At 39.0% G+C, this 131,153-nt stretch overlaps 8 protein-coding genes and 1 long non-coding RNA gene across 10 annotated transcripts in view; 3 read left to right on the plus strand and 6 right to left on the minus strand.

Annotated features, from left to right (window-relative positions):
- Positions 1-27,381: 27,381 nt before the first annotated feature.
- Positions 27,382-29,154, minus strand: hmx2 (H6 family homeobox 2). Its single transcript, XM_058059018.2, has 2 exons — positions 28,696-29,154; positions 27,382-28,184 (listed from the first exon to the last, which is right to left on the minus strand). The coding sequence occupies exons 1-2, from the start codon at positions 28,964-28,966 to the stop codon at positions 27,652-27,654; spliced, it is 804 nt and encodes a 267-aa protein (XP_057915001.2). The 5' UTR covers positions 28,967-29,154; the 3' UTR covers positions 27,382-27,651.
- Positions 29,155-36,502: 7,348 nt separating this feature from the next.
- hmx3a (H6 family homeobox 3a) lies at positions 36,503-38,835 on the minus strand. The gene is made up of 2 exons (XM_058059017.2): positions 38,212-38,835; positions 36,503-38,070 (listed from the first exon to the last, which is right to left on the minus strand). The coding sequence occupies exons 1-2, from the start codon at positions 38,498-38,500 to the stop codon at positions 37,445-37,447; spliced, it is 915 nt and encodes a 304-aa protein (XP_057915000.1). The 5' UTR covers positions 38,501-38,835; the 3' UTR covers positions 36,503-37,444.
- Positions 38,836-66,721: 27,886 nt separating this feature from the next.
- Positions 66,722-79,917, plus strand: ikzf5 (IKAROS family zinc finger 5). 2 transcript variants are annotated; one of them, XR_009120411.2, is made up of 6 exons: positions 66,722-67,042; positions 67,184-67,342; positions 67,439-67,612; positions 67,718-70,824; positions 79,568-79,694; positions 79,794-79,917. XR_009120411.2 is itself a non-coding variant. In XM_058058947.2 (4 exons), exons 2-4 carry the CDS (start codon positions 67,210-67,212, stop codon positions 68,656-68,658), a joined length of 1,248 nt encoding a protein of 415 aa, XP_057914930.2. In that variant the 5' UTR covers positions 66,722-67,042; positions 67,184-67,209; the 3' UTR covers positions 68,659-71,282. The 2 variants fall into 2 exon arrangements, 1 of the variants encoding a protein (XP_057914930.2); XM_058058947.2 differs by lacking the exons at positions 79,568-79,694; positions 79,794-79,917 and having other exon boundaries at positions 67,718-71,282.
- On the minus strand, positions 70,560-78,116 carry cuzd1.1 (CUB and zona pellucida-like domains 1, tandem duplicate 1). The gene is made up of 11 exons (XM_078787418.1): positions 78,068-78,116; positions 77,933-77,974; positions 76,292-76,390; positions 76,153-76,191; positions 75,971-76,069; positions 75,640-75,784; positions 75,352-75,557; positions 72,305-72,480; positions 72,007-72,237; positions 71,762-71,922; positions 70,560-70,851 (listed from the first exon to the last, which is right to left on the minus strand). Exons 1-11 carry the CDS (start codon positions 78,114-78,116, stop codon positions 70,560-70,562), a joined length of 1,539 nt encoding a protein of 512 aa, XP_078643544.1.
- Positions 79,918-79,938: 21 nt separating the features above from the next.
- agt (angiotensinogen) lies at positions 79,939-87,032 on the plus strand. Its single transcript, XM_058058945.2, has 7 exons — positions 79,939-80,080; positions 81,755-82,177; positions 83,417-83,783; positions 83,868-83,992; positions 84,063-84,211; positions 86,348-86,504; positions 86,572-87,032. The coding sequence occupies exons 2-7, from the start codon at positions 81,758-81,760 to the stop codon at positions 86,764-86,766; spliced, it is 1,413 nt and encodes a 470-aa protein (XP_057914928.2). The 5' UTR covers positions 79,939-80,080; positions 81,755-81,757; the 3' UTR covers positions 86,767-87,032.
- Positions 87,033-88,182: 1,150 nt separating this feature from the next.
- On the minus strand, positions 88,183-96,028 carry cog2 (component of oligomeric golgi complex 2). The gene is made up of 18 exons (XM_058058941.2): positions 95,857-96,028; positions 95,580-95,741; positions 94,878-94,943; positions 94,726-94,806; positions 94,569-94,672; positions 94,395-94,503; positions 94,084-94,263; positions 93,872-93,996; positions 92,574-92,700; positions 92,339-92,478; positions 92,105-92,166; positions 91,881-92,032; positions 90,936-91,121; positions 90,748-90,820; positions 89,868-90,010; positions 89,651-89,790; positions 88,610-88,796; positions 88,183-88,515 (listed from the first exon to the last, which is right to left on the minus strand). The coding sequence occupies exons 1-18, from the start codon at positions 95,911-95,913 to the stop codon at positions 88,417-88,419; spliced, it is 2,193 nt and encodes a 730-aa protein (XP_057914924.2). The 5' UTR covers positions 95,914-96,028; the 3' UTR covers positions 88,183-88,416.
- A 633-nt stretch (positions 96,029-96,661) lies between these two features.
- On the plus strand, positions 96,662-111,944 carry pgbd5 (piggyBac transposable element derived 5). The gene is made up of 7 exons (XM_058059001.2): positions 96,662-97,202; positions 101,113-101,543; positions 105,372-105,506; positions 106,252-106,432; positions 106,892-107,089; positions 108,036-108,141; positions 108,223-111,944. Exons 1-7 carry the CDS (start codon positions 96,815-96,817, stop codon positions 108,416-108,418), a joined length of 1,635 nt encoding a protein of 544 aa, XP_057914984.2. The 5' UTR covers positions 96,662-96,814; the 3' UTR covers positions 108,419-111,944.
- Positions 111,945-112,402: 458 nt separating this feature from the next.
- On the minus strand, positions 112,403-121,636 carry LOC144894472 (uncharacterized). The gene is made up of 3 exons (XR_013625086.1): positions 121,363-121,636; positions 120,251-120,424; positions 112,403-112,435 (listed from the first exon to the last, which is right to left on the minus strand). It is a non-coding gene; the product is annotated as an uncharacterized LOC144894472 (long non-coding RNA).
- Positions 121,637-129,547: 7,911 nt separating this feature from the next.
- The window catches only part of klf5a (Kruppel like factor 5a), a 12,001-nt gene continuing 10,395 nt past the window's right edge, over positions 129,548-131,153 (minus strand). The window contains exon 4 of the mRNA XM_078787252.1: positions 129,548-130,272. Coding sequence (XP_078643378.1) covers positions 130,094-130,272 — 179 coding nt within the window. The 3' untranslated portion in view covers positions 129,548-130,093. The remainder of the gene's footprint in view (positions 130,273-131,153) is intronic.

The following is a 131,153-nucleotide window of genomic DNA, read 5'->3' on the forward strand; positions in this document are numbered from 1 at the left end:
TTTTTGTGTTTAAAAGAGCAAAAGGCTGTTAGCAATTCCAGATATTTTCATCCCGCTAAAGGCGGGAATATAAGAAGGAAATATTTCCGTGTTTATGCTAATAGCACAGACCTATTTTTGACTAATCTTAATCTATTTACACCTGACCCCAGATCTCATTCTCAGCACGCGTACTGTATATTAACTACTATTTATTTACCAAGACAACACTATAGGCGTCAGTCGAGGCTCTTCCGCTCTTCCATCACGCACACCGCGTTGACCTCGCCGACCATCAGGCCGGCTAAGAGGGGAAACGAGACCGAGAAACTGGGAGCGCCAAAATAAAGTGCTCGCCCCTGAGCCATTATGATTAACCATCAGCGCTTTTTTGTGTAATCATCAACGCGGACAGACAGCAGCGCAGAGAGAAATCAATCACATTATATTACCGTGGACGTGCTTTATTGACCTCTGTTGGTGTTCGCACATTTCATACTTGATTTGTATCTACCGCCGGCCGTTTAGAACAATGCGGGCAATTTGGCCAACGATGGGAAAAACAGGGCAGCATTTTTCAAGCCCGGAGCTCATGCTTATGGATTGAGTGCTGTTTAGGAAAAACAAAAGAGCAAACCTATCTAGACGCACTTCCTGCATATATTTTATGAAGTAGCCCCCGAGCGCTGCGCTACGCCGAGCGGTGTCCTCATTCAGGACCATCGCATCATATTTGAGATTGGGACTGATGGGGGCAGTCGGCACCCCCTAAAAAAAACCTCTGCAGTTAGTTATTTTTCACTTTATTGTGAATCTGTACTGCGGAAAGTCCAACACGCTTAAAGGTCTTTTCTCAAAAGGAAAAATAATAATAATAATTATCACTTCAATGTGTCAGAACCTTTATACATTGTACAGTGAAGGTATTTTTACACACAAGAGTACAAATAAGTTATTTGTGGTTTATTTAAATCAGAGGTGGGTAAACTACGGACCGAGGGCCACATCCGGCCCGCCAAGTGTTGAAATACGGCCCGCATGTTCTTTCCAAAGTATTTCGTCGAAATTTAACGTACAACCTGGCATCCATCATGGCTTGAGACAACTTTTTGATGGTTTAAGTAGCTTTTTTATTCATTCATTTTCTAATGCTTATGCTCACGAGGGTCGCGGCGGGTGCTGGAGCCTATCCCAGCTGAGTCGCCAATTAACCTAGCATGTTTTCGGAATGTGGGTTGGAGTACCCGGAGAAAACCCACGCATGCGCGGGAAGAACATGCAAACTCCACACGAGGGTGGGATTGAACTCGGGTCTCCTAGCTGTGAGGTCTGCGCGCTAACCACTCAACCATCGTGCAACTCGTACTTTTTGTTTTTATTAATTTGTTTATTTGATGTGGTCTGCTGTTTACAAAGCGAAAATATATAAATACATAATATATAATCTGCCCCCCCGTCAATTTTGTTAAATCAATGCGCCCCCCCCGAGTCAAAAAGTTTGCCCACCCCTGATTTAAATGCTTCAATTACGCCTCTAGTTAATCATCCCCCAAGTCTTCTGTAGTACCTCACGGTCGACAAAACCAAATATTATTTATTATTGTTAGACAGACCCTGCGCCCTTTTAGTTATGATTATTAATAATTGTTATTAGTAGTAATTATTATTATTATTTCATATTATTATTACTAATAATTATTAGCAGTAGTAATTATTATTAATATTTCCTATTATTAATTATTATTATTATTTCATATTATTAGTTATTATTATTTCATATTATTAGTTATTATTGTTATTTCCTGTTATTAATTATTATTATTGTTATTTCCTATTATTAATTATTGTTATTATTTTCGATTAGTAATTATTAATATTATTTCCTATTATTCGTTATTATTATTATTTCCTATTATTAATTATTATTATTATTATTATTATTATTATTTCCTATCACGGGAGCCTCTACCTCGGTCCATCCACTACAATTTTTGCTCCTTACCGCTACTACAGCATTGGTTCTATTGCGATTAAGTTGTCCAATACGCCTGTTCATAAGTCATCACGTGGTCAAAGAGAGCTACCGTTTCCTTTCCGCTTTCTCATGCACTCCAAATGATGATTAAAGGCCAGACAGATCACCCGTCAATCATAACTTCAAACCAAAAACTTTCTCCCGGATTCAATTATTAGCACAACACAATGCTCTTCAAGCATTATTGTGTATTTTTTTCCATCAAAGTGCACCTAATAAATCGACGTAAGGCTCGTGTCGCAAAGCGTGAAATGTCTTTTATGACGGGCAGGCAGCAGTAAATAAGACACGGCCGTCTCATTATGCGAGCACCGCGCGATGGTCGCTTCATTCATGCAGATGTATTGTACGCAAAGGTTAAGAGTAGTTATGACAAAAGTAATGCATTATTAAAATACCTTTTGGAGTGAAGCACCTTCTGATATATTTTTCTTGGTGATGAAAGCAGAATTGGGTGGAATCATTTCTCCCTTTTTTTTTCCCCCCCCTTCCACTCCCCTATCTTCTTCAAGCCTTTATTCGCCCTCTTCGCTCTTCAACTATTTATGCGGGGAGAGTGAAGAGCTCAGCGCTCGCGAGCAGGCGGTAAACATTTTGTTATAGTCAGAAGCATCTCTTATTACTGGTTTTTCATTAGAAAAAGAATCCTTTTGGAAGCATTCAAAGCATTTGGGGCGGCTGAAGACGCTTCACAATTTTCTCCCTCTCACCCTCTTTTCTGCGTCTCACTATACCTGAATCCTTTCTCTTTTTTGATGCTGTTAAGGGAGTAATTGAGTGCAGAAAATGGCTTGGCTTATTTAGACTGAGTCTGATCCTGAAATGATTAAAGCTAAAGGGCTTTGAGGTATTCAAGGAGAGAGAGAATGACAGAAGGGAACATGGTTAATGCTTCTTTTTTTTCGCCCCCCCCCTATTTTGTAAGGAGACGGGAGGGGTGGGTATAGCCAGACAGGTTGGTGTCGGCAGGGGCTGGCGAAGAATAGCCTTTTCCTCGCGGTCCTATTAAAAGCATCGGGATTGTCAGAGACGGTAAAAAGACAGGAAATCACTGCAAGAAATGAAGCTTCTTTTGCCAATTACCGAATGCCGAGTGCACACCTTGGAGACTCTTTGTCCTCTCGAGCACCAGTCCCTTTCTCTCGCTCTTCTTTTTCGCCTTTCCCGCCTTTCTCTCGACGCCCCGTCTGGCTTGGAGCTTTCCAGTCAGGTGCATTAGCGCAGAGGGCCCCGTAGAAGAGGCAGCGTTGTCCTTTTCTTTCTTTTTTTTTTTTTTTACTCCACTTCTTGGTCGTCTTTTCAGGCGAGCGGGGTTGGGAGGCAAGAGCCGACCTCTCAGCTTCTCCACTCAAACATTTATCTCTGCCTTTTGATTAGGATTAGCAAAGGGAGACTCAGCCGGACCGACAAAAGAAGACCTTGCGTCGGAAGTACCTGTACGCAGTAAAAGTGTAACGGTACGCCATAATCCCGGTTCGTACGGTACGTTTCGGTCGCTTAGATTTTGTCTAAACAGTAAAAAAAACAAATCAAAACCTTTGATTAATCACTGAATCGGATTTTTAAAAACATTTTTTTTATTAAAATTTTAATTTAAAGTACCCAAACACCAGTTTGCCGCTTCAATATTCAGGTAAAATAATGTTAAGTCTTCAAAAAATTGCTTCAGTAATACAATAAATATACACAAAAATACAATCATGATCCTTTTTGTCGATTAATCTGAAGTTCAATGAATGGAAAAATCGATTAATCTGTAAGATGGACCAAACGGATACTTTATGAAGTTAGTGGTTAGGGAAATATGTCAAGGAAAAGGCAAAAATTAAAAAATATTCACATTTGAGAGGCTGAAATTACAATATAATATATATTTACATTTTTTTTAAAAGTGATTAATCGATGACCAAATTAGTTGCCGATTAATTGGGTGATCAATTAACCATGGCATAGGCTCCAGTTTACTCCCGTGACCCTGTGAGGATGAATCCCGGTTCGTACGGTACGTTTCGGTCACTTGGATTTTGTCTAAACCGTAAAACCAAATCAAAACCTTTGATTAATCACTGAATCGGATTTTTAAAAACACATTTTTTATTTAAATTTTAATTCAAAGTGCCCAAACACCAGTTTGCCGCTTGAATATTCAGTTAAAATAATGTTAATAAGTACGATACGTGTCGGTCGCTTAGATTTTGTCTAAACCGTAAAATACCTAATCAAAAGCTTTGATTAATCACTGAATCGGATTTTTAAAAACACATTTTTTTATTTAAATTTTAATTTAAAGTGCCCAAACACCAGTTTGCCGCTTGAATATTCAGTTAAAATAATGTTAAGTCTTCAAAAAATTGCTTCAGTAATACAATAAATATACACAAAAATACAATCATGATCCTTTTTGTCGATTAATCTGAAGTTCAATGAATGGGACAATCGATTAATCTGTAAGATGGACCAAACGGATATTTTATGAGGTTAGTGGTTAGGGAAATATGTCAAGGAAAAGGCAAAAATTAAAAAATATTCACATTTGAGAGGCTGAAATTACAATATAATATATATTTACATTTTTTAAAAATTGATTAATCGATGACCAAATTAGTTGCCGATTAATTGGGTGATCAATTAACCATGGCATAGGCTCCAGTTTACTTCCGTGACCCTGTGAGGATGAACGGCATAGAAAATGGATGAATTAATAAAATTAGTATCGATTAATCGATTAATCATTCCACATTTCTGTGCATTTTAAATTGTTTTATGCATGTAAAACTATAAAAATGAGTTTTATGTTAACATTTTTGAGAGTCAACCTCGGGGCGATGTTGTCTAGCTAGCTAATCGGATGCTAACAAGTAACGATAAGAAGGATTCTAACCGTAGAATACCGCAATACGCAATCCCTCTTAACGCGGCCTGCATTGTTCTAGACAACATGACCTCTTTTGTATTATCAATAATGGAGTGCAGGGTCTGTCAGGTCATTGACTTTGGATGGATGGTCCCCATCACGCCCTCCCACCCAAAGCCCCGACTCCCGGGACCCGTAAACACCTCCCAAACGGGCTCTTTATCCCTGCTATTGACTCGAACCCTTAATTACTTCCCAGTTAAAACAAAGAGCTGATGTACTCGGCGTGCGTATGCATGCAGCAACACGCTCCGTTTAGCAAGGCATGATAGCCGCCGGTAAGGTTGCCGTTAAAGAAGATATAGCTGCCAAATTAGACTTTCAACCAGCATATTTTTTGGGGGGGGGGCTTCAATATCCATTCTAGCGTTGGCGACTGTCCATCAGCGCCGCCTGCTTGTTTCAGGTTTGCTCTTATCAAGACGCATGAGGATATTATTATGTAAGATTACTCATTTTGGAAGGGTTTAACCCCCTCGCATTACAACCTCCCCACCAATCCTTCATGCCCTCCCAGCCTCATCCGTCATCCCCACCAGCAGGCGGCTGCGGCGGACACTTTTTAAATGACCTCGTGTTTTTTGCCACAAGCGCTATTGTGACGCTAAGAAGATTTTCATCTATTTGCCTTTCACATTTCATATTCCAGTCTGAGTATTTTTAATGCTTTGGGATTTTTTTGGCTTAATGTCAAACATGTGTGTGTGTGTGTGTGGCCGCGGGCCATTTGCAAGGTTAATGTTGTAGAAAACAACATCCATCTCGTCTCCCGTAAAGCCCTTCATTAGTCCCGCGTAGCGCCTCCTCTTACGATGTTGTCAAGTGTACCGTGCATCATATTATCGGCGAGTGACGCAATCAATAAAATTTCAAAGTCTGCGTTGTTGTTTGGCACCGTGCATTTTTTTTTTAACGCACGCACTGAATGGCTGTGTCCCATTCATCTCTGCAGAATTGTGATAGTAATTACCACAGATGGAATTAATAAGGATAATACTGTATTAATATCCGACTGAGTTCAATGTGACTGCATATTTACTAATATTAACTCATTCAATCCATTTTCTTTCTTGGGACCGGATGTTTTTGAAGATTTTGACTGAATTTTTAAAGCACGCAGAATATTGTGTTCTTGGACTATATGGTTTAAACCAAAAGAATGATTAGATGCTCATTTTTCAAGGTTTTCCGTTCTTTAGTAATCAGCAGTAAAACATAAGGAAACCTCAGCAAAATATGAATTATTTTGCGAAAATGTTTTGCAAAATTGCAAATGTCTTTGTTTACCAAAGAAAAACACATTTTCATGCATTTCACAAACAATTTTTTTCATTTCAAAAACAATTAAAATGAATGAAATGATTTTCAAAGAAGGATGTACATTTTTACATAGAGGCCTACTATCAACAACTGTCAGTCCTCTGCATCAATCTCCTGGTATGGCTGCTAATCCATAGTTCATCATTTTATAAGGCTAATAGATTATTAGAAAAGCCATCTAAAAATCTAAAAACTAAAACTAAAATCTCTTACCATGCTGTTAACTACTCCCTTCAGAGAGCAGCACAAACTGGGTCTAACAAAGACACAAAAACGCCTCACAGGTTTGTCACCTGGCAGCTGCACTAAATAGTATCCGTCAAACACCAGTGTCAGTATCAACAGTAAAGCGGCGACTTCAGGATGCTGGACTTCATAGCAGGACTGCCAAGAAAAAGCCAGATCTCAGACTGGACCAAAAAAATTTTCAAGTGATCCCAAACTTTTGAGCGGTAGTGTAAATTTCAAGAAATTTCAAGAAAATTTTTGTATAGATTTTTTTTATATTTCAACTTTCTTTGTAAATAATAGTCATAAATGTTCTTTTCGGATATTATGACTTTATTCCTACAATATTATAACTTCCACAAATTGCAACTTTATCTTTTGTTTGTTTCTTAAAATATTATGATATTAATAAAAAACTTTAATATTTATATTTAAATATTTTTTATATATTTAATATTTAATATATCTTTAATATTTCAACACTATGTCACTAATTTATTCTCGTAAAATGAGAACTTTTTTGTGATATTTTGACTTTATGTTTTGAAATGTTTTAAAATTTTCCAACTAGTTCAACTTTCTTGTGGTACATTTTCTTCTCGGAAATATCAATTTATTCCCATAATAGTTTTACATTATTCTCCTAAAGTTATGACTTCATCCGGGGGGGTTGGTGACCCCTGCTGTAACTGAGGCTGTTTTACAAACTGTGGTTGAGAGTGAACAGCGCCTCTGCTGGTGACAGAGTGTTAGTGTAGTCCATTTTGCCTCAATAGCTATTAATCAACAGCAAGATTGCATCTTCTGTTTTGATGAACACATTATTATTATTATTATTATTATTATTATTATTATTATTATTATTATTATTATTATTATTATTATTATTATTATTATTATTTGGACAGAAATGAAAGCATATGCAGGGGCGTGGTTTTGAGCCAGGTGTATAATTTAGTGACGAAGATTGTTGAGCCTTGGCAGAGGTCTAGGCTGGACAGTTTCATGTATTTGGTGAAATTGGAATTGGCCTGTGACCGAGTCGATGCTAACATGCTGCAGCAAACATAAACAAACACTGCTAAATCCAAAAGCGTACTATCAATGCCACTCCCAATCACAGCTGCCACCCCCCCCCCATGCCCCCACCCCTTAGTGTAAATGGAATTGTGTGTGTTAAAGTCTATAACGTTTACGTTTTATTCCCCCCCGGCAGACGCGGTTCCATGTCGGTCGGTGAAAAGGCTATCTTTAGGACCTCTTGATCAGCCCGTGACCCGTAAGTACGCCGTCCATCTCGTAAAAAGGAGGGTGCGCTTACGCCGACTTCAAAAGCAAAGGGACCCGGTAATTTCCAAATGGAGTGGCACTGGTGGTGGGGGCGGGGGGGTCCATAAAAGCCTTCCTTGTTCTCAACACACCTCCCTCTTTTGCTCCACAACAGCCAGTTAGGCTAATAGCTGGTGGGAGAAAGGAAGAAGGGGAGGGGGGGGGTGCAAGGTGGTGCAAAGGGGTGAGGGAGAGGGAGGGAAAACAGGTAATTACTGGTAATCACTTGTCAGGGAAGAGCTGATGATCACGACAGTATAACAGCTTGTACTGTTCCCTGTTGGAAAACAGTGAGGGGGGGGGGGGGGCGGGAGTCGTACTCTCGACGGGTAACAAGCGCCAAATGAGTCGCTAACCTTATAACCTAACCTTCGCAATCACGCAGAAACTCTTGCTTCTGCTCGGCGCTCGTCTGCTCTCACTCGTATGAATGTCAACATGGCGTGCGGTAAGGACTACGGGAGCTTTATTAGACGCCAATCTTTTGGATTGGGATTGGACCGTGGAGTAGGTTCAACAGGGCGATGACATAACAAACTGGCTCGGAAGAGGGAGACGCGGTTTAGTGATTGTACGCTGCGTATTTCGAGAACAGAACTGCATCTTGCCGTTGTTATTCTATGCTATATAACTATGAAAATATTCCCGACTAGATTAGATTCACCTCTGTCACTTTCTCTCTTCAATTGCCGTTGTTCACTCGCGACAGAAGCTATGGTATTATTATGTCATTGTATGGTCATATCACCTCGTACGTCGGTATGTGATAAAAAATTAAATTTAGTTTAGTTTAGTTTAGTTTAGTTTAGTTTAGTTTAGTTTAGTTTAGTTTAGTTTAGTTTAGTTTAGTTTAGTTTAGTTTAGTTTAGTTTAGTTTAGTTTAACTAACTAACTAATTTAATTTATTTTTATCACGTTTATTAAATTAAATTAAGTTTAGTTTAACTAACTAACTAACTAACTAACTTTAATTTAATTTTGTTTAATTTTATTTGTTCACTTCCTGCTTTTCCTAATTTGTTCACTTCCTGCTTTTCTAATATAGTTAAAATAAAATTTACTTAGTTAGTTAGTTAGTTAGTTGGTTGGTTGGTTGGTTGGTTGGTTGGTTGGTTGGTTGGTTGGTTGGTTGGTTAGTTAGTTAGTTCAACTGAACTAAAGTAAATTTAATTTAATTTAATTTAATTAATTTGTTCACTTCCTGCTTTTCCTAATTTGTTCACTCCCTGCTTTCCTAATATAGTTTAAATTAAATTAAATTAAATTAAATTAAATTAAATTAAATTAAATTAAATTAAATTAAATTAAATTAAATTAAATTAAATTAAATTAAATTAAATTAAATTAAATTAAATTAAATTAAATTAAATTAAATTAAATTAAATTAAATTAAATAGTTGGTTGGTTGGTTGGTTAGTTAGTTAGTTAGTTTGTTCAACTAAACTAAATTTAATTTAATTTAATTTAATTTAATTTAATTTAATTTAATTTAATTTAATTTAATTTAATTTAATTTAATTTAATTTAATTTAATTTAATTTAATTGTGAAAGCAGGAAGTGAACAAATGTAACAGTTACTGATTGTAAAAGTACCAGATGGAGGGGTAGGATTTAATAAGCTTTGCTTCTTCCTACTCCTTTTGGACATGTGGATCTGTGAACTGATTATGTGATGCATTCAATTGCAATCTGATGCATGTTCAAATGAAATTAAACCATTACCATTGCCAAGCTAGCAAGCTAAACAGTCACATGTGGAATATCATCCACTGCATATAACAATAGCAACTGGACACCTGACATGGTGTACAATGCTTTGTCTCATAATCGAACTGTTACATTTTTTGTTTTGCTATCAGGCGTCAACATTATCAATGCATATTTTGGCTGTCAATTGGCTAACGCCACCGACTGCGAGAAGTGCCATCGTTTGCAGAAACTGCGTCGCTCAAGATAGGGCCTATTGATCGGGATCGGCGTCAGTTGGGTCACACGGGGACTCGACCGTCGTCCTGACTGCGCCGAGGGGGGCGGAGGGGGGGGGGGGGGGGGCGGTGACAGCAAGAAGCAGGGACGGTCTTTAGCGGATCAATTGGGAGCACTCGGGCCACTTGTACCTGTTTGTAACTGATAAGACAACACTTGAGAGAACTGCTAATGATTAGATGGGGATCAACACAGCCGAGGACAATATGGGGGGGGGGGGGGGTCACATACAGACGACAACGATACACCTTCATGAACCTGCAAAATCACTTCTAATGCTGTAGTGTGCAGGCCTGTAAATGCTTCCCAAAGAGGACTTGGTGTTCATTGGAGAGAAACTATTTATGAAAAACTTATTCCACATGTGGAACAACTTCATTAGTTCACTTTAATTATGATTCAGAGTGCATGAGAAAGTAGCTTTCTTTTATGGTCATTTATAAACAGTGGAAGCTCAGTTAGCGTCCACCTTGGTTAGCATGTTTTTTGGTTAAAGTCAAAAATTTATGCTGCAGTTTTGCTGAATAGCATAATTGCCATTTTAAAGTGCATGTAGAGGTAGATAAAGACACTGCATGCTGCCCACTCATGAGGTTGCCTACAGCCACAGCTGGTTACCACACGGAAATAAGACGAGTACCGTATTTTCTGGACTATAAGTCACACTTTTTTTCATAGGTTGGCTGTGCGACTTATGTATGTTTTTTTACTACCTAATTATGCATTTTTGGCCTTGTGCGACTTATACTCTGGAGCGACTTATAGTCCAGAAAATACGATAATTGGTAGAAGAAAACATACATAAGTCGCACTGGAGTATAAGTCTGAGTTTTTAGCGGGTAATTTATTTTACAAACAAAGTCCAATACATCCAAAAAAAATGCGACTTATACTCCAGTGCGACTTATGTATGTTTTTTTTTACCTAATTATGCATTTTTGGCCTTGTGCGACTTATACTCTGGAGCGACTTATAGTCCAGAAAATACAATAATTGGTAGAAGAAAACACACATAAGTCGCACTGGAGTATAAGTCGTATTTTTTAGCGGGTAATTTATTTTACAAACAAAGTCCAATACATCCAAAAAAAATGCGACTTATACTCCAGTGCGACTTATGTATGTTTTTTTTTTACCTAATTATGCATTTTTGGCCTTGTGCGACTTATACTCTGGAGCGACTTATAGTTAAAAAAATACGGTAATTGGTAGAAGAAAACATACATAAGTCGCACTGGAGTATAAGTCGTATTTTTTTGCGGGTAATTTATTTTACGAACAAAGTCCAATACATCCAAAAAAATGTGACTTATACTCCAGTGCGACTTATGTATGTTTTTATCTACCTAATTATGCATTTTTGGCCTTGTGCGACTTATACTCTGGAGCGACTTATAGTCCAAAAAATACGGTAGTTGGTAGAAGAAAACATACATAAGTCGCACTGGAGTATAAGTCGTATTTTTTTGCGGGTAATTTATTTTACGAACAAAGTCCAATACATCCAAAAAAAAATGTGACTTATACTCCAGTGCGACTTATGTATGTTTTTATCTACATAATTATGCATTTTTGGCCTTGTGCGACTTATACTCTGGAGCGACTTATAGTCCAAAAAATACGGTAATTGGTAGAAGAAAACATACATAAGTCGCACTGGAGTATAAGTCGTATTTTTTTGCGGGTAATTTATTTTACGAACAAAGTCCAATACATCAAAAAAAAAATGTGACTTATACTCCAGTGCGACTTATGTATGTTTTTTTTTACCCAATTATGCATTTTTGGCCTTGTGCGACTTATACTCTGGAGCGACTTATAGTTAAAAAAATACGGTAATTGGTAGAAGAAAACATACATAAGTCGCACTGGAGTATAAGTCGTATTTTTTTGCGGGTAATTTATTTTACGAACAAAGTCCAATACATCCAAAAAAATGTGACTTATACTCCAGTGCGACTTATGTATGTTTTTTTCTACCTAATTATGCATTTTTGGCCTTGTGCGACTTATACTCTGGAGCGACTTATAGTCCAGAAAATACGATAATTGGTAGAAGAAAACATACATAAGTCGCACTGGAGTATAAGTCGTATTTTTTAGCGGGTAATTTACTTTACAAACAAAGTCCAATACATCCAAAAAAATGTGACTTATACTCCAGTGCGACTTATGTATGTTTTTATCTACATAATTATGCATTTTTGGCCTTGTGCGACTTATACTCTGGAGCGACTTATAGTCCAAAAAATACGGTAGTTGGTAGAAGAAAACATACATAAGTCGCACTGGAGTATAAGTCGTATTTTTTTGCGGGTAATTTATTTTACGAACAAAGTCCAATACATCCAAAAAAATGTGACTTATACTCCAGTGCGACTTATGTATGTTTTTTTTCTACATAATTATGCATTTTTGGCCTTGTGCGACTTATACTCTGGAGCGACTTATAGTCCAGAAAATGAAGTAATTGGTAGAAGAAAACATACATAAGTCGCACTGGAGTATAAGTCGTATTTTTTTGCGGGTAATTTATTTTACGAACAAAGTCCAATACATCCAAAAAAAAATGTGACTTATACTCCAGTGTGACTTATGTATTTTTTTTCTACTTATGCATTTTTGGCCTTGTGCGACTTATACTCCGGAGCGACTTATAATCCAGAAAATACAGTATTTACATGGGTTTGCAATATTTGTACTCGAAACTTTTGTTGTTTTGCTCGACGCAAACACGGAAAAAAAAGCCAACAAAGCAAACCTGCAGGATTTGTCCTAATTAATAATGCAACCTTTGAGCAAACGACTTGCATTTCCTTTTCATTTGTGATGAAAGGCCATGTTGTTGTGTCACTTTAGACTCATGAGATCATCCGCATGCCATAATGGTGACACGGTGAGCCTGCTCCCGTTGAAAGGAAGTCATGAGATCATTCACTCTTGACCCAGATCCTAAAACGACCTTACGACGAAAACGAGCCTTCCACTTGAATGCCGACTACATCTCACTTTTTAAGAGCAGAACGAGGCCATAAAATATGCATGTGTTCCCGTGTTGACATGTGACAGGCGCTATTGTAACGTGAAGCCCATCACTTAAAATAAGTCGCTTCAAAATGCACCGCCGGGAGCTGCGCCGTAAAACGACGAGTCCTTCTATCTCTGGGTTTGTTTGCCAAATTACAGTATCGGTATAAGCCACGCCCCATCGTAACAGCACCGTGTTCTTTTTGAAGTTGTGGCGGCCATTGAAAAGGAATTACCAATAACTAGCTAATAATAAAAGGCCCGGTAATTGATACGCGAGAAGGAGGTGGGGGCGTCATCTTGCTACAGTTTAATCTGGCCTGCAGGTCCTCCGCCACTGAAGGACAAGTAACGCGACACTCAAAAGATTCGCTGCATTAGTTCTGCTTAGCTAACCGTGAATGCTAATTGCAGGAAGAACAAACTGCAGCCCTTCCCTCCTCCTCTTCCTCCTCTTCCTCCTCTTTTGGTCAATGGTAGAGCTGGCTGTCATGCACACACACACACACACATGCACAAACACACACACAGGTTTGCTATGAGCAGGAACAAAGAGGGTTGTTCTGCAGGTTGCAAGATGCAAACATGCTATGTTATTGTGGCATGCGTGTGGTAGGTTAGTGTAACTGATGCGGTGCACCCGGGGCGTCACTAGGTTCAGAGGACAAGGGGGGGCTTAGCCCCCCGGAGATGCACAGGATATGAATGATTGTTGTAGACATTCAAAAAAATCCTTATCATCATTATTCTTCTTCGGATTATTACTACTATTAGTAGGCTTGTATTAGCCTGCTTATTGGCTTGCTTATTAGCCTGCTTTTGCTCTATTATATGAAATTTGGCAGAGATTTTTTGTAAAAAAAAAAAAAATCAATAGAAAAAATCTATAAAAAATATATAATTATTTAGGGGCAGTTAAGAACATTTTTAAAATAACCTAAAAATAACCCTGCTTTTGCCCTATTTAGATTCACATTCTTTTCTATAGTAAAATCTGCTTTGGTTAAGAGTCTGTCTTGGTTTGAGTCGGCTTGCTTATTAGCCTGCTTTTGCCCTATTATATGAAATTTGTCAGAGATTTTTTTTGTAAAAAATAAAAAATCAATGGAAAAAAGAATCTATGAAAAATATCAAATTATTTAGGGGTGCTTAAGAACATTTTTAAAATAACCTAAAAATAACCCTGCTTTTATCCTATTATATGAAATTTGTCAGAGATTTTTTTGTAAAAAATAAAAAATCAATAGAAAAAAAAATCTATGAAAAATATCTAATTATTTAGGGGTGCTTAAGAACATTTTTCAAATAACCTAAAAATAACTCTGCTTTTCCCTATTATATTAAATTTGTCGGAGATTTTTTTGTAAAAAATAAAAAATCTATAGAATTTTTTTTAAATGAAAAATATCAAATTATTTAGGGGTGCTTAGGAACATTTTTAAAATAACCTAAAAATAACCCTGCTTTTGCCCTATTTAGATTCACATTCTTTTCTATAGTAAAATCTGCTTTGGTTAAGAGTCTGTCTTGGTTTGAGTCGGCTTGCTTATTAGCCTGCTTTTGCCCTATTATATGAAATTTGTCAGAGATTTTTTTGTAAAAAATAAAAAATCAATAGAAAAAAAAATCTATGAAAAATATCTAATTATTTAGGGGTGCTTAAGAACATTTTTCAAATAACCTAAAAATAACTCTGCTTTTCCCTATTATATTAAATTTGTCGGAGATTTTTTGTAAAAAATAAAAAATCTATAGAATTTTTTTTAAATGAAAAATATCAAATTATTTAGGGGTGCTTAGGAACATTTTTAAAATAACCTAAAAATAACCCTGCTTTTGCCCTATATGAAATTTGTCAGAGATTTTTTTGTTCAAAAAATCAATAGAAAAAAAATCAATAAAAAATATGAAATTATTTAGTGGCGCTTAAGAACTTTTTTAAAATAACCTAAAAATAACCCTGATTTTGCCCTATTCAGATTCACATTCTTTTCTATGATAAAATCTGCTTTGGTTAAGAGTCTGTCTTGGTTTTAGTCGGACCTTCTGGAGCGGATTGATGATGTTAACCAAGGGATTTGCAGATATTGTCCAACTCTCAATTTCCGATAACAATACGTGTGTACATTTTTTTTTATATCAGTTTTCAGGATCGGGATAAAATCTGATACCGATATGAACCGATTTCCCATTTGTTTGCTGATATTGTGCCGATAATTATCGGACATCCCTAATTCTTATATTTCAGAGTCATACAAAACCCTGAAGGGTCAATAGAAAGACGATTTAAAAAATGAGTTATTCATAACAAGTTTGTTAAAAAAGTTAAATTCAGTACTAACCCTGATAGTGATACTAATCTGGGAGGGGTGAGGAGGGGCAAGGTCAAAAACCCAGTTACACCCCAGAGGCTATACGGGCCCATGGGTGCTGGCCAGCCTCATTCAGCAGGCTCTGATCCTCCTGACCTGCCTGGCAAAGCACCGTGGCAGTTTAGCCACCAGCTCCTATCAGTCTTCCGTGGAAGACTTCTATAGGCTAGCTGCGGGGCCTTGGGCGAGGGCCCTATCATATGGCCACTGTATCACGCACTCCCGCCTTTAGCTCGCAGTGGAGATTTATTGTAATTAGAAGATTCCTTTACAAAAGCTAAGGGATCAGCGTTTCTTCAATGATCTCTGTGCGGTCCCGTGGGGGACACCCTTTGATGGAGACCTTCCAACCCTTAGGGTTAAGCCTTGCCTTTTGCAAATGAGTCTGACATGATGGGCCACTTCCTAATTGGCCAATTGCTCAGCTGCTCTCTTCTGGTTCCCGCTGCTTTAACAAGTGTGGGTTTTCTTTTGCTCTTGCGTCAACTTAGGACGTCTTATATTTGCGCTGACATACCAGGTACATGCTCAGTTCATATTGTATTGATATACTGTAGAGTGCAGTCAATATTTGTTCTGCTCCTAATCATAATTTTACATGTAAATTAATTATATTGTCAAATATTTACACCTATTTCTACAGTAATGTTAATTATGACAATGATTAGAAAATATTCATTCATTCATTTTCTACTGCTTATCCTCACGGGGGTTGCTGGAGCCTATCCCAGCTGTCTTTGGGCGGGGTACACCCTGGACTGGTGGCCAGCCAATCACAGGGCACATATAGACAAACAACCATTCACACTCACATTCATACCTATGGACAATTTGGAGTCGCCAATTAACCTAGCATGTAAACATGCAAACTCCACACAGAATTGAACTCGGGTCTCCTAGCTGTGGGTGCTTTGTGCAACCCACTCGTTCGCCGTGCAGCCTGATTATAAAATATGTAATACTATGGTAATGGTTTAATTTCATTTGAACATGCATCAGATTACAATTGAATGCATCACATAATCAGTTCCCAGTTCCACATGTCCAAAAGGAGTAGGAAGAAGCAAAGCTTATTAAATCCTAGCCCTCCATCTGGTACTTTTACAGTCAGTAACTGTTACATTTGTTCACTTCCTGCTTTCCTAATATAATTTTTTTTTATTTTATTTTTTGTCACGTACCGAAGTACGAGGTGATATGACCATACAATGACATAATGGGTACCATAGCTTCTGTCGCAAGTGAACAACGGCAATTGAAGAGAGAAGGTGGCAAGAGGTGAATGTAATCTAGTCGGGTTATTAGCTTATTAAATCCTACCCCTCCATCTGGTAGTTTAATAAGTAACTGTTACATTTGTTCACTTCCTGCTTTCCGAATATAATTTTTATTTTTATTTTTATTTTTATTTTTATTTTTATTTTTATTTTTATTTTTATTTTTATTTTTATTTTTATTTTTATTTTTATTTTTATTTTTATTTTTATTTTTATTTTATTTTTTTTTTTTTTTTTGTCACATACCGAAGAACAAAGTGATATGACCATACAATGACATAATGGGTACCATAGTAACTATAATAACAATAGCAATCTTTGCCAAAATAGATGAAAAATAAATTGTGAAAAAATATTTTTATTTCAGTCATGCTGAAATATTACAGTATAGAGTACAAATAAGTAATCAGATATTCTGTAAAAAGAGTAGGAATATAAATAATGATAATAGTAATGATTGATGATGTAATGTTTGTTACTATAACGTGTACATATTCATACTCGCAACATACGTAGTTAAAAAAAAAAAAATTAAAACATAAGCCTAAAATGTGTCGTCTGGTCTACGGGTTCCTCGGGGAACCTCCCAAGTTGTCTCTCCTTTGTCTTTGTGTGTCCTCCTCTTCATGCTGAAGGCTACTGCAGCTTTTAGACCATCAGAGGACCAGATCAGAACAGAGAGAGAGGCCTGGCGGTGTCGGGTCCCACCCTGCAGCATGCGGCTTGTAAGTCACCTCCCCCCCACCCCCCCAACCTTATCCAACCTCTCCCACCTCCATCTTCCTTGCAATCAGATTAGTTAGCCTAATAGTGAGAGGAAAGGTGATTGCCAGCAGGGGCCTGCAGGCTCGCGAGAACAGGTGGCCATGTGCAGAAATGGGTTTGAATCCCAATTTTCTATTTTAGTTTTTTCAATTCCCGATCATGGAAAGTCGGTCGTTATATGTGATTTTTTTTTTTTTAATTGCACATGTGATGTATGATTCTTTCACGAATTGTGAGTCATCTTTAATGCTGAAGACCGTTAGGATCAGATGGATTATCTCGTAACCTTTCTAGATGACCTCCTAAGGTTTGTTCACCTGCACCACCATGGGAATCTCCCATCTCCTCCCCTTCCCCACGCATGGAGAACGTGCCTAACCAGCCGCCTCGCACCAAGACGGATGGGGGGGGGGTGCTCCAGAATTAGTCAGGTCAGGGAATCCTCAGCCCGGGGCGCGGCTAATTACTTTCTAATGTGACGACGACTCTTTTGAAGACCAGAAGCTCTCTAAAAGCATCTTGGCGGAGTGCGCTGCGGCGGGCCACACAGGGGCCAGAGGGGGGGCTCGGGTTACAGCAATGCCTGGCCGTGATGCATTGTTGGTGGGACGGCCAGGCTCCACCATCCCCATCACACCTCCTCGCCCGCCGAGCGAGAGCCTCGCAGCGACTCTGACAGCGGGGTCGGCCGCAGGATGCACTCGGCATGTGAAACCCAACACTCAACTAATGGTTATCAATGTGTTTGCGCGGGTCTTTCGTATAAAACCATTGACACCGAGGTCCAGGGTGGCCAAAAGGGGGCCCGGGGGCCACTTATGGACAGTGGCTGATTTTTTTTAATACCCCACGGCACATTCTTGAAAGAGAATTTTAAATTGAGACAGCAAAAATTTAAAAATCAGTAGTAATTTAAAATGAATAAAGTCAAAATATTAAGACATAAAAATTATTTTGGGAGCATGTTTTTTTTAAGTCATTATACTATAAAAACTAACAAAACTACAAATAAAGTTGTAATGTTGGAAAATTTTGTCAAAAGTCAAAATTACCATAAGAAATGGTTGGGGGGAAAAATATTAAAAATGTAGAAATTGAAACCAAAACAACAGCTGTAATTTCACGACAATAAAGTCAAAATATTGAGACAGTAAAGTTATCAAAGTAATAAAATTTTAGTAGAATGAAGTTGAGATTTTTTCCTAAAGTCTTTATATTATAAAAACAAACAAAACAACAAATAAAGTCAAAATTACCAGAAAAAAATTTACAAGAAATGGTTGGGGGAAAAATGTTAAAACTGTAGAAATGGAAACCAAAAAAACAGCTGTAATTTCACAACAATAAAGTCAAAATATTAAGACAGACAAATTATCAAAGTAATAAAATTTTAGTAGAATGAAGTTGAGATTTTTTTTTCCTGAAGTCATTATATTATAAAAACAAACAAAACAACAAATAAAGTTGTAATGTTGGAAAATGTGGTCAAAAGTAAAAATTACCACAAAAAAAATTACAAGAAAAAAATGGTTGGGGGAAAAAATATTAAAAATGTAGAAATGGAAACAAAAAAAACAGCTGTAATTTAATGACAATAAAGTCAAAATATTAAGACAGAAAAATTATCAAAGTAATATCATTTTAGTAGCATGAAGTTGAGATTTTTTTTCTAACGTCGTTATATTATAAAAACAACCAAAACAGCAAATAAAGTTGTAATATTGGAAAATTTAGTCAAAAGTCAAAATTACCAGAAGAAAATTTACAAGAAAAAAATGGTTGGGAGAAAAACATTAAAAATGTACAAATGGAAATAAAAAAACAGCTGTAATATCACAACAATAAAGTCAAAATATTAAGCCAGAAAAATTAGCAAAGTAATATCATTTTGGGTCGCATGAAGTTATTTTTTCTAAAGTTGTTATATTATAAAAACAAACAAAACAACAAATAAAGTTGTAATGTTAGAAAATTTTGTCAAAATTACCACAAAAAAATTTACAAAAAGAAATAGTTGGGGGAAAAATATTAAAAATGTAGAAATGAAAACCAAAAAATCAGCTGTAATTTCATGACAATAAAGTCAAAATATTAAGCCAGAAAAATTATCAAAGTAATATCATTTTGGTAGCATGAAGTTATTTTTTCTAAAGTTGTTATATTATAAAAACAAACAAAACAACAAATAAAGTTGTAATGTTAGAAAATTTTGTCAAAATTACCACAAAAAAATTAACAGAAAGAAATAGTTGGGGGGAAAAATATAAAAAATGTAGAAATGAAAGCCAAAAAAATCTGCTGTAATTTCACAACAATAAAGTCAAAATATGAAGGGAGAAAGTTATATGCTAACCAGGAAAAAAAAAAAAAATTTCTAGACAATTCCGGTATCCTCGTCGGCATCGCAGCTGAGGGACCTTGTTTGAAGGTCATGTCAGCAGCAGGGCGTAAGCGTTAGACCTTTTTGCGGTCGGGGTAAATGTACTAGGCGGCCCCGCGGGAGCACTCCTTCCCTCTCTTTAATCGGCGTGTAACGGGCCCTTGTAGAGCCAAACTGTCTGCGACACATCAGCACTTAGAAATAAAACCCCCCCTCAGCCAAGTCTGTCATGGCTGCGGTTGCTGAACAGACGGACAACAGACCCCCCCCCGCCCCCGTGACGGAGAACCCACTGCTCCTGGGTTTTTATGCAACTTCTGGATTATAGTATATTCTTCCCCAGGCCTTTAAAGGCGATTGCAATGCATTGAGCCAGACGACTCTCTAGACCTGTTTACTCCCTAAATGAATTTGAAGGTGGGGGGGGGTTGGGGTAACAAGGTTTTTGGGTCATCCCACCTCCTGTATTTATAGATTATTGGTTAAAGCCCACAAGAGATTCTTCACCATTCTGTTTTATATCAACTGGAAATTAAGGAGCTGGAGGGAAATTGTGTTAACATGAGGATGGGGGGGGGGGTCGACCAGGCACATGCATGGGGGCTAAATGTAGTTATGTCATTGCTCTGGGCGAGCAATGAGAAACCTCAATGAACTGACACTCACCATGTACAGTATGTACACCAGCTTCATTTTCATCTTCTCAAGGAAACGTGGATGTACTTTAAAGTAGTCAGTGTACAGCTTGTATGTTTACTATCCACTGAAAATCAGTTAAAACACTAGGCATGGAATAACACCCCTATAGTCACCTTTACATTCGTATTACGCATTACAGTAGCCATACTAACAGTAAATATGACAGATTAGACATAAATAAGACATAATAGAGACTCGTGTCCTTGCATTATGACTTCCTTGTTGTTTTTAAAAAAACTGTTTATATGTTGTTTAACATTATTAGAGCCCCGGTAGGCATGAAATAACACCCCTATAGTCTCCTTTACAGTTGTATTACCCAATATAGTAGCCATGATAACAGTAAATATGACAGATTAGACATAAATAAGACATAATAGACTCACATCTTTGCATTATCACTTCCTTGCTGTTAAAAAAAAACAGTTGTTTAACATTATTAGAGCCCCGGTAGGCATGAAATAACACCCCTATAGTCACCTTTACACTTGTATTACCCAATATAGTAGCCATAATAACAGTAAATATGACAGATAAGACATAAATAAGACATAATAGAGACTCACGTCTTTGCATTATGATTTGTAAAGTGTAAAGTTACACTTGTGTTACCCAATATAGTAGCCATTATAACAGTAAATATGACAGATAAGACATAAGTAAGACATAATAGAGACTCACGTCTTTGTATTATGATTTCCTTGTTATTAAAAACCTGTTTATATGTTATTTAACATTATTAGAGCCCCGGCAGGCATGAAATAACACCCCTATAGTCACCTTTATAATTGTATTACCCAATATAGTAGCCATAATAACAGTAAATATGACAGATAAGACATAAATAAGACATAATAGAGGCTCACGTTTTTGCATTATGACTTCCTTGTTATTAAAAAACTGTTTATATGTAGTTTAACATTATTAGAGACCCAGTAGGCATGAGATAACACCCCTATAGTCATTCTGTTCCGGCAGTATGTACTTCATACAGGAAACTGCTTGTTTCTTTCGTTTTTTTTCCTGATTTGGGAGTCGCCACAACAGATCTTTTGATCCGCATCCTGATTTTGGCTGCAAGTTTAATTTCTTTTGCATGCCCCTTGAAAAATAATAATAATAATAATACATTTTATTTGTATAGCGCTTTTCAAAATACTCAAAGACGCTTTACAGAAAAAATAGAGTTGAATAAAAGCAAGTAAACAGAGTAAAAGATACATTAAAATACAACATTCAAAGCGGGGCACAAATACTTACTGCATTAGAATATATCCGATTTTTCACTTCCGAAGTCTTCAATTTGAGATATTACGAGTCCGTATCAACAGGGCTGAGATGAGGCTAAGCACGCCGGTCATGTCGTACGTCTTGGACTACTGTTTTGTCCGCAGGTCCTTAGAAACAGCCGAGCTCTCCTGTCACATAGAGGATCTTTGACTACTGTTTTGGCAGTATGTACTTCATACAGGAAACTGCTTGTTTCTTTTGTTTTTTTTTTTCCTGATTTCGGAGTCGCCACAACAGATCTTTTGATCCGCATCCAGATTTTGGCTGCAAGTTTAATTTCAATTGCATGCCCCTTGAAAAATAATAATAATAATAATAATAATAATAATACATTTTATTTGTATAGCGGTTTTCAAAATACTCAAAGACGATTTACAGAAAAAATAGAGTTGAATAAAAGCAAGTAAACAGAGTAAAAGATACATTAAAATACAACATTCAAAGCGGGGCACAAATACTTACTGCATTAGAATATATCCGATTTTTCACTTCCGAAGTCTTCAATTTGAGATATTACGAGTAAGTATCAACAGGGCGGCTTGTGTTATTTCTGCCACAATAAAAAATCATTCCCATCACCTCGTTAAACCCTCCGAGAACAATATTTAACCAAAAATTTTGGATTTTTAGGAGGGGGAGATTTAATGGGCAAAAATGCCGGCAGGGCCTCATTGTTAAAGTAGCAGGCATTTCTTCTTTAAAGTGGTCCCCTCGCCCGTGCAATATGCATCTAACTATTAGAGGCGACGCTATAGCTGAAGAGAAGCGGGCTATTACTGGGCAGATAAGTCCATTAGCATTACCTTTGACACAATAATGGATGGGAGATACAATTTTCTGCTCTCCATTCTGTATTTCTAAGGATAATAGGGGGATTATCTGGAAGGCCTTATGCTGCGCACTCAAGAGCGAGACCACACTGAGGACAGAGAGGCCCGCAACAGTTGTTTTTACATCATCCGCCTCTACTCCAAGACCCTCTCCGGCAAGATAAAGCACGTCATTATTCTATTAAAGACCTACAATTTTTATAATGGCACTGGCAGCGGTCGGCAGAAGTGCAGGGAAGCTTCTTCAATATCCTGGACATTATTTGCTCGTTTAGTTAAATGATGTTTCTAATTCCCTCCTAATTACTCCTAATGAGGCTGTCTCCCTCGTTTTTGATGCGGCCACATCTTAATACGCCGTGGCATTCTTTTTTAGGGATAATGACCTCTCGGGAGGCTTGCGCACGTGGCAAATTGCCTTGTTTCCTGCCATCTTGTCTTCCAGCAAATTGCTAAATTAAGTTTCTGGGCCGCAGCATCAGAACGCTTATGTTTGCTTTCTCGGCTCCTTTAAATGATTTGGCTGACTAGCGTCGTCTTTATTTACAGAGTTCGTGCTGGAGATTTTTTTTTTTTTCAGAAAAACATTAATGGAACAATAACTACATCATAAAGTACTTTTTGTACATCACCATTCATAATGTTCATAATGACCATGTGAATAATGTATTTATTCCATGTGTATACAATGTTTTCATGACTATAAAGTAACATTCTGTAACTGTACCGTGTTTACATTATGTCCTTAAAAACAACAGAACCCTTTTATATTATATAGAGGATCTTTGACTAGCACTTTTGTCTTATATCTTTAACTGTTTTGGTAATAGGTTCTTAAAAACAACAGAACCTTTCTATATTATGTAAAGGATCTTTGACTAGCACTTTTATCGTATATAGAGGATCTTTGACTAGCACTTTTATCGTATATAGAGGATCTTTGACTAGCACTTTTGTCTTATATCTTTAACTGTTTTGGTAGTAGGTTCTTAAAAACAACAGGACCCTTCTATATTATGTAGAGGATCTTTGACTAGCACTTTTATCGTATATAGAAGATCTTTGACTAGCACTTTTATCGTATATAGAGGATCTTTGACTAGCACTTTTGTCTTAACTGTTTCGGTAGTATGTTACTTAAAAACAACAAAACCCTTCTATATTATATAGAGGATCTTTGACTAGCACTTTTATTGCATATAGAGGATCTTTGACGAGCACTTTAGTCATATATCTTTAATTGTTTTGGTAGTATGTTCTTAAAAACACCAGAACCCTTCTGTTATATAGAGGATCTTTGACTAGCACTTTTGTCATATATCTTTAACTGTTTTGGTAGTAGGTTCTTAAAAACAACAGAATCCTTCTGATATATAGAGGATCTTTGACTAGCACTTTTGTCTTATTTTTTGTAACTGTTTTGGTAGTATGTTCTTAAAAACAACAAAACTCTTCTATATTATATACAGGATCTTTGACTAGCACTTTTATCGTATGTAGAGGATCTTTGACTAGCACTTTTGTCTTATTTTTTGTAACTGTTTTGGTAGTATGTTCTTAAAAACAACAAAACCCTTCTATATTATATAGAGGATCTTTGACTAGCACTTTTATCGTATATAGAGGATCTTTGACTGGCACTTTTGTCGTATATCTTTAACTGTTTTGGTAGTATGTTCTTAAAAAAAACAACAGAACCCTTCTATATTATATAAAGGATCTTCGACTAGCACTTTTATCGTATATAGAGGATCGTTGACTAGCATTTTTGTCTTATATCTTTAACTGTTTTGGAAGTATGTTCTTAAAAACAACAGAATCCTTCTATATTATATAGAGGATCTTTGACTAGCACTTTTATCGTATGTAGAGGATCTTTGACTAGCACTTTTGTCTTATTTTTTGTAACTGTTTTGGTAGTATGTTCTTAAAAACAACAAAACCCTTCTATATTATATAGAGGATCTTTGACTAGCACTTTTATCGTATATAGAGGATCTTTGACTGGCACTTTTGTCGTATATCTTTAACTGTTTTGGTAGTATGTTCTTAAAAAAAACAACAGAACCCTTCTATATTATATAAAGGATCTTCGACTAGCACTTTTATCGTATATAGAGGATCGTTGACTAGCATTTTTGTCTTATATCTTTAACTGTTTTGGAAGTATGTTCTTAAAAACAACAGAATCCTTCTATATTATATAGAGGATCTTTGACTAGCACTTTTATCGTATATAGAGGATCTTTGACTGGCACTTTTATCGTATATCTTTAGCTGTTTTGGAAGTATGTTCTTAAAAACAACAGAATCCTTCTGATATATAGAGGATCTTTGACTAGCACTTTTATCGTATATAGAGGATCTTTGACTAGCACTTTTATTGTATATAGAGGATCTTTGACTGGCACTTTTATCGTATATCTTTAGCTGTTTTGGAAGTATGTTCTTAAAAACAACAGAATCCTTCTGATATATAGAGGATCTTTGACTAGCACTTTTATCGTATATAGAGGATCTTTGACTAGCACTTTTAGCGTATATAGAGGATCTTTGACTAGCACTTTTATTGTATATAGAGGATCTTTGACGAGCACTTTTGTCGTATAGCTTTAACTGTTTTGGTAGCATGTTCTTAAAAACACCAGAACCCTTCTGTTATATAGAGGATCTTTGACTAGCACTTTTGTCGGATATCTTTAACTGTTTTGGTAGCAGGTTCTTAAAAACAACAGAACCGCTCTGTTATATAGAAGATCTTTGACTAGCACTTTTGTCGTATATCTTTAATTGTTTTTGTAGTAGGTTCTAAAAAAACAACTGAACCCTTCTGTTAGATAGAGGATCTTTGACTAGCACTTTTGTCGTAAATCTTTAACTGTTTTGGTAGTAGGTTCTTAAAAACGCCGAAGTGCTCCTGTCACATAGGTAAGCATTTTTGCAAGAAATCCTTAAAAGCAGCAGAATACTGTCTATTTTTGTACTATATTCTTAAAAGCAGCACAGAGCGCACCCGTTGTATAGAGGATCTTTGACTACTGTTTTGGCAGTAGGTCCTTCAAAATGGCAGAGCTCTACTGTCACATAGAGGATCTTTGGCTGGCATTGTTGCAGGAAAACACTTCTGGTATATAGAGGATCTTTGACTGTAGCCTTTTTACAATGGGTCCCTGAAATCAGCCGAGCATTCCTGTCACATAGAGGATCTTTGTGTTTTTGCAGTTGGCACTTCAAACAGCAAACCACGGCTGTCGTGTCGTACGTCTTGGACTACTGTTTTGTCTTAGGTCCTTAGAAACAGCCGAGCTCTCCTGTCACATAGAGGATCTTTGACTACTGTTTTGGCAGCATGGACATCATACAGGAAACTACACCTGTCATGTCATAAGTCTTGGACTACTGTTTTGTCTTAGGTCCTTAAAAACGGCAGAGCTCTCCTCTCACATAAAGGATCTTCGGCTTGCTTTTTTGCAGTCTTCTAGACCATAGAACTTCTTTCTTGTAGAGGATCTTTGACTATAGCTTTTTTTGCAGGAGGTCCTTAAAAACAGTGTTCCTGCACTATAGAGGATCTTTGACTAGGCATGTTGTTTTCATTTTGATTTACGGCTTTGTTTTCTATTTGTTGAGGTAAAAATGTGAAGGAAGGGTCAGAACCTTGGTTTTTTGTGTCCTCCTACTCTTACATCCCACAGTTCCCATCACTCCCATCATGGGTGTGGAGGTACACTAGTGTCCCACCCGTTGTAGCAGGCAGCATGGACGAATCCAAAGGCACAAAAACACATCATCTCGACAAATCTTCATCGCCGTAACGCGCCAGTCCAGCTGTCTCTTTCTACTTTAAACCGCCTCAAATCATTTTCATTGCCCCCTTTTGCTATTAAAATGTGTAATTCACGCCCCCCCCCCCATTCTATCAAGCGCCCCCTCCCTTACCTCTGCTATTCATCTCTGGCATTCTGTCAGGTGCGGCTGTAAATCAGACCCACACGGGTGACAGGTCATGCAAGAGTCAGTGCGGGGTGCAAGCATCCATCCCCACGAGCGTCACGCCGCCGTCACAGCTGATGACATAATGAGCACTTTGGAAGCTAATAAAGAGCTTCATTCAAGCAAACCTCCTTTTTCATAAGCACATACGCGCGTTCGCACTAATTCACGCGGCCCTCTTCTCTCTTTTTTGCAGTTACCCGTAAATGATCGCCGCTGTCGGTTCATTCCAACCCCCCCCCCCCGAACACGAAACAGGAGGCGTCTGCTGCCCAAATTGGGTCAGGCGGAGCTTGGCTATGTAGCTGTAATGGCGTGTGTCTCCTTTTGCGCCGTACATGATGTGACACCCTGGAAAAGCTGGCAAATGAGAGACTTTTATCACTTGTACATCAACCACAAGACATTGGAGTGTGTGTGTGTGTGTGTGTGTGTGTGTGTGTGTGTGGAGTTGGGGGGGCTTTAATACGATTGCAAATCAATATGATAAATTGAATGTAAAGCGTGAAACATTCATTTAAGCACTTGAGAAGCGTGTACGATTCATTTTACAGTCTTTACAATCATATTTAGTTTTATATATTTATCATATGTGCTTAAAATGTAAAATAATGTATAAAATTAGCTCGCCCTTTTTGTGTGGATCGATAAGGAATAAAATAATAATGAGGAAAAAAACTCCATACATGGTGCAGCACAATGCAATGTACATTATATTATATTAAATGTTATTTTAAATATTATATAATACAAAATATAATATAAAATATTATGTAGAACATTATATTAAATATATAAAATATTATATTAAATATTATATTAATTTTTATATTAAATATTATAATAAATATTTCAAAATATGTCAAACTAGCTTATGTTGTATTTAAAATGCACTACAGCACAAACCGAGTCGGACTGAAATAGAAAATTTATTGAATGAGGTTATTCCTGCAGATTACAATATAGAAACAATGACATTTTTTTTTCCCATAAATGGAAGAATTACCTTTTTAATTATTAAAATAACCAAGGACAAAATCAATAATTTCAAGGTGATATGAAGGCTAAAATCCCAAATAAAAAGTATAAAATTATTATAATTAATAATACACATGGTGTATTTAATACATAGAGGGAAGCGTCATTGCTGAGTGAGTATTAATACTCCCCCCCCCAGCAAATATGTACAGTATATAATTAATACGAGGACAGGAATAAGGAGTACTTCAGTACTCGACCTTATTGTACAGGTTGTACAAAGGCAGAGCCGGCAGGTTGCTCCCGGGGTAGTAGAGGGGCGTCGGGAAGGCGATGGAGCGAGGAACCGGGACCCGCAGCAAGGAGTTCTCCCGAAAAACCAGCGGCATGCCCACCAGTGTCTGCGCCGAGGCGTGCGCCATATTGGCCGCCTCCAGCTCCGCGGAGAGCTGCCGCTTCCATTTGTTCCTGCGGTTCTGAAACCACGTCTTGACCTGGGTCTCGGTCAGCTGCAGGCTGGAGGCCAAGCAGGCCCGTTCCGAGCTGCTCAGGTAGCGTTTCATGTCGAAGGTGGACTCCAGTTGGTAGACCTGGCTCCGGGAGAACACGGTGCGGGTTTTTTTCTTAGCGGAGCCGCCTTGGAGCTGCTTGTCCTGGCCGCCGTCCGCTTGTCTTTCCTCGGACATGGGTGACGCGCAGGCTCGCTCCTGCTCCTCCTTGTAGTCCTGGAGGAGAGGCTGGGGGAGGTGCTGCCTCCTTGTCAGCCCCTCCGTGGCTGGACCTGCAGAAGACACATTATTAAAAATTACGCAAAACATCTAATTACTGCACTTTTTTTTGTTGTTTTACTCGCAGTGAAGTGTGCACTCTTGCACTAAATCGACTGTGACTTTTTAAATCAACACCCCCCCCTTTCTCTCTCTCTCTCCCCACCAGTTTGTATTAATCCAAGCCCTGCGCGCCATTTAACGGCCAATTGACGACCACTCTGCAAACACGTCCCATCAATTAGCCGCCTCCATTAGATTGCAAATATAAGAGCGCAGCTCATTACTTCCAACACCCATTGCAGTGGCGCAAACACAGGCTGCATGAGTGCTACCAATATAAAATATTCTATTACATTTATTTTTTTTACAAAAAAAAATGTGTAAAAAGATATTTTTTAACGAATTAAAAAGCAATGTGTAACTTAAATAATAATCATAATATACTGCTTTTTCACATTACGCATTATGGTAACATGCCGTCACTAATAATAAACATCCATGCAAAATAGATTTAATATTTACCCAAACAGGAGAAATTGTGTTCTCGGTGCTGCCCGCATGCCTCCTCGCCGTGGCCGGGCTCCGAGCAGGAGAAGCAGTCCGCCGAATCCTCCCCGCCGCTGCAGTCCTCCTCCGAGGATACAGACAGCGTCCTCCTCCTCGGAGGGGGCCCCGATGCAGCTTTGCTCCCGGTGCGCGTCGCTTCCGCCGGCGTGCCGAGAATGGACTGGATGGTGAAGCTGGAAATGGGCCCGGACGAGCACTTGGTCCCGCTGTCTTCTGCGCTACTCATCGTCGCCTCATAACAGAAAACCTGCTCGGAGTCTCCTGAGTTTATGACGCGAAAAATACTATATTTATATATATATATATATATATATACACACAATCTGATTTAATACGACGTCTTTGTCCGCTTAATTGCAGGCTTTTGCATAGAAGTTGGGAGTTGGAGGTGTTTTTTGTCCAGCTGGGAGAACATGAGTGTTATTGGTGGGTCTACCTCCTCCTCACAGGCGCCCAAGGTTGCGTTGGCTCATTTGCATGAAGGTAAGCTCCTCCTGGTCCAATCACAGCCTGCAGCACAGGCCCGGAAAGTTTAAACTCACCTTATTGAGCCACAAAGAGAAAAAGAGAGAAAGAGAGAGAGAGAGACTGGGAAAAGGAATGCATGCTTAAGCCTATTGCTGAAAATAATATTACTATGTTTTTCATTGTATCTTCTGTATGCTGATTTTGTGTGGAAATATGGGATAATAACTATAAAAGCAAATTTTTACTTGATAAATGTACTGCAAAAAAGGTCAGTAAGGATAATTCATAATGACGCCCGCAGAGAACATACTAACTCCTTATTTCTAAAACCCGCTCGATCTGCTTCAGGCACAGTGGATCCATTGTGTGACCTAACTAGCTAAGATTTTAACCTGCTTCAAGGAACCCGATTTCACTGGCTTAGAATTGAACCCGCTTCATAAACCACGACAGAACGTTTGCAGAAGCAAAATTTGTTCTCAAATCAGAAATCACTCCACACTCTTTATCGCTCTCTGCTTCTTCCATATCTTACATATTGTGTGGAAACGTGGGATAATAACTATAAAAGCAATCTTTACTCGCTAAATGTACTGCAAAAAAGGCCAGTAAGGATAATTCATAATACCGCCTACAGAGAACATACTAACTCCTTATTTCTAAAATCACAAATACTTCAACTTGCTGATATAGTTCATCTTCAAACAGCTAAAATAATACATAAGGCTAAAAAATAACCAATTAGCTAAAAATGTCATCCAATACTTCTCTACAAGAGAGGAGAAATATGATCTCAGGGAAGAAGTACATTTGAAACACTTCTATGCTAGGACTACGTTAAAAAGCCATAGCATTTCAGTATGTGGAATCAAACTATGGAATGGATTGAGTAAGGAAATCGAACAATGCAAACAACGATGAGCCAATTCAAGAAACAATACAAGCAGTTGATGTTTGCTAAATACAAGGATGAAGAGTCTTGAACCAGTCATGATGTGCTATATATATCACTATATTGACACTTACTATGGTACCCATTATGTCATTGGATGCTCATATCACCTTGTACTTTGGTACGTGATAAAAAAAAATTATAAAAATTATTTTTAAAATTTTGAAAAATTATAAACAAAATTTGAAAAATTATTTAAAAAAATACAAAACAATTATAAAAAATTATAAAATATTTGTATTATATTTGGAAAGCAGGAAGTGAACAAATGTAACAGTTGACTGATTGTAACTGATTGTAAAAGTACCAGATAACCTTAACCTGTATTATGGAAAGCAGGAAGTGAACAAATGTACCAGTTACTGATTGTAAAAGTACCAGATGGAGGGGTAGGATTTAATAAGCTTTGCTTCTTCCTACTCCTTTTGGACATGTGGAACTGTGAACTGATTATGTGATGCATTCAATTGTAATCTGATGCACGTTCAAATGAAATTAAACCATTACCATTATACCATTTAGCTAAATGTGGGGCTAAAATGGAGCTTTACAGTTAAAAAGTGTCCGCATGATAAGTTTTCTGTAAACATGTCTATGATGAGTACTGTGGACTCAACAATGGCCATGTTTAGCATTTAGCATTTCCTCGTTAATATTATTTGTTACAATGTTGTCAGGTGGTTTAGGTTGTGTATGTCACATGACCACCGCAACCTGTGTGCTGTTTAGTCCAAGTGAGAGTAAATCCTTGCTGTCAATCAGAGGTTGAAAACAATCAACCCCATTATCAGCAATTAAGAATGAATTTCATCATTAATGAGCTAACGTGCTTTTGTGATGATGGATGCTTGCTAATAGATTCATTGATTGGCAGTGGTGGTGTTGGGACAGCTGGGGGGGGGGTGCTTGAGGGGCCACATGATCCCTGTTTTACTACTTGCTGAGGGAGGCCCAGACACACTTAAATGGTGGGCTTTAATACAGCAGCACTGTGGAGTGGGGGGGGGGGGGGGTGATGGGGGTGCAGTTGATTGTCATTGTCATGATGCAGATCCTTTAAAATCCTGCAGCTCAGTTTGGGATGGTCGGTTTCCCACTTTAAAATGGTAGTGGGGAAACATAATGAACCCCCCCTGGTGAAAATGAGACATGCTAATAACAACAGTCTTTATCCGACAGGAGACTGAGGGCAGCAACAACAAAAAAATGGACGCTGCACTAAAGTGGAGACTGTGGAGTGTGACGCACCCTTTTCTACGACTTAAACCAGGTATTATTTCTACTCGAACCTTGGTTAGTGTCATTAATGCCTAACTTTAACTGAAACGAATGTTAACTGAATACATTTTTCCCTCAAAATATCATTCATTCATTTTCTACCGCTTTTCCTCACAAGGGTCACGGGGGGTGCTGGAGTGTATCCCAGCTGTCTTCGGGCGAGAGGCGGGGTACACCCTGGACTGGTGGCCAGCCAATCACAGGGCACATATAGACAAACAACCATTCACACTCACATTCATACCTATGGACAATTTGGAGTCGCTAATTAACCTAGCATGTTTTTGGAATGTGGAGAAAACCCACGCATGCACAGGGAGAACATGCAAACTCAACACAGAGATGGCCGAGGGTGGAATTGAACCCTGGTCTCCTTGCTGTGAGGTCTGCGCACTAACCACTCGACCACTGTGCAGCCTCAGGATATCATATAAGTCCAATTAAGCTCTTCCCACTCTTCCCAAAGACGATGTGACACCCAAACACCACTCGGACTCCACCTTCCTGTTTTGACATGAGTTATTTCTTGACTTCAATCGTCTCGTGTTCAATCACCGCACCAGCATTTTCATCAATGAGGTGAGAAACACGACTGAATTCACAACAAAACAGGAAGACGTGTCCGTGTGGTGTCTCGCTGCCATATGGTGTCTTTGGCAACAGTCACAAAAAAGAATGACGTCTTGGTTTTGCCATCGGAATTGTGTACACGGTGTGTGAAATCACACTTCATTTTCTTCCCTGGATTTTTTCCATCCAAAAAACATAAATGGCTACGGTGTTGACTTTTAAAACAAATGTCACAAACGATATATTTTGGAGTACCAAATTAAAATTCAAGTCATGCAGATCAGATGGAATTAATCACAGACTTGATTTAACTCAACCTGTTAATTCATTCATTGTTAATTCAACCTGAAGTGTTGGTTCCACTTGATTCAAATCAAACATGAATACATTTGCTTTTAAGTGTTGTTTACTTGTCTGTATTATATCCATGGTTAATTTATACCCAATTCCATTACAAAAAAAAACAACGGGAATCTAGGAAACTCCGCCTGCACTGTCCAGTATCCAGGGATTTATTTCACACTGGTTGGATTTTTAACTAAAAAGTTACTGAATCTGGGCTGCACGGTGGTCGAGTGGTTAGTGCGCAGACCTCACGGCAGGGAGATCCGAGTTCAATCCCACCCTCGGCTATCTCTGTGTGGATTTTGCATGTTCTCCGGGTACTCCGGTTTCCTCCCACATTCCAAAAACATGCTAGGTTAATTAGCGACTCCAAATTGTCCATAGGTATGAATGTGAGTGTGAATGGTTGTTTGTCTATATGTGCCCTGTGATTGGCTGGCCACCAGTCCCGGGTGTACCCCGCCTCTCGCCCGAAGACAGCTGGGATAGGCTCCAGCACCCACCGCGACCCTCGTGACGATAAGTGGTAGAAAATTAATGATTTTTTTTAAAATTCTTTTCTATCCCCTCCTGCTCCGATCCATCTTCTATGCCGCTTATTACTCCAAATTGTCCATAGGTATGAATGTGAGTGTGAATGGTTGTTTGTCTATATGTGCCCTGTGATTGGCTGGCCACCAGTCCAGGGTGTACCCCGCCTCTCGCCCGAAGACAGCTGGGATAGGCTCCAGCACCCACCGCGACCCTCGTGACGATAAGTGGTAGAAAATTAATGATTTTTTTTTAAATTCTTTTCTATCCCCTCCTGCTCCGATCCATCTTCTATGCCGCTTATTACTCCAAATTGTCCATAGGTATGAATGTGAGTGTGAATGGTTGTTTGTCTATATGTGCCCTGTGATTGGCTGGCCACCAGTCCAGGGTGTACCCCGCCTCTCGCCCGAAGACAGCTGGGATAGGCTCCAGCAGCGCCCGCGACCCTCTTGAGGATAAGCGGTAGAAAATGAATGAATGAAAGTTACTGAATCATTTCAGATTGTATCATTGTCTTTGTGATGCAAATGTATTACTCTTTTGAACGCATATTGTTTTGATTTGAGAAGTCAAACTCTATACCCCGGGATCATGCTAAGCCCGTTGCGGCCCCGGATTGGTGATTGAACGCAGAGTGCTCCGAAAACAAGATTCGACCCCAAATGGAGTCTGAACTTGGACCCGGGGTTACTTAAGTTGCCCCACCGATTAACCGGAACTATATTTGAGAACTGGACTCATACAATTTTTTTTTGACAATTTCATGTAAAAAAATCCAAGTAATGAAAACATGACGCTTCAGAACCAATCACGGTTAACTGGCCCCGGCCACCAATTTCGATACAGTGTTCGATACCAATGAATGAACCGATGAAAGATACCAAGTCTGCCATTTTGTTTTGAATCAGATGACCTCAAGGGAATATTAGTCATGATTATTTTTTTAAATAAATATGAATATTAGTGTCGCTTCTCCCAGGATGACGCATAGCGTATGTTTGCACGCCACAAGCGGGGAACGAGGATGTTTTATCCGCCAGGGTTTTCAAACAAAGCAGGCGACATGATGAAGTTATGGCGCGTTTTGATGTGGAAATCAAACCTCGATAAATATTCAACTACACGCTTGGATTATGATCTATGGCATGTCCAGCATCTCCAATAAGGAAATTACCAGGGAAAATGATATCAATAAATTTTCTAAGTATAAACGTTGATTGTGTTTCGATTTTCATTCAAGAAAAAGAGGGACCCTGCTCTCTCTTTTTTTTTTTTTTTTTTTTTTTACCTCTTCCTGTGGGCGAGAAAGAAAGAGAGAGAGAGTTGTAAATGCAAGCCAGCCCTGGAGGTGCACCATTTATGTAATGTGAGTGTGGAAATGAACTGGGTAATTTATTGGAAAACACAAAGTCAAGAAGATTGGATCAGCACCGCCTATCCGAGGGCTCCTATCCATCAAGTTCCAATTAACAAGCTAACCATTGACTTTTAATGGCTTTCCAATCTACTGCCCTGATAGACTCATCAATTCCTAGGGGAGAAATTAAGAAAATCGACCGCAGGAACCACCCCCACCAACACCACCACCCCACTCCCAACACCCTCACCCCCACCCCCTGCAGGGCATGGGTGTCATTCTTCACGGCAACTATATGTCAAATTAAAAACACAATTAAAATTTAAACTGTTCCAATCAGACGCGGCCTCGCAACCTATGTTTCACTTAATGGAACCTTGATGAAAATCGGATGCTCGCCTTCCATCAAGCGTCGGTTTAGTTCTTTGCAAACAAGAGTGCATTATAATAGCATATTTATGCAGTGTTTTTCATATTGCGGTCAAATATTACAGCGTTTAAAAATGGCTTCTTTGGAACGTCTGTGCGTATTTGCCAGCTGCGTGCGTAATTACGCACTACCTCAAAATATCAAAATGTCTTCCTGTTTTGGACTAGTTTGAAATATAATATACTTACGGGTATTTTGAATCATTTTGGACATCACTGTAGCCCCCCCCCTTTTCATTTTGAACCCCAAATAAATTCGCCTCACAAAATGTGTCTAATTGTGCAAAAAAAAACATGTCCATAATAAGCTTATTCGACCCTAAAAATCATCAATAAGGCTTAAAAAAATAACCCCCCCCCAAAAAAAAATCCACGCCACCCCCTTCCCTCCAACGTCTGATCATGTAATCGGATTTTTTTTTTTTTTTAAACATAAAGACACACAAATGGAAATTATCGAGTGGTAATTTAATTTCCAATTTCTGCACACAGTGGCCATCAAGGTCATCATCCGTTGAGTTGCACATGTTGGCCTGACTTAACGCACCCCCCCCCCCCCCCCACACACACACCAGGTCGATATGTGCCAGAGGAATAATGCCGCCCTATAATCTATTAATTTGCAATAATGGAGTGGCGTGGAGCGTGCGTGGGATAAGGTGCACGTCAATAATAGTGGTGATCCGAGCATATTGTCTCTTGATGAGGTCATCATGATGTGTGCGTATTATTATTATTATTAGTATTATTAGTAGTATTATTATTAGTATTATTATTATTGTTATTATTATTATTATTATTGTTGTTATTATTATTATTATTAGTAGTAGTAGTATTAGTATTAGTATTAGTATTATTACATGTTGTTATCACTATCATTGTTGTTGTTATTATTATTGTTGTTATTGTTGTTGTTATTATTATGCACATCAGAAAGTATTTTATTTAAACATTATATTATACTTTTGCAACACTATGACTTTTAAGCTATTAATATTAAGATTAAGATATGCCTTTATTCGTCCCTCAGTGGGGAAATTTGTATAATAATAATAATATATTAATAATATATTTCTTTATAATTGATTTGTCGAAATTATTTATAATGTAAAATAATCCTTAACTTTCATTCTGATTGTCTTTAAGAAATAAACAAAAACAAAACTGTTATTTAAAGCATTATTTCAAATCTACAATTTTTAAAATATATATCCTGAATAAAAAGGCAACAAATAAATACTGCAATTTTACAATTACATGTAAATGTATATTTCATTGTTAGTGGAACATTTAAGATTTTTTTTAAATTTTATTTTATTGAAATTGCATGCAAAAATAGCATTATTTTCCTTCCCCCTTGGTTGTATTTGGCTACTTAAATGACACATAAAAGAAGGTCCAGGTCTTGACCGACTTTGTGCAGGCATCAAGTGTCAGGTGACACTTGTAGCTTCATACGTGTTCCAAAGCACAAGCTCAATAAACGATCTCTGCATATCGTCGGAAATTCTGGCCCGTAAACAATTTGAGATAATTCATAAGCTGCATAATATGTGGCTTTTAATAATTTAGGAATTATTTGACACATTTTAAAAAGGTGTCACATTTAAAAAAAAAGGGAGGATATACACCTGCTGTGACAACAAAGAAGAGGAACAAAGGTGGAGGTTATTGTTGGAGATCCTTATCTATTTCACACACACACACACACACACACACACACACACTTCTGTAATAATGTCCTCTTCAGTACAAAAGATCATAATTTAGGCAAGATGGTGGCAATTCCGCATTAATATTAATTTCAGGTAAAGCCATTTTTCGTTTTTTGTTACAATTCAATTTCATTCAAAATCCAAAATTAAAATATTTAATTAATTTAATATAATCTAATTATTATTTATATTTATTTTTTTAAAGCAGCAGTAATAATAATAATAATAATTCTACAATAATAAAATGTAGGGAATAGTCTCCATTTATTTGCACCACATCGGTTCATCAATACAATATCAAAAAACGTTTTTTTTTTTAATCTGTACAAACCAAAACGAAAAAAAATCTCCTGGCTCCTCTTCCTTAATTAAATATATACATTTACATCATTTTATACACCAGTGTAGTCGACCGCTTTAGAATAAAAAAATAAAAAAAGAAAGGAGCAGGATTCCCTAAAACTAAACATATACAGCAAAGTGGGGGGGGGGGGTTACAATTTACAGTTGAGAGTGTCTTGATTGTCACCCGTCGAGCTCTTGGTCGAAGCTGAACACAATAGAATCCTTATGGAATAAAAAAATTAAAAAAAAATGGGGCGTAGGCGTATTGCACGTGATGGTTTGAACAGTAGCATCTCAATAAATTAGACGATCTTGGATATAAGATCAGTAGTTTGCTAAAGACTGATGAGATATTTTAATAATGTTATTTATTCATTTTATTTAATTTTCTTTTTAAAAAAAAATTCATAAAATTAAAAAAGTGGTGTAGGATTTATTGAGTAATTTATTGAGATGCAGGCCTGTTGTGTTTATGAAGGGTGGGCTGTAAATAAAAAATAAATAAAAATATAAGACACTCTTTAGGCAGTGTAAGCAGGTAGAGTCCTGAGATGATATAATCGTTAATTATAATAAAAAATGGGCTTGAATCGTCGCATCACGTGATGGGAAATCAAACAAACAGGCCTTACATTGTTGTTTTTTTTTTCTTCCGGAGTACAAAAATATGAAGTTCATAGTTTTTTGTTTTTTTCGGGGGAGGGGGGTCTCTCACACAGGTCTCAGCAGGGGTACGGAGGTGACGATGGGGTGCGAGTAGTAGACCCCCGGGTGCGGGAAGGTGAGCAGCGGCTGACTGGCAGGCACGCTGGGGGTGGCACCGGCACCCTCCGAGGCGGAGTTCTCGTGGTAGAGGATGGGGACCCTCACTATCCTCTGCGCGGCTGCGTGGCTCAGGTTCGCCGCTTCCAGCTCCGCGGCCAGCTGCCTCTTCCACTTGTTCCTGCGGTTCTGGAACCAGATCTTGACTTGGGTTTCGGTCAGGTGCAGGGAAGCAGCCAACCCCGCGCGTTCTGAGCTGCTCAGGTAGCGCTTCATGTCGAAGGTGGACTCCAACTGGAACACCTGGCTTCTAGAGAAGACGGTTCGAGTCTTCTTCTTGCGGCAGGGCTTCTTGTCGTCGTCGCTTCGCTTCTTCCAGTCGTCCATTTCGTCCTTTTTGGTCTCCTCGGAGTCGCTTTCCTCCAGGATGATCTCGTCGCCGCTTTTGCTGGCCGTGTGCTCGTCGTCGTCGTCCTCGTCTTTGGCGTCTGGTTCGGACTTGAGGACCAGTTCTGGAGAGTCCCTGTCTGTACCGGATGTCGGGGACGAGTCTCTGATTGACAGTTTCTCTGCCACTGTAAAGCAGATTAATTTTAGTTATTCATAAACCAATAGTAATAATTTTGGACACGTGACAAAAAATACAATACACATGAATTGCTAGAATATTTTTTTATTAGATATTATAATAAATATTATAATATTATCTACCATACCGTCACTTCTGTGGATGTGCGCAGACGAGTTGAGGGCGTACGGGTACCACCACGCCGACGTCCGCTCCAGGTAGTGGGCCGGCAGGGTGAACCTCTGCGCGGGCAGCTCGAAGCGAGGGAAGCCGAAGTCTGCCACCTGGGACAAGGAGAAACCCCCCGCAGCCTCCAGGGCCGCTTTGGAGGCCGCGAGCACCGGTTTCGGTTTCGGGGGTTTGCTGTCGCAGTTCAGGAGGTTCTTGATGAAGAAGGGGGAGTCCTTGGCGGGAGCTTCCTGCGTGGTCTCGGGCATGGCGGTGGCGGGAACGCGCGGAGGTGAAAACCACAAAAAATAGGGTGAGTTTGTTTTTTTTTTTAATTTTTTTTTTTTTAATTAAAATCGAATTCCTATTCAGTTCGGTAGTCTTCTCGGTGCTTTATCGAGAGATGGCGGATTGCGAGGCTGCAAAAAGAGAGGCAAAAAGCGTGCGCCGTGCCAGATGTATCATCCCGGACTCGAACGCAGAACCCGCGGAGCCGGTGTCGCGTCTGATGCTAATGACGAAATAAAAATGTCATCCAAGTTAAATGCGGAAAGTATAGGCGATTGGGCTTGTACAATGGCAAATGGGATTAAGGGGAGAGACTTTGAGGAGGGAGGAGAGAAAAAGAGAGAGAGAGAGAGAGAGAGAGAGAGCATCCTCCCCTCTTTGGCTGCAGTGTGTGTGTGTGTGTGTGTGTGTGTGTGTGTGTGTGTGTGTGTGTGTGTGTGTGTGTGTGTGTGTCATAAAGTCTTGTTAGGCAGCAAATGAGCACCAGGCTGTTAACGCCAAAGAGAAAGAAGCTTTAGATCTACACACACACACACACACACACACACACACACTATAGACACTTCATTAGGTACACTTGCATAACACCCATATCCAAAATTCATAATCATATACTCACTTGTCATTGTCACTGCAAGCTACAGATGTAACAATATATGTCATACAGTATATATTAATAGTGTATTTCCCACTTTATATATACTATTGTGTATTTTCCATGGTTCCTAAAATGATGATGTACTGCCAACAGGGGCGTCACTAGGTACTGAGGACAGGGGGTGCACAGGATATGAATAAAATTTTTTTTTTTTTTAAATCCCCAAAACTTTATATATAACTTTCCCACTTTTGGAAAGATTTAGTAGATTTATTTAGTACTCAATAGTTTTAGGCCACCATTAAATGTACACAAGTACACACAATCTACACTGCAAAGCCGCTGCTCAAGCTCTGCAACCATTCTGTCCAGTGGACAGTCATCAATGATATAATAATCATTATTATATTATTCATTTGCTTATTATTACTACTATCATCATAGCCTGCTTTTGGCCTATTATATGAAATTTATCAGAGATTTTTTTTGTAAAAAAATAAATCTATAGAAAAAAAATCTATAAAAATTATCAAATTATTTAGGGGCGCTTAAGAGCATTTTAGGGGGACTGAAGCCCCCCCTAAAATAACCTAAAAATAACCCTGCTTTTGGCCTATTATATGAAATTTGTCAGAGATTTTTTTTGTAAAAAAAAAAATCCATAGAAAAAAAAATCAATAAAAATATCAAATTATTTAGGGGCGCTTAAGTGCATTTTAGGGGGACTGAAGCCCCCCTAAAATAACCTAAAAATAACCCTGCTTTTGCCCTATTATATGAAATTTGTCAAAAAAAATGTCAGAGATTTTGTCAGAGATTTGTCAGAGATTTTTTTTGTAAAAAAAAAAATCAATAGAAAAAAAAATCAATAAAAAATATCAAATTATTTAGGGGTGTTTAAGTGCATTTTAGGGGGACTGAAGCCCCCCCTAAATAACCTAAAAATAACCCTGCTTTTGCCTTATTATATGAAATTTGTCTAAAAAAAATGTCAGAGATTTTGTCAGAGATTTGTCAGAGATTTTTTTTGAAAAAAAAAAAATCAGTAGAAAAAAAAATCAATAAAAAATATCAAATTATTTAGGGGCGCTTAAGTGCATTTTAGGGGGACTGAAGCCCCCCTAAAATAACCTAAAACTAACCCTGCTTTTGCCTTATTATATGAAATTTGTCTTGAAAAAATTTCAGAGATTTTGTCAGAGATTTGTCACAGATTATTTTTGTAAAAAAAAAAACAAAAAATACCCCCCCCCCAAAAAAAAATCAAATTATTTATGGGGGCTTAAGAACAATTTTGGGGGGTTGAAGCCGCCCTAAAATAGGCCTACTGACTCCACTGACTGCAAATATGACAAAAACCACAACCTCTCATGACAGACAGCTAAACAAAAATTTACACCTGTCAATCAAAACCCATTCCTATTCTTTTGTTGTGTGCAGGTGTTTCTAATATTATGTAACATGTAACCAGAATAAAATTAAATTAAAAAATAATTGTATAAAATATACTACTACATTTGATATCTTATAAGATGCATTTGAAATGTTGCTAATGAGGAAAATATAAAAAAGAGGAATTTAATTCTAGCAATAAAATAAATAAGCAAGGAATTTTTAAATGTTAACTATGGCACTGGTAATAAAAATAAACAATGACTACATAATATCTTTTTTTTTTTTAGTTGTTTTTTTTTTTTTTTTTTTAGCTTACAAACGTTCATTTATTTCTGTCCAATCGATGTGCTTAATTCTTCCGTCAGATTGGCCTGCTTGTTGTGTGGATTTGTGCTGTGAATATTCCCTCATTGATATTAATTGACTTGTTTGGCGAGTGGAAGAGCAGATAGACAGCGCCCTCTGTGGGCCAAAAGCATGAAATGCACACATGAACTGTAAAGGAGTCGTATAATCAAAGATGAATTCTGATGCAAAAGACCCCTTTGGTTATGAAGCTGCCATGCAGGCGTCCATAAGTCTATTTTTGTTGTTCCTCTGCTGCTTTTATTTTATTTATTTCCAAGTGGCAAGATATTGATTATTTCACAAAAGGGAGGGAGAAAAGGGGGGAGAAAAATGACAAATGGCAGCAGGGAATGACGCGGTCAGCAGGTTCTATTAGAGAAATGATAGTGTTGCTGGCGCTTGGTTAAAAGCTCCAGTTTAGATACTTTATAGGTTTACATCCATCACGCTCTAATGACCTGTTTGATGAAAAACACACGCTTGGCTGACAAGCAGCCGCATGCAGCCAACTTTCGCTGTGTAATTGCTCCCATATTAAATATAGATTTTTGTTTTGATATCTTGTGAGAATTCCTTCTGTGGGTCACGGGTGGTGATGGCGAAAACACCAGCTTGGAAAAAGCGGAGTATGTAGTTCTTATGGCGGAATATTTTTATATTTAATATACACTCCCGCTGAAAAGTTTAGGATCACTTGCAAATTTCTTTGTTTACCAAAAAAAAAACAACAAATTTGCATTTTACAATTTTTTTTTTCCATTTTACAAACAATTAAAATGAATCAAACGATCTACATTTTTGCATAGAGGCCTACTATCAACAACTGTCAGTCCTCTGCATCAATCTCCTGGTATGGCTGCTAATCCAAGTTCATCATTTTATAAGGCTAATAGATTATTAGAAAAGCTAAATCTAAAAATCTAAACTAAAACTAAAATCTCTTACCATGCTGTTAACTACTCCCTTTAGAGAGCAGCACAAACTGGGTCTAACAAGGACACAAAAACGCTGCACAACTGTGCAAGAAGACAAATATCAACAACAACTTTTCGGATTGTTCCTGTTGAAAGTAAGGAAAATGGACTTAATCTGTTACAGGGTCAAACTGTCACCAGAATACACATTGACACACTTGTCTGTGCCTTTCACACAGAATAAGTGGGATATTGTAGTGACGACATATCATGCAAAGTATAAAATACTTACACTACCGCTCAAAAGTTAGGGATCGCTTGCAAATTTCTTTGTTTACCAAAGAAAAACACATTTTCATGCATTTCACTAACAATTTTTTCTATTTCACAAACAATTAAAATGATGATTTTCAAAGAAGAATGTACATTTTTGCATAGAGGCCTACTATCAACAACTGTCAGTCCTCTGCATCAATCTCCTGGTATGGCTGCTAATCCAAGTTCATCATTTTATAAGGCTAATAGATTATTAGAAAAGCCATCTAAAAATCTAAAAACTAAAACTAAAATCTCTTACCATGCTGTTAACTACTCCCTTCAGAGAGCAGCACAAACTGGGTCTAACAAGGACACAAAAACGATGCACAACTGTGCAAGAAGACAAATATCTGAGAGTGTGTAGTTTAAGACAAAGTACAACATTGCAAGTACTGACAAGTACAACGTTGCATCTGAAGCATAATCATATATAACATCTTAATACACTCACTGGCAACATTTTTAATTCCTTTTTTTAAAAAAAAGCCATATTTCGGAGTACAATGCTTTATTTTGCATCGTGGAGTATATAAAATAGTACATTCATTCATTCATTTTCTGTGTTCCGGGGTACACCCTGGACTGGGTACATATAGACAAACAACCATTCACACTCACATTCATACCTATGGACAATTTGGAGTAATAAGCGGCATAGAAGATGGATCGGAGCAGGAGGGGATAGAAAAGAATAAAAAAAAAAATTCATTCATTCATTCATTTTCTACCACTTCGTCACGAGGGTCGCGGTGGGTGCTGGAGCCTATCCCAGCTGTCTTCGGGCGAGAGGTGGGGTACACCCTGGACTGGTGGCCAGCCAATCACAGGGCACATATAGACAAACAACCATTCACACTCACATTCATACCTATGGACAATTTGGAGTCGCTAATTAACCTATGTAAGTTGAAATATTAAAGAAGTTGTAATATAATGATAAACCAACAAAATCTAGAGTATAATCTACAGTAGCTTTGGGAGTGTTAAATATTAAAGAAATATTATGGGAACAAAGTCCAAATATTACAAGAAGAACATGTAGTATGAAGATTCATTCATTCATTCATTCATTCATTCATTCCCAGCTGTCTTTGGGCGAGAGGCGGGGTACACCCTGAACTGGTGGCCAGCCAATCACAGGGCACATATAGACAAACAACCATTCACACTCACATTCATACCTATGGACAATTTGGAGTCGCTAATTAACCTAGCATGTTTTTGGAATGTGGGAGGAAACCGGAGTACCTGGAAAAAAACCCATACATGCACGGGGAGAACATGCAAACTCCACACAGAGGGTGGAATCGAACTTGGGTTTCCTAGCTGCCGGGCCTGCGCGCTAACCACTTGTACACCGTGCAGCCCAATATGCAATATTACCTTTCCTGTGCTGTGTACAATTATGGGTGTAAAAGAACGTTATGGTAGCCGTTCCACTTTGCTACAACATCGATCGCTAAAAGCTCGGCGCCCCCTGTGTCCTTCTTGCACTTTTTAACTGGGCCACTCCTGTCGGGATGAGCCGTTAAACCCGTGAAGGCCACCGCGGAGATTGCTTCGATTGGAGTATCGCATTTAACTTGTAAAGGAATCAGTGGCCGTCCGCTGACCCGGCACGCTTTAATTGGGATTTTGCGGGTATCGATTGTAAGTGGCCGAGCGGATCTTGAATTACGGCCCGATTAGTTGCTCTTTTTTTTTTTTTTTTTTTTTTTTTTACCTCTGCATCTCAGGCAGGCCAGTCAAAGGCGCTCGATGTCTTGAAGGGTGGGATCACTTGCAGCAAATGAGGCTGCTTCCTGTGGAAACAGGAAACATTGATTTAGACGTGGATGTAAAGACAATTCATGAAAGGGCCGCATACTTTTTGAGCCTTAAATACTGCAATTCAATGTACTGTAGGTCATATATATATATACATATTGTATTATATAACTATATAATGTAATATAATATATATAATCCAACTTGTTATGGCTATAATAACCATTGAAATGATGACTCCATTAACCATTATGTGGAGCAATTGAGGTCAAATCGAATGCAGTACTTAGTTGCAACCAGCAGAGGTGCTGTTGATTCAAGCTCAAGTTGCACAGCGCAGTGTCTTAGCTAATGGCAAATTATTTGGCCGGCTTGGAAATAGGAATTGAGAACACTCATCAAAATAATAATAATAAAAAAAAAAAAATGTTTGTTTTTTGTAATCATTTAAAGACATTTTGTCAATAAAGTTTAAGGCAGAGGTGGGTCATTTGCAGACCACAGTTGTTTTTGAATTGGCCGGCGGCACATTCAAAAAATATAATTTTTTTATAATTAAAAAACAGTTAAAAAAAAAAATCATTAGTATATTTTACACAAATTAAGTTAAAATATTTAGACAAAAAAGTTGTTATCTAACAACAAGTTGTTGTAATTTTGCGGTAATAATATTATAATATTAAATTTTAGTAGTTTGAAATATTAAAGAAAATACTTCTTTTTTTTAATTTAAATTAGTTATCACGTTCCAACAAGGTCAAAATATTAGAAGTATAAGTCATCATTTTGAGAAGAAAATTTACAAGAAGAGAGCTGGAAAAATTGGAAAATTAAAACAGCAGAAATTTGGAAAAAAAGCAGTGGTAATTTTTACACTAATTAAGTTAAAATATTCAGACAAAAAAGTTGTAATCTAACAACAAGTAACTGTAATTTTGCAAGAATAATATCATAATATTACATTTTAGTAGTTTGAAACATTAAAGAAAGGCATTATTTTTTTTTTAAAAGGCGAAATATAATGAAAAACAAAACAACGAATAAGGTTGTAATTTTGTTTTTTTTTTAATTAGGTTGTGGAAAAAAGTTATCACGTTCCGACAAAGTCAAAATATTAGCGGTATAAGTCAAAATTTTGAGAGCTGGAAAAATTGGAAAATTAAAACAGCAGAAATAAAAAAAAAACAGTGGTAATTTTACAAGAATAAAATCTAAATATAAGATAATAAGACACAAAAAAAAAGTTGCAATTTGATGAGTAGTGGTATGAAGAATTTTTTTTTTTGTAGCACATAGTTGAAATATGCAAGACAAAATATTCATAATAATATGAGAAACACAATTTTTGTAATTTTTCGTAAAATTAGGTTGAAGAAAAATATATAATAATATAATATATATACAAATTTTTTTAAATATTATATATTACACAATTTTTGTAATTTTTTGTAAAATTAGGTTGGAGAAAAATATATAATATTATAATATCTATATATATATACATATATATAATTATATAAAATTACAAAAATTGTGTAATATATATATTAAAATATAATAATATGGAAATTATAGGGAAAAAAGTCCTAATATTCATCCATATCACAAAACTGAGATGCAGTTTTTAAAAAATATACACAAACAGTTCCTTCTTAGCATATGTACATGTGTTAGCTTACAAAGCATCAAGTGTTCCTTTCATCCTTTCGTTTGGAAAAAGTTTGGACACCGCCTGTATAGAATTCCACTTTCCGAAATCTATCCTGCACTGTAGTTTTCCTGTCGTTGCCCCCATTTTGCCGACATGTATCATTAAAGTGGCTAATCCGGAGTAGACGACAACCATCAGCGTCAGGCTGCGATGGTCAAAGGTGCAATGGCGTCGGAGCGCGCTATCAATAAAACAATTCCTTGCGTCATAACAGCGTCCACGTTTTTGGAAACTTTCCCCCCCCCCACCTATTAAGAGTCGTTCCGTGTGAATTTAATGGATTCTGTACAAATAATATTCCGCCATAATGGAAAAGGTTGAAGTCACGGAAGACAGATGAAGCCATAAACACGTATAATTGAGAATCAAAGACCGATAAATTTTAAACTGCTGGCCATTTTCTCTTTTTAGATGATGATCTATGTCTCCGCGCCGCCAGGAAAATGGAGGAAATTATGTGAGGAAATTATAACAATAAATTTTCTAAACATACACCTTGATTATGCTTCGATTTTTTCCGAGAAGGGTGGAGGGAGCGGGAGGCGGCCGGGGATGGCTGATGGCTTTGCTGGCAAAATGGCACCATAAAACAGACTCGGTGCTCTTTTGCCTGCAGAGCGTAGGCATGCCTGGAGGTGCAATCCCCGTGCACCGCCCCCCCTCCTAAATAGGGGGTGTGGGGGGGGGTGAATTGTGTAATTTATTGCAAACGTGCACACAGTGAGATTAGATCAGCATATCCCATCAGAGGAACAACAATCAATCAGCCTCTAGTTAACAGCTTGAAACACATAAACCAGGACGGCTAATGGCTTTCCGATTTAACAGATTGATAGACTTATCCGCTCCTAAGGGATGAATTAAGAAAATCGAGTACTTTCACACGAGTAATGGCACTTTTGACAGGATCTTTTCACCCTTTTGTCACGGTTACTATCTTTACCGCTAAACACGCCGACAAGGCTAATCTGAAAATAGGAGGAAAAAAAAAAAAACTTTCGGTTTGAGAAGGCGCTCGAGTGCTGATTTGTTATTCAGGGAGGGAGAAAAAAAAAAGGAAAAATCATCAGTAATTTTACACAAATTAAGTTAAAATATTAAGACAAAAAAGTAGTTGTAGTTGTAATTTTGCGGGAATAATATTATAATATTACATTTTAGTAGTTTGAAATATTAAAGTAAGGCATTTAAAAAAAAAAAAAGCCAAAATATAATGAAAAACAAGGTTGTAATTTTGGGTTTTTTTAATTTTTGCGGAAAAAAGTGATCACATTCCGACAAGGTCAAAATATTAGAGGTATAAGTCATAATTTTGAGAAGAAAATTTACAAGAAGAGAGCTGGAAAAATTGGAAAATTAAAACAGCAGAAATTTTTTTTAAAAAGTGGTAATTATACACTAATTAAGTTAAAATATTCAGACAAAAACAAGTAGTTGTAATTTTGTGGGAAAAATATTATAATATTAAATTTTAGTAGTTTGAAATATTAAACAAAGGCATTATTTTTTTACTTTTGACAGGATCTTTTCACCCTTTTGTCACGGTTACTATCTTTACCGCTAAACACGCCGACAAGGCTAATCTGAAAATAGGAGGAAAAAAAAAAAAAATTCGGTTTGAGAAGGCGCTCGAGTGCTGATTTGTTATTCAGGGAGGGAGAAAAAAAAAGGAAAAATCATCAGTAATTTTACACAAATTAAATTAAAATATTAAGACAAAAAAGTAATTGTAGTTGTAATTTTGCGAGAATAATATTATAATATTACATTTTAGTAGTTTGAAATATTAAAGAAAGGCATTTAAAAAAAAAAAAAGCCAAAATATAATGAAAAACAAGGTTGTAATTTTGGGTTTTTTAATTAGGTTGCGGAAAAAAGTGATCACAAAATATTAGAGGTATAAGTCATAATTTTGGGAAGAAAATTTACAAGAAGAGAGCTGGAAAAATTGGAAAATTAAAACAGCAGAAAAAAAAGAAGTGGTAATTATACACTAATTTATAAGGTTAATAAGGTTGTAATTTTTGGAAAATTAGGTTACTTTAGAAAAAAGTTATCACGTTCCGACAAAGTCAAAATATTAGAAGTATAAGTCATATTTTTGAGAAGAAAATTTACAAGAAGGGAGCTGGAAAAATTGGAAAATTAAAACAGCAGAAATAAAAAAAAACTGGTAATTTTACTCTAAATAAGTTAAAATATTCAGACAAAAACGTTGTAATCTAACAACGAGTAGTTGTAATTTTGTGGGAAAAATATTATAATATTAAATATTAGTAGTTTGAAATATTAAACAAAGGCATTATTTTTTACTTTTGACAGGATCTTTTCACCCTTTTGTCACATTTACTATCTTTACTGCTAAACACGCCGACAAGGCTAATCTCAAAATAGGAGAAAAAAAACAAAAAACTTTCAGTTTGAGAAGGCGCTCGAGTGCTGATTTGTTATTCAGATGAGGCCCCGGTCGCACGTGGAGGGAGAATGGGCTCCTTTTAATGACCTGATTATGGCGGGTCATTTGGAAAGTGTGAAATGGAGGGAGCTATTGAAAGACACTTAACAATATGAAAACGTGACCCGGGCGACACACTCAAACGAAAGGCGGCGTTTTAAAGAATTGAACTTGTTAGTCTTGTATCACTCGAAAGACGCCATTGATTTAATAAAAAACTACATCAGGCAATTGGAAAAGATTAAGGCCGGGAGAACCCGTCCCGGCTTGGGATGGTTTTCAGGCGGAAACGACGACGACAACGCTGGATAAATACGGCTACGTTAGTCATTGTGCGAATAAGCTAACCAGTATCTGGTCGCTGTCACATGACCAGAAGTGATAAGCCGAGCGCATGCATGCTTTCTTTCTTCTTCGGTACTTTTGGTCACATTAGTGTCTAAATGGCTTTGGAAAGAAAATATTGCAAACATGGACTGCATAGTGACCAAGTGGTTAGCACATGGCCTCGCAGTTCGGAAACACAAGTTCGATTTCGCCCTCGGTCAGCAATGCTGCAACATGCACCATTCATTTACAGACTCGTGGAACACCGGGATTGTTTATGGAAAACTATTCCCTGCTCGGTTGCACGGCGGTCGAGTGGTTAGCGCGCAGACTTCACAGCTACGAGTTCAATTCCACCCTCGGTCATCTCTGTGTGGAGTTTACATGTTTTCTCCGGGTACTCCGTTTTCCTCCCACATTCCAAAAACATGCTAGGTTAATTAGCGACTCCAAATTGTCCATAGGTATGAATGTGAGTGTGAATGGTTGTTTGTCTATATGTGCCCTGTGATTGGCTGGCCACCATCGCCCAAAGACAATATATATATTGATTTGGTCGATATTGGTGCATTTTAAATATAAAAGTGGCAGGTGATGTTCAGAATAATTCTAGATATATGTACATCAAAAAACAATAACCTCAATAACAATAACAATAAATAAATACAGTAACCAAAATGTGGAATTGCAGTAAACAAAAAGTAGTATTGCACATATTGTACCTGAATTTCACGTGAATGACTGAATCTATTTCACGTAAGCATAATTTTAATAATCTTTTTTTTTTCATCCATTTTACAAGAACTAAGGAAAAATATTGAAAGAAAAATGTTGTAATCTGAAGAAAATCTGGAGAAAAAGACAATTTTTATGAGAAAAAAAAGTCATGCTATTTTGAGGAAAAAGTCATAATAAACAAACCAAAATTGTAAAAATTTTTTTTTTTTTTACAATTTTTGGATACTTAGGTTGAGGAAAAATATGTATGGAATAAAGTCAAAATATTACAAGAAAAAGCAAAACAACAGCAAAAATAGACCATAGTCCAGGGGTGGGCAAAATTTTTGACTCGCGGGCCGCATTGATATGGCAAAATTTACGGGGGGGGGGGGGGGGGGGGCAGACTATATATTTTACACGTAACAGTCCACCTGGTATTATTGTATCTGTAAAATGGTCATGCAATCTGCTATTATTATTTATTATTTTAGATTTATATTTAAATATTTTAAAAATAATAAAATATTATAATAATTACAATAAAATTAAAATAAAAATTATTATATTATTATTATGTAAAATATGCAAATATAACAATAATATTATATATAATTAATATAATAATTAGCATTAATATAATAATGATAATAATTATAATAGTTCTAATAATAATATAATAATATAATAATATAATAATATAATAATATAATAATATAATAATATAATAATATAATAATATAATAATATAATAATATAATAATATAATAATATAATAATATAATAATATAATAATATAATAATTATTATTATTATTATTATATGCTTGTGTCCCTTTTTTCAGGAGCACTTTGTAAACAACAGACCATGTCAAAAAACGAAATTGATAAAACCATCAAAAGGTTGGCTCAGGCCATGATGCCAGGTTGTATGTTGACTTTAAATGAAATACTTTGTAAAGATTGGGCGGGCCGTATTCAAACACTTGGCGGGCCGGATGTGGCCCCCGGGCCGTAGTTTGCCCACCCCTGCCATAGTCCATCGATATTGGTATACAGTATATAATTTAGCATATCTTCATGTGTTGTTTTCCAAAATATCCGAGTGGTATGTTAGCCTTGCTAAACACACATACTGTATGTACCGTGTACATACATGAGGTTGTAGCTAATATCACCTCGAATGTGTACTAGCAAAAAACATAAGTACATCAGACCCTCCACATCCATTGACAGTCCACTTAGCCACTGTCCGTGTACTTTCCTTCCTAATCCCAACACTCATCGCCGTAGACGCAATATCGCCAAGCCTATTGTTTAGTTAGCGAGTGTCAAGTGCCCCCCCCCCCTTCTGACACCGTGACAGACAGTAATCGGGATTTGTTTGCTGCGTTTATCTCCATCTGTTTAGTCGCAGTGAGCTCGTCTCCCGACCCCCCCCCCCCCCCCCCCCCCCCCCCCGGGCAGCTGTCGGAGCGAAACGAGTCCTGAGGCTGCAGAAGCCAATGCAAGAATTAAGTCTTTCATGTGTAAAGTTTCAATCACAATTGATTGACATGTATTAAAAGACACAGTCGATACATTGTTTTTAAGAGATTATAATAAAGGGGAAACAGAGTGTGCGGTTTTATCGGAATTGGACACCATATCTTTAATGAATAGAATATTTATACAGCTTCTATTAATATACTACTTTTTCCATAATAACTAGTCTGGTTATTCCGGTGACAAAAAGGCAGAAAATGGCATATGTCGGAATCGGGAATGGCACAAAATCCTGTGGGATCTCTTAAAACCGCTTTCTTAATAAATCAGAATGAAAAGCCGAGACTTGACAATTCTATCTCCGTCACGTCTTTATTGCCCCTCAAAGACCTGGGGGGGGCAAGGCATGGAAATGAACCATTTAATAGCAATAAATAACCGCTTCTGACTGAAGGGGACGCAGGTATAAATAGTGGCATCAAATAGCACATTTAGCACCGAAGGACCCAATCAAATGTTTTATGACTAGAATGCCAAATTCTACACTTTGCTCAACAAACCACTTCCAACGCTAATAGCGGCGATGCTTGACAAATAGCAGGAAGTGGCATAAGCATTCGGAATTAACACACAGTTGGCCGGTGGCACATTCTAAAAATAATAATAAAAATAAAATATATAATATAATATGTATAATATAATATATAATAATATAATAAAATTAATTATTTAACAAAAGAATTGTAAAAAAAAAAATCATCAGTAATTTTACACAAATTAAGTTAAAATATTAAGACAAAAAAATTTGCAATCTAACAACAAGTAGTTGTAATTTTGCGGGAATAATATTATAATATTACATTTTAGTACTTTGAAATATTAAAGAAAGGCATTATTTGTTTAAAAAAAAAAAAGGTGTAATTTTTAAGGTTGTAATTTTTGGAAAATTAGGTTGCGGACAAAAGTTATCATGTTCTGACAAAGTCAAAATATTAGAGGTATGAGTCATATTTTCCAGAAGAAAATTTACAAGAAGAGAGCTGGAAAAATTGGAAAATTAAAACGGAAGAAATTTAAAAAAAAAACAAGACAAAAAAAAAAAACAAGTAGTTGTAATTTTGTGGGAATAATATTATAATATTAAATTTTAGTAGTTTTATATTAAATATATTAAATATTAAAGAAAGGCATTATTTTTTTTTTTAAAAAAAGGTGTAATATAATGAAAAACAAAACAACAAATAAGGTTGTAATTTTATTTTTTTTAATTTGGTTGCGGAAAATTTTGCACGTTCCGACAAAGTCAAAATATTAGAGGTATGAGTCATAATTTCCAGAAGAAAATTTACAAGAGAGCAGGAAAACTTGGAAAATTAAAACGGAAGAAATTAAAAAAAACAAGACAAAAAAACAACAAGTAGTTGTAATTTTGTGGGAATAATATTATAATATAAAATTTTAGTAGTTTTATATTAAATATATTAAATATTAAAGAAAGGCATTATTTTTTTTTTAAAAAAAGGTGTAATATAATGAAAAACAAAACAACAAATAAGGTTGTAATTTTATTATTTTTTAATTTGGTTGCAGAAAATTTTGCACGTTGCAAGTCAAAATATTAGAGGTATGAGTCATAATTTCCAGAAGAAAATTTACAAGAGAGCAGGAAAACTTGGAAAATTAAAACAGCAAAAATTTAAAAAAGTGGTAATTTTAAAATCTAAAATAAAAAAAAAAATAAATCTAAATATTAAGAGACAAAAGTCACATTCCCATGAGAAAAAAGTAGCAATTTGATGAGTAGTGGTATGAAGAAATTATATTTTTAGTCGCACATAGTTGAAATATGCAAAACATAATATTCATAATAATATGAGAAACACAATTTTTTTTATTTTTTTGGAAAATTAGGTTGGAGAAAAATATATAATATTATATATATAAATAAAAATATAAATATAATATTATGGAAATTATGGGGAAAAAAATCCTAATATTCATCTATATTGGGAGACCACACAGCTGCTCTGACCGTTGAAGCCACCGTGCGCCTTCTGGTATTTATCTTGACTTTCCCGTCAATGCCATTCCCATTGAAGCATCTCACTTCATTCCTCCTTTTTTCCTGTCCCACCCTTTTTCCATGACGTGTCCCGTGTTCGTCACAAGGTATTGATTATTTGTAAAAACATAAGTGCAAATCAAAATCAACATTGTTTGGCGATGGATGGGGGGCCACCTACCTGTACGTGCACACAAGGAATGGAAAGAAAGGTTATTGACCAATCGACTTGATGTGAGGAAAGGCCATTCTTCTGCCTGCAGTGTAAAGACCTTGACTGTTGGGCTCGCAATCACGACTTCACAACTGCTACTCAACCAGGCCGTGTAAATGTTACATATTTTTTACGTATATTTCTGTAGTTGGCAACATACACCATTTACAGCCTCGTGCAACACCGGGATTATTTATGGAAAACTATTCCCTGCTCGGTTGCACGGTGGTTGAGTGGTTAGCGCGCAGACCTCACAGCTAGGAGACCCGAGTTCAATCCCGTCTCTGTGTGGAGTTTGCATGTTCTCCTCGTGCATGCGTGGGTTTTCTCCGGGTATTCCGGTTTCCTCCCACATTCCAAAAACATGCTAGGTTAATTGTCCACCCCAAATTGTGAGTGTGAATGGTTGTTTGTCTATATGTGCCCTGTGATTGGCTGGCCACCAGTCCAGGGTGGACCCCGCCTCTCGCCGTAAGACAGCTGGGATAGGCTCCAGCACCCCCCGCGACCCTTGTGAGGATAAGCGGTAGAAAATGAATGAATGAATGAATGATATCTTGAGGGAAAAATGGATTCAGTTAACATTCGTTTCAGTTAAAGTTAGACATAAATGACACTAACCAAGGTTCACATTATTTACTTCCATTTCTAAGAGCCTAAAAGCTGATAATAATAATAATAATAATAATAATAATAATAATACTATTATTAATGTTATTATTATTATGGTTATTATTATTATTATTATTATTATTATTATTAATAATAATAATAATAATAATAATAATAATAATAATAATAATAATAATAATAATAATAATAATAATAATAATAATAATAATAATAATAATAATAATACATTTTATTTGTGTAGCGCTTTTCAAAGTACTCAAAGACACTTTACAGTGAAGAAAAAAACAAATACAAAATAGAGTAAACGATGCATTAAAATACAAGATCCATACATTCAATCAGAGCTAAAACCAAAGCTAAAAGCGGGGCGGGGCACAGCCGTCAGGTATAAAAAGTTACACACCTTGTCAGTCTCGCTCTTTCGTTGTCACTCTTGGCGTCCATCCTTTCGTATGAGCTGTCCACTTCATTCCGAATTACGAAGTTCAGTAGTGGCTTATTCAAATGAAGGTCATCTTATCTGTTCTGTTCACCATCTTTGTTTCATGCTGGGAAAATGTGCATTAAAAAAACTAGCTGTGTACACTACGCAATAACGTGTGGCGTGGCGAGGCAGGTTTGTCACTGTCACAGGTAAATGATGTAATTAATGAGCGTGTGGAAGAGTGGACGGGTGCCGGGGTGTTAGCTTTTAAACACCTCTACAGCTGACTGGGTTTGGGGAGGCCCAGCTGGACATAGGCAGCGGATCGATGCGGGGGGTGGGGGTCAAGGGTCAGTCAACCCTCCCATTATGACCCAAGTAGCTCCCATCATCATCATCATCATCATGTGGCTAACGATGCCTGCAGGAAGGCAGAGATGGAGTCTGGGCGGGCGGGAGCTGTTGGAACTGTGACCAGTTTTGGATCGTTTGTTAAGAAACAATGGCCATAAACGAGCGTTTGATGAGTACCGTATTTTATGGACTATAAGTCGCTCCAGAGTATAAGTCGCACAAGGCCAAAAATTCACAATTAGTAGGTAGAAAAAAACATACATAAGTCGCACAAGGCCAAAAATGCATAATTAGGTGGAAAAAACATACATAAGTCGCTCCGGAGTATAAGTCGCACAAGGCCAAAAATTCACAATTAGTCGGTAGAAAAAAACATACATAAGTCACACAAGGCCAAAAATGCATGATTAGGTAGAAAAAACATACATAAGTCGCTCCGGAGTATAAGTCGCACAAGGCCAAAAATTCACAATTAGTCAGTAGAAAAAGACATATATAAGTCGCACAAGGCCAAAAATGCATCATTAGGTAGAAAAAACATACATAAGTCGCTCCGGAGTATAAGTCGCACAAGGCCAAAAATTCACAATTAGTAGGTAGAAAAAAATATACATAAATTGCACAAGGCCAAAAATGCATAATTAAGTAGAAAAAACATACATAAGTCGCTCCGGAGTATAAGTCGCACAAGGACAAAAATTCACAATTAGTAGGTAGAAAAAACATACGTACATAAGTTGCACAAGGCCAAAAATGCATAATTAAGTAGAAAAAACATACATAAGTCGCTCCGGAATATAAGTCGCACAAGGACAAAAATTCACAATTAGTAGATAGAAAAAACATACATAAGTCGCACAAGGCCAAAAATGCATCATTAGGTAGTAAAAACATACATAAGTCGCTCCGGAGTATAAGTCGCACAAGGCCAAAAATTCACAATTAGTAAGTAGAAAAAACATACATAAGTCGCACAAGGCCAAAAATGCATAATTAGGAGGTAGAAAAAAACATAAATATGTCGCACAAGGCCAAAAATGCATAATTAGTAGGTCAAAAAAACATACATAAGTCGCACAAGGCCAAAAATGCATAATTAGGTTGAAAAAACATACATAAGTCGCTCCGGAGTATAAGTCGCACAAGGCCAAAAATGCATAATTAGTAGGTAGAAAAAAACATACATAAGTCGCACAAGGCCAAAAATGCATAATTAGGTAGAAAAAACATACATAAGTCGCTCCGGAGTATAAGTCACACAAGGAAAAAAATTCACAATTAGTAGGTAGAAAAAAACATACGTAAGTCGCACAAGGCCAAAAATGCATCATTAGGTAGAAAAAACATACATAAGTCGCTCCGGAGTATAAGTCGCACAAGGCCAAAAATTCACAATTAGTCGGTAGAAAAAAACATACATAAGTTGCACAAGGCCAAAAATGCATAATTAAGTAGAAAAAACATACATAAGTCGCTCCGGAGTATAAGTCGCACAAGGCCAAAAATTCACAATTAGTCGGTAGAAAAAGACATATATAAGTCGCACAAGGCCAAAAATGCATCATTAGGTAGAAAAAACATACATAAGTCGCTCCGGAGTATAAGTCGCACAAGGCCAAAAATTCACAATTAGTAGGTAGAAAAAAATATACATAAATTGCACAAGGCCAAAAATGCATAATTAAGTAGAAAAAACATACATAAGTCGCTCCGGAGTATAAGTCGCACAAGGACAAAAATTCACAATTAGTAGGTAGAAAAAACATACGTACATAAGTTGCACAAGGCCAAAAATGCATAATTAAGTAGAAAAAACATACATAAGTCGCTCCGGAATATAAGTCGCACAAGGACAAAAATTCACAATTAGTAGATAGAAAAAACATACATAAGTCGCACAAGGCCAAAAATGCATCATTAGGTAGTAAAAACATACATAAGTCGCTCCGGAGTATAAGTCGCACAAGGCCAAAAATTCACAATTAGTAGGTAGAAAAAACATACATAAGTCGCACAAGGCCAAAAATGCATAATTAGGAGGTAGAAAAAAACATAAATATGTCGCACAAGGCCAAAAATGCATAATTAGTAGGTCAAAAAAACATACATAAGTCGCACAAGGCCAAAAATGCATAATTAGGTTGAAAAAACATACATAAGTCGCTCCGGAGTATAAGTCGCACAAGGCCAAAAATGCATAATTAGTAGGTAGAAAAAAACATACATAAGTCGCACAAGGCCAAAAATGCATAATTAGGTAGAAAAAACATACATAAGTCGCTCCGGAGTATAAGTCGCACAAGGCCAAAAATTCACAATTAGTAGGTAGAAAAAACATACATAAGTCGCACAAGGCCAAAAATGCATAATTAGGAGGTAGAAAAAAACATAAATATGTCGCACAAGGCCAAAAATGCATAATTAGTAGGTCAAAAAAACATACATAAGTCGCACAAGGCCAAAAATGCACAGTTAGGTTGAAAAAACATACATAAGTCGCTCCGGAGTATACGTCGCACAAGGCCAAAAATGCATAATTAGTAGGTAGAAAAAAACATACATAAGTCGCACAAGGCCAAAAATGCATAATTAGGTAGAAAAAACATACATAAGTCACTTCGGAGTATAAGTCGCACAAGGCCAAAAATGCATAATTAGGTGGAAAAAAAACATACATAAGTCGCTCCGGAGTATAAGTCGCACAAGGCCAAAAATGCATAATTAGGTAGAAAAAACTTACATAAGTCACAGGAACAGCCAACCTATGAAAAAAGTGCAACTTATAGTCCGGAAAATACAATAATTTTGATTGGATTGGATTATTGAGTTAAATAATTATGATGTTAGAGACTAGCGTTTGGTATATATTATTATTCTCTCCATTCATGTTAGATGAATGTCCCTAATTACCACACCAAAAGATTTGGAATATATTGAACCAAATGAAATAAAAAAAATCCAAGCGGGCACCAGCAGTCTTGCTAATGTGAGGCAAAGTTTGAGATTAATGAGGCCTCCATCCTCTTGAGATTATTGATCAAACACAATCTGACCACCAATGATTTCCCAGGCTTCCCCCTCTGTAATATTAGCAATGCATCAACATCATGAACAAAAATGCTCCAATGTCCTTGGAGCTCCCACAGCTTGAAAATGAGCTGGTATGGATTTGTTGCACGGGGAGAACATGCAAACTCCACACAGAGATGGCTGAGGGTGGAATTGAACTTGGGTCTCCTAGCTGTGCGCTAACCACTCGACCACCGTGCAGCCCTGTGTAAAAATGAATACATTAATTTTCTGCCGCTTTTCCTCGCGAGGGTCGAGGGGGTGCTGGAGCCTATCCCAGCTGTCTTCGGGCAAGAGGTGGGGTACACCCTGGACTGGTGGCCAGCCAATCACAGGGCACATATAGACAAACAACCATTCACACTCACATTCATACCTATGGACAATTTGGAGTCGCCAATTAACCTAGCATGTTTTTGGAATGTGGGAGGAAACCGGAGTACCCGGAGAAAACCCACGCATGCACGGGGAGAACATGCAAACTCCACACAGAGATGGCCGAGGGTGGAATTGAACTCGGGTCTCTTAGCTGTCTGCGCGCTAACCACTCGACCGCCGTTCAACCGAGCAGGGAATAGTTTTCCATAAATAATCGCGGTGTTCCACAAGGCTGTAAATCAATAGTGCATGTTGCAGCATTGATGGCCGAGGGTGGAATCGAACTTGTGTTTTCCGAACTGTGAGGCCTGTGTGCTAACCACTTGACCACTATGCAGTCATAGTATGAGTCGCCAATTAACCTAGCATGTTTTTGGAATGTGGGAGGAAACCGGAGTACCCGGAAAAAACCCACGCATGCACAGGGATTGAACCCCGGTCTCCTAGCTGTGAGGTCTGCGCGATAACCACTTGTCCACCGTGCAGCTGTGTGTAAAAATTAATACAATAAAATGAAAAATTTGCGTCGCCCAAGTTTTCATGTCTGAGTAAGGCTGGAATTCTTTAGCTAACAGACGTCAAAACATGGCTTCAAATATTTGGAATAATTAACAGAATAATCCTAATTTCTTTTACTTGTCACCCAAAAAAAAAATCTCTTCTTGTTTGCTTTAGTCAAGAAAAAGGGTGGCAAAAAAAAAAAATACTCAAGAAAAAACACCATAGTTGTTCACGTGACCACGACCCACTGGAGGATGAGCTAGTGGACGCACTATATTATCATCTGTACGACAGCCTCATCCATTACGGGCCCCGTTGAGGTGCGAGTGAAATGCTGGTATTAGGGCAACTGTGCGTTCAGACACATCAGTCAGGACGATGAGCTATCGCCACAGAGCAACACGACACAAGTGTGTGTGTGTGGTGGGGGGGGGGGGGACAGCGCCACTTTTGCGGCCGTACAAATGACGTTTGACCGCAATAACTCACAACCGGACACTTCATTTCAAAGTCGGGAACCATCGCTGAGCGGTCAATAGCGACCGTACCATCTTCTTTATTTGTGGCCCCGCGGTTTGGGTTTGCGGGAGCATCGAATAAATACTCCCTAAAACGCCACCTCGGTCAAAAAATATTGGCCCATTCTTTCTGCTCGGTGACTTGCTCCGCATGGCAACCTGTTTCTCACGGCGTAAAGCTTCCATAGGCAGGTGGTCGGCCAAAGGGCGTCTTGTATCATCATGACTTAGATATATGTGAAAGTCATAATAATCAAATGAATTGATTCGCGATCCATCACCGGGGGCGATTGCTTGCTCGGAGGCACCCACTCACCAATAAAAAAAAGAAATGGCTATGAATACATTTTAGGAATCTTTGAGGACTAATAGTATAATTTGTCACTTCTGACAGTACGTCTGATTGTTCCCGATATTTCAGCCGGGTGGACGGAATCGCTGCGGCTTGTCGGTGCTGGTGTGTTGTGTGTGTGTGTTTGTCAAGTGATGCTTGAAAAGTGTAATAAGGCAGTCAGAGGAACACTTCCTGGGTGACAGCAGCTTTATCGCGCGATGCCTCATAAAGTCCCATCATATCTATTCACTGCTATTATCAAATGGCTGTTTAGCACTCTGCTGTGTGTAAGACGGACAATATTCTGACATATTCTGGGCGAAAGTCGCCGTCTGAGCTTCTTACACCGGCTGACTGATGTCCACATAAGCGGTTGTGGACATAACGGAAAACTAGCCATCGCTTGCCTATTTATTTGTGACGTTTGCCAGAGACTGAAAGAAAATAGGCAATGAAAAATTATAATTAAATTAAAATAATAATACAATAAATTTAATAAAATATAATAAAATGAAAATTATATTTTAGACTTTTATCGAACAGCGCTGCTGCGGTAATTTCATTCTATGTCTTGACTACAATAACAATAAAGCTTTCCAACAATTTAAACAATTACCGTTTTTATTAGCCGCTAATATGACCACTTGCTAGGTGTTAGAATGCTAACATTACATAAGATTAACATGTTGAAATTGCTAGCATAGTAGCATTTTATCCATTTTTATAGGTAGACACATGCTAGCTTTAGCATGTGTGTTTTAGCATGTTTTTAGTGTTAGAATGCTAACATTACATAACATTACATAACATTAACATGTTAAAATTGCTAGCATAGTAGCATTTTATCCATTTTCATAGGTAGACACATGCTAGCATGCTAACATGAGCATACGAGCATTTTTTGTGATTTCCATTTTCACTTAAGTAGCACTACCATGCAAGCACGTTAGCATGCTAACATAATGCAAAATTATATTTTAGAATGTTATCGAACAGCGCTGCTGCGGTAATTTCATTCTATGTCTTGACTACAATAACAATAAAGCTTTCCGACAATTTAAACAATTACCGTTTTTATTAGCCGCTAATATGACCACTTGCTAGGTGTTAGAATGCTAACATTACATAAGATTAACATGTTAAAATTGCTAGCATAGTAGCATTTTATCCATTTTTATAGGTAGACACATGCTAGCTTTAGCATGTGTGTTTTAGCATGTTTTTAGTGTTAGAATGCTAACATTACATAAGATTAACATGTTAAAATTGCTAGCATAGTAGCATTTGATCCATTTTCATAGGTAGACACATGCTAGCTTTAGCATGTGTGTTTTAGCATGTTTTTAGTGTTAGAATGCTAACATTACATAACATTAACATGTTAAAATTGCTAGCATAGTAGCATTTTATCCATTTTCATAGGTAGACACATGCTAGCATGCTAACATGAGCATACAAGCATTTTTTGTGATTTCCATTTTCACTTAAGTAGCACTACCATGCAAGCATGTTAGCATGCTAACATAATGCAAAATTATATTTTAGACTGTTATCGAACAGCGCTGCTGCGGTAATTTCATTGGATGTCTTGACTACAATAACAATAAAGCTTTCCGACAATTTAAACAATTACCGTTTTTATTAGCCGCTCATATGACCACTTGCTTGGTGTTAGAATGCTAACATTACATAACATTACATAAGATCAACATGTTAAAATTGCTAGCATAGAAGCATTTTATCCATTTTCATAGGTGCACGCATGTTAGCATGCTAACATGAGCATACGAGATTTCCATTTCTGCTTAAGTAGCACTACCATGCTAGCATGTTAGCATGCTAACATCATGCAAAATTATATTTTAAACTTTTATCGAACATCCAATGAAATTACCCCAGCAGCGCCGCTAATGTGCTAGCTAATATGCTAGCATGGTGCTAGCATCGACACTAAAAGTCTTCCTAAATACTTGAGTGTGACAAACCACACCGGAGTAGGCGTTCCTGGTGGGAGGCCATGGGTGGAATAAATTAAATCAAAATCCAAAGAAATACAGCTGGAATAGGTGCAGATTCTGGAAAATCCAGAAAGCTTTCTACAGTGGTTATTGTATGTAGCTGCTCTATAGGAGTTCACAAGTCAATACAAACGGCCCGAAATGAGCAGATCACGGTGGACCAGGACTTGAGGAGATGGCTGACACAGACAGGTGACTGACCGAAAGTGTATGAAGAAAATGTCCTGTCCTGCGTGACTCGAGTGGCTCCCAAGTCCTAAGGTGGGGAGCGGGGGGGGGGGGGGGGGGGGGGGTGTACCTTAGGACAAGACAGCTGAGGTCAAACTAAGGTTAATAAAACGTCCGTCTGTCCATTGAGACGCCACATCCATCAAATGATAAAAGTTTGTCTTTGGCGGGACGTGAGATACAATTCAGCGGGACTGCTTTTCTTGCGAGACATTCAGGAAATTAATCAAGGAAATTGGGTTTTTGGTGCGCCTATATCGCATCTAATCTATCCTTTTGTCCACGTGTGGCAGTCTCTGAGCCTCGCCAATCAAGAGGGACACGCCAGCTTTATGAAAAGCCACTTGTGCCCCTGCATAATTATGGAAGACAGGGGCGGGGTGGTTGGGGGTGGTTGGGGGTTGAAGGGCTCTCCGGTTGCAGAGTTAAATGGGAGGTGGAGGTGCACGGAGAGGGGGCAGTGTTGTTTGCCCATGTAAAGTGTGATCCAGATAATAGCGTTCTCATCAAAGGCAGCAATTACATTCATGACAAAGCAGCCGGGCGGCGCCTGCAAGGAAATTAAGTGTTGAGGAAAGAAAAGCTTAATATATACCTCCTTTATGCTAACACCCCCACCCACCCTTGCTGACACACACGCTACACAGCAACTCTCGGTTCCTTTTCCAATGCAACACGTGGACTCCAAGAAAGAAAAAGTCTCAATCTTCGTCTTTTTACTCCTCCAAGAGTGCTTCTGTGTGCCGTTACTATGGCTGCACTTGAGTGGGATTAAAAAGCTTTTTACACGGAATTGTAAAACACAAAACATAATGCAAAATTATATTTTAGACTTTTATCGAACAGCGCTGCTGCGGTAATGTCATTGAATGTCTTGACTACAATAACAATAAAGCTTTCCGACAATTTAAACATGTTAAAATTGCTAGCATAGTAGGATTTTATCCATTTTCACAGGTAGACACATGTTAGCATGCTAACATGAGCATACGAGCATTTTTTGTCATTTCCATTTCTACTTAAGTAGCATTACTATGCTAGCACGTTAGCATGCTAACCTAATGCAAAATTATATTTTAGACTTTTATCGAACAGTGCTGCGGTAATTTCATTGAATGTCCACTTGACCACTTGCTAGGTGTTAAAATGCTAACATTACATAACATTACATAAGATTAACATGTTAAAATTGCTAGCATAGTAGCATTTTATCCATTTTCATAGGGAGACACGTGCTAGCTTTAGCATTTTTGTGATTTTCATTTCCACTTAAGTAGCGCTACCATGCTCGCATGTTAGCATGCTAACATAACGCTAACAGCACGTTAGCGCCGCTACGGTAATTTCGTTGGATGTGTTGACTACAATAACAATAAAGCTTCCCGACAATTTAAACAATTACTGTATTTATTAGCCGCTCATATGACCACTTGCTAGGTGTTAAAATGCTAACATTACATAACATTACATAAGATTAACATGTTAAAATTGCTAGCATAGTAGCATTTTATCCATTTTCATAGGGAGACACGTGCTAGCTTTAGCATTTTTGTGATTTTCATTTCCACTTAAGTAGCGCTACCATGCTCGCATGTTAGCATGCTAACATAACGCTAACAGCACGTTAGCGCCGCTACGGTAATTTCATTGGATGTGTTGACTACAATAACAATAAAGCTTTCCGACAATTTAAGCAATTATCGTATTTGTTAGCCGCTCATATGACCACTTGCTAGGTGTTAAAATGATAACATTACATAACATTACATAAGATTAACATGTTAAAATTGCTAGCATAGTAGGATTTTATCCATTTTCATAGGTAGACACATGTTAGCATGCTAACATGAGCATACGAGCATTTTTTGTCATTTCCATTTTCCACTTAAGTAGCACTACCATGCTAGCATGTTAGCATGCTAACATGCAAAATTATATTTTATCCATTTTCATAGGTAGACACATGTTAGCATGCTAACATGAGCATACGAGCATTTTTTGTCATTTCCATTTTCCACTTAAGTAGCACTACCATGCTAGCATGTTAGCATGCTAACATTATGCAAAATTATATTTTATCCATTTTCATAGGTAGACACATGTTAGCATGCTAACATGAGCATACGAGCATTTTTTGTCATTTCCATTTTCCACTTAAGTAGCATTACCATGCTGGCACGTTAGCATGCTAACCTAATACAAAATTATATTTTAGACCTTTATCGAACAGCGCTGCTGCGGTAATTTCATTGAACTCTCGGTTCCTTTTCCAATGCAACACGTGGAGTCCAAGAAAGACAAAGTCTCAATCTTCATCTTTTTACTCCTCCAAGAGTGCTTCTGTGTGCCGTTACTATGGCTGCACTTGTGTGGGATTAAAAAGCTTTTTACACGGAATTGGATGGAGGGATAATCGCCCGATGATCTCCCAACAAATGACACTAAGTCTTATACTCTGAATTAAATTCCAATTTCTTCACAAAAGAGGAAAGGCCCCCACGTGGCGTTAAATCACAAACAGCGCCACGGACGGAACCTTTTCATTGAGGCCATTTCAATGGATACACTAAAGCCTCCTCCAAAGGCAGGTGTCGCTCGGCAAAGCCCACGTTGGCTTTGATTTAAGGGGTGGCGCCTCATGGGAAATGTCAAGTTTAAAAGTAATCGTACAACTTTGCCGCGTTGACACAAATTCTGGAATAGCAAGTGTGATTTAGTAGAGCACTATAACGTGGAAATGGTTCCAAATCACAACACTGAAAATATGTGTTTCTCTGCATATTTTGATACGTTGTAGGGATATGTTATTCATTTTTTTATTTATTCTGATTCATTACTGTAGTTTATTTGGAGGCTGCTGGTTTACAATGGCTGTAATAAAGAAAAATCATTGTTATATTTTGTTAAAATATATGTTCCAATGCATTGTAGTATACTGTCTATTATCTTATTCAAGCATAATTATAAAAATAAAAATTTAAAATTTTTAAAAAAATTATTAAAATTAAAAAAATATATATAAACTAATAATTATTGTCTCTCCACTCATAAACTGGTTTACAATGGCTGTAATAAAGAAAAATAATAGTTATATTTTGTTAAAATGCATGTTCCAATGCATTGTAGTATACTGTCTATTATCTTATTCAAGCATAATTATAAAAATAAAAATTAAATTTTTAAAAAAAAAATTAAAAAATAGATACATATAAACTAATAATTATTGTATCTCCACTCATGAACAGAATAGTATTATTATTCAAAAGAAAAAATTTTATAAATACATTTTAATCAAAAAATTAAGCAGGGGTATGCTGGAGACTATCCCTATCCCCTTCAACTTCCAGCTGGGATAGGCTTCAGCACCCCCCTGCAACCCTGATGAGGATAAGGTAAAAAATGAATAAATTAATAAAATATAATAAATACTAAGTATTGACAGAATAATAGAAAGACTATTTTAATCATAAAATATAAAATTACAATACTATAAATAGAAGAAGTAGTAATCACAAAACATTAGTAGTCTTTATACTGCTACTATTAAAAAAAAAACCCTCCTGCTATTTTAAAGCACAAATACAGTACTGCATACCTGTATACAGTGCATACTGTACATTGAGTCACATTACAACAAAGAGAAGTGCCTGCTCTGTTTCTCGGTGCGAACAAATCATTTTGTCCGCGTGTAAATTATTCAACAGGATCCGAGCCCAGTAGAAACCTGTGCATAATTAAAGTGCAATAAAATAAAATAAGTGTGGACAGGCTGTTAGAAGGTGGTGTAATTGGCTGCTGCTCAGATGTCTTCTGTTATAGTAAATGTCCTATGCTTGGGGAGTAGAAGGGGGGGGGGGCAGCTGTCACTAGCTAACTGTGCACACGTGAATATACATAATAATGATTTGTGGTGTTTGATTATTGATCATTTTTGATCAAGCTTTTGTGGGGGTCAGGTTTTATACAATATATGGCTTGTGGGGTTTTAATACTAGATCCACTATTGAGACATGCGCACCACCTTGTGGAATTATGCTGTAACTGCATATAGAGGTAAACCTACCTGTTTAAAAACATTACACTAAAGTGAGGTCACACTTGAATGTTTTGTCCTCGCCTGCTAACACATCCTAAACAAACGTGGGGGTTGTATGCAACATATTATAGAGGTGATGTCTGATCAAGTCCAAACAAAGAGACTCATGTTACATACACCGTGACAGCTTGAATGGCGGGGGGTTTACATTACTGCTGTCTACGACACGCTTGCTCCTGTTGTAAATGCAGTAAAGGGATACAGTGGATCTCACTCAACTCGGCCATTTATCATCATCTCCTCTAGTGGTTCTCCTTCAACTTTGACATTAATAGAGCAATATGATCTTCGCTCAGCGCTAAATTATTGACCGCGATAAAACATGAATGAGTTAAAGCTGCTTTTTTTTTTTTTGCCACACCCGTAATTACATGTTAAAGTGTCTTATGTTGTAAATAGATCAGTTTGCTAGTTAATTCTTCAGATCATATGTAGCATTCCACATTGGAATTATATTGTTTTGTTTACATCGGGGTGTCCAAACATTTACCATATACAGAAAAATTTAAGAATACGAGGTGGGTGGCTAGCGTTGTGCATATTGTACATTAAATATGCCAATGTTTCAATGTATCAATATATGCTAAGTTATCTCAACAAAAATGTTTACAATATGCCAAGGGTCGACACAAAATGAGCCGCGGGACCAAAATGGACCTGGGCCGCACTTTGGACACCCCTCATTAACATATTTTCAGTATTTACATGAAGTAGATCCTAATAAATAAACAAGTTAGAGTCACATTTAAGCCATGTTAATCCATATGCAGAAGTCTATGCTGTAACTACCTTCTTAAATAACTATTAATTCACTAATTGGCGATTTTAGGACTTTAGATTTAGTGAAAAATAATGCTTTTTAAGAGTAACAAGAATGGAAGTAACACAAAGTTCATTTCCTTTCGTTTTACAATTTCTAACGATGATTAATGGCGTCTAAACGCTTAGTAATACACACGTCACGTTCACAGAATTATACCTGAGAACTTATTTGTTAAATAGTGAAAACAGTAATATTCGCCAATATTCAGTAATATTCGCAGTAAATAAAACTGCGAATGAAAACGTTTTTTTGTGAACGATACATGTCTGATGAAGTAAACATAATTTGAGAAGCAGTACAAATCCTGTAATTACGTCAAAATCATTTTGTCTACCTTTTGTCCTTTGGCTACTATGTGCTACTAGCATACTATGATACATTGTAATAAAAGAGTGAGTAGTTAATGTCAATTCATATTGTATTTTTAAGTAATTATTACACTTCCGGGTTAGCAATAGGAACCTTTCTTTGCGCGTCCTTGTATGATACTCGGTATTTCTCATCGATGCACACGACGTGAACTTTCACCCCTCCAGACTGTCTTGTTTTGATATAGCAACCCGTCTCTTCGGGTTTACGTTCAACAAGAGGAGCGACAAAAATACATTCTGATTTTTGTTTTACAAAAGAAGACGAGAGAGGAGAATAATGGCGGTGTCAAATACAAACCGGCGCTTCTGCTGACAAATGTTTTTTATTCCGAAGCCAGCGTTAGCTATGAAGCTAACGTTGCGAATGAACGTGTAGCATTGCCCGACATGTTTAATAGACTTATTGGATTTTTGTCATTGCGTCAAGATAGATCACCGAAAAAGGATTTTCCTCAACCTTGAAGATGTAAGTATATAGACATACATAAATACTTCAGTGCTTGACGTGTTATTTAATAGCAGTTCTAGTTGCCAATTGTGGCCGCTCACCATACAAGTTTGTCGTATTTTGTATGTATAACAGTGTTTTTGTATACTGTATTTGCAGTAGGATATACCCATCCCTTTCTTTCAATGGGTGAGGAAAAGCCAGACACGCTGGACTTTGTGAAGGATTTCCAGGAGTATCTGAGCCAGCAGACCCAGCATGTCAACATGATATCAGGCTCTGTTAGCGGAGTCAAGGAGGCGGATGAACTACCCGCTGGTAATGTTCATATTTCTGCCCAGAATTATATTGTTTATTCCAGTGTGATATATACAGTACTCAAAAGCACTTTATTTTACTTCTTTCCATTTGCAGACTGCAGTCAGAACGGGCTGGATCACCCCACGGTGGACATGTCTCTAGAGGACAACTCTGGCATCTTGGTGGATGGTTTTGAGAGAACCTTTGATGGCAAGCTCAAGTGTCTCTATTGCAACTATGCCACCCGAGGCACAGCGCGACTCATTGAGCACATTCGAATGCACACAGGTAAGATCTTGTCACGGTTTAGGCCACTACTAGCTATGTTGCAGCAACAGCATAGTCATAGTACAAAAATATCAGTATAATAAGATGGATTCCTTGTTGAAATAGGAGAGAAACCCCATCGCTGCCACATCTGCCCGTTCGCCTCAGCCTACGAGCGCCACCTCGAGGCCCACATGAGGTCCCACACAGGCGAGAAGCCGTACAAGTGTGAGTTGTGCTCCTTCCGCTGCAGCGACCGTAGCAACCTGTCACACCATCGGCGGCGGCGCCACAAACTCGTCCCGAAGAAGGATGCCCGTTCACTATCGCATAAGAAGATGCTGAGTGTACTACAGAAAAAGGCGAGCTCGCTGAGCTACGGCCGCCGCCTCCTCCTAAACTCCTGTCCTCCTTCTGTGGTCACCCCCAGAGTTGACAATGTCGGCGATTGCACCCATGAGCTGCCTCACTTGCGGCAGGAGACTTATGATGATCTGAGTCAAGCAGATGAGGAGGGTGTCTCCAAGAATCCAAACCACCATCATCCAGACCTAATCATGGATAACCCCCTGAGCCAGCTGTCCGTTTTGGCGGGCCAGTGTGGCAGCCTTCCTTCAGCGTCTCCGGGAGCAGACTCCATCGTCGACGAGAAGCCCCTCCTCATCCAGCAGCCCCTTTCTGCCACCGCCCCAGTGGCGATCACAGCCAGCGCAGCACACACCTCCTCCTCATCCCCGATCACCCCGGAGCCACGCGCCCCCCCACTCAGCAATTGCAGCCCCGCAGGAGGAGGACCCTGCAGCGAGCACAGCGGTCGCACCAGTACCCCCGGTGTCTCCAACAGCCAACCTAGCACCCCTGCCCCCGGCCAGTCTGCCCCCCTGCAAAACCCCCACGCACTTCATCAGTGCCAGCACTGTGACATCTACTTCCCGGACAACATCCTCTACACCATTCACATGGGTTGCCACGGTTACGAGAACCCATTCCAATGCAACATCTGCGGCTACAAGTGCAAGAGCAAGTACGACTTTGCCTGCCACTTTGCTCGTGGGCAACACAAGTGACCCGCAAAACGGCTTTTGTTCCACTAACCTTATTCCTCTTTTTTTTTTCCATTGCCTTGATGTAGCTTGTAGCCTTTCTGGAAGACATCACTAAACGGATGGATCCTTGTTTATGATCAGTGCCTGTCTTTCACTGGCATTGGTGGTTGGTGAAGAAGCCTACAAAGGAGTCTTATGGCCACTTGAAAAAAAATCTGCAATAAATTTACATTTAGCACAATATTACAAGAATAAAAATAACAAGAATATTCTGGGGGGATGGGGGAATAATTTTGCGAGGATAGGATTATTAGATCATTAAACAACAATTGAAAAACAATTAAAACATCATAAAAATGTTTTCACCACCTTGATTTTGAAAACCAGATAAAAGCACACACTTTGTTCCTCATTACTCTGAGAATGAAAAATAGCACTTAAAATGTGTCAGTCAAGTTTATCTATGCCAGTGTGTGTGATCGCTTACGTTTTAATCTCATTTGACTTTCTGGCATCTTTGTTTACACATTTTGCCTGGCCTCGCTGCCTTTCATGCGGAAGCAAGGAGGCAACAGGAGGCTTGACATTTTAGTCTCTCAGTGCTTACAGCAACTTTGCCATTAAATGAGCAATTTTGCAGTGTTCTCGGTTCATGTTCTGGTGGTGAAAATTATTTGTCATAATATAAAATTCCATGTAGCTTACCACCACAGCTTCAAAATTTGTATTGTATTCTAAACTTGTCGCTTCTTTTCAGTGTGGCCATAATACTTCTTTGTAGAACTCACACAATACAACCAGAAGCGGGGTTATTTTTTTAATTATTTTTGTTTTTAGGAATGTCTCCTCATCTCTTGTGGAGCTAAATCTCGAATGTTGCCTCGCTAACGCAGTATTTCTTTGCAGTGCCTGACATTTTTAATCTTGTGAGTGAAGAAATTGGAAACCATAGCAAAGAAACGTGTTTTACGTTATCTGTGGAGGCCTTTATTTTTGCCAAAATCCTCCTCCATGAATGCTGCTATGGACCCTTGAGAGTAAAAAACCTGGCTTAACATGTCTGTGAGTAGATTTTAAAGGGGGCCTATTATGCTTTTTTCCACTTTTCTAACCTATAAATGTTGTTATAGTGTTGTATTATCGTGTTAAACAATGCCAAAGTTTCAGATACTGTGGTTTGTGCATTTTGAGACCATTTTGTAAATCCAAGCAAACAACAGCTGGAATAGGTGCAGATTCCGGAAGCTCTAGACAGCTTTCTGTGCAGGTTATTGTGTGTAGCTGCTCTACAGGAGTCCACAACTCAATACAAAGGGCCCAAAAATAAGCATAACAGGTCCCCTTTAACAAACTTTACAGTTTACGAATGTTTTCAACACACTGAACGTTTTGCTGTAGTATGAAGTCACTTTACAAAGAGTCTACCCACGGCCTTGCAGCGTATTTATTGTCATACCTATCCTTCTCGAATAGGTACTGCATATTGTTATTCCAAGTGGTTGGATCAATGTTCGGTGTCAGAATCGTGTCGCAGTACGTCTGCTACATTAGCAAGGTTGTCCTATGTGTCGGGTACTGTTGTGTGTTGCTAAGCAACGTGTGTCGTTACTTGCCTTGAATGAATGCCTTATTCTGTCTTTGTCAAAGTCCTTACATCCTTTGGGATGCAAAACGATGTCTTGAATTCATTTCACTAATTTATAAGAAGTAAACCGTTTTCTAACTGTAAGTAGTGACGAAAACACCGGGGTTGTCTTTGTTGCAGCTTTTAATCAGGTATTGTAAAGAAGAGAAAAGGTGAGTGTGTGAATTATTATAGAATGTTTATGATTGAAATGAGCTGAAAATGATGACGTTAAACTGTATCTTCTGTTGCAGCTTCTTTGTTTTTGCCAGGCTCTGAGGGCAAGAAAGGACAAGCATTACTTCACATACTCTCCGGGCATCAACACCAATCGCCTCCACAGACCTATAAGCTGGATGGGACCCAGGACCAGAGTCTGGCTCTCGTGTTCCGAGCCCACGTCTCTGGCCTTGCGTCTGAGACAGCCCCGACTGCAGCGAGAGTTCCAGTCATTGTTTCGACAGATCAGGACTTTGCACTGGAAGTAGACCTTCTCGGCGCTACGCAGGAACTGGAAGGCCTTGAATGAGAAGCGAGCGTAGCGGCGGGTACCACTGATGTAGGTATGATAAGTGTTGTCTACAGAACACCTGCACAGGAACACGGGGGAGTAGAAAAACAAGACTAATTAAATTGGATGAATGCTAGGATAAACTCATAATCTTACAAGACGCAAAATAGGAAAATTTGTGTAGACTACAAATATAAGACGACCCTACTAAGTAACGTCTGCCATCTTGTAGTTATTGAAATGGTAGTGGTTTTATTTCGTTTGAACATGCATCAGATTACAATTGAATGCATCACATAATCAGTTCACAGTTCCACATGTCCAAAAGGAGTAGGAAGAAGCAAAGCTTATTAAATCCTACCCCTCCATCTTGGTATTTTTACAATCAGTAACTGTTACATTTGTTCACTTCCTGCTTTCCATAATACATTCATTCATTCATTTTCTACCGCTTATCCTCACGGGGGGTGCTGGAGCCTATCCCAGCTGTCTTCGCCGCGAGAGGCGGGGTACACCCCGGACTGGTGGCCAGCCAATCACAGGGCACATATAGACAAACAACCATTCACACTCACATTCATACCTATGGACAATTTGGAGTCACCAATTAGCCTAGCATGTTTTTGGGAGGAAACTGGAGTACCCGGTGAAAACCCACGCATGCACGGGGAGAACATGCAAACTCTACACAGAGATGGCCGAGTATGGAATTGAACCCTGGTCTCCTAGCTGTGAGGTCCTTGCGCTAACCACTCGACCGCCGTGCCGCCCTTCCATAATACAGTTTAAGGTTTTTTTGTTGTTTTTTTTTGTTTGTTTGGTTTTTTAAAATAAATAATGTACCTCGTACCGAAGTCCGGGTCCATATGGTATTTATAGCTAGCATGAAATAGATTTGACCTCCAAACTGCAGTTACAAACTTTGTATGATAAACCGAAGACAAAAATGGTGGTCTTTGGTGCAACACCGTGGGTTTTTGCTGGCTTACCCGTTACGGACCAGGTAGTAGGTTGTAGTGTGGAAATCATAGGCCGACGGCGAGGCCACACAGGTGTCCAGGAAAATGACTAAGGAGCTGTCTCGGCCCCCCAGATTCACCTGGACGTACAGGTCTTGGTTGAGAGAGACCTTGTACGGGAATTCTGTGACCTAGTTGAGAAGCGAGGTAAAGTAAAGACTATTAAGTCCATTTACGGTGTCATGGTTGTCTCTGAAAGTGTGAAGATGTTCCACCTTATAGTAGAAGTCGCTGTATGTGTAGAAATCCACCGAAGTGTTGAACTGGCCCGTCCCTGTGATGCTGGTGTTGTCATTGTTCTGGGCCAGGTACATAAACTGCGCCACCGAGTCCTGATCCATCCGACAAACTATGTTGATTTTTAAGTTGGCCATGCGAGTGATGTCGCCGAAGCTGGACGTGTAGGCGCGAACTGTGTTTCCGTACACCACACGGCCATTCTCAAACTGGAAGGCAGACCAGTGTTTTTGTGTCAGCACAGGGCACAGCATATTGTTGGCGTACCTGCTGTACCTTTCGACTGGTACCGCAGCTGTTAACACCGAAACTGAAGACCACGTCGTGAGTGTAAACGACGGGCCGGCAGTACTGGTCATTGAGGTAGAGACTGTGGCCGTCGTAGCCCAGCGAGTTGAGGTATTTCCTCCCAATCGTGATGGTCATGTTCTCCGAAGAACAGTTCACTTTACCTGCGAAGACGTAGGAGTAGTCAGTGTATGTATAGCGGTATATATAGCAGTACAGTGGTACTGGTACTTTCCTTGATAAATGACTGGTTGTTGGGATCAGCCATTTCAGTTAAATACAGTGAAGAAAATAAGTATTTGAACACCCTGCTATTTTGCTATTTCTCCCACTTAGAAATCATGGAGGGGTCTGAAATTTTCATCGTAGGTGCATGTCCACTGTGAGAGAGATAAACTAAAAAGAAAAATCCAGAAATCACAATGCATGATTTTTTAACAATTTATTTGTGTGATACAGCTGCTAATAAGTATTTGAACACCTGAGAAAATGAATGTTAATATTTGGTACAGTAGCCTTTGTTTGCTATTACAGAGGTCAAACGTTTCCTGTAGTTTTTCACCAGGTTTGCACACACTGCAGGAGGGATCTTGGCCCACTCCTCCACACAGATCTTCTCTAGATCAGTCAGGTTTCTGGGCTGTCGCTGAGAAACACGGAGTTTGAGCTCCCTCCAAAGATTTTCGATTGGGTTCAGGTCTGGAGACTGGCTGGGCCATGCTAGAACCTTGATATGCTTCTTACGGAGCCACTCCTTGGTTTTCCTGGCTGTGTGCTTCGGGTCGTTGTCGTGTTGGAAGACCCAGCCACGACCCATCTTCAATGCTCTGACAGAGGGAAGGAGGTTGTTCCCCAAAATCTCACAATACACGGCCCCAGTCATCCTCTCTTTAATGCAGTGCACTCGTCCTGTCCCATGTGCAGAAAACCACCCCCAAAGCATGATGCTACCACCCCCATGCTTCACAGTAGGGATGGTGTTCTTCGGATTGTACTCTTCATTCTTCTTCCTCCAAACACGCTTATTGGAATTATGACCAAAAAGTTCTATTTTGGTCTCATCTGACCATAAAACTTTCTCCCATGACTCCTCTGTATCATCCAAATGGTCATATGCAAACTTAAGACGGGCCTTGACATGTGCTGGTTTAAGCAGGGGAACCTTTCGTGCCATGCATGATTTCACATCATGACGTCTTAGTGTATTACCTACAGTAACCTTGGAAACGGTGGTCCCAGCTCTTTTCAGGTCATTGACCAAGTCCTGTCGTGTAGTTCTGGGCTGATTCCTCACCTTTCTTAGAATCATTGAGACCCCACGAGGTGATATCTTGCATGGGGCTCCACTCCGATTGAGATTGACCGTCATGTTTAGCTTCTTCCATTTTCTAATGATAGCTCCAACAGTGGACCTTTTTTCACCAAGCTGCTTGGTAATTGCTCCGTAGCCCTTTCCAGCCTTGTGGAGGTGTACAATTTTGTCTCTGGTGTCTTTGGACAGCTCTTTGGTCTTCGCCATGTTACAAGTTAAAGTCTTACTGATTGTATGGGGTGGACAGGTGTCTTTATGCAGCTAACGACCTCAAACAGGTGCATCTGATTCAGGATGATACATGGAGTGCAGGTGGACTTCTAATGGGCAGACTAACAGGTCTTTCAGGGTCAGAATTCTAGATGATACACAGGTGTTCAAATACTTATTTGCAGCTGTATCACACAAATAAATTGTTAAAAAATCATGCATTGTGATTTCTGGATTTTTCTTTTTAGTTTATCTCTCTCACAGTGGACATGCACCTACGATGAAAATTTCAGACCCCTCCATGATTTCTAAGTGGGAGAAATAGCAAAATAGCAGGGTGTTCAAATACTTATTTTCTTCACTGTATATCATATAGCAGACTAACACACGGATGTATGAGAAGTCAAATTAAGTTTATAGGATTTACAGAATAATTATTTACAAAAATAGACAGGTGCATAAATTTGGGCACCCAAACCAAAAATTTACATCAATATTTAGTAGATCCCCCTTTTGCAGACATAAATGCGTCCAGGGTCTGGATTCTGGTCGACAAAACATGTCCATTTCAGTCAGGTTTGATGGTTTTTGAGCATCGACAGATTGTAATTTAACAAGAAAATCTTGTGATTTTACAAAAATTATGTCATATTATGGGGGAAAATAACATAATTTTAGCAGTATTAAGTTGAAATTTGAAATAAGAACAATATATTCTGGGCTGCACGGCGGTCGTGTGGTTAGCGCCTCACAGCTAGGAGACCCGGGTTCAAATCCACCCTCGGCCATCTCTGTGTGGAGTTTGCATGTTCTCCCCGTGCATGTGTGGGTTTTTTCCAGGTACTCCGGTTTCCTCTCACATTCCAAAAACATGCTAGGTTAATTGGCGACTCCAAATTGTGAGTGTGAATGGTTGTTTGTCTATATGTGCCCTGTGATTGGCTGGCCACCAGTCCAGGGTGTACCTCGCCACTTGCCCGAAGACAGCTGCGATAGGCTCCAGCACCCCCGCGACCCTCGTGTGGATAAGCGGTAGAAAATGAATGAATGAATGAACAATATATTCTATTAATATGACATACAAACCAAAGTTTTGTAAATTTTGGGGAAATTATGTTGAGGATATAATATGGGAATAAGGTCATAATATAACAAGAAAAAAATGTATTAAAATTCAGTAGTGGAGGGAAAAACTGCTGTAATTATTATAAAATAAAATAAAAAAAATCGAGTTTTACAAGAATAAAAAAAATAAGACAAAATGTTATTTTAGTAGCATAGAGTTGATATATTCCAGAAAAAAATGTTATTTTAAAAGGCACAAAATGAAGATGTTATTGTCTAAATATCTGCCAACACAAGTACCAATTGTGTCTTGCCAAGCATGATGCTGGTAAAGTCAGAGTCTGGGGCGCATGAGTGCTGCCGGCACATTGAGCTGCGGTTCTTTGAATGGAAAACACGAACGCCAAAATGTTCTGTGACATTGGGGAAAGCGCAGCGGAACTCTTACCTGAGTTTTGCGGTAGAGCGCTGCTGAACTCCGCTTGGAATCCTCTCTTGGTCCCCGAGCTGTCGGTCCGGAATACCACGGTCATGTGGTTGGAGGTGGAGTAGAAGACATTTGAATCGTTGTTGCACACTTTTCCCAGAAATTGCGAGTTGACGGACGGACCGTCGTAAACTGACACATAGTCGCAGCTGCAGCAGTTCTCCAATCTGTCCACAGATGACGAAAGGAATATTTGTCTATACATCCAAATGTTCATGGATCGGTCATAAGAATCCTGAAATAGAATACTGTAGGTATGGGAATTCCAGGAAGACTCTCTGTTTGTGTGAAGCCCTGAGGTGCCACACACAGTAGGCGTTGTTTTGGTAGTAACCGGGATGATTGGGACTGGAGAAGGTACCGGAGCCAAACATGGAACCTCCGCAAGGCTCCCCTGAAAGCCAACACGTTTATCGTCATGGTAGTCAGTTTAGGTTGGAGGCCGTCTGGAGTTGGTTCCTACCTGTGGTGGTGGGCGTGTCCATTGTGGTCGAGCATTGCGCTGTTGTAGAAAAAGCAAACAAAATACAAAATACTCACTTTTTATGTTTCATAGTAAAACTAAAGATGTCGTACTCACAGGCGTAGTCGTAGCAACAGTTAAGGTAGTACTTGCAAGAACTGGAGCAGGAGCAGCTTCCCAAGTGCCCGCCACAGTTGTAGCGACATGAGGGCTGAGCTAGACGACACAGGTGGAGGAATGGCAGCCGATTGGTGACTATTTGCTGTCAGACTGATAGATGGGAGATTGGGACTACGTACCTGTGGTCCATGGTTGCCGAGTTGTACTTTGGCAATAATCTGATGGAAAAAGGTGATGAAGATTGCACATTTTTACGATGGCCTACACCAGCGAGGAAGCGATGTAACGTGTGGAGTTGTTAGGGATGTCACACTCAACTGTAGTAGTCATGGCAACAGTTGCCGTAGTACTCGCACGAGCTGTAGCAGGAGCAGCTTCCCATGTGTCGGCCGCAGTTGTAGCGACAGGAGGGCTGAGCTGGACGACACGGGTTGAAGAGATGTCAGCAAGTCTACTTGTACACAAAATTACAAGTACCTCAGTAACTACTCTACTCATTAGCTCCTCAGTAACTACTCTACCCATTAGTTCCTCAGTCATTACTCTCCTCATTAGTTCTTCATTACTTCCTCAGTAACTACTCTACTCATTAGTTTCTCTTTACTTCAGTAACTACTCATTAGTTTTCACTTGTTCCTCAGTAACTGCTCTACTCATTAGTTCCTCTTTACTTCAGTAACTACTCATTAGTTTTTCACTAGTTCCTCAGTAACTATTCTACTCATTAGTTCCTCTTTACTTCAGTAACTACTCATTAGTTTTCACTTGTTCCTCAGTAACTACTCTACTCATTAGTTCCTCTTACTTCAGTAACTACTCATTAGTTTTCACTTGTTCCTCAGTAACTACTCTACTCATTAGTTCCTCTTTACTTCAGTAACTACTCATTAGTTTTTCACTAGTTCCTCAGTAACTACTCTACTCCTGAGTTCCTGATTAGTTCCTCAGTCATTACTCTCATTAGCTCTTCATTACTTCCTCAGTAACTACTCTACTCGTTAGTTCCTCAGTAACTACTCTAGCCATTAGTTCCTCAGTCATTACTCTCCTCATTCTTCACCACTTCCTCAGTAACTACTCTACTCATTAGTTCCTCAGTAAGTACTCTACTCATTAGTTCCTCAGTAACTACTCTACTCATTAGTTCCTCTTTACTTCAGTAACTACTCATTAGTTTTTCACTAGTTCCTCAGTAACTACTCTACTCCTGAGTTCCTGATTAGTTCCTCAGTCATTACTCTCATTAGCTCTTCATTACTTCCTCAGTAACTACTCTACTCATTAGTTCCTCAGTAACTACTCTAGCCATTAGTTCCTCAGTCATCACTCTCATTAGCTCTTCATTACTTCCTCAGTAACTACTCTACTCATTAGTTCCTCAGTAACTACTCTAGCCATTAGTTCCTCAGTCATTACTCTCCTCATTCTTCACCACTTCCTCAGTAACTACTCCACTCATTAGTTCCTCAGTAAGTACTCTACTCATTAGTTCCTCAGTAACTACTCTCAATGAATGTGCCTTCGTACCTCAGTAACTACTCCACTCATTAGTTCCTCATTACTTCAGTAACTACTCATTAGTTCTTCACCAGTTCCTCAGTAACTACTCTACTCATTAGTTCTTCACTAGTTCATCATTAGTTCCCCACTCATTAGTTCTTCATTACTTCCTCAATAACAACTCATTAGTTCCTCAGTAACTACTCTACTCATTAGTTCCTCAGTCGTTACTTTACTCATTAGTTCCTCAGTAACTACTCTACTCATTAGTTCCTCCGTCATTACTCTCCTCATTAGTTCCTCGGTAACTACTCTCCTTATTAGTTCATTAGTTCCTCAGTCATTACTCTACTCATTAGTTCCTCGGTAACAACTTTACTCATTAGTTCATTAGTTCCTCAGTAACTACTCATTAGTTCCCATCCATGGCCAGGATGCGGGAATGTAAACATGGCGTACCTGTAGTCATCCACAGCATAGCATCATTAGGCCGATCGTCGCCTGACGGATCAAAAAGAATAAAACAACGATCAGTGCTTTTTTAAAAGAATGTTAAGACAGGAGTAACAATCTTATGGACGATACCTAGCGCACCCCGTGACACGACGACGACGATGCCGCAAAGAACCAAGAGCGTCCACATAGCGACGAAAGGCTCAGCGAGTTCCGAGCTTCTTCCCAAGCAGAAGCGGAGCGTTGATATAATCCCAGCGCCACCTTTAGTGCCCCGTAAATCTCCCCGAGACGTGACGCCTTAATGACGGCGCGTGAGAAACACACTTGCTGTGCTGCCGTAAAATTGGTGGAAGGTGTTTGAATATCAAATATTAGTTTTGTGTACCCCTCAGACGTCTGATGGGTCGAGCCGAGATCCTAACCCGGGTCTTCCCATCTCCAAGCCAACATGCTAAGTTGCTAACCACTCGGCCAGCAAATTTGACTTATTTTACGCTAAGACATTTTTCATGGTATTATGGTATAATGTAGTGATTGCGGTCTTATGACATTTGTGAGGTTTATGAAGTTCTTGACTTTAGCGCATGTATTGATGATGAAATGTTGTGTAAGCGTCACAGCATTTCTTTCACTTTTTAACTTTTATGAATTCACGGAGAACCCGCCGCTGTAAATTATCAACGTAACTTTGTTTGACTTATCCCATAAAACTAGCAAGCATCCATAGGAACGCTGAATCAGGGACATTTGCTGCCTATTTGCTCTTTTCCCATGCAGGGCAATTTATTAGTCCTAATAGGTGACCATCCTGTTAGACCTGATACGGATGTTATTTTCACTTTAGATGTTGCGTAAGCTGTGGGAAATCGGCATTCCACACACACACACATTTTTTTCCCATTCAAAGCATGCAGCACAATGTCCCATTGAAAACTATGAAAATCATATTCTCTATGTTCTATATTCCCTATATTCCCTATTACAACTTTTTCCCTCCTCAATTTACAACTTTTTTTCTCGTAAAAGTACGATTTTATTCTCAAAGTTTTTATTGTTTACCACTGTTTATTTGTAAACAAAAAAAAAGAATTTCCTCCAAAACAAAACAATGCAGTTACAAGGTTTTGTTTTATTTAAAAAATAATTTTTTAAAATGGATTTAGTTTTTTATTCCCCAACACCAGGCACCGTTTAAATTGTTTTTTGAAAAGAATTAAAAAAAAGTTTAATTTTTTTTTCAGAAAAATATTAGAGTTGAAATTGTTTTTGGTGCAAAAGGAAAAAAAATGTTGTTACTTTTTTTTCTCGGACAAAAAGTAGCATTACAGTTACATTTTTTATGAAAAAAAATCATTTTAAAAAATCTGTAAAAAAATGGAGTTGGAGAAAAAAAAATTAAGACAAAAAAGTGGAATTGCAGAATAAAGTAAGTTCGAGTAAAAAGGTTCACTTTTTTTGTCCTGAACAAAAAAACAAGTTGAGTTAACTTTTGAAATTATATTTTATAATAAAAAAACAATTGTTATAGAATATTTTTCATTTTAGATGTTGTGTAAGCTGTGGGAAATCGGCATTATCCACATAAAATGTGTGTTTGTTTTTTTATTTATCTGCTGTCAAAACGATTTTTGTTAATAGATGTGGTAATGATGAAACTCCACCCTTTGGTGACCGACATGACCATACTGGCCGTCTCGCTGCAACATATTCTGGACCGGTGGAGCGCCGTCCCACAGCGGCGTGTGACCCGCATGGGGTCCAAGAGGTACGTTCAAGTTACGTCCATGTGTGGTTCTTCTTACGTTCAAAGAATAATGCTGCAAGAGAAACAAACATCCTTAACGTCAGCGTGTTTGTTTTCTAGACCGGTTCGGGAACACCATTCCCACGTCCCAAATAAACATCTGTCCAACAGCACCCTTCCGGCACTTCCCATTCCTATTGTGGACAACCCCCCCCCCCGTCGGCAGCCCTTTCAGGATGTGCGTCCTAAAGTCAACACATCGGGGGGACATTGGGAGGTCCCGGTTCTTGGCCTCCTGATCAGGCTGTGAGTCAGAGGTGTTAATCAGTAACTAGCAGGATCACCGCAGGCTTTAAAGGCGAGGAGAAGAGCAGCTGGAGCTTCATTCTGCAGCAGCCTGCAACACGGTAAGAACAAACGCTTCTCTCCATACTTTCTGATGGGATTTACGGAGAATATGGGATGTCATGTTGGAGTCACGGGGTTGACCGCCGGGTGCCGGTACGTTTGTGTGTGCATTGCTCAAAGACCAAGGCCGTGTCCTGGGATGTTTACTCATCTCAGAGGCGAAAGTCCTCTTTTTTTTTTTTTTTTCTTGCACAAAAAAAAATGTTCACCCAAATTTTCTTCTTTGTGGACGGTTATCAATATGCATGAAGAAGGTCCGTCAGTCAGAATGTTTGATTTGATTTGTGGATGAGGAACTGTCCGTCAACCTTCTGAAGGACACTTGTTGGAATCTGCTCAGCACAATCGGACTCAAGTGAATCGATTGATTTCTTTATAATAGATTTGTAAGATTAAGATTTTACAGGGCCTTTTAGGAAAATGGCAAATTTTGAAAAAATGAATAAATATTTAAGTCGGGTAAGTTAGGCTAGCAAAAAAAAAATGCTACAAAATCAAAGCCAACCAAAATTAAAAAAAAATGTATAATCTAATTATCATTATATATATAATTCTTTCAGCATTTTTTTCTGACATGATTCATAATTTAAAATTATATATATTATATAATTTTTATTTTTATTATTTTAATATAATATGATATATAATTTAATGTATTTTTATTGCCATTTATTTATAACATTTTATCCATTGCCTTTTTAAAAGTATATATTTTTTATTTTTAACCCTGAAAAACTAATTAAAAATTTGAAAAAAATGTTTGTTATTATTTTAATACAATGTTATATATAATAAAATTTTTAACCCTGAAAAACTCATTTTTAATAATTAATTTTATTTTATAATTTAATGTATTTTTATTGCCATTTATTTATTAAATTTGATCCATTATCTTCTTAAAAGTATTTTTTTTTATTTTAACCCTGAAAAACAAATTTTAAATAATTAGTTTTATTATTAATTATTTTAATATAATATTATATAATTTAATGTTTTTTTTAATGCCATTTATTTATTAAATTTGAATTATTACCTTCTTAAAAGTATTTAAAAATGTAACCCTGAAAAACTAATTTTTAATTATAAATTGTTATTATTATTTTAATATAATATTATATATAATTTAATGTATTTTATTGCCATTTATTTATTAAATTTATTAAATTTGAAAAACCTTAAAACCTTCTTAAAAGTATTTAAAAAAAATGTTTAACCCTGAAAAACAGCACATAAAAATATCTATTTTAATGTATTCATTTTTCTAAATCGTATTTCTAATAATGATAAATGATTGCAATATTTTTAAATTTAATTTATGTTTTATTTTAGAACCAAAGTCCTACGATGGGAACCTTTATTGACATTCATGAGATGTAAATGTAAAACGCATCACCTCAATAAGCAAATCCGGTTCCAGGTCCTGGAAGAGAGAAAGTGAACTTAACATTATTGGCGTGTCGCATCGGGAGATCCAAAGCGCCAAGAAATGTGCTTCATTGTCAAAGCGAGGCTTGTTGCCGAGGGCGACGGCTGCTCTCTTTCAGCGAGCACAAAGAACCATCAATCCATGGCTGACATGTCGCCTCCTGGCCAAAAACCAGATCCAGCCAGATTGGAGGGGAAATCCGGACTTCCAGAGTGTGTTCATGTGTTACTTCCTGTGTCCTCTCCAGAAAATGCATCGTTCTCCTCCGGTTCTCCTCCTGCTCCTCCTCCTGTGCTGCTACCTCTCAGGAGGCCGAGCCAACCGCGTCTACATCCACCCCTTCCATCTCTTCGCCGCCGACAATGTCAGCTGCGAGACCCTCCAGAACCACACCTCCAAGCCCCTGGACACCGTTTCTGTGGCCCCCCTCGACATGGCGGTCCTGACGCCGTACGAGCGGGACCCGTCCGAGCGCGACAACCGCACACAGGACGCGACGCAGAGGACGGCGGTGTTGGCCGAGCTGTTGAACTCGCTGGGTTTGAGGATGTACCAGGCCCTCAGCGGCAAGCGGCCGGGAGCCAACGCGCTCTTCTCGCCCGTCGGCACCTACGGCTCCCTCGTCACCTTTGACCTGGGGGCCTCCAAGAAGACGGCCCGCTCCTTCCAGGTTTGGACGCCAGATTCTGGTGACTTTTAAAACGGCAAAGCGGCATCTGTACTGCTAGCGTTCCATTTTTGATGTGATATTTGTCCACCAGATGGCGCCATTTTTTTCCCGTTCAAAGCATGCAGCACACTTGCAACAACAACCGTCACAACCAAAAATGTCCCATTGAAAACTATGAAAATCATATTCTCTATGTTCTATATTCCCTATATTCCCTATATTCCCTATATTCCCTATATTCCATATTACCACTTTTTCCTACTCAATTTACAATTTTTTTCTCATAAATGTACGATTTTATTCTCAAAGTATTTGTAAACAAAAAATATATTTTTTCCTCCAAAACAAAACAATGCAGTCACAGGTTGTTGTTTTATTTAAAAAATAAATATTTTTTAATGGATTTAGTTTTTTATTCCCCAACTCCAGACACAGTTTAAATAATTTGTTTTCTAAAAAGAATAAAAATTTAAAAAGTGTAGTTATTTTTTTTTCCTCAGAATAAATAAGAGTTACAGTTTAATTTTTTTTCAGAAAAATATTTGAGTTGAAATTGTTTTGGGGGAAAAAGAAAAAAAACAGAAAATGTTTTTACTTTTTTTTTCTTGGACAAAGGGTAGCATTACAGTTACATTTTTTATGAAAAAAATTAAGTTAAATAATCTGAAAAATTGGGAGTTGGAGAAAAAAAAAATGAGGAAAAAAACAATGCAGTTACAGGTTTTTGTTTTATTTAAAAAATAAATATTTTTTTAATGGATTTAGTTTTTTATTCCCCAACTCCAGGCACAGTTAAGATTGTTTTTTGAAGAATAAAAATTAAAAAAGTGTAGTTAGTTTTTTTTTTACAGTTTAATTTTTTTTCAGTAAAAATTTGAGTTGAAATTGTTTTGGTGGAAAAAAAAAAAAAAACTGAAAAATTGTTTACTTTTTTTCCGGACAAAAAGTTGGATTACCGTTTTTTATGAAAAAAGTAAGTTAAAAAAAAATCTGAAAAAATTGGAGTTGGAGAAAAAAAAATTGAGAAAAAAAAGTGGAATTGCAGGATAAAGTAAGTTTGAGTGTTTCAATTTTTTTTTCCTGAACAAAAAACAAGTTGAGTTAACTTTTGAAATGATATTTTATAATAAAAAAAACAATTGTTTGATATTTCTATTTCAGGCAGAATAAAAGCTTGACTTGTTTTCAAGTGAAAAAAAAAACTAAGAAGCTGATTGACGGATCTCCTCTTCCCTCCAGGATCTCCTGGGCTTGAGCAGCGGCACCGACCGAGAAGACTGCGTCTCCCTGGTGGACGGACGCAAGGTCCTGAAGACGCTCCACCGCATCACCTCCCCGGTGGACGACCGTCTGGAAGACGAGATCACGACCCGAGTGTGGCTCTTCACGCGGCCGCACGTTCGCTTGTCCCAGGATGTGATTCAGGGCGGCAGGGACTTTGCCGACATGTTTTTCGCTCGTGGCGTGGAATTCTCCACGGACGAGAACCCGGAGCAGCCGATCAACTCTTTTGTGGAGAAAACATCCGGCGGGAAAGTGAAGGACGCCTTCAAAGACGTGGACGTCAATTTCAACCTTCTCTTTCTTACGTCCTTCAACTTCCGAGGTTTGTCTCTGGTTTTTTCTTCATTCCGGAATTTAGTTTGGTCTTCCCGTAAAGCGGTACCTGAAGGAATGCGTGTCTCCTTAGGCAACTGGAAGACGGCCTTCCACCCACAGAAGACGTCCTTGCAGGAGTTTATGGTGGACGAGACGACCACAGTGATGACGCCCCTGATGACCCACACTGGTCTCTACCACTACTACAACGATAAGGTATGTGCCTTGCAACAGAGTGGGCGCTCCTGTTTAATAACACATCTGTGTGTGTGTGTGTCCTTCCAAGATGAGACGCTGCACGGTGGTCAAACTGTCTCTGAGCAAACACTCCTACATGTTGCTGGTGCTTCCGCACGACGCCACCACTCTACAGGACGTAGAAGCTAAGCTACGCACCGACGTCATCTCCTCCTGGTACCACAACCTTCACCAGGGGTGAGGCGCCGCCTGCTTCTAGATCCATATCAGTCAGAGATCCTCTATTCACAGGAGCGCTGTGCGTCTGTTTTTTAAGGACCTACTGCAAAAAAATACATATGCACCGGTCAAAGATTGTCTATCAACAGGCGCACTGTGCGACTTTTTTTAATAACCTACAGCAAAAAAATACACACGCTCTAGTCAAAGATCCTCTATTAACAGGAGCGCTGTGCGCCTTTTGTTTTTTTATGAATCAGGAAAAAGCTGAAAGAAACAAACAAAGCTACTGCAAAAAAATACACACGCTCTAGTCAAAGATCCTCTATTAACAGGAGCGCGGTGCGTCTGTTTTTTAAGGACCCACTGCAAAAAAATTCACACGCTCTAGTCAAAGATCCTCTATTAACAGGAGCGCTGTGCGTCTTTTTTCTTATGACCCACTGCAAAAAATTCACACACTCCAGTCAAAGATCCTCTATTAACAGGAGCGCTGTGCGTCTGTTTTTTAAGGACCTACTGCAAAAAAATACATATACACCGGTCAAAGATCATCTATTAACAGGAGCACCATGCGACTTTTTTTAATAACCTACGGCAAAACAAATACACACGCTGTAGTCAAAGATCCTCTATTAACAGGAGCACTGTGTGTCTGTTTTTTAAGGACCTACTGCAAAAAAATACACACGCTCTAGTCAAAGATCCTCTATTAACAGGAGTGCTGTACGTCGTTTTTAATAGCCTACAGCAAAAAAATACACACGCTATAGTCAAAGATCCTCTATTAACAGGAGCACCGTGCGACTTTTTTTTAAAATAACCTACGGCAAAACAAATACACACGCTGTAGTCAAAGATCCTCTATTAACAGGAGTGCTGTGCGTCTTTTGTTTTTTTTAATGAATCAGGAAAAAGCTGAAAGAAACAAACAAACCTACTGCAAAAAAATACACACGCTTTAGTCAAAGATCTTCTATTAACAAAAGCGCTGTGCATCTTTTTTTATGACCTACTGCTAAAAAATACACATGCTCTAGTCAAAGATCCTCTATTAACAAGAGTGCTGTGCATCTTGTTTTTTATGACCTACTGCAAAATATTCACACACTGCAGTCAAAGATCATCTGTTAACAGGAGCACTGCGTGTCTGTTTTTTAAGGACCTACTGCAAAAAAAATACACACGCTATAGTCAAAGATCCTCTATTAACAGGAGCACTGTGCGTCTTTTTTTATGACCTACTGCAAAAAATACACACACTCTAGTCAAAGATTCTCTATTTACAGGAGTGTTGTGCGTCTTTTTTTTAAGGACGTACTGCAAAAAAAAAAATACACACACTCTAGTCAAAGATTCTCTATTAACAAGAGTGCTGTGCGGCTTTCTTTTTTAATGACCTACTGCAAAAAATTCACACACTCCAGTCAAAGATCGTCTATTAATAGGAGCAGAGTGCGTCTGTTTTTTAAGAACATACTGCAAAAAAATACACATGCTGTAGTCAAAGATTGTCTATTAACAGGAGCACTGTGCGTCTTTTTTTAATGACACTACGGCAAAAAAATACACATGCTCTAGTCAAAGATCATCTATTAACAGGAGTGCTGTGCGTCTTTTTTTAATGTCTAACAGCAAAAAAAATACACACTGTGGTCAAAGATCCTCTATTAGTAGAGGATGCAGGAAAAACGACACACCAGTCAAGATCCTCTATATAACAGGAGCGCTGTGCTGTTTTAGAGCGCCAGCCACAACAACGCTTGACAAAGATCCTTTATATGACAGGAATAATCTGCTCTTTTTAATGACTTACTGCAAAATGTCAGTCAAAGATCCTCTGTACAGAGGGACCGCTCTGCTGGATTTTGTTAATGCCTGAGTCCAAAGAAAAAGAAAAAAAAAGAAAAACTTGTCAAAGATCCTCTATTTGGTAGGAACACGCTGCTCTTTTTAAGAATCTACTGCCAAACACGATAGTCAAAGATCCTTTATGTGACAGGAGTTCTCTGACTAACATTATTGATGTACAGTACGTCTTTCAAAAGGACAAAGATCTTCTATATACGACAGCCGTATGCTCGGATGCTGGTTTTGAGAACAGACCGTCAAAGACGGTGTAGATGCCGTGACCTTGATCTTGTCCTCATCCAGGTTGTTGGAGTTGTCCGTGCCCAAGTTCTCCGCGTCTTCAGCGAACGACGTGCGTGATCTTTTAGGCAACATGGATCCCGAAGTGGAATCCAGACTTTTGGGCTCGCAGGCTGAATTCAGTCGTCTGGCGAACACTCAAACCTTCAACATCGACAAGGTAACCAAGGTAACGTTTCTAGGCGTGTTCCAGGAGATCACATGTTGACGTCTTCCGTGTCCTTCAGGCCGTCAACGTGGTGTCCTTTGAGATGTCGGAGGAAGGAGCGGCATCCCGGGACGAGAAGGAAGCGGAGGAGGAGAAAGAGGAGGCGGGCGTTGCTGTGAAAGTGTCCTTGAACAAACCGTTCTTCTTTTCAGTGATGGAGGAGGAATCGAACGCTATGCTCCTGTTGGGGAAGATCATCAACCCAACGCTGTGAAGAAAAGTATTCACTTGCCTCTCTTAGTTAGCATCCTGCTCAGTATTTATGGAGAACTTCTCTATCAGTGTTGTTTATGTAACGTTACTACAGCAGACGTCTGCACTGTACTAGTAGTACTAGTACACAGTACTCGCTTTGTACTCGTACTCGCTCTGTTTGTCCTCGTAGCTCACTTGGCTTTTCTTGTACATTCCAACTAAAGATTTTATTTTTGCTTTATGACAACTTGCAATTTCTGGAATAAATATTTGTTCCACAACCAACTTAAACTCAGTCCACTTATTTTAAAGTTTCAAACGAGTCATATAAATGTCATACAAACATATATACACTTACAAACATGTATACACATACACACATACATACATATATACATACATACTTACATACCTATATATATATATATATATATATACACACATACATGTATATATATATATATATATACACATACAAACATGTATACACACACATAGTTATATGTACACATACATACCTATATATACACATACATGCATGCATACTGTATATATACACATGCACATACATACATACACACACTTATATACACATATGTACACGCATACATACACATATGTACACGCATACATACATACATACGTATATACACATACACAAATACATATATATACACACACATACATACATAGTATAGTACATACACACATACATATATACACACACATACATACATAGTATAGTCCATACATACATAGTATAGTAGTACATAGTATAGTACATACACACATACATACACATACATACATATATATACACATACATACATGCATGCTGTATACATACACACACATACATACACACATACATATATGTATACACATACATACATACGTATATACACATACACGAATACATATACATACACACACATACATACAAAGTATAGTACATGCATACATAGTGTAGTACTACAAAGTATAGTACATACACACATACATATATACACACACATACATAGTATATAGTAGTACATAGTATAGTACATACACATACATATATACACATACATGCATGCTGTATACATACACATACATACATATATATATACATACATACATGCATGCATACTGTATATATACACATGCACACATACATACATACACACACATACTTATATAGACACATATGTACACACATACATACATACGTATACACATACATAGTATAGTACATACATACATAGTGTAGTACTACATAGTATAGTACATACACACATGCATATATATATACGTATACACACATACATACACACTGTATATGTACAAATGCACACATACATACATACACATACTTATATACAAGCATACACATACGCACATGATTATGATGATTATCATATTGATAGAATTTATTTTACAAAAAGATCCTGCACATAACTCCCAAGTGTATAATAATAATAATAATAATAATAATAATAATAATAACAATCAAATTAAATATGGACCAAAATGTCACAATGCTGTCATTTGTATGACATTCCTTCTTTCCAGTGTGGTTTGGAGTCAGTGAGTGGAAAACATTCCACATCCCGTCTAGTCACATGATGACGGACTTGTGCATGATGGTGTTCCATCTCCGTGGGAGGTGGGGGGGGGTTCCTTCTGTCTACTGGTTGTGGTCCACCAGGTCTCGGGCCTCCTTCACCAGCTCCATCAGACTGGAGAACATGGAGATGTCCGTCGGCTCCAGACCCATCTTGCGGATCTGAAAGACAAAAACAACAACACAAGAGTCAGCGTATGATGAGTGGCATTTTGACCCCCCCCCCCCCGCCCGGCCCCCGAGTGGCGCCACCCACCTGTTCCCCCAGGTACTCCACATCCAGAGCCAGCTGCAGTCGGATCTTGCTGTCGTCCGTCGGGCCGCCGTTGGATCCCGCCGCGCTGGTCGACGCGTTGGCTCCTTTCCTGGCTTGCTTCAGCCTCTTCAGGCTCTCCTCCATCTTTCTCACCGAGCTCAGAACCTCCGAGATGGTCTCATAGTACCTGAGCAACACAAGCGCACATGTTCGAATACTTAGACCGGGGGTCTCAAACACGCGGCCCGCGGGCCAAATGTGGCCCGCAGGACGCTATTTTGAGGCCCCGCCTTGATATGAAAGTTTAATATTAGTTTGATATGGATGCTGTATGGTATCATGTACCCAGAAAAAATTATTACGTTTGATTAATGTTCATGTTAAAAGGTTAAATAACTGTTAATAGTTATCCTCCCGATCTGTGTGGAAGTGGTAAAGTTTTTGGCTATTTAAGTTGAAAGGAAATAACTTGAAGGCTACCGTTTAGGTCGCTAGCTCTCTAGTTTGCGAGTTAGCATGTGTCTCAAGACCCTGCAGTTGCGCAATATGTTGTAAATAAAAAAAAGTATAAATGTGACTATAGTCATGTCTACAGGGCTCTAATAATGCTTTATTAATTTTAATCTGAAAAAAATAATTTGTCTACCCACCAACTATCTGTGGTTTCTTAAGTTTTTATTATTTGCCGTTTTATTATTATTATTATTATTATTATTATTATATTATTTATTTATTACAGATTGATTTTCTTTGTTCTTGATTTGTTTATTTTTTCATCTTATTTTGTGTAGAAAAAATGAAAAAAAAAGTTTTTTTAATTTTTAAAATTTTTTTAATTAAAAAAAAATTATTTTTAATAATTTTTTTGTTTTTAATAAATGCGTTTTTTTTTTTTTGGGAAAACCTAATGCAGCCCAGTCTCACCCAGACCTGAGCTCCAGTGCCCCCCAAGTAAATAGAGTTTGAGACCCCTGACTTATATAATATAATAATACAAATTAACATTTGGATGAGTTGCGTTCCCAAACCGTATGAGCTCACCTTTGCGTGCACTCCGAAAGCGTCACTCTCATCCACTCTTGCGTTGTTGCCGGGTGGACCAGGCCCGTTGAGTCGGCCAGCAGTTGGTGAAGCGGCTGCAGGGCGTTGTCCATGTACGCCGACGCTCGCACGGGCGCTTCCTGTCCTCACAAGACGACACGCTGAGCAACAAGAGTACCGATAGAGTCTCGATATGACAAACCCAACACGGACTGACCTTATTGGTCCTGCGGTAGAGCCGAGGCACCTCCGACGCGCTCTTGAGGAAGCGGCAGCTGCGCTCGCCGAGCTGCTGGGTCATGCGTGCGCTGAGGGCGGGGACGCTGCTGGACAGACGGGCGTTGGAGTCCGCTAGCGCCTCTAAAGGGGACGACAACACTCATTGCTTCATTCACACACCTTTTAAAGCGCCTTTGTGGTAATGGTAATGGTTTCATTTCATTTGAACATGCATCAGATTACTTTTACAATCAGTAACTGTTACATTTGTTCACTACCTGCTTTCCTAATTCAATTTTTTTTAAAAATTAAAAAATTTATTTTGTTATTTTATCATTTTTTAAATATTTTTTTTTACATTTTTTTTCCTATTTTTTTAAAATATTTTTTTCACATTTTTTAATTCATTCATTCATTCATTTTCTACCGCTTTTTCCTCACGAGGGTCGCGGGGGTGCTGGAGCCTATCCCAGCTGTCTTCGGGCAAAAGGCGATGTACACCCTGGACTGGTGGCCAGCCAATCACAGGGCACATATAGACAAACAACCATTCACACTCACATTCATACCTATGGACAATTTGGAGTCGCCAATTAACCTAGCATGCACGGGGAGAACATGCAAACTCCACACAGAGATGGCCGAGGGTGGAATCGAACCCTGGTCCTCCTAGCTGTGAGGTCTGCACGCTAACCACTAGATCGCTGTGCCGCCCTAAATTTAATCATTTTTTTCTTCACTAAAATAAAAAAAATATTAAAAATTATAAAAAAACATTATTTAAAAAAATAAAGAAATATTAACAATTATTTAAAAAAATTATAATAAAAAATCATAAAATAATAAAATAAATAAATGTGATATCAGCCAACACTTACCTTCCACAATGGCAAAATTGGTGAAGCCAATGTCGTCCAACCGCCGTCTGACTATCTGTGACAGTTCTGGTAGCTAAAAGACGAGAGGAGCTTGTTAGGAAAATCCGAAATATATCCTGACATCCAGTCCAAGAACTCTTGGGCTGATGAAACTAAAATCTAAAATGGAGGACATCGACGTCTAATACCTGCTCTTGGAGTTTCTGCACGTCTGCGGCGATGTGGATCAGATGTTTGGTGGACAAGGAGGCGGGGCTTCCGCTCTCGCTGCCCGTCTCCTCCATGGACGTCCTGCTGGAGGTAGACGAGGCCGAGCTGGGGAGGGGCCTGGTGGGCTCTTTGCCGGCGTCTTGGGTCGGGGTCTTGGTCAGAACCTGTTCACAAGGACCGGCGGATCATGGTCATGGTAATGGTTTAATTTCATTTGAACATGCATCAGATTACAATTGAATGCATCACATAATCAGTTCACGGTTCCACATGTCCAAAAGGAGTAGGAAGAAGCAAAGCTTATTAAATCCTACCCCTCCATCTGGTACTTTTACAATCAGTAACTGTGACATTTGTTCACTTCCTGCTTTCCTAATATCATTTTAACAATTTTTTAAACATTTATTTTATTATTTTATAATTTTTAAAATCTTGCTTAATAATTTTTTTCTATTTTTTTAAATAATTTTTTCAAATTTTTTCTTTTCATTTTTTTGGTCACATACCGAAGTACGAGGTGATATGACCATACAATGACGTTATGGTTACCATAATCCCCATAAATTTATTTTATTATAATTTTTTTAAATAATTTTTTAATAATCTATTTTTTTAATAATGTTTTTTATAATTTTTCAATTTTTTTTTTTTGTCACGTACCGAAGTACGAGGTGATATGACCATCCCATGACATAATTGTTACCATAGTAACCGTCAATATAGTGATATATATAGCACATCATGACTGGTTCAAGACTCTTCATCCTTGAAGTATTTTTTATTTTTTTAATTTTATTTAATTTTATGTTTTTGTCACGTTCCGAAGTACGAGGTGATATGACCATCCAATGACATAATGGGTACCATAGTAACTGTCAATCATCACAACAATGCTAACGATGACTTGCCATCGAGTCTGTTACCTCGTTCAAGAAGGTTCCGTATCGCGAGTAGAGCTGCAGGGTCAGCTTCCAGAATCGGTGCGCCAAAGGCGGGAGGTAGACTTGGTCGGACCAGCACCTCATGACGCAGGACCACAGCACCGCAGACGCTTGCAGGCGGTATACGCTCCCGGCTGGACATAGTAAATACACATACCAAGATCATTAGGTACGCTAGGTAGGCTAAAAACATAGGAAAGACAAACCTGGTGCTGCTTGTAGTCCATCACTGATGGCGTTCTCCAGACTTCCTGCTATTTCCTTGAAGCTACAAAAGAACAAAACAACCAATGTGAACCCAGCGACATGAAGCAACACTGTCCTTCCTGGACGTTATGCAACGTTTATGTACGAGCGGCTAACAAATAAACACGCAGCCAAAGGGTTCACACTGTGCTGCGCGGTACACGCGTTGATCTTATTGACGAGCAAAAACGCACCGCAGCTGAAAGTAAACGGGTAGATTCCATTTGTTGTGGAAGCCGACGTAAGAAGGATGCACTCTGAGCCTCCTCACGCTGGCCTGGGAGCTGCACTGACGCTCGAACCTGCGCACAAACTCTGTGCTCATGCTGTAACGCTAGAAGAAGACCGAGAACACACACACACACACACACACATGGTGAGACCGTGACAAGCAACAAACATCAAAGTGACACTTAAGTTGATTTTTACCTCAAAAAAAAGATCTGGGTTTCCGGGGTTGAACAGATAAGCCAACCTCTCCTCGATGCATTTCACCATCTCGGGCCACACCGAGTTCACCGTGAAGTCGTAACCGGGAACGATGTCGGCTTTGTCGCTGAGGAGAGAAAATAATTATTAGACAATATTTAATGAAATAATAATTGTATAAAAAAGGGCTGCACGGTGGACAAGTGGTTAGCGTGCAGACCTCACAGCTAGGAGACCCGAGTTCAATCCCACCCTCGGCTATGTCTGTGTGGGTTTTCTCCAGGTACTCCGGTTTCCTTCCACATTCCAAAAACATGCTAGGTTAATTATCGACTCCAAATTGTCCATAGGTATGAATGTGAGTGTGAATGGTTGTTTGTCTATATGTGCCCTGTGATTGGCTGGCCACCAGTCCAGGGGTGTACCTCGCCTCTCGCTAGAAGACAGCTGGGATAGGCTCCAGCACCCCCTGCAACCCTCATGAGGATAAGCGGTAGAAAATGAATGAATGAATCTTCATACTACATGTTCTTCTTGTAAAATTTGGACTTTGTTCCAATAATATTTCTTTAATATTTAACATTCCCAAAGCTACTGTAATTCTAGATTTAGTTGGTTTATCATTATATTACAACTTTATGGCAACTTCTTTAATATTTCAACTTAGGTTATTTAATTGGCGACTCCAAATTGTCCATAGGTATGAATGTGAGTGTGAATGGTTGTTTGTCTATATGTGCCCTGTGATTAGCTGGCCACCAGTGCAGGGTGTACCCCGCCTCTCGCCCCAAGACAGAAGGGATAGGCGCCAGCATCCCCCCTGTGACCCTCGTGAGGATAAGCGGTAGAAAATGAATGAATGAATGAATCTTCATACTACATGTTCTTCTTGTAATATTTGGACTTCATTCATTCATTTTCTACCGCTTTTCCTCACAAGGGTCGCGGGGGTGCTGGAGCCTATCCCAGCTGTCTTTGGGCGAGAGGCGGGGTACACCCTGGACTGGTGGCCAGCCAATCACAGGGCACATATAGACAAACAACCATTCACACTCACATTCATACCTATGGACAATTTGGAGTTACCAATTAACCTAGCATGTTTTTGGGATGTGATAGGAAACCGGAGTACCCGGAGAAAACCCAACCTAAACTCCACACAAAGATGGCCGAGGGTGGGAATGAACCCTGGTCTCCTAGCTGTGAGGTCTGCGTGCTAACCACTCGACCACCGTGCAGCATATTTTTCTTTTCTTTCCAAAATTTCCTGGAGAAGCCTTTCCCAATAATAATAATACCTGGCTACGGCTCCTCCCGTCACCTCCCTCAGTAGTCGGCAGTGGTGAGGCACAAACTCCAGCAGCGTTGAAAACATCATCTGGAGACCATTTGGACGGGACTCTACCACCTCTTCCACAATCACCTACAAGCAGCAGAAGGGACGTTTTTTTTTTTTTATTCAGGGTCGGGTGTTTGTTTCAAAGAATGGTACTTCATTCTTTATATTGACCTGATCTATGAACGGTTTCACCAGGACTTGTCCCACCAGTGCTTCAGCGTCCCGGGTCTTGTCGATGGTGGCATAAGTCCTCAGGCAGTGACGCACCATGTCCATGTTGGATGTCTGTAGACCTTCGATGAGAAGACCCTCCAGAGACTGTTGCAGCATGGAGGTGATGCCTGCGATGCGCTGGAGGTGTGTTGCAGATGCAACATTTGCAATTATGCAAATTTGACTATTACATCACCACCACAAATACATTACAGTCCTTTGGGCAACACTACAAACTTGTTGGTCAGATCGTTATGTCATGAACTTACAGGTCTGACTTTGTCCAGCAGGGGCATGCCTTTGCTCTGCACAGCGTGGAACTGCAGCTGGTTGAACTCTGTGGCGATTCTCTCCAGGATCTGACCTGCTAACAAGGGGCTGAACACCCAAGAGGTATCATCTACCGGACTAGGATCTTCAAATATCGTGATCCAAATTCACACCTGCTGATTTCCAAAGAACTGGACTCTTTGGGGTTCTGGGAGTTGAGGATTTTCTCAATCTTCTCAACCGAGCGCACCACCTGGATCAGTCTCAGGACGCAAACCTGACAGACATTCAAGTGAATATCTTTTAATGGTCTACAACATAGAGTACTACCTTTTTCTTCTGCAGGTCTTCCTGTTTGGACAGCTGGGTGTCTATTGCATTTATCACCTCGCTCACACATGACCGGAGACTCTGCATCAGATGACAAGTCATTAATATTCATGAAGACGACTCTAAACAATATGTTTTAAACAAACACATACCATAACCTCCTCACGTAACTGTCCCAGCGGCACAGAGAGCTGATTGAGGGCTTTGTCCATCCCCACCTGAGATAAAGCCACAAACCTTATAAGTAATGGTTTAATTTCATTTGAACATGCATCAGATTACAATTGAATGCATCGCATAATCAGTTCACGGTTCCACATGTCCAAAAGGAGTAGGAAGAAGCAGAGCTTATTAAATCCTACCCCTCCATCTGGTACTTTTACAATCAGTAACTGTTACATTTGTTCACTTCCTGCTTTCCTAATATCATTTGAATTTTTTAAAATGTTTTTTAATTTATTTTATTATGTACTTATTATTATATTTTTTTTATTTGTTATTTTATTTCTTATTTATTAATGTATTTTTTACTTTATTTTATTTTATTTTTTTTTTATTTTCTTTTTTGTCACATACCAAAGTACAAGGTGATATGACCATACAATGACATAATGGGTACCATAGTAAGTGTCAATATAGTGATATATATAGCACATCATGACTGGTTCAAGACTCTTCATCCTTGTATTTAGCAAACATCAACTGCTTGTATTGTTTCTTGAATTGGCTCATCGTTGTGCATTGTTTGATTTCCTAACTCAATCCATTCCATAGTTTGATTCCACATACTGAAATGCTATGGCTAAGTAAAAGGCGTGTGGAAAAAACAAGAAGGGACAACGAGATCAAATTACCAAATTGGTGGAGAGGTTAACAAAGTCAGCATAGTCCTTGTTGATGAGCTCCACCATGGCTGTCTTTAGCAGCTTGTAGTAGAGCTCCAGGTCTTCTCTCATCTCCTCCAGCTGCACCTGCTTCCGACATTCTGACACAAACTGGTCAACGTCAAAGTCATCCTGCAGGAAAACACAAAAAGATGAACATTTAACCTTGTTATTTTGTCTATCACATTCGTCGAGTAGCAAGAAGCTAGTTCGTCGAAGATCAACCCCGTAACAACACGACTCTCACCTTCATAAAAACATCCTTGTCGAAGCATAAAGAGTCGGGCCCTTTCGGTAAATTCATGATTTATTATTAAAAAAACGGAGCTACAACATAACAATACACAAACACAGGGTGGTAGATTAGTGTTGCTGCATAACTTCCGCAAACATGGCACACTACCAACGAAGAAGAAACCAGCCGCGAAAGCTGCTGTAGTGTCCCCAAGTGGACACTTGTAGAAACTACAGCGTGGTACTGCATTGGTATAGATCTGCAAGAGTGTGTCTGGCTACAAAATATTTTAACCTTTTGTTAAAAAAAATGACATGTTACGGTAACAATATTTTTAAAATATTTTTTTTTACCAAGCTAACCATTGCATTGTGTTGCCTGGGTGTAGCCACCAGGAAGTACGTTTCATTACAGGCTACAATAAATATGTCCCATATGAATGAAATTAAATTAAATTAAATCCCAGCCTCTTTTACTTGATTTTATATAAGGTGATAAATTTTAACAGGGCAGGGCAGGGCTGCCAGGCGATGCAGCAGCAGTGGCAGCCACTCCAGCTCCCACCAGAATGTTGGCTTTATAGTGCTGCCTTCAATAAAACCGGGAAATCAAAGTACAGTTAACAGATCGATTTGGAAAATCGATTCTTCTCGACTTTATAGAGGGATTTTTGTGTGAGCCTGGTTACCAGGAGTAGAGCTTTTACTATAGTTTGATAATTATTGGGCTAAATGACTTGTCAGTGGTGTGTTTTCTATTTCCGAGTTCACATGAATGCACCATTAGACCGTGATCAGCAGGGGGCGGAAATATTTTAGAATCCTTGAGGCAAGACCCTTAGCCAGGTGCTCCGAATCCATCCGAGTGGAAGGTGTTGCCTTCTTACGAGATCGTGACTACTTCCGCGGAGAAGGAGGAGGAGGAGGGAGGGAGGGAGGGAGGATTCACCATCACCAACGCAGAGAGAGAGATGGCGGAGTGCGGCCGGAAGGCGCTGTCCCTCCTGGAGGCGGCCCGCTCCCGCTACGAGAGCCTGCAGATATCCGACGATGTGTTCGGTGAGTCCGGCGATGACAGCAGCGACAACCCGTTCTACAGCACCTCCGGAGACTCGGACTCGGATAACTACATAGCGGAGGTCGGTGAGGAGGAACAGCAGCAGCACCACCATCACCACCACCATCATCATCATCACCATCACCACCAGAGACGAGGCGACAGAGAGAGCTCGCATGGCGGGGGAGCAGGAGGTGGCAGCCCGGGTCCGCCTGGCTCTCTGTCCCGGAGCCAAGCAGAGGAGGAGGGCTGGACGGAGACCCTACAGGATGTCACGGTGCCGCCGTATAAAGGCTCTTACGGTGAGGCGTGATAAAGAAGGTCACTTGTCACTCACGCCGTTATCACGTTTTATGGTGACCATATTGAACAGCACACAATGGCTGATATAGCTCATTTTACATTTCGCCTGTGTGTGTGTCTGTGTGTGTGTGTGTGTGTAGCAGGATGACACTGCAGCCTTAATTGTTGCATGCCTGCGTGTCTAAGAGATACGGTTTAATTGAGAGAAACTGCATGATGTTTACTAATCGCAATATTAGAAACGCTTGCACCAGCTAATGAAACCCCATTCAAGACCTCCATCAAAAATCATGTCATTTAAGCAACATGTTTACTGCTGTAGTCTGCAGCACATATTATAAGGAGATCCCATTTGGAGCAAAAATAATGGAATCCAACGTCTCTCGGTATGATGCGGTGCAGCTCTACACTACCACTGATCGTGATAGATTTGTGAGATTTTATTTTTTTTGTGTGTTTGTAACAAATATATATGTGATTTCATGTCTTCATATATCATATCTGGCTAGTCATATTTTTTTTACATAACTTTATACAAATAACATTTTGAATAGGGCTGCACGGCGGTCGAGTGGTTAGCACGCAGACTAGGGTTCAATTCCAACCTCGGCCATCTGTGTGTGGAGTTTGCATGTTCTCCCCGTGCATGCGTGGGTTTCCGCCCACGTTCTAAAAACATGCTAGGTTAATTAGCGACTCCAAATTGTCCATAGGTATGAATGAGAGTGTGAATGGTTGTTTGTCTATACGTATGTGCCCTGTGATTGGCTGGCCACCAGTCCAGGGTGTACCCCGCCTCTCGCCTGAAGACAGCTGGGATAGGCTCCAGCCCCCGCCCAGCGACCCTCATGAAGATAAGCGGTTAAGAATGAATGAATAATAATAATAATAATAATAATAAGGAATGGGGCTCCACGGCGGACGAGTGGTTAGCGCGCAGTCCTCACAGTTGGGAGACCCGAGTTCAATCCCACCCTCTGCCATCTGTGTGTGGAATTTACATGTTCTCCCCACGCATGCGTGGGTTTCCTCCCACATTCCAAAAACATGCTAGGTTAATTAGCGACTCCAAATTGTCCATAGGTATGAATGTGAGTGTGAATGGTTGTTTGTCTATATGTGCCCTGTGATTGGCTGGCCACCAGTCCAGGGTGTACCTCGCCTCTTGCCCGAAGACTGCTGGGATAGACTCCAGCACTCCTCTTGAGGATAAGCGGTAGAAAATGAATGAATGAATGAATAATGTAGCTGTTGTTTACCAACTTTCCGCTAGTTTGAGCTGCTACACGCCTCAGATGAGACGCTGTCATTCATTTCATGAAACAAGACCCTGGAGTTAATTTGTCGCTAGTCGCTTCTTTGAAATACAATCTAGAGGGCCTGAATACCTGATAAATATACCGACACGGATCCCTCCTGCTACATTTTCTTATTCCCTGGCAGACCAGGTGCGTGTGAGGTGTGTTTAGAAGCAGAGTTATGATGCCAGTTGCAGTGACAAGCGCCTTTTACGCAGTCTTGCCCCGTTTTCCGTGGATCCTGCAGTTGTAAATCGCACAAAGCCGAGTAGGAAGTTGCATCGATGAGCGACTCCGGGATGTTTTGCATCCTGCTCCTGTTTGACTCTTAAAGAAGCAGCAGGTGTGTGTTCAGTGTTTGCACAACTGCTGTGGGTGCGGTCGGACGGACGGACAAACCTCGAGCGGACAAAAGAGTGGTGTTGTCCTCTGTATATTTTCCCCATTTGCCTGGTTGGGTTTTTCCTCAGCTGGCGTTGACGTGACAGCTCCACAGCACGGGAGGCTGGTGTGCTACATAAATTATCGTCTGCAAAGGGAGAAAAAAATAGCAAAGAATCAACTCAGCTTCGCTCAAAAGATTCCGGCTGGTTTGTTGGACCTGTTCCTGGTGCTTGGCTGGGGATCAGCACTTTTTAAAAGCGTGTTATCTTCATCTCGGGGCTTGCGGGGGTGATGCAGGACTGTGCTAAGATTATAAGATGATGTAACTGCTTAATGGTGGTGATGTAGGGATTTAAAACACCGATTATTCATTCAGTCAGATTACTAGTAGCCTCTACATCCTGGATTTTATCTGTCTATGTATTATGTGGCCTCATAGAGACTTTAAACTATATTGAATATAGGTGGCTTAAAATGATGAGTTTGGGCAAAATAATAATAATAATAATAAATGTTCATTCATTCATTCATTTTCTACCGCTTATCGGGGTACACCCTGGACTGGTGTCCAGCCAATCACAGGGTACATATAGACAAACAACCATTCACACTCACATTCATACCTATGGACAATTTGGAGTCGCCAATTAACCTAGCATGTTTTTGGAATGTGGGAGGAAACCGGAGTACAGCATAGAAAAGTTATCTGCAATACAGTTTTTACCACTATTAGAGCTCTCTAGACAAACACTAACACCCCTATAGTCAGCTTTACACTCGCATTACATGAAAACTTACACATTAGCATTAGGAATGCCGAATACTAACATTACTGAGTACTACATATTTATTTTTCAATAGTCACAAAACGATGATCATTCATTAATTCTAGCCTATCCCAGCTGTCTTCGGGCGAGAGGCGGGGTACACCCTGGACTGGTGGCCAGCCAATCACAGGGCACATATACACAAACAACCATTCACACTCACATTCATACATATGGACAATTTGGAGTCGCTAATTAACCTAGCATGTTTTTGGAATGTTGGAGGAAACCGGAGCATCCGGAGAACATGCAAACTCCACACAGAGATGGCCGAGGGTGGGATTGAACGCTGGTCCTAGCTCCTAGCTTTGAGGTCTGCGCGCTAACCACTCGACCACCGTGCATTTAACATGTTAATTATTGTGGTGGTAGATTTTGAACTACAAAATGGGAGGCGCCTCACTGTCAAAGATTGCATATTTTCTCAAAACTGGAAGTACAGGACTCACGATACTGATACTGATAATTATCCACATCTTTTCACGATTAAAACATGACCTTAAAACATGTTAAATGTCAGGACGATAGTAAACTACTATCACGTATCCCGCTGGACATCCTCCAATTGTACAGCATGGTCAGGTTTAGGAGACCATAAAGATTATGGGGAATGAATATTAATGTGCTGGGCCGCTACCTTAAACTTTGCCTGAGAGTCACCGTCTTCAATAAAGTACTCTGTCTGAGATGTACAAGAATAAATCCACGGAGGAAAAAAAAAAAAGCACATTTGCTCAGGAGGACATGGCTAACTTAATCATCCTCCTCTGCTGGAGCTCTCGGCTCTCTCCTGCCTGGAGAAGGACGTGAGTCACTTCCCCAGGAGTGTCTCCTTTTTTTTTGGCTGAAGTCGGGCTGGATTCTTACTTCCAGCTTTTGAGGTCTAATGAAATGCAAATGAGAAGATTCGGGCGCGCCACGGGCTGAGTGGGCTGAGCGTCATTCTCCACGCTCGATGCCCGTCTGCTCCTCTCAGCTTCCATGTGTTATCTTTAAATTCAGCAGTTGCATGAGTTTGTTAGCTGCATCTATAGGAAGATGGGTGTGTGGAGAGATAATGATGATGTGCTGAGCCCACATGGTAGGCCGCTTGACACATCATGAAGAAATGTGGAATATGTCAGCGCTTTGAAAAGAGAGGAATAGCTCATCTCTGCAGTTTGGGGAAGGGGCTTTTGGATTTGATGCACAAGCAAGATCCTCTTTTGGAAGGAACTTGCTCAGAGATGAAGAACCAGCAGGTAGTTATTGTGGATGAATGGACAAAAATGTCCCACAGAGAACATCTTCCCAGGATCCTGTTCTGGTGTCACAAAGCAGAACCTCGTGCCGAGCAATTTCATGCTATAAAACAAGAATTATCAGAGTCTAAAATCCGTCCACCTTATGTCCTAACCCAGGTCCAGCCCAGAAGATGCCAGGCACGGCCACCGCCTTGGATTTCTTCCAGCTCTTTGTCCCTGACAACTGCATCCAAAACATGGTCACCCAGACCAACATGTATGCCAAGAAGTTCCAAGAACGCTTCGGCTCAGACGATGGCTGGCGTCCCGTCACGGCCCAAGAGATGAAGGCCTTCCTGGGCTTCGTCACCTCTACCAGTGTGCATCACTGCGAGTCGGTGCTCAGCATCTGGAGCTCGGGCTTCTTCAGTAACCGCAGCATCGCCCTGAAGATGAGCCAGGCGCGCTTCGAGAAGATTCTGAAGTATTTCCACATCGTGGCCTTCAGGCCATCGCAGGGGAGCAACCAAGGTCTGTACAAGATCCAGCCCTTTCTGGACTCGCTGCAGCAGTCTTTCAACTGCACATTCCGGCCTTCACAGACCCAGGTGGGTACACGGGAAAAATTACAGTAATTACTTATAACCAAATATGGTTGACCTAATAGAAAATAACACATACACTACCGCTCAAAAGGTTGGGATCACTTGGACATTTTTTGGTCCAGTCTGAGATCTGGCTTTTTCTTGGCAGTACTGCTATGAAGTCCAGCATCCTGAAGTCGCCGCTTCACTGTTGATACTGACACTGGTGTTTGACGGATACTATTTAGTGCAGCTGCCAGGTGATGACCTTAAAATACACACTCTCAGATATTTGTCTTCTTGCACAGTTGTGCAGCGTTTTTGTGTCCTTGTTAGACCCAGTTTGTGCTGCTCTCTGAATGGAGTCATTAACAGCACGGTAAGAGATTTTAGAACTTGGATTAGCAGCCATACCAGGAGATTGATGCAGAGGACTGACAGTTGTTGATAGTAGGCCTCTATGCAAAAATGTACCTCCTTCTTTGAAAATCATCTGATTCACTTGAATTGTTTGTGAAATAGATAAAAAATGTTTGTGAAATGGAAAAAAATTGTTTGTGAAATGCACAAAAATGTGTTTTTCTTTGGTAAACAAAGCTGCCAGGTGACGACCTGTGAGGCGTCTTTATCTTAACCTACACACCCTCAGATATTTGTCTTCTTGCACAGTTGTGCAGCGTTTTTGTGTCCTTGTTAGACCCAGTTTGTGCTGCTCTCTGAATGGAGTCATTAACAGCACGGTAAGAGATTTTAGTTTTAGTTTTTAGATGGCTTTTCTAATAATCTATTAGCCTTATAAAATGATGAACTTGGATTAGCAGCCATACCAGGAGATTGATGCAGAGGACTGACAGTTGTTGATAGTAGGCCTCTATGCAAAAATGTACATCCTTCTTTGAAAATCCTCTGATTCATTTTAATTGTTTCTGAAATGGATAAAAATGTTTGTGAAATTGAAAAAAATTGTTTGTGAAATGCATGAAAATGTGTTTTTCTTTGGTAAACAAAGAAATTTGCAAGCGATCCCAAACTTTTGAATGGTAGTGTAAATAAGTTTACGTGTACTCACACCGTGACGGAATACTTGGTGGTTGTTGTTTCATCAATATAACATTCCTCAAGTCAATAAAAGGACAGGGAGAACCGGCAGGAGCAGGAAGTCAGACAGACACACAGAAAGGAAGTTGGTAAAAAAAATCCAAAGTTGGTAACACAAAATTAGAGTAGTTCATGAGGAATGAACCTACCTAATCCCTAACCACTACTCATTAGTTCCTCAGTAACTACAGTATTCTGTGTATCTTGCTGTAAAGTGAGACCGCTAGGTTTTTCATAAGAGTGTGAGATAAGGCTCCAAGCTTTTCATCCAGCACGTTTGGCAGATTCGTTTAAAGGAACATTTACATAATAGCTAAGAAAATGGAATTACTTCAACGCGATAACGTCGAGAAATGTGTTCTTGATTGAGGTCAAACAGAGTGATTCCCGCAAGAACCCCGTCTGCACATCACAGACTTGACATCCGCCTTGTGCTCACTTATGCGTAAGCTCTACATGAGGGAAAGTGGGGCAGCAGACCACAACGACTTTGACTTTCTATTTGGGACAACCAACCTATTTTTTATTTTTTTTCACCAAGAGCAATGAAAGGCTAGGAATGAACATTGCCACAAATCATTGGAATTGGACCCTAAAAAAAAGCACGCCCTAGTGAGTAATGATCATAAAAAATGTTTCTGGGTTGGTGCACCTGCTCTGTCTAATAAAAGCCAATCCAAGCATTTTTGCAAAACATTCTAATGTTGGAGCTGGAGAGACAACATGAACGGTAAAGTCCATTATTATATCCATACGTGCATACACCTGTCATACAGCATTTGCGCATGTGTGTCATGAGAACGGAATTATGTGTATCTAGGCCAGCTTATTTTATCTGTTAGACATCCATGCCAGAGAGCGCTGATCATCTGTCCAAAAAAAAAAAATCTCCCTTTTTCCAAATACAGCTAGCAGTTCTGTTGAATGTGCTTCATTTGTTACTTGATTAAAATACACTCAACCTCCACAATCACGTAAGAATCAATACAAGAGCTGTTAAGGCTAATAAGTACAGGGCCTAGTATGGATTTTATTATCAGATGCAGTTGTATCTAATTCTGTGCCTGCTGAGTGTCTTGTTTCGCCAATGATTAGACTGGTAGCAAAATGTATTATAATTAGGGCCGACTAACGCCAGGCGCAGCCAAGGGCAGCTGTTTGGGGGCTTGTGTCAATGTGAGCGAGGTTGTCATGCATAACAGCAATCCAATGTGCCCTGCAAGTCAAAAAGTTTGCCCAAAATTGTTATAGTTAGGGATGTCCAATATTGGATTTTTTGCCGATATACCGATATCAGCCGATACTGATATGTGTAATGTCGATACATGACATACTACGTCCTGTGGTGGAATTAACACACATGTGTTGTGATCAGTTTTGATAGTCGGGGGAAAAAAATCAGATACCGATATCGCAATTTTATGCTGATATCAAGCCGATTATTATCGGGACATCCCTAGTTATAGTAGATTCATTCATTCATTTTCTACCTCGTGAGGGTCGCGGGCATGCTGGAGTCTATCCCAGCTGTCTTCAGGCGAGAGGCGGGGTACACCCTGGACTGGTGGCCAGCCAATCACAGGGCACATATAGACAAACAACCATTCACACTCACATTCATACCTATGGACAATTTGGAGTCGCCGATTAACCTAGCATGTTTTTGGAATGTGGGAGAAAAACCCACGCATGCACAGGGAGAACATGTAAACTCCACACAAAGATGCCCCAGGGTGGAGTCGAACTTGGGTCTCCTAGCTGTGTGCTAACCACTCGAACACCGAGCAGCCTAGTTATAGTACATTTCTATCTAAATCCAGAATAAATACATTTGAGGCTGCACAGCGGTCGAGTGGTTAGTGCGCAGACCTCACAGCTCGGAGACCCGAGTTCAATCCCACCTTCGGTGATCTCTGTGTGGAGTTTGCATGTTCTCCCCGTGCATGTGTGGGTTTTCTCCGGGTACTCCGGTTTCCTCCCACATTCCAAAAACATGCTAGGTTAATTGGCGACTCCAAATTGTCCATAGGTATGAATGTGAGTGTGAATGGTTGTTTGTCTATATGTGCCCTGTGATTGGCTGGCCACCAGCCCAGGGTGTACCCCGCCTCTCACCCGAAGACAGCTGGGATAGGCTCCAGCACCCCCTTGTGAGGATAAGCGGTTGAAAATGAATGAATTACGTTTGACAGCCCTAATTGTCATGCGACAAAGACCAGATCACTTAGAGAGATTTCCATGCGTCTGCTTATATTTGACTGGGAAATATTGCTGGTTATGTTTTTAAATGTAATCAAATCTTGCTGGGTGGGGGTGGTGGGGGGGTAAGCACATACAAATATGTTAGTGGTGGCAAGCATTTAGGTCCCTTCTATAGTTTTAACGTACATTGTTGCTACTACCGTCTCGGTCCCACTCTCTCAGTATCTTTTGTTCCCATCAGTGTTACTGGTTGCGGCTGTAACAGCCTTAACACATTTTTTAATAAAAATAACACAATGTAAGAACAAACAGGAGGCGGAGAAGGAATTACATAACGGTCCATTTTCATACAATACACTGCACAGCTCCAAAAGTCTACTATTGCTTAGGGAAAAAAAAAGTATTGACACACAAGCTTTAAAATGATTGTGGTGTGCCATAAATCCCCAAATATGAGCATAACAGGATATAATAACGACAATAATAAAAATGTAAGCTCATTGTGCACAGATTCTCACCCCCAAAAAATGTGATTCTGACCTTATTTTGAAGGTTCTCCATGAACCCTTGATAGACGAGGACCCGATCTTCATCACCACCTGCACGGAACGAGAGCAGCGAAAGAGGAAGAAGAGGAAGTTCAGTCTTTGGGTTCGACAGTGTACCTCCACCGGCTTCATCTGCCAGGTAGCGATGGACGTGGATCAAAAGTTGTGGCACACTCATTTTTATTATTAGTTGACAGTTACTGGAAAAGGCGGTCGAGTGGTTAGCGTGCAGACCTCACAGCTAGGAGACCAGGGTTCAATTCCACCCTCTGCCATCTCTGCGTGGGTTTTCTCCGGGTACTCCGGTTTTCTCCCACATTCCAAAAACATGCTAGGTTAATTGGCGACTCCAAATTGTCCATCGGTATGAATGTGAGTGTGAATGGTTGTTTGTCTATATGTGCCCTGTGATTGGCTGGCAACCAGTCCAGGGTGTACCCCGCCTCTCGCCCAAAGACAGCTGGGATAGGCTCCAGCACCCCCTGCGAACCTCGTGAGGAAAAGCGGTAGAAAATAAATAAATGAATGAGTTACTGGAAAATAGAATACTAACAAAATAGCATTGCGGCGTTCCTACTAATGTGTTGCAATCATCATCACACCCGTTCAACAAACACACATGATGGGCATTTTACCAGTCAGACTGATGAGTATCTGCTCTGAACTGTGTTGACATCCAGATAGAAAGAAATAAGATGAGTTAATGGAGCGAATCAATGAGATTCCATTAGCCACCACACACACACACACAAGGTCCACTTAGTGGGATAGCCACAGGCAAGCTACATGTTGGCTCATCAGTCTAATGCATTGCGTGTCGGCAACCAAACGCAGATCTTTGTGATATAAGAAGATTCTGTCTTCTCCCCCCCCGCCCACTGCAGCTCTCCGTGCATTTGAAGGAGGGCCAAGGTGGAGACGCTTTGGCCGCCCTGAAGAACAAACCTCAGCTGCACAGTCTGGTGGCCAAGCAGCTGTGCCAGAACATCTCTGGAAAGAACACCATCGTCTTCACGGGACCGTCAATCACCAGCCTCGGACTCTTTGCCGAATTTAGCAAGCAAGGTCAGCCCACACTTGAACTGCACCACATGAATATATGACGCTATCCAAATAAATGCTGTGCATATACGCCGAGGGCATTACATGAAAGAATTGTTTTATTTACAGAAAAAGCATGCATCTTTAAAATGACTTTTCTCCCCATCACAGCCAAGCCATGTTTTATGAAATATAAATCCGATTTTAGATTTCATTTCCAGCATTGAAGAGCTTAGTGAGCACAAACAAAAACACACAATTGGTCCTGAGCCGCAGCCTCACCAACAATAAAATATAAAAGATATGATCAATCCTTTGTCTGCCAAATTAGCAGAGGCAATGAGCCAAACAAAAACTCTCTTCTGTGCTCGCCAGGGCTGTTTGACACTTCTATTGCGGCTTTATCATGCTGGATTAACGAGCGGAGAGAAGATCTATAGAATGGAGAACGTACGCTTAAAATGCCTGCGACACTTTGTTTAGATATCTACTGCTGTGGTCTGCTGAGCACCAGAAAGAGCGACTGCACGGGCCTGCCGCAAAGCATGCTGGTCTGCAGCTCCACGCCGGCGCAACGCGGCCAGTGGCGGGTGATGATGCAAGGCAGCATGTCGCTCATCAGCTGGTACAACAAGGGACACTTCAGGTTCCTCACAAACGCCTACTCTCCCACCAAACAAGGTAGATGCTGGACCCAGGCCTTTTCTTTTCTTTAACATTTTAGACACATTTCTTGTTGCTAGGCAGAATTTGTGCTGATGCCTCAACCCCAATTAATCATCTTTCAGGTGAATAAATGTTTATGTTTCTTCAATTAGTTTTCATTCAATTATTGTTTGTTTTTTTTTAAAAAGTCACAGAGGAGTGTTACAGCGGGTCGTGCTCAATGCTCAAAAAATGTCTCACATCTTAGCCACGCCCACTAGGTTGTTGACAGAGGCAGGGGTGTCCAAAGTGCTGCCTGAGGAACATTTGCAGCCAGCGGCACATTTTAAAAGTATAATTTAACAAGAAAAATGCAAAAACTGCAGTAATTTTGTTTGATTGGGACCACCCCCGACTTCCGCAAGTGGACGGAACTTGCAAAAACGTGCCGTATCCCCGGAACCTTACCCTGCTTGGTACCGTTGGAAAGTTCTCGGCGGAGATTGGTTCCAGGTAGATAGGATGTACCGTTCAGGAGTTATTCGCAAAAAACATTGTCCATTGAGATTGCATTGTTGTAAGGCAATAGAAATTTGGCGGAGTCGGATTTTGGAAAAGTGTCCCACAGAATCATGTTAGGAGCATGTTTCAGACCATTCTGAGTCGATTGGACCCTACATTTAATGCAAGTTTTTGGATCTTGGTTATGGACTGGTTAGGCGTAGGCATAGGGGTGAGTAAGGTCATGATAGCTGCTATCAATTAGAGTTAGGGTTATGGATAGGGTTTGGGTATAGGGGTGAAGGAGGGTTTGATAGCTACTATCAAAATGAAATAACTCAAGAACGGCAAGTCCTGTTGGCATAAAACCAAGTTGTGAGGTCTGCGCGCTAACCACTCGACCGCCGCGCAGCCAAGAAAAAGATTGACTTTTACTATTAGCAAGAATGGGAGACAATGACTCACTCGGTGTTTGCTGCAGGTTTGATCATCAAGAGGAAAAGCGGCGAGGTTCCGTGTCCTCTGGCGGTGGAGGCCTTTGCGGCGCACCTCAGCTACATCTGCAAATACGACGACAAGTTCAGCAAGTACGTACGGCAAAACATCTCGTACGCGCCACACGCCTCAACACACACACACATACGTATACGTTCGCTCTCGCTGGTCAGGTACTTCATCTTCCACAAGCCCAACAAGACGTGGCAGCAGGTGTTCTGGCTGAGCATCAGCATCGCCATCAACAACGCGTACATCCTCTACAAGATGTCCGACGCCTACGCCGTCAAGCGCTACAGCCGGGCGCAGTTTGGGGAGAGACTGGTCAAGGAGCTGCTGGACGTCGACGACTGCTCGCCCACGCCGTGAGAGGAAACGGCAACGAGGGTGGCCTGGATGAATAGATGGATGGATGGTTGGTTGGTTGTCAGTCAGGAGCCAATACCCCCCCACTACCCCCCCCCCCCACACACACACACTCATTCACACACCTCCTCACATATGTACAGACTGTATGTCACCATGCTGAAGCAGTGCCAACTCTTCCTCAGTTGTTGTATTGTAAATGATATGTAACACCACTTACACAGTAGGAGGAGTCAACAGCGAGGGAGAATGATGATGATGATGACGATGAAGAGGAGCATTTCAACCCCTTTAATTGTCCACAAGTTGACATGAGAACATAAAAAATGTTCCATTGTTTGCTACAAGCATCCCAAAGGATGCTTAGTATACTTTTACATGTGACAATGATTTTTCTTGCGTTGCGTAAGACCGGGGGTGTCCAAACAGCGGCTCCATGGCTTTCTTCAAATCAGGCACCTATTCTCCTTTTTTTGGTATTTGTTCACAAGAATGTGGGCAAACACTACAAAAAAGGTTTATGACAACTTTTATTTGCAAAACCTTCCCAGTGGAGGCAATGTTGCTAGGTAACAAACTCTATAATCGCAAAAAAAATCAACAAATCAAATCTTTTGCACTCAAATCTAACTGTGAATTAGCTGAGTGGGTATTATTTATTACAGGGGTGTCCAAAGTGCAGCCTGGGGACACATACTAAAGATGTTAATTAAAAAAAAAAAGTAACAGCAAAAATCTTGGAAAACTCGGTTGTAAAAAAACATATGTTACGAGAATAAAGTCAAAATATTATGGGAATAAAGTCATAATATTACAAGAAGAAGGTTGAAATACTTTAAAAACAGCTGTAATTTCACAAGAATAAAGTCATGAGAAGAAAAAAAAGTGAATTTTATTCGAATAAAGTCATGATATGAGGAAAAGTAACATAATTCTACTAACATTCACTTAAAATATTTTTAAAGTCATAATATTATGAAAAACTGAAATATTAGGTTGTGGAAAAAGTGGTAATATTACAGGAATACTGTCAAAATATTACGGGAATAAAGTCATAATATTACAAGAAGGTTGAAATACTTTAAAAACAGCTATAATAAAGTCATGAAAGGAAAAAAGTGAATTTTATTAGAAAAAACTTACTTAGGAAAAGTAACTCTACTAGCATTCAGTTGAAATATTAAATTATTTTTTCAAGTCATAATATTATGAAATATTAGGTTGTGGAAAAAGTGGTAATATTACAGGAATAGTGTCAAAATATTATGGGAATAAAGTCATAATATCACAAGAAGAAGGTTGAAATACTTGAAAACAGCTGTAATTCTACTAGCATTCAGTTGAAATATTAAATAATTTTTTTTTAAGTTATAATATTATGAAATATTAGGTTGTGGAAAAAGTGGTAATATTACAGGAATACTGTCAAAATATTATGGGAATAATGTGAGCATTACGAGAAGAAAATTCATCACAAAGCGGAGATGCAGGCTATTTATTCTTGAAATATACAGCATGTAACCTCCAATCATATCTACAGTACATGTGTGGCTTTATAAAGTTGCATCTTTTCATTTATCACTATGTGACCCTCGCTGTTGAAACCTTGGACACCCCCCCCCTGCTTTATGAGAACGGGGGAGATTGTGTAAATGTGCACTGACGATGGAATTAGGCCAAGCTAATAAGTGTCACCCTCGCTTTAGAGTTGATATCTTGTTTACAAATCACAGTTATGTGTATATCACGCAGACTCAAGATTGTCATTTTTAAATCTTATCACTAATCCAAAGCAATGTTGTCATGTGTGTGTGTGTGTGTGTGTGTGTGTGTGTGTGTGCGTACTGCTAAATGTCACACATCCAAGTAGGATCTTCACTTCCTGTCACCTTCTAAATGTCAAACACAGCATCGTATGCTATTCCTAAAGCCTCTGTTTATGATTAAAGCAACGGTATGGAAGAATTCTCCTGTCAAATGACCATGACGGCTTGTTATAGGGAGATTTTTATCGCCATGGCAACACCAGATTAGCTACTTTAGTGCTATTTATAAATATTAGAGGTGTTACGAGATTGGGTCTACAAGGAAAAAAAATGAGACGAGATTTTAAAATTACTTTTAAAAAGTAACACGGCGGTCGAGTGGTTAGCACGCAGACCTCACAGCTAGGAGACCAGGGTTCAATTCCACCCTCGGCCATCTCTGTGTGGAGTTTGCATGTTCTCCCCGTTCCTCCCACATTCCAAAAACATGCTAGGTTAATTGGCGACTCCAAATTGTCCATAGGTATGAATGTGAGTGTGAATGGTTGTTTGTCTATATGTGCCCTGTGATTGGTGTACCCCGCCTCTCGCCCGAAGACAGCTGGGATAGGCTCCAGCACCCCCCGCGACCCTTGTGAGGAAAAAGCGGTAGAAAATGAATGAATGAATGAATGAATGAACAATGGAAAAAATATAGCGTTGCAATATACTAATTCACTTTCGACTTCGGTACACCTCTTCTATGTGTATGCCAGCGGCCCCGCCTCCACCCACCGAGACAAAGCTGTTGTTCTAAGATTAATGGACCCTCATCTTGCCTGTTTGGAGGCCAGAGACGAGGAAAACCGACACGTATGCAATATATGGATTGTGTTGTCCACCAGGCAGTTTTTTTTTCTGAATCAGTAATTTGTGACACCTCTAATAATTATGCTATATGACCAAAAAATAATAATTCAACAGAAGTACTAAAAAAAACACGTAAAATATTTTTTTTCCAACTATAAAATGTTTTAGCCCTTTTGTTGTGTTTTCTTAATCAAATTAACACCTCATACATCCCATCTTTTTTAATAATCTGCAATATTTTTGTTGTGTTTTAGCCATACCGGGGCTCTGTAAGGAAAACAATAATAATAACAATAATAATCCACTGTGTGTAGTGCAAAGAAAAGGACAAAGAAAACGAATGTGGTGTCAGGACCGGAAGGACAATGTCTTACAAACACTTAAGAGGCTTCCCGTGCAGCCATTTTAAAACAATTAACAAATAAATCACCCTAGCTGTGTGGTATGTGATGTGCAGTGTGTGTATGTGTGTGAGTGTGTGTGTGTGTCTTCATTGTGTTGTGTATATCCGTGCAGTGCTTCACCAAACATCCAGAGTCGGTAAAGATTGTGTACTAATCAGCTCTGAACGTGTCAAGACAATAAATAAAGAGCGACCTCAGGGCTCCATGACGATAATTAACTGCACTCATCAGTAGTGACGCTATCAATAGCAAACTAACACGACATTATATACGGTACAGTAGGTGGACGTACTTACAGTAGAGGATTACTGGGTGCTATCGGTTTCGAGTAGACTACAAATTTTAGCAGCCGAGTCGAGGGTGCAAAATATGGTAAAAGGTGGTAAGAGACTAAGGATAGATGTGTGGGTGCGGGTGGGTGCTTATGCATGTATTGTTAACACTGGGTTGAGTCAAATGTGTACAATAACTGGACCAAATAAACTTGAGAAATGTGTGTGATGAGTTGTACGAGGCTCTAAGGTCACTGTGTCTTCTTTCTCTGGATGGAATTTAAACTAAGCACGGTGGTCGAGTGGTTAGCGCGCAGACCCGAGACCCGAGTTCAATCCCACCCTCTGTCATCTCTGTGTGGAGTTTGCATGTTCTCCCGTTTTCTCCACATTCCAAAAAACATGCTAGTTTAATTGGCGACTCCAAATTGTCCATAGGTATGAATGTGAGTGTGAATGGTTGTTTGACGATATGTGCCCTGTGACTGGCTGGCTGGTGACCAGACCAGGGTGTACCCTGCCTCTCGCCCGAAGACAGGAAAAGCGGTACAAAATGAATGAATGAATGATATCTTGAGGGAAAAATGCATTCAGGTAACATTCGTTTCAGTTAGAGTTAGACATAAATGACACTAACCAAGGTTCGAGTAGAAATAATACCTGGTTTAAGTCGTAGAAATGGGCGCAGTTCAAAAGGGCGTCCATTTTTTTGTTGCTGCCCTCAGTCTCCTGTTGGATAAAGACTGTTGTTAGCATGTTTTCTCCGGGTACTCCGGTTTCCTCCCACATTCCAAAAACATGTTAGGTTAATTAGCGACTCCAAATTGTCCATAGGTATGAATGTGAGTGTGAATGGTTGTTTGTCTATATGTGCCCTGTGATTGGCTGGGATAGGCTCCAGCACCCCCCCCGACCCTCGTGAGGATAAGCGGTAGAAAATGAATGAATGAAAGAAAGAATTTAAACTAAATGACCTTACTCTTATATAAATACTGTATGGTTGTCGAGCCATGTAATGCACAATATCACCAGCAGATGGCAGCATATCACAAACCTCATACACAACATGAGGGCACTCAGCAGCGCCCACAGCAGGGTCTACACTTCCCCACTTTCAAAATAAAGGTTATTATTTTAAAAAATAAAAAGGCGGGGGCAACGTGATTTTGTTTTCATGAGGCCATGATGGCACCCCATGACTCCTAGACAAATGTTGAGGATTATCATCATCAAGTTAAAAATAGATATACTGTCATTTATTGTTGTTATTAGCATAGAAAACCTGTTAATGACGTTCCGAATACGGTTTTTACCATTATTAGAGCCCTGTAGACATAAAATAACACCCCTATAGTCACATTTACACTCTTATTATTCATCTTTTACACCACACTGCTTTACACTACATTGCCGGTTGCTATGGTACCCATTATGTCATTGTAAACAAACAAAAAAAAACCTTAAACTGTATTATGGAAAGCAGGAAGTGAACAAATGTAACAGTTACTGATTGTAAAAGTACCAGATGGAGGGGTTAGGATTTAATAAGCTTTGCTTCTTCCTACTCCTTTTGGACATGTGGAACTGGGAACTGATTATGGGATGCATTCAATTGTAATCTGATGCATGTTCAAATGAAATTAAACCATTACCATTACATTGCAAAATGTTACGCTACAGGGACTTGAGATGGCCGCAAGCTAACCAGTTAGCTTCACATTTATTTCTTCTAAACTTTAAAAAAAAAAACGTACCATTTGAAAAGTTGATATAGCGAGGGATTTATAATCAAACTGTGATATTGCGAGGAACGACTGAAGTTATGATTGTGGTTGGTTTAAAAACACTACTGTCCTGGCTGCTAAACACAAAAGGAAAAGAAAAGAAAAAGACGACTTTCGCCAAGTTTTCAATAAGACAAGTAAGAGTAATCAATGAAATAATATTTTTAAAAAAACACGATGTAGCGAGGAATCATTCTACAGTAGTTAACACCTGAACGATTTTCTTAGAATTCACATCCATCAAGGGGTTAGGAGTTCGCTTGCTATGCTATACCGTGCTTAGCTTATTGTTACACTTTTATGACAGTTGTTATGACCCCTCTAATCTGCACTTAAAGTGTATACGTGAGCGACACCCCTCTTTTGCAATTCCAAATCACCTGTAATGCCTGGCAGCCAAAATTGGGCGTTTTTTTTTTTTTTTCTTCTCTCCTTTTGCTTTTGAAAACGATATCATAAAAGATGAGTCATCACACGGCATTAAAGCGCTCCGGTGTTTCATGAGAGTTTACAACCGTCGTCTCCACAATGTCTGGGATCTCCACCCATCATGTCGTATGTGGAAGGTTAGGACAGACTCTCCACTGTTGCGGTTCTGACTTTCTTCTCGTACGTTGGCTCTGAGAAGGCTAGCGTGGTGATGAGATGAGATTAATGTGCTTCTCTAGTCTGCGCCCCCCGGCCCCCTTTTGTGGTCCAAATATCAACATGTACTCGTGTCGTGCTGTTGTGTCGACCATGAGAGCGGGACGCCATTGTTGATGATGCTCAATGATTAACCTGAATGGATGTCGCCGTGTTTACACTCCAGCTGCCGCCCTGTTGCAACACGGTCGCACGTGGCCGCGATGGAATTGTTTTTGAAATGTCGGACGCCCGTTTTGACATGAAATATGGCTTCATGATTGCAGCCTTTGAGCTACAAGAATGCCCCCCCCCCCCTTCCTTTGAGATAAGGCTTCTCGCTTGGACCTTTGACACCGACAAGGACACTCATTAGTCGTCGATGGTACGCCTTCGTACTAAATGATGGACAGAAATATTCTATGCAGGGTAGTCTACAAAATACAGTTGAGCACCGCCGATTTGTTTCAACTTCAAAGCAAAATAAATCACAGAAAGAGAAATAACCTCTTCCAGAGTCACCATCGCCATTAGCAACTGAGCTTCTTTGATAGAAGCTAAGGACGTTTTGTGGTAAAAATACATTAAAACACAGTTGGACTCATGCAGTGTATTAATAACACAATAAGACGTTCGCCATTTTCTACGCTAACCAGAAAACGTAGCTAAACAAAAGCAAATTCGGGGCGTAATTGTTTCATTCATTCATTTTCTACCGCTTATCCTCACAAGGGTCGCTGGAGCCTATCCCAGCTGTCTTCAGGCGAGAGGCAGGGTACAACCTGGACTGGTGGCCAGCCAATCACAGGGCACATATAGACAAACAACCATTCACACTCACATTCATACCTATGGACAATTTGGAGTCGCCAATTAAGGTAGCGTGTTTTTGGAATGTGGGAGGAAACCGGAGTACCCGGAGAAAACCCACGCATGCACTGGGAGAACATGCAAATTCCACACAGAGGGTGGAATTGAACTCGGGTCTCCTAGCTGTGAGGCCTGCATGCTAACCACTTTTCCGCCGTGCAGCCCATCTTGGAAATTCATTCATTCATTCATTCATTCATTTCTACCTCACGAGGGTTGCAGGGGGTGCTGGAGCCTATCCCAGCTGTCTTCAGACGAGAGGCGGGGTACACCCTGGACTGGTGGCCAGCCAATCACAGGGCACATACGTATAGACAAACAACCATTCACACTCACATTCATACCTATGGACAATTTGGAGTTGCTAATTAACCTAGCATGTTTTTGGAATGTGGGAGGAAACTGGAGTACCCGGAGAAAACCATTTGTGAATTTTTTTTTTTTTCAGTACTTAATCCTGCTTATACTTCAATTTTTGCGGCGTTATGATGTGATGGCACTTGCTGAAACATGAATGAGTGTCAGCCATTTTTTCTTTTTAGTTAATTTTTAGACAATGTGAATTAAATATGACATGGTGTTCAATCACCTTTTTTTTTTCTTACCCCCGTATGTTTTTCATCTGAATTGACCTCATCCTCTAACATAAAGAGGAGCAATGTGCAGGGAATATATCAGTGTCTACCATCCCCATGTGCGTAGTGTACGTATAGTCATTCCTACGTGCAGATGGGGCCGGTCTGCTCCCACTCAGGTCACATCCCAACAACGGGACGGGGTCAGCGGCGTAGAGATTAGCCTATTAGCGTGATGATGTTAGAGGCACTCGGGGGTGGAATATATGAGCAGGAGGTTTCAGAGAGGATACTTACAATTACATGCAGCTGCCAAAAAGTGAGTGGGGAGATGGGGGGGAGGGGGGGGGGGGCGGGTTTTTTTACATGCATGTGTGTTGAGTGTGTAGGTGTGATTTGGGCTTCGGCAGGGGGATTCAAGGCATGACAGAGGCCTTCGTCATGTAACAGTTTTATCACATCGGAAGAAAGTGGGAGGGCGTTGAGGGGGCTGATTATTTTCATAACACACACACACATAGAATCACATATGATGCACACATGGTATCTGCCGAGACAGATAAGGACAGGCAGGAAGAACGCTGACAGGAAGAACTTCCTTTCATGTAGGGAATTATACCATTATCCATCAGGAGGGCAAGAGCATGCATGTCTGTGTGCGCGTGTGCGTGCCTGTTGCACCTTAAATGACCGTCATCATCGTCATTATCGTTTTATCGTGATGCCTCCTTGAATCTGTGGGAAATGTGCACACGTTCAACGCGCCTCTAAGGCCCCCGGGGCGCCACAGAGAAACCACCCTTGTGCAAATACGCACACAGGTGACAAGTAATAAGAGAAGAGTAGTGCTAATTTCATGCTAATAAAAAAAAAGGCTTCCCGAGCCAAAAGATGAAAAGAAAGATTCCGCTGTAGAAGAGAATGCGTAAAAAGTGCAGGACTGTATATGTAAGATGTCTGACAGTCGGCAATATTACAAGAAGAAGGTTGAAATACTTTAAAAATAGCTGTAATTTCACAAGAATAAAGTAATGGGAAGGAAAAAAGTGAATTTTATGAGAATAAACTCATGATATGAGGAAAAGTAACGTAATTCTACTAGCATTCAGTTCAAATATTTAATTATTTTTTTAAGTCATAATATTATGAAATGTTAGGTTGCGGAAAAAGTGGTAATATTACAGGAATAGTGTCAAAATATTATGGGAATAAAGTCATAATATTACAAAAAGAAGGTTGAAATACTTTAAAAACAGCTGTAATTTCACAAGAATAAAGTCATGAGAAGGAAAAAAGTGAATTTTATTACCATAAACTCATGATATGAGGAAAAGTAACGTAATTCTACTAGCATTCAGTTGAAATATTAAATAATTTTTTAAGTCATAATATTATGAAATATTAGGTTGCGGAAAAAGTGGCAATATTACAGGAATACGTTCAAAATATTATGGGAATAATGTAAGCATTACGAGAAAAAGGCTTTCTACCGCTTATCCTCACGAAGGTCGCGGGCGTGCTGGAGCCTATCCCAGCTGTCTTCGGGTGAGAGGCGTGGTACACCCTGGACTGGTGGCCAGCCAATCACAGGGCACATATAGACAAACAACCATTCACACTCACATTCATACCTATGGACAATTTGGAGTCGCTAATTAACCTAGCATGTTTTTGGAATGTGTGAGGAAACCGGAGTTCCCGGAGAAAACCCACGCATGCAAAGGGGGGAACATTCAAATTCCACACAGAGGGTGGAATTGAACTCGGGTCTCCTAGCTGTGAGGCCTGCATGCTAACCACTTGTCCGCCGTGCAGCCCATCTTGGAAATTCATTCATTTTCTACCACTTTGCCTCACGAGGGTCGCAGGGGGTGCTGGAGCCTATCCCAGCTAATAAGAGAAGAGTAGAGTAGAATGCATACAGAGTGCAGGACCGTATATGTAAGACATCTGACAGTCGGCACCTTCAACCCTGAGGCGAGCTTGGACTCTTTTCCTTCACTGTATTTCTATTCTGGCTTGAGAGTCAAAGAGGTTGGAACATATCCCAGCATGCACTGGGGGAGAGGCAAAGTACACATCAAGGAGAAAGAAAAACAAAACTGTAATTGTTGCAGAGTTGAATTTTTAACAAAGAGTAAAAGCTTATGTCACCTTTTCTTTCCTCTATTAAAATATAATATCAAAATAAATATCAAAGTCATCTTTTCAGTCTTTATATGAGGTTTTGTTGTGTGCAGCCGTTTGGCTTGGCTCCGTGCCCTCCATGCGACCGCTCGGGAAGCTTTAAGGAGCACAAAAATTTTACTTAGCGGGGGCCAACACACGCACACACACACACACACACACACACACAATTAAACATCTAATCCGCACAAATTGCATGTTTTGACCTGTGATCTAAAGGGAGTGGAAGGAACTGACACGACTCCGACATCTTGACGTTTAACATCTGGCTCCCCACCAGCTCCATAACAAAGAATGAAGATGCAGGTTCAAGTCCTTCGGTAAAGCGACGCTGCAGCGCCGACAGTCACGACTTCGGCGCATTCAAGCCAACTCTCCCATAACTGTCTGACATTTTTTTCCCCAACGATGTCTCAATGGCGCTCAATTGCGAACAACCCCTGCTGGAACGGGATATGCGTCAAATTATGGACGTCGGATAGTTTCAACACTGCAAGGTCTCGCGGGGACTTTAAATTCTGGAATCCCGTTTGTCTTCCAAAGAGAAAAAAAATAAGTCAAAGAGGGGGAAAAACAACAATGACATGATTGTGCATTATTAGTGCACGGCCAGGCGGACTTTTGTTATTGCAAGAGATAAAGTTGCTCCTGTGAGAGGTTTAGCATTAAAGCAGAACTAATTGACTCCTTTAAACGTACCATTCATTATAAAATGCAGTCAGGCTGCTAAGTACAATGTGAACAAGATATAATGCACCACATACAACATATACTATATCAGCATAATGGATAATTACATTGAATAAATACATACCGTATTGTATTGAATAAATCATGCTGTTTTGTGGTTGAATGTGACCTATTGTTAGTTACATTGAAGCAATATTTCTACCATTTTTAAGCATAAAAATCGCTTACTGAACTAAAATTATAAGTAAAAAACGTGATTCTGCGTATGTAGTATTCTACACTGGTCACAGGGTGTCAGTAATGTTCCATCAACAACAGGATTTTATTGCAGCTTTAAATGATCTTACAAAAAAGACACTCACGTCACTTCCTGTGCGACACTCACTCAAATTTAGCGTCTTTTGCACGAACACGGCTGCACGGCGGTCGTATGGTTAGCGCGCAAACCTCACAGCTAGGAGACCAGGGTTCAATTCCATCCTCGGCCATCTCTGTGTGGAGTTTGCATGTTCATCCCGTGCATGCGTGGGTTTTTTTCTGGGTACTCCGGTTCCCCCCCCACATTCCAAAAACATGCTAGGTTAATTAGCGACTCCAAATTGTCCATAGGTGTGAATGTGAGTGTGAATGGTTGTTTGTCTATAGGTGCCCTGTGATTGGCTGGCCACCAGTCCAGGGTGTACCCCGCTTCTCTCGTCCGAAGACAGCTGGGATAGGCTCCAGCACCCCCCGCGACCTTTGTGAGGATAAGCCGTAGAAAATGAATGAATGATCATTGTTTTGTGACTATTGAAAAATAAATGACATGTAGTACTCAGTAATGTTAGCATTAGTCATTCCTAATGCTAATGTGTAAGTTTTCATGTAATGCGAGTGTAAAGCTGACTATAGGGGTGTTAGTGTTTGTCTAGAGGGCTCTAATAGTGGTAAACACCGTATTGTAGATAAGTTTTCTATGCTTTCTATGCTATATTCCGGTTTCCTCCTACATTTCAAAAACATGCTAGGCTAATTGCCGACTCCAAATTGTCCATAGGTATGAATGTGAGTGTGAATGGTTGTTTGTCTATATGTGCCCTGTGATTGGCTGGCCACCAGTCCAGGGTGTACCCCGCCTCTTGCCTGAAAACAGCTGGGATAGGCTCCAGCAACCCCCGCGACCCTCGTTAGGATAAGCGGTAGAACATGAATGAATGAATGCACGAACACTAGCCTTATTTATGTATTTAATGGCTTATTTACTTATGAAGTCTACGATATTAGGTAATATAAATGTGACTATAAGGTTGTTTCATGTTAAATAATGTTAGAAGACCGTAAACTATTCTCTGACTTCAATAAGCAATCCTACTTATCATATGGTAGCATATCACAGACATAATTCACTTATCACAGTCGGGTCTGGAACCAATGAACTGCGATAAACGAGGGATTGCTGTACAGTGGCATGTTTTTAACAGTATAACTGTTAAAACTGTAACAACATTACTTCAAGCGTAGCCCGTACTGCTAACAAGGCGTTTAACAATGGTGACAATTTGATTTGATTACTTCCGAAGGGATCGTTTTTGTTTGTTGAGTGAATTACAGCCACATCAGCTTTATCTTTTCCACTCTGAAAAACCATAAAAACATATTTATATGTATATATATGTCAACTATTAACTGTTTGGTGAGGGAGGTGCTGTGGAAGTCAAACAGCACTGATGGAGTGTTTGTACAGTGTGACTCTTTCTGTATACGAATAATACTACTACGATACCAATCATCCTTCTTGACAAGTCCCGATAAGAAATCACGTTAAAGGTTCATACCTTGAGTGCTAAAAGTTGCATTCTTTTGTGCTTGGCCCCCGTCGGAGTTGTACAGTTGTTGCCCCACTCGGTGAGCCTTAATGACTTTGTCCTTTGAACGCAGGGTCTGAGGAACCCGCCCAAGACTGTCAACAGGGGACAGATTTCTGGCCTGGGAAGCTCACTTCAATCCACCTGAAGACACAATTTGTTCGACTTTTAGAATCAATATTCTGTGCTGTTATTACAACAAATGAAACTTAAACTACCAAAAACTCAACAACGGAAATAAAACTTTATATAGATAATGTGCAGCAACTACAATTAAAGCCCTGTAGGCCCATGGGAAATTTGTTACGGATCATCACTAGGCAACACAAACTACACAAAAAGGTGTTGGACATGCTGTATTGTTATTTTAAGTAGTGTTATTAAGTATTTTAAGTTATACAGCAATACTTAGTTACGTACTTGGTTAAAATTCTGTATAATAAGTATTTTAACTTAGTTAAAATACTGTAGTTTTTGCGGCTTCACCTTACCATGGTTTTTAGTATATTGAAGCAAACTGTGCTATATATATCACTATATTGACAGTTACTATGGTACCCATTATGTCATTGGATGCTCATATCACCTCGTACTTCGGTACGTGACAAAAAAATTAAAAAAAAATGTTACAAAAATGTACAAAAAAAATCAAAATTTTTTTTACATTTTTTATTTTTTTATTTAAAATTTAAATTTTTTAAAAAAAATTTAAGTTAAAAAAAAACTTGTAATTGTATGGTCATATCATCTTGTACTTTGGTACGTGACAAAAAAAATTTTTTTCTTTTAAGTTACCAAAAAAATAATTTATTAAACTATATTAGGAAAGCAGGAAGTGAACAAATGTAACAGTTACTGATTGTAAAAGTACCAGATGGAGGGGTAGGATTTAATAAGCTTTGCTTCTTCCTACTCCTTTTGGACATGTGGAACTGGGAACTGATTATGTGATGCATTCAATTGTTAATCTGATGCATGTTCAAATGAAATTAAACCATTACCATTACCAACTGTATGCATGTGATTTAATCACCGACCAGAAGTGAACATAACATCCAAATATTTCGACAGACATAACTCACCCATGTCGACATTCTCCTCATAGTTTCTTGTCTTATACATTTCTCGTAAGCCGACAAGAGTCTTGAAAAGAAGAAGACGATGGACTTTCTTCTTTTGTGGTTTGGTGTGTCACATGGTTCTGCTGGTGTGTTTGTTCAGGTGCAGGTTTGACGTGTGTATTATCGTTTTTCGTGTAGTTGCAACTATTTACTCATCCGGCACAGGATGGACGCGACTCGGGAAGAATCTCAGCAGCGTTCCCGTGTGGACAGGGCCGCCACTCCGTTGTCTCCTGTCTCCTAGGGAACACATTTATAGCATCACATACAAGCATTAATTTTATTTATTATCTATTATATTGGCTAACACATGTGTAAAGGTAACTATTGTGGTGTTAGTTCATGTCTAGAGGGCTCTGATAATGTTAATAATTGTATTTATAAGTTCATAAACACAATTCCAAAGCTCTACCTCAGAAAACATTCCATTTATAAATACTTTGGAAAAATTCACTTATTGCTTATCGCTTATTGCTTTTCAAATTCATTCATTAAATGAATCTTATCATTACAAAATGATAAAATGTTTACAACACTTAACACTTCCGTACCAAATGTGAAAAATCCCACAATTTTTGGTGAGAACTCCACCTCTCACTTAATATTATTTAAGCCTCCCTTTCTTTTTAGTCTTTGCTAAGTGCTCTTTGCTATTTTTTGTTATGTCTTGACAAAGAACGTGACTCACCTGAAAAACATCTTGGGATCAACCCAAGCTCAGGTTAATGCGCTCGTCTGGGTGGTTTCATTTGTAAAAACCAAAACGATGATGATGATGATGATGACGAGGGCTCTGAATTTTAATTAAAATGGTGGCGGGGGTAGTTATGTTTATAGGTCAGTGCCACTTTAAAAATGACCTCTCACGTTACTCTAAACTTGATCACATCACTCACTCATCATTCAAACTGGACACATTTTATTGCATTTACTTCCTCCTTATCTCCTATTGGTTGGCACCTCCAGGCAGCCAATCATCAGCCAATCAGCTTATAGCCTAGTACATGCCCACCTGTGCGAGTACTTACTTGTTGTTCTTCCTCATCTTTTGTGCTTTCCTTTTTAATTAAGTAATATCAAATTATTGCAATTATGCTCCCCCTCATGGCTGCTCCAGTACAGACGTATTGTTCAAGTTTTAATGGGTTTCTATTCAACAAGATTGTTCATTTTAGGCGTAATTATCATCTAAATGTCTTGTTTGTCAGGTTGATCAAATGGGTCTGCAGCTAATGGTTGCTATTTTTGGACCACTTGTGTGATTTTTCTGCATGATTCATACATGTACGGTAGAGATGATAATAATTGCCTGTAAATATATTAAAGGGTAATTAGACAGCTGTTATTGCTATACTCCATTGATGCTATCGGCACAAAACATTTAAACTGTGGGGAACACCATCTTCAGGCTAAATAAGTGAAAACTACAACCACAAGCTTAGTGGTAAGGTGTGTTTGCAAAGGGTTGTTGTCATCTTTTACACTTTATTTGTTGTTTTTAGCAATGTTTTGGTAACTCAAGTAAGGCAGTTTGTTAGCTCGCTAGCTAGCTAGCTTGCCAATATGTATTAGTTAGCTTTTACGCTAAAACAACAAATAACGAGCACTCTGCTTACCGTCAATCTCTTTAAATAACGGCAGTCACTTACTTAGGTGCCCCAAGCACATTATTTAGCCATAATTACACCTTTAAAAAGAAAAAATATCGTAACTGTTTCCATTGAATTGAATAGAGCGCCGTCAGGAACGTGTCAAAGGTGTGGGCGGGGTTTTGTTTTGTTTGTTGCTCTGTCATTGGCCATCTGCGTTTTGGGGGAGTGGCCTACTGACACGTCATTACTTTTTGCAGCAGATGCTTAAAAATAGATCGTGCTCTAGTCTTGGGTGACAAAAATGTTTAATTCCTGCCAAAACATTTTTGAACCTGGTCCTTAAAATCAGTGGAGAAACCCTGTCATATAGAGGATCTTTGATGAGTGTTTTCAGCGTGTGCCATATAGACATTCTTTAACGAGTGATTTTGGCAGTTGGTTCTCAAAAACAGCATAGTGGTTCTGTCTTAGAAAGGATATTTGGACCTGCATTTTTGAACATTGGTTCTCAAAAACAGCATAGTGGTTCTGTCTTATAAAGGACATTTGGACCTGCATTTTTGACAGTTGGTTCTCAAAAACAGTAGAGCGGTTCTCTCTTAGAAAGGATATTTGGACCTGCATTTTTGACAGTTGGTTCTCAAAAACAGCAGAGTGGTTCGCTCTTAGAAAAGATATTTGGACCTGCATTTTTGACAGTTGGTTCTCAAAAACAGCAGAGCAGTTCTCTCTTAGAATGGATATTTGGACTTGCATTTTTGACAGTTGGTTCTCAAAAACAGCAGCGCAGTTCTCTCTAATAAAGGATATTTGCATCTGCATTTTTGACACTTGGTTCTCAAAAACAGCAGAGTGGTTCTCTCTTATAAAGAATATTTGGACCTGCATCTTTGACAGTTGGTTCTCAAAAACAGCAGAGTGGTTCTCTCTTATAAAGAATATTTGGATCTGCATTTTTGACACTTGGTTCTCAAAATCAGCAGAGCGATTCTCTCTTAGAAAGGATATTTGGACCTGCATTTTTGAAAGTTGGTTCTCAAAAACAGCAGAGTGGTTCGCTCTTAGAAAAGATATTTGGACCTGCATTTTTGACAGTTGGTTCTCAAAAACAGCAGCGCAGTTCTCTCTTATAAAGGATATTTGCATCTGCATTTTTGACACTTGGTTCTCAAAAACAGCAGAGTGGTTCTCCCTTATAAAGAATATTTGGACCTGCATTTTTGACACTTGGTTCTCAAAAACAGCAGAGTGGTTCTCTCTTATAAAGAATATTTGGATCTGCATTTTTGACACTTGGTTCTCAAAATCAGCAGAGCGATTCTCTCTTAGAAAGGATATTTGGACCTGCATTTTTGACAGTTGGTTCTCAAAAACAGCAGAGTGGTTCGCTCTTAGAAAAGATATTTGGACCTGCATTTTTGACAGTTGGTTCTCAAAAACAGCAGAGCAGTTCTCTCTTAGAATGGATATTTGGACTTGCATTTTTGACAGTTGGTTCTCAAAAACAGCAGCGCAGTTCTCTCTAATAAAGGATATTTGCATCTGCATTTTTGACACTTGGTTCTCAAAAACAGCAGAGTGGTTCTCTCTTATAAAGAATATTTGGACCTGCATCTTTGACAGTTGGTTCTCAAAAACAGCAGAGTGGTTTTCTCTTATAAAGAATATTTGGACCTGCATTTTTGACACTTGGTTCTCAAAAACAGCAGAGTGGTTCTCTCTTATAAAGGATATTTGCATCTGCATTTTTGACACTTGGTTCTCAAAAACAGCAGAGTGGTTCTCCCTTATAAAGAATATTTGGACCTGCATTTTTGACACTTGGTTCTCAAAAACAGCAGAGTGGTTCTCTCTTATAAAGAATATTTGGACCTGCATTTTTGACACTTGGTTCTCAAAAACAGCAGAATGGTTCTCTTTTAAAGAACATTTGGACCTGCATTTTTGACACTTAGTTCTCAAAAACAGCAGAGTGGTTCTCTCTTATAAAGAATATTTGGACCTGCATTTTTGACACTTGGTTCTCAAAAACAGCAGAGTGGTTCTCTCTTATAAAGAATATTTGGACCTGCATTTTTGACACTTGGTTCTCAAAAACAGCAGAGTGGTTCTCTCTTATAAAGAATATTTGGACCTGCATTTTTGACACTTAGTTCTCAAAAACAGCAGAGTGGTTCTCTCTTAGAAATGATATTTGGACCTGCATTTTTGACACTTGGTTCTCAAAAACAGCAGAGTGGTTCTCTCTTATAAAGAATATTTGGACCTGCATTTTTGACCGTTGGTTCTCAAAAACAGCAGAGCTTTCCTGTCAGAGGATTTTTGTCAAACATTTGTGTTGCCGGTCCTAAAAAGCAGCATTGTCGTTGTTTTTTTTAAGCTTCACTAAAGTGACTTATTTCTTAACACTGGTGGGGAGGATGGTTCCAAATCCTGATAACAACATGTTCTATTCTGAGAATATCAGGCTGGGTTGATTTGGGAGGGAGTTTTGTGTGTGTGTGTGTGTGTGTGTGTGTGTCTATCCGGGCTCCCCGTGGTCATTCTATTGGTCTTCCGAGTGGGTGGTCTCTTCCAAGAGAGGAGCCCTGGAAACATTACACCTACCTACACACACACACACATATTCACATATATATATATATATATATATATATATATATATATATATATAAAGTCAAACTGGGAATCACACCAACGCAGCGCAGCGGAGGCAGGAGCCTTCTTCCAGATGTGTGACGTTAATTTAGCTGATCCCAAACATGAACCGGTAGCTCCCACTCACTCATCACTATTCTGTGTGTTTACCTTTAAGAGGAACGGATACACAAAAAAACACAAATGCAAGGTTCCATTTTCTGCAGGTGAGCGTTTTAGTCATGAACATTGGAGGTGCGGCACCTGGAAAAAAAAAAGGGTTAGAGTGCGTGAAAGACAAAAAAAAGTGAGTAGGAGGAGGTGAAAAAAAATGAAATAAAACGAGCGGAGGAGGAAAAGACGGAAGAAACTGATTGGTTCCCCCTTGAGGTTCTTTTGTTTAGATTGTTCCTCGCTCCATCTCGTTCTTTCTTTCTGTTTTTGGACATCTGAGGCACATTACAGAACAGGACCCTGAGTCACATCTAGGCCTTAAACCAAGAACATATGCTCTACGTGTGTGTGTGTGTGCATTTCGGATGCAGTGGGATTCCCCCGCGCTGTTCCCAGAGTGCTGCTGGACTTTTATTTTCTTGTCCATTGTCTCTTGCTGGGACATAAAAGGCTTATTGTTTGCAAAGCAGCCAGGGTGCTCCTGAAGGTTACTGGACGCTCCCGAGTCAGACCATTGATCTCCTCCTCCACCTCCTTCTTCTTCTTCTTCTTCTTCCATCTCGTGCTCCACCACTCCCAAATTTAGATTTCAGCCACCCAGGTTTGGTTCTGTCCCATTTGTTTCACGTAGACTCCGACCAGGGTGGTTTTAAAAGCCCCCCGATTGTGCAAAAGTGACTTTTTAATGATGTTTGAAGGATAATATGCGTCATGAGAGGTTGTTTTATGAGGACTAAACGTGAGAAAAACATCTCTATCACTTCTTTGCTCCACTTTTGGTAATGGTAGTGGTTTCATTTCATTTGAACATGCATCAGATGACAATTGAATGCATCACATAATCAGTTCACAGTTCCACATGTCCAAAAGGAGTAGGAAGAAGCAAAGCTTATTGAATCCTACCCCTCTATCTGGTACTTTTATAATCAGTAACTGTTACATTTGTTCACTTCCTGCTTTCCTAATATCATTTACATTTTTTCAAATTCTTTAATTATTTTTTTAATAATTATTTAATATTTTTTATAATTTATTATAATGTATATTTTTTTATATTTTTTTAATAATTTTTTAAAATATTTATTTAATTTTTTTTGTCATGTACTCTCACGTTCTCATGTTCACTTCTTGCTTTCCAATATAATTTCAATTTTTTAAAACATTTTTTAAATTAATTTTTCATTCATGTTATTATTTATTTATTATCATATATTTTATTTTATATTATATAGATTTATTATTTTAGTTCTTATTTATTAATGTATTTTTAAATTTTATTTTATTTATTTTTAATTACATTTTTTTTTGTCACATACCGAAGTACAAGGTGATATGACCATAGGTATGAATGTGAGTGTGAATGGTTGTTTGTCTGTATGTGCCCTGTGATTGGCTGGCCACCAGTCCAGGGTGTACCCCGCCTCTCGCCCGAAGACAGCTGGGATAGGCTCCAGCACCCCCGTGACCCTCGTGAGTATAAGCGGTACAAAATGAATGAATGAATGAATGAAAGTTATGCTTGAAATGCATCTCCCATTTTAGTCGGCAACTGATATTTTCCTGAAACTTACCTATGTTCTACTGCTGAAGTCTCAGATGCATGGTTAGTTTTTATTACGCAGGATATATTTTTACTGTTAGGAATGTTACGCCACCTGTGGAGTAATGGAATGCTTTAGAATGGAATAACGTACGTTTAAAAGTATTCTTAAATGCTTTTTGACCTTATCAACGTCCTAACATAGCTTCATGACAGCTGACTGGGGTTGATCTTTTAACCTTGTGCTCTATAACATTTCAGAAGATGTCAAGAAAAATGTCCGAAGCGTGCGTAAAAGTGTCAGTTGATTTTTATTAGGTTTCACTCAGTTGAAGGAGAAAAAAAACAACTTTTGTCTTTAGAACGTTTACCAATGAAAGAAACAAGAACAAAAAAAAGGCAAAAATATAAAACAATTGCATGAAAAAAAATCAGTTTGAATGCAGGGCAATTTCCTCATGTTGCCCTTTTGTTTACAAAACAAAGCTAAAAAAAACAAAAAAAGTGTATTTAAATTTTTTATAATTTTTTTTATAATTTTTTAAATAATTTTTTAAATAATTTTTTAACACTTAAAAAAATAATAATAATTTTTTGTCATGTACTGAAGTACTACGAGGTGATATGACCATACAATACAACAAAAAAAAGTCAAAAATATAAAACAATTGCATTAAAAAAAAATCAGTTTGAATGCAGGGCAATTTCCTCCTGTTGCCCTTTTGTTTACAAAACAAAGCTAAAAAAAACAAGAAAAAAGTGTATTTACATTTTTTATTATTTTTTATAAATTTTGTAATAATTTTTTTTATACTTTTTAATACAAAGCTAACAAAAACAACAAAAAAGGGTATTTACATTTTTTATACATTTTAAAATAATTTTAAAAATACTTTTTAAATACTTTTTATTTTTTTTTATTTTTTGTCATGTACCGAAGTACAAGGTGATATGACCATACAATACAACAAAAAAAGGCAAAAATATAAAACAATTGCATGAAAAAAAATCAGTTTGAATGCAGGGCAATTTCCTCCTGTTGCCCTTTATGTTTACAAAACAAAGCTAAAAAAACAAAAAAGCGTATTTACATTTTTTATATATATATTTTTTTACAAATTTTTAAATAATTTTTACAACACTTTTTAACACAAAACTAACAAAAACAACAAAAAAGTGTATTTACATTTTTGTATTATTTTTTTATACTTTTTTTTATACATTTTTAAATAGTTTTTAAAATACTTTTAAAATATATATATTTTAAATTATTTGTCACGTACCGAAGTACTACGAGGTGATATGACCATACAATACAACAAAAAAGGCAAAAATATAAAACAATTGCATGAAAAAAAAAATCAATTTCCTCCTGTTGTCTTTTTTTTTTTTTTTTTACAAAACAAAGCTTAAAAAACTATAAAAAGTGTATTTACATTTTTATTATTTTTTTTATACATTTTTAAATATTTTTTTAAAATACTTTTTAAATTAAAAAAAAAATTTTTTTTCATTTTTTGTCACGTACCGAAGTACGAGGTGATATGACCATACAATGACATAACGGGTACCATAGAAAATGTAAAAAAAAAATGTCCAAAGCGTGTGTAAAAGTGTCAGTTGATTTTTATTAGGTTTCACTCAGTTGAAGGAAAAAAAAAAACAACAACTTTTGTCTTTGGAACGTTTACCAATGAAAGAAACAAGAACAAAAAAAAAAGCAAAAATATAAAACAATTGCATGAAAAAAAATTTGAATGCAGGGCAATTTCCTCCTGTTGCCCTTTTGTTTACAAAACAAAGCTAAAAAAAAACAACAAAAAAGTGTATTTACAGTGCATCGATATGTATTTACATTAAGGCATTTTTGCAGGGGGGAGTGTCGGGGCAAGGGGGGGGGGCAAAGAAGACAGGTGATACAAAGCCCATTTGTACAGAAATAAATAGATACAGTTACAGTGCTATATTGTCTGGATGCTACCTGCAAGGGGGGGGGGGTTAAAACATGAAATCAACAACATGCGGACAAACAGGAAACATTTGATCGGGAAAGAGGCGTAAAAAAAAATAAAAAAATATTTAAAAAAAACGTTAAAGTTTAAAGTCTCAGTGCATCACAGCTACAATTTGTTTACATAACACAAATCAGACTAGAGGCACTTTTTAATAAGGTTTTTAATAAAGTGAAGATGATCAACTTTGGTTTAAAAAAAAAAAAAAAAAAAAAAGAAGCACGGAAGATACGCCGTTTTTTTTTTTTGTTTGTCTGCTCGCTAAAAGACAAAATTAATAATTGATCACTTAATTGCTGCTCTTTGGCAACCCCCCCCCCTTCTCTCTCTCATCGCTGGCTGAAAAAAAAAAAAAAAAAAAATCCTTCCATAAGTCGGCCATTTCCCTTCCTTCTTTGCCTCCGCATGAACGAACGAACGATTCTATTTGACTCATTTCTAGTGCAAACCAAAACATTTGGTAATAGGAAGTAACAAACATGATGTAAACACAAATTTGGCTTGCAAATAAACAACAGAGAATTCCAGAGAATTGAGGATTAAGTGCTTTCATTCCCGAAAAGGACTGCAACCCCCCCCCTTTCTTTGTCTTCTCCCCCGTAGAAAGCGAGTCAGTATCGAGTATATCGTTCTACTTTACACAAATCCGTGTTTGTTCCCAGTGCACCAACTAGGAAAGTACCAAACAGCACCACTAGGGGGTGCTTTTTTTTTGTTTTTGTTTACAAGGTCAAGTGCTAGTTCTGGTGTCTCTTCATATGCAGGGCCAGGTGATCCGAGCGCGAGAAAGAGCGGGAACACACGGCGCACTGGAAAGGCTTGGCGCCCGTGTGTTTCCGGTAATGGCGGGTCAGCTCGTCGGAACGGGCGAAACGCCAGTCGCAGCTTTCCCACGTACACCTGTAGGGTTTCTCACCTGTAACATAAGGGATAAGAGGACGGATCAGCGGAGATGACAAGGAATTCCCGATCCGAGTCGAGCTGTGGTGAATTCACACACAGACGGATTAGCAGGAACGGGAAAGACGGGTTTGACGTAGGTACGCGACTCCCCGCCCCCGGTGGTGGTGACGGCTTTGTTTTTCTTGTGTAACGACGCTTGTCACTCTGTCATCCCGATCATCCTTAAACTAAGCCGTCTTCTTAAAGAGACAGTACGGAATTTTGGGCCTTTTGTGCTCCACGGCTACTTCGAAAGCTGTGATGAGTTATTTGTCGTAAACGACCACAACGGAAGGCCGTGTCGCCGATTCATTACAGCTGGGGTGTTCAAACTTCATCGAGGGCCCCATCGAGGGCCACTTTCATTTTGTATAAACCAGAACATGAAGTTATTTACATATTTCAAGAAAAAAACGGCATATCAGCTTTGTGATAAAGCATCAACTTTGCTCTTTTTTTCCCAATTTTTATTCTTCTTTTATTATTTTTTCTTTATGTAATATTATGCCATAAATCCCATCATAATTTGACAGAATTTCCATAATATTACACAATTTTTTATTATTTTTTTAAATTACTTTTTCTTTCTGTAATATTATGCCATAAATCCCATCATAATTTGACGGAATTTCCATAATATTACACATTTTTAAATTATTTTTTAAATTACTTTTTCTTTCTGTAATATTATGCCATAAATCTCATCATAATTTGACGGAATTTCCATAACATTACACATTTTTTAATTATTTTTTTAAATTACTTTTTCTTTCTGTAATATTATGCCATAAATCTCATCATAATTTGACGGAATTTCCATAATATTACACATTTTTTAATTATTTTTTTAAATTA

Source organism: Doryrhamphus excisus, linkage group LG20 (assembly GCF_037039965.1).
Source record: "Doryrhamphus excisus strain RoL-2023G ecotype Guam linkage group LG20, RoL_Dexc_Guam_v1.1, whole genome shotgun sequence".
Classification (NCBI taxonomy): domain Eukaryota; kingdom Metazoa; phylum Chordata; class Actinopteri; order Syngnathiformes; family Syngnathidae; genus Doryrhamphus; species Doryrhamphus excisus.

What these genes read in the sequence shown, in the direction of transcription:
- hmx2 (XM_058059018.2), bottom strand. Translation starts at nt 28,966, where the DNA reads ATGAGTAGCGCAGAAGACAGCGGGACCAAGTGCTCGTCCGGGCCCATT. An exon ending in ACACAATTTCTCCTGTTTGG is followed by an intron (nt 28,185 to 28,695) that starts GTAAATATTAAA and finishes TGTCTTCTGCAG; the next exon opens with GTCCAGCCACGGAGGGGCTG.
- hmx3a (XM_058059017.2), bottom strand. Translation starts at nt 38,500, where the DNA reads ATGCCCGAGACCACGCAGGAAGCTCCCGCCAAGGACTCCCCCTTCTTC. An exon ending in GCACATCCACAGAAGTGACG is followed by an intron (nt 38,071 to 38,211) that starts GTATGGTAGATA and finishes TCTGCTTTACAG; the next exon opens with TGGCAGAGAAACTGTCAATC.
- ikzf5 (XM_058058947.2), top strand. Translation starts at nt 67,210, where the DNA reads ATGGGTGAGGAAAAGCCAGACACGCTGGACTTTGTGAAGGATTTCCAG. An exon ending in GGCGGATGAACTACCCGCTG is followed by an intron (nt 67,343 to 67,438) that starts GTAATGTTCATA and finishes TTCCATTTGCAG; the next exon opens with ACTGCAGTCAGAACGGGCTG. An exon ending in GCACATTCGAATGCACACAG is followed by an intron (nt 67,613 to 67,717) that starts GTAAGATCTTGT and finishes TTGTTGAAATAG; the next exon opens with GAGAGAAACCCCATCGCTGC.
- cuzd1.1 (XM_078787418.1), bottom strand. Translation starts at nt 78,116, where the DNA reads ATGTGGACGCTCTTGGTTCTTTGCGGCATCGTCGTCGTCGTGTCACGG. An exon ending in TATGCTGTGGATGACTACAG is followed by an intron (nt 76,391 to 77,932) that starts GTACGCCATGTT and finishes CGTGTCGTCCAG; the next exon opens with CTCAGCCCTCCTGTCGCTAC. An exon ending in CTGGAATTCCCATACCTACA is followed by an intron (nt 75,558 to 75,639) that starts GTATTCTATTTC and finishes ATCTGTGGACAG; the next exon opens with ATTGGAGAACTGCTGCAGCT.
- agt (XM_058058945.2), top strand. Translation starts at nt 81,758, where the DNA reads ATGCATCGTTCTCCTCCGGTTCTCCTCCTGCTCCTCCTCCTGTGCTGC. An exon ending in AGACGGCCCGCTCCTTCCAG is followed by an intron (nt 82,178 to 83,416) that starts GTTTGGACGCCA and finishes TCTTCCCTCCAG; the next exon opens with GATCTCCTGGGCTTGAGCAG. An exon ending in AAACCTTCAACATCGACAAG is followed by an intron (nt 86,505 to 86,571) that starts GTAACCAAGGTA and finishes CGTGTCCTTCAG; the next exon opens with GCCGTCAACGTGGTGTCCTT.
- cog2 (XM_058058941.2), bottom strand. Translation starts at nt 95,913, where the DNA reads ATGAATTTACCGAAAGGGCCCGACTCTTTATGCTTCGACAAGGATGTT. An exon ending in CCCGTTTACTTTCAGCTGCG is followed by an intron (nt 92,167 to 92,338) that starts GTGCGTTTTTGC and finishes GTTCTTTTGTAG; the next exon opens with CTTCAAGGAAATAGCAGGAA. An exon ending in TGGAGTACCTGGGGGAACAG is followed by an intron (nt 88,516 to 88,609) that starts GTGGGTGGCGCC and finishes TTTGTCTTTCAG; the next exon opens with ATCCGCAAGATGGGTCTGGA.
- pgbd5 (XM_058059001.2), top strand. Translation starts at nt 96,815, where the DNA reads ATGGCGGAGTGCGGCCGGAAGGCGCTGTCCCTCCTGGAGGCGGCCCGC. An exon ending in GCCGTATAAAGGCTCTTACG is followed by an intron (nt 97,203 to 101,112) that starts GTGAGGCGTGAT and finishes GTCCTAACCCAG; the next exon opens with GTCCAGCCCAGAAGATGCCA. An exon ending in TGCCGAATTTAGCAAGCAAG is followed by an intron (nt 106,433 to 106,891) that starts GTCAGCCCACAC and finishes CACTTTGTTTAG; the next exon opens with ATATCTACTGCTGTGGTCTG.